Genomic DNA, 144,179 nt, shown 5'->3' with positions numbered 1-144,179 from the left:
GTGTGCCTTCGAAGATCTGCTTAGATCCTAAAGCTTTATCATGAATCTCAATGTTAGCTGCAATAGGCGACCCTGCTACTCAAAGGAATTAATAGTAGATCCCTTCCCAGATACTATTCGGGGACCTAATCATGCTTGAGACTCTTCCTTCCAAATGATTTTGTCTATGAAGGTATTTCTTCCAAGGCCATCTTGACCTTGGCTTTTGATTATTTTTGCATAGGATTTTTTATCTATCTCTACCTCATTCCTAGTTTTAGGTTTATTTCTAGTCATAAACAATAAAACAAAATGAATGTATCATCCAAGTGAAGGGACAACCACAAGCCTTGTTTTTTTACTAGGGTGTGTGTGCAGGTTCTTACTTTTCCTCTTTAATACCCAACCGTCAAGGATACAACTAACACTCTCTTTGAAAACCTCCCCAACAGCAGTGTCAAAATGTTGAGCCAATTAATTGTTCCTAAAATACAAACAAACTAATGAAAATTATATTTTCAACCTAAGGTCTTGTCCGTCTATTTCAAGTTTATCCGCACATTTTAGGGAAGAGAAATGATAGTATGACTAATCATTATTTCCCTAATGGAAAGTGAAACAAAAATGATAAAGGAATCAACTCATAACGCATTTAATAACTTTGGTTCTAAATAAACCAAACCAATCAAAGCATCAACTCGTAAATATTTCTATGGGAAACAACAAAGGAAAAGTATGAAGGACTTATTTTTTACCTAAGGAACAACATCTACAAAATGAAATAAACAACACTACAAAATTATATTATCGAAAGGAATTTTCTAGAGGAAGCAATGAAAATAATGATCCTATGATAATTTATGAGAAACAATAATGCATTAAAAAATTACCAAAAGAACTATCTAAAATAAATCTAACTATGAAACAACCAAATCTAATTTCTATTCCAAACAGAACGTGAAATTTGACAATAAATTTAACTAACATGCAATTGTAAATTGAGAACAATTAAGTAAATAAATAGCTAAACCGAAAGAGAAAAATGCACATTTAGTAGTGCATATGAAGACAACGTTACTTCCAGGATCAGACCCAAATGACAGGAATTGAATTGCCTTATAAAAGGAATCAACACAGAAAATTAACTCTAGATAGAAAGAACTTTTAAGTAATTACATAAGATCGATTACAATCAATGTCTTCTCAAGTTCACAACTTATGCCAAAAATATTATAGTTGAACAACCTCTCTTGAGGCTTGATATGTAGTCCTTGTACTCTAACTTTAGAAGATAAGAACAATAAATCTATTTTGATAAAGAGAAATCATGAGAATCTAAAGATTCTTAGGATGCTCATTTTAAGTTATAAAATGTTTTAATATTTCTAGACAACCAAGTTGGAAGCCTGTACTTAACTGATTTTATCCAAATAGGAATCAAATCCATTCAATTGGACATGATTGGTGAAAATAACATCAAGCTATTCCTTGTTGATGATCAATCGAAGGAACAACATTAGGTGCCAGCTCATTGACAAATTCCTGTTCAAAGGATCCAACCGTGAGTAGATTACGCTTTTGTGATAAGTTCATAGAGGAAATAGAATAACAAAAATACATTAAATGCTTATAGAATCCATATTAAATAGATTATCATATCCTAAATGTAAGAAATACTTAAGAAAGTAATATAAGAACTAAGAAATAAGGTAAGGAAATTATAACAATTATGACACCCAACAGGAACTATTTGAGACACAAAAGTTATATATTATGACAACAAGAGTAGAATTTGTCTTGCAGAAAATCCTTTGTTTCATGATAAGTCCAAGCATATTGAGACCAAGTGTCATTATATTTGAGATAAGGTGCACAAAGGATCAATGAGGCTCCATCACATCTCCACCGATGATTAGATCGCTAACATTCTTACCAAACCTTTACCAAAATGAAAGTTATTGGTTTTCATAGAGAAACTTGGACTTATAGACATGTCCCTTCTAGGAAGTGGTCATAAATAATCGAGAACACTAAGCTACAATTACCCCCCGTCATAGCTCATAGTTAGCGAATGATGCCAGAAATATCCTAGTGATGTGGGACCTTTTGTGTAGTGGGTGCCATAAGAGTAGGCTTCAGTATGCATCTGACCCACAGTCTAGGACATTAGAAGAGCCACCTATCTGGTAAATAGGTGTAATGACACTTTTTGTTGTGACTTATTTAGGATGTACGTGTTCCACAACTTGACGTTTAATGAAATTCGGTTGTGTTTGAGTCTTATCTGTGTGACTTGAGTCTTGTCCATGTGATGATCCCTTCCTTTCCCAATTTTCAAGTGGATGATTCTTCTAAAATTATTACGACTACATTGTTATGGATGTTACAGAGCAAAGTTGAACTAAGATGAACGAAAGAGATTAGAGGAAGCAAAGATCTTTGATGCAAAAAGAAATTCCTCCCTAGCTAAGAGGGAGTGTTAAAATTTGGTAGCTCAGGGATGAATTTCTCCTAAAAGAAATGATATATGTCAGTTTTGATTGAACCACCTATAATAAAATTTCATTCTTGACAATTCTAATATGACTTTCGAAAAACTGTAAGTCACATCTCAATTTGGAAGTGACTTTACAAAAAATATAAAGTCATGCCTAAATGATCAAGGATGAACTAAACATATGGAATCCACCTTAAAATCAAATCAATCATGATTGCACAAGTCCAGAATTAAATTTTTATCCTTACTATTATTATTATTATTATAATACTATTATTTATAAAATAGTCTAAAGTCATTGACCTTTAATTGATTAATAAAAATGAATTATCCCATCAAATAAGTAAATAAAATTTAGAATATCTTACTTGGGAAATCAAACCTCTCTCTTGGAATAGAATAGTAACTCCACACTTAAGAGAATGAAACTCTCCCTCACTAATTCATTGTATGGAAAAAGTGAAGCTCCCTCATTCAATTCAATGTGTAACTTTCACCAAACATTTTCTCATGTCTAAATTCAACTCTTTCTCTCCCTATTTCGAATTGTAACTCCTCAAGACAAGTGTGCCACCCTCTCTATTTTTTGGACGAGTTACACTTCTCCTCAAGTAACTCCTCCCTCATGGAATTCGAGTATCCTATTATTGGCTCAAGGAAAGAATTATTTTTGTAACTCCTCTCCTTTCTCATATATTTAAGAAAGAGAAAGTGAGAGTTGAGGGTATTACATGTTCATTGTGAAGAAAGAGAGGAAGTGTTGAGTGTGTGAAATAGAAGTGTGAGAACTAGTGAAGAGAAAGACCAAGGGAAGATGTGGAACAAGTGTGAAGGTCATGATTTGATTAAGAGAAGGAGGATATCTTAAAGCAAAGAGCAAGTGCACTTCAATTGCAAGTTGATTAGAGATTGATGACTTTATTCATTCTCATTCTCTCTGTGTGTATACTCTGATGAACAATTGAATAAATCTAATAGAAGAAGAATCATTTGGGTTCCCCCCCTTGAGGGGATTTTCCCTGTTCATTGGTCCAAATATCATTGTCTCATATTTTTTCTTAGATTTATTCATATTATCCTTAAGTTTATGTTCTATCTATAATTGTTTACATAAAACGTTTTGAAGAAGAAATGTGCATTCTAAGTAATTATAACAACATAGAACATTCATTTTTATGCATAGAACATTCAATTTTCTACAAAGTACATTCAATTTTCTGCAAAGGACATCCAAATTTATACAAAGTACATTTAGTTCCATTTAGAGATTTTCCAAGTACATCTAGTTTTATACATAGAAATTTCAGGTTTCGGAAAACAATTTTTAAATTTTTGCATAGAAATTTTAGATTATAACAACTATCACTTATTTAGTAAGAAAGTGGATATTTTTTAAAATGATTCTATGCTTTTAGTACATTGGGAGGGAAACTAAAATCGTATGACATATTATTATTCATGAATCCCACACTATAATCAACCTCTGAAGGTTAGAGAGAAGGCTTGAATCAACCCTTCAAGGAGGGCATACACTTCTTCCTAATTATATGTGGCCTATTGTAAACCCTAGGAAAATGAGATTTCAACTTGCCAACAAGAGTGAATGTGTGATCCCCACTCTTATCACCGATGAATTATGCATGGAGGTTCTGTCAAAAAATAGTATGAATTATAATTGTGAAGAGAGTCATTATTTAAAATTTTCCAAAGAAATACACAGATGTTTCTCAAACATGAATTGAGGGGGAAGAATTTGTAAGTTGAGTGTGGACCACCACCCTTTCTCCGATTCATCTAATTATTGATAAGATGAAAATTTTATAGATGTGGGATAAATATTGTTAATTAGCAACGAGATTTATTTCCCATCCATTTTCTTGTGGTAAGTTTGTTTATCTTCAAAGAGTACATTATTTGTAGCCAAAAAAAATTTCCAACATATGTATTTGGGTAAGGTCATCCATACCCAATCAAAGAAGGTTTTCCCAATAAAATTTCCTTTGTTTGTTTTCTTCAAAGCTTCAAATAAATTTGAAATATAGGGAATAATCTCAGCATAATAATTTTCCAAAATAATTTGGAAAAATAAATACCAAAAATAAATGAGGGGTAGGCTCAGTTGAGTTTTGGAAGAGGGTACACTTGGAGGTACCTTGAATTCGTCTCTTTTTTTATGTTCTCAACTATGACAGTTTTTTGTGCGCTAGGAATTAAAAGACATGTTAGCCTTTGGAAGTCCATATAGGTGACAAATTTTTCTCAAATTCTAACCTTGGAGGCATTCCTCTAGGAAGCGGAAGAAAGTGATAGCCTTGTTCAATTGAGTAATGTGATTTGTCCCCACCTATAAAGTCTTCATAGGTTTTTTGACTCAGGTAACATCCCAAATGAGGGGCTTCAAAAAGTATTATCAAGAGATGTAAATGAGGAGGAGATAGTCCAAAATTTCATCCTTTCCAAAGCCCTTTAAATGTCTATGTTGATATGTAAGACAAAGAGAATTTTCCTTGGCTATCAAGCTATTCATGAAAAGGGAGGAGTCCAATATGGTTTTCAATTGGAGGACATGACATATTTTCATATGGACCAATATTATTTTTCCTCCCATTCTATTGGATCTATTTGGATTTAATAAAAGGTCCCATTGAGTAGAGAATACTCAAAATATGGGAATCTCCTTGATTCAAAGAGGTATTTTCCAAATAAGATTTCCTACCTTGAGAAAAATACATCCAATTTATAACTTATTTTCTTTGCTTTGCTAATGTAAGAGTCGTGCCTTCTATTCAAAATTTTCAAAGAGTAAAATTACATAAAATACAACCAACCGCGGGCTAAACCTTCTAGCCTTAGGTAAAAGCCTCACCAAAATACAAATCCACCAACTGGGTCCTAAAGACCCAAACAATGGACTCATAGTAACTCAAATCTTAAATAAATAATTTGTAAAAGGTCAAAAGACTCGGACCCATCAAAATGCACAATAAAAGAGCCAGACCCACTAACATGCATGCTTTTCCCTAACCGTTGATTCTCCTCGCCTGATCCAACGGTGGAGGATAATATCACATGAGCTAAAAGAACAAAGAATTATCGCGCGATAAACGACCTGGACCCACCAACATGGACGTTTATCCTTGACCGTTAATTCTCCTCCCTTGATCCAATGGCAGAGGATCATATCGCATGAGCCAAAAGCATAGAGAATTACCACGCGATGAGGGCAGTATTCTCTCCCCAACCTTGGCCAAGTCTTACGTGGTGAGTGGAATCGCTCCCAACTCTGAAAAACCGCTCTCGACTTTAAGGGCACGCAATAAACCAGAAACCACCCCAAGGGCGGTATTGACACCACAGGAAGTAATGCGGGGGTTTTGAGTCTGCTGAGAAATCTTGGATTCTGGCCCCTCGCACCATCCCATCTCCTTAGGCGCATGAACCAAAGGAAGATGAAAATCCATCTGTCCGTCCATACATCCGAGAAACACCATCTGCCAAGCAACCTCCACCTGAGACTTATGCGTTTTCATTTACTTGGGTTGAGGAGGCAGACAGAGAATTGCATCCCAAATGTGACATCCCTTCTGAAATAACACTTCATAAAGAATCCAAATCAACTAGACCTCGTCTTTGTGGATCTGTTAAGAAATAACGTTTTGTCCTCATCTGCTTGATCGAGACAAAGCTCCCTCAATCTACCCTGAGGCATCTCTTTCCAACTCTACTTGACCCTACTTTTGGTATAGAGCACCCCTTAATTGTCTACAATGTCTACCAATTTATTTGCCATCCTTCGCACATGAGTAAAACTAATGGTTCATAAGCACAGAAGGTGAAACTGAATCCTTTGAAAGACTTGAAATAGCCTCTAGTGTCTTGACACTTTTTCCGGCTCTGTGCCATAACAGATTCTCTTGACCAAGTTAATGATTAAATCATAATCAGCTTCAATTATTATATTATGGAGATTATCCTGCTTCAAGGTTTCCAAACATTGCTCAAGTGCCATTAATTTCACCATATCGTTTGTAGCTCTTCCCAAATGGAAATGAAAAGTAAAAAGGATGCAACCATTTTCATCCCTTAACACCCCTCCAAAACTGGCAATACCCGGGTTGCTTTTTGAGGCCCCATCGTTGTTGCATTTCAAAAAGCCCTGAGGGGGATGATTCCAGTAATTTGACTTATTGTCCAGTTTTATCGCCTTCCTATCCATGCCGTGTGGTATAAGCTCCTACATACCCAACTGAAGAAGTATCTACATTTCAGTTTCTGAAGGTGGATTCTTTGGGGAAGTTCGCACTAAAGTACCTACCGTCTCCTTAAGCTGTCTTAAGATCTGCTCAATAATGGGTTGGGAGGAACGCTTTTCAATTTTGAAGATTCTATTGTTCCTTTCTTTCCAGACATTCCATATTATGAAGCTTGGAGTTAAATCCCAAGTTAAGCGTAGAAATTCATAATCATAGAAGTTTTGTCTCCAGTTATTAAGGGTATTGATAATGCTTCCTTTGTCCCTGTCTGTCTATTGGAAAATTGTGGCAAAAGTATCCCACAATCTAGAGGTGAAAATGAAATTATTGAGAAGGTGCTCCATTGTTTCCTCTTGGGCTTCATAGAGCTGGCATCTAGAAGGTCCCAGAACACCCCTCTTCAAAATGTTTTCCGAGGTCATAATTTTCTTATGATGTACCAGCCACATGAAGAGTTTGATTTTCATCCATCCTTGATGCCTCGATAGGTTCTGCCAAACCCTGTCCAGTTCATTGGAATCCAGCTCTAGGATTATGTGCTTTGCCTCCTTAAGATTTTAGGTACCTTCATTATTGTTGCCCCATCTAAGTTGGTCATGCCCCTCTGAAACTAGAATTTTCCTTTGGTCCAACATTGTCAGGAGTGCATCAATTTTTGCTTTCAAGGGGCTATCGTCCCTGTATTCTATATTCTTCCAGGTTCTCCATTTTCCTTCACTATTGGTTTGATCCCAAAAATATTTTACCCTAAGTAACCCTTTGGTATCAGTTTATTTCTTGAGGTCCAAAAAGTCCTCTCTTAACAGTGTAGGTTCTTGTTGCCATTTATCCTCCCAAAACAAAGCAAGATCTCCCTCTCTGATTTCCCAGAAGCTATTTTTTTGCACTAAGCCTCTATTCTCCTAGGCTTTATTCCAGATATAGGAGCCTTTTATGATGCTAGTCATCCTTATGTGATCATTATCTTGCCAAGTGCTAATGCATTTTTCTTTCCAAATATGAGCCCACTGAGCCTTTGGATATTTTACCCAACACCACCATAATTTAGCCCCTAAGACTTTGCTTAGTACTTTTGGATCATATAATCCAAAACCTCCAAGGATTTTAGGTTTGAAAATCTTATCCCAAGCTACCAAGACCCATTTCTTTCTCTCCTCCCCCTTACCCCAAAGAAATTCTCTTTGAATGGTTCTAAATCGTTGCAAAACTCCTCTTGGAGCTAGAAGGGCTGAAAGCATGAAGACGGGGATTGATTGAAGTACAGCTTTTGTAAGCACTAACTGACCTGCCAAGTTTAAAGATCTAATAGTCCATTTCTAGGTTTTATCTTGAATCTTATTAATCACCAGCTCCCAAATGATCTTGTGCATAGGTTTATCAGTTAGAGGAACTAACAAGTATTTGGAAGGAAGGGCATCCCTTTGAAAGCCCAGAATTCTAGAGATATTCCTCTGGATAGCGATATTTGTATTAAAGAAAAAAACCTTAGATTTGGATAGATTTACCTCCATACCTGTATCCATGGTAAAGTCACATAGGATTTGTTTATAAGCTAGTGCTTCTTTCACCGATACCTTGCAGCATAGTGTCATGAATAAATTGTTGATGGGTCAAAGCCTGTTTAGTCTCAGAGAGTTGGAGACCCTTGATGTTACCCACTTCTTTCACATGCTTGATAGACCAACCAAGTCCTTCCATCATGAGGATAAAGAGAAAGGGAGAGAGCGAATCTCCCTACCTAAGGCCTCTTGAAGGAGTAAAGGTCTTGGAAGGAGAACGATTAACCAAAATTGAAAAGCTAGAAGAAGTTACCAGGGCCATAACCCATCTTACCCAGATATGGTCAAATCCAAAGACTAGAAGGACCTTCCTGATATAGGTCCGATTCAACTTATGATAAGCTTTGGCTAGGTCCAATTGCATAATCATTCTTACCTTCCTATTGCTTAACAATGAATGCACCACCTCATGCGCTTGAAGGATGTTATTGTGAATTTGTCTACCCTCCACATAACCTAATTGCTCCATAGAAACTAGAGTAGGAAGAAGGGGTTTGAGTCTATTGGCAACAAATTTGGATATTATATTGTACACCACATTGCACAAAGCTATGGGTCTAAACCTGTCTGGAGTCTGAGCATTGTCTTTTTTGGGGATCAAAGAGATGAAGGAGGTATTGAGCACCTTCAAAATGGTTATATTCATCCTAGTGTCCTCCACTACATTCAAAATATACTGTTTAACAATGTTCCAGCAAGCTTTAAAGAAATCGACATTGAAACCATCAGGGCCTGGCGCTTTACCATTCTTCATTCATTTGATAACCTCACTAACCTCCTCTTCAGTCATTACCTATTGAGATTGAAATTATCCTCTCTTGTTACTAGCCTAGGTATATGCCTTGTTAAGTCCCTGATAAAATGAGATCTGTTTGAAATGGTCTCCTCTGTTATACCTCGAAAGTGCTGAACTAACACAGTTTCTATATCTTCATGGGTATTGAGTAGATGACCTCCGGCATCCTTGAGTGAAGAGATCCTATTATGAGATTTGTTTGCCATGATGGATCTGTAGAAAAATCTAGTGCTTCACTCCCCTTATTTTAGCCATTAAACTCTAGATTTTTGTCTCCAAAATATTTCCTCTTGTTTACATAAGTTCTCCAAGTCTTGATGATGTTTTGTGACTTGATTATTTTTGACTCTATCAAAGCCATCCGTGATAAGGGCTTGGTTGAGTTCCTGCATTTTATCTTCAACAACTTTTTTCGCTTCAAAAATATTGACAAATTCATTCTTGTTCCAATCTTTGAGTCTGAGCTTCATGTGTTTTAGTCTTTTGTGTAGCAGAAACATTCGCGTACCCTAAATATGAAGATCTTATGTCCCCAATTTTGCAATGTTGCTGATAAAATCTGGTTGGGTGAGCCAGATATTCTCAAATCTAAAAGGTTTGTTCTTGTGGGTACCAATGCCCTGAACCTCAAGTTGTACAGGCCAATGGTCCGAGCCTCCAAAGGGGAGAATTCTCACTATCATTTCCTTTTTGGTAAGCATAAGGTCCTTTGAGATTATGAATCTGTCTAACTTTGAGGCTACTTGAGACTCTCCTCCTCTCTTATTGTTCCATGTAAAGAGTCCATTACTCATATCAGTGTCAACTAGCTTCATATTGTCTATAAAAGTTTGAAATGCTATAGAGTCTTTGCTTAAAGTTCTGGTTCCCCCTTTTTTTTCCAAAAGTGATTTGATCATGTTGAAGTCCCCACCCATGGCCCATGGTACTCTTGCATGTCTATCTCTTAGTTACACAAGAGAATATAGAAACCTGAATTTATCATCTGATGTTTGGGGGCCATAAACATTTGTAACCAGATAAGTCTCCCTATCTCCCACAGACTGAATAACTGATAAATAATTCCTAGATGCCTCAGCATCTATTATGCCAATCTTTTGGGGGTTCCAAAGAGTGAGTTTGCCTCCTGCTGTTTTATCTGCTTTGACCTCTAGAAACTCATATTTATTGAGCCATTTATTGTGTATTTCTTTTATTTTTTGAATGGAACATTTAGTTTCCTGGATAAAGATCATATTCAGAGCTTCTTACTTCATTCTATTGCTAAGTATTCTTTGTTTTCTTTTACTACCTAGACCTCTGATATTCGAAGATTTAAACTTCATTATGAAAGATTTGAAAAGAAGTAGCTGGTTAGGTCTTTCATCTTACCTGAATCTATCATTAGCTTTCCACATTCCATCAATAACTCATTTTTCTTTTCTCTACCTCTTTTCTTTCCTAGATTTCTAGGAGCTAATCCTGGTGTGGTTTTCATAGTTTTCACACCTTCGTTGCCCTACCTCTCATTGTTTCTTTGCCTTTCCATCCCTTTAGCTTGAGTTTTCCATAGGAACAACTGTTGTACTCTGCTGATCTCTTCTTGAGATAGTGAGTCTACCCCTCCCATGGTCCCCTATTTCAAGAACCCTTCCAGATCTAGGTGTTCTCTATCAAGAATATCCTGCAATCCATGATTCTCCATTTCCATCTGACTCTTGGTCATTCTTGGTCCATTTCTATTTCTTCATCGCTCAGCGTAGTCTCTTTATGTTTATTAATATCCTATGTTTTCCCACTATTTTATTCTTTCTCCTTCTCCCCTAGGCTGCCTTCCATTACCTGATTTACATTTGTTATCTCTTCCTCTTCTTCTAGGACATCGAACTTGTTCAGACTAGTCTGTTTCCCTTCTGTTTGATGTTTCTTTGGCCCCCATTTGCCCCCTTTTCCTCTATATCCCACTTTGTGAAAGTTTTTAGTGTCTTTCCTTGTGGTAGCTTTACTTTCATTCTCCATTTTACTAAGAGGGCAGTCTCTAAATAGGTGCCCATGCTCATGACACCTACAATATCTGAAAGGAATATGTTCATAATCTACTGTTTGCACCCATTCTTAATCAAAAACTTCCAAGATGACCTCATTTGGTAGAGCTCCAGAGAGATCCATCACCACACATATTCGTGCGAAGGAAGTATATTTCCCCTTCTAGTAGCCTCAGATGCTTTGACAAAACGCCATAATATGTTTTCTACGGCAGATAACGATTCAGTTTGCGAGTAATCTAGAGGTAGGGAATAGAGTCTTACCCAAACCGGGACCAAAGTGAAAGTCTTTCACTCCGGGAAAAAATTCATCATCCAAGGCTGCATGTAGAGACCTGCAGCTGCATACAAGTAGGGTCCTCCTACAAACACCCTGTCTTTGTCCTCAATATTTGTAAAGACCACAGTGAAGAAACCCTTTGACACAAGATATAGGTCTATGCCTCCCTTTGGTTTCCAGTGGTATTTAATCCATGCTTGTACTTCCTTTTCTATGGGCCATAATCTCATGAATTTAAAAATGATAACATAGGTCTGCATGTGGTCCCTATCCACCTGCAGAGCAGGTTCATTTAAAACTAATCTGGTTGTGACCTCAGCCTTGGGTTTACATGGCCCCTTTTGCATTTTGTTTTCTTCTTCCTGTTCTTGTCTTCTTCCTCATTTTCTTTTGTTCTATTGTCCTCCCTTGTTTTGGTTAAATCTTGTTCCTCTTCAGTGTTCCTTTTCCCTTCTCCTGAAGGACCTCTGGCAGTTTCTATCGGTTTCTTACCTCGACTGGCTATGGCCTGACTGTAGGAGGGAGTGGAGCTCCCCGCTTTGTGCCCCTCCATGGATTTCAACGCTTGCAGAAGCTTGAAATCCTAGCTCTTCGTCCTCAATCCTCTGTCGCCCGTTCAACTAAAAATCAATTTATAACCTACTTTCACCTCTCATTTTGACCTGAAATAAGTCCACAAAATAGTTTCACACCCACAACCAATCTCATGAGAAAAGGGCATCCAGAGCCCAATCGACAATGATACTTTGAAGTTCTAAGTACAACCCAATTTACATGATGAATTATTTTAGAATTTTATTTCCACCCTTTATATAAAGATTTATGATTTCTTAAGTTGTTATGAAGCTATTTCCCATACAAACTTTAAGAGTTAAAAATTGGAAGAGAGATAAAGCATGGAGAAATAATTTTACCAATACCAAGAAACCAACTAGGTTTATCCAAGGCATGCCCCATTTTGAAAACTCGATGTTCAATTTGGATATGAGATGAAGCTAGAAAGGAAAAAATTTGTTTTTTAGGCTAATGGTGATTCCTAAATATTTGAATTATGTCCATGTTTCCATAAATGAGATCATAATCTTCCTATGAATTGAGGTATGCATAAGCTTACTAGTTTTCCAAATGTAAAGTTGATTTTTGTAAGAGCCCTGGCTTAAAAGTTCATGTAATAAAGTTAATAAATGAAAAATAAGACCAAGGTCATGGGACACATATTCCAAGCTAAATGTTGGGAAAAGAATCCTTGTGGGTGTTCCTTTGGTTTATTTTGGCTAAGGAAATTGGAAAAGGAAATGGTAAAGGATTTGAAAAGGAAAAGAGACATCAATTGGAATTTTATTTATGAAAATAAAGGAAAATAGGAGAAAAGAGAGGTGAAAGGTCACATGATACATTTGAGGAGGAAACTAAAGGAAAATAGAGAAAAAATGAAGAAATTAGAAGCATAAATAAGAAAAATACATCAGACATTAGAATGGGGCCTCTTGTTATCTTTATTTTGGAATTAGTCTCAGAGAGGAGAAGAGCACCAAGAGGAAAGTGAAATCAAGCAAGAAAAGGAAGGACAAGGAAAGAAAAGGAAGGAAAATCAAAGAAAAAGAAAGGATGGATAAAGTAGGGATAGGTCGAATCAAGTAGCTTCAACAGAGATTACTTACAAGTAACAGGTTGTGTGTATGGTTTCTTTGTTCGTTTTGGAATGTGTGTATTTGGTTCATTTGTTGTCATTGGCATGGGTTTTTCTAGGTTTCAAGACTGGTTTTAACCTCACCTTGCCATTTTCAGATAGCCATGGTGTGATGGGGTTCTTTCTTGGTTCAGTTTTGGATTTCTAAAAGTTTTTGGATCCAAGTGAGGTGGTCTGAGGAAAATACAAAGGGTTGGGGTGGAGATGGTTTTCTCTGAGAAGCACTCAATAGGTGGGTGGAGACAACAAAATTCCTCAACAGATGGTGAAGGAATTCAGAGGCATCAAAGCTCGATTTTATTTTGTGATCTTGGGACCGGTTTGGGTGAGATCAGAGTATGACAAGGGTGGGGGGTGGTTTAACCTCTGGATTCCCTTGGTTGTTTATGGATTGTTTTATCCCATGAGATCCCACAGTCATGCTTGGAATATGATACAGGGGTGATTGGCTAAAATAGATATTTGGTTCAACCAATATATGGTCAAGTGGTAAGTGGAAGTGCCTAACTTGGTTGAATTTTGCTTAACAAGATATAAGTTGCTCTTATATTTGATGGGTACTTATACTTGTTATTATGTGTCTTAATGGTTCTTCTATCATTGTTATCTACCTTCTTATCACATTTTAATTCATGAATGTCTAGTTAATGAATTCATGACCTAATTGGGGTTATAACAACTATTGTGAGAGGGAATTAGTCCTTGGCAAACCTCAGATAAGTTTCAATCTCTATGTTTAGATGTGCATTCATAATGTGTAGGTTATATGTTCATCATGTGTTTGATAGAATTTATGTCTTGGTTGGGTGGGGTCGAGTCAAGTCCTTGTTCAAGTTTTTGGTTTAGAAGCATTATTTCTATGTTATTTATCATCTTTGGAAGTTTTATTGAGTTATGGGCATGGGCCTGAGTCGTAGCTCTGAAAACATGGTTCAGAATTTGGGTTCGCTGACACATAATTGATTGGAAAAGTCTATAGTTTCTAGGAAGCAAACCTATGGGAGTGACTAGAGGCCTATGGAATTCCCTCTCACATAGCGCCACCAACACTTTTTGGTGCATGGAATCATCAACCATTCATCAAATTATCAAACTATAACAAGATCCATAGCTAGAAGATGTTATAGAACTATGCTTATAACCAACATATAACAATAATATTAACCATGATAGAACAACCATCAAAGAAACATAATAACAAGTACAAATGCTTATAACGTACAATAGAGAAATATCTCTTATTAACTCGTGCAAAATCGAACCAAAGTAGGAATTTCCAAGTACTTATGGATTGTAGATTGAGATGAACCAAACCTTTATTTCATACAATCATCCTCATGCCATATTCCAAGCATGAATGTGGGATATCATGGGGTTAAAGAAGACATAAAAAAACAAGGGAATCTAGAGGTTAAACCACCTCCACCCTAAAACTACCACAATCATACCAAAATTGGTCAAGAGACCAAAAAAAAAACAAACTTGGATGCCTAACAATTTCTTTTCCATACCTTGAGTAGTTTTCCTATCTCCACCCACCTTTTGAGGTCTTCCCAGAGAAAACCATATTCATTCGTTGTTATAGGCCATTTTTTCACATCCAGTCAAGAGGACTTCAATTGGGTCAATCAACATCCTTTTACCTCATTTTCATCATCCTTGCATAAATCCATGAGCATGACTCATTCTAATCCCCGAGTTTCTACACGAAAACACCTTGTTTCAGTCATTTTAAGGACCAATGCTCCCTGGCCTCCTATTGGAAAACGTTGAATACCATGTTTCTCTACTTTGCACCGGCACTGATCACCAGTAGGTTGCTTAGTGTTGGGGGCACATTGATTTTAGAAATTTAGCAAAAAGAGAGAGAATCTCGAAGCTTGTTATTCCATAAGCTTCCAGGATATGTTGTAACCATTTACCTTAGATAAAATTCTTGAATCCTATCCAATCCTACCTTCGATTTTCGATCCCTTATCCCTTGAGTTAAACCTCCAATCAAGAGTCGATCTAAAGCCCAGATTGGTAAAAGGATAAGAATTCATGAACTACCTCCTTCACTTATATATTTACTGCCATCTAATGAACCGATCACTTTCTTGTTGTTACTCCATTCTCCCTCCCTTCATTTCCCTGTCCCATTTCTCTCTTCCTCGGGAACCATGAAATATTTGTTTCACTCTCTCTTCTCCAGGCCAGGGTACCTGAGGATCTACTCCTTATAGATAGGTACCTGGGGTGTCGAACCCCAATTAACCATCATAGGCAAGGGGTTGGATTTTGGATAGTGATTCTACCCTTATGTTTTTGTTGTGAGAGATATCATTCCATGCATTAGGGTGATTGGAGGCGCACTTTGTGACAAGGAAAGAACAAGCCAACTTCAAGGAGACCTTTTAGAGGATTAATAACTATTTTTGGTTTTAACTCACTCCATTCCTATTAATGAAAAGATTTATTTGTTTTCATATATATGATATTATGGTTTCAAATATTTCAATAACATGTTGATCTATTGAATAAAGTGATTAGATGACACTACATAGATTCTATGGATCGTTGTCCTATGTTATCTCATTGTGCAAGTTCTAATGATAGCGATCATAGCTAGGATTGGAGCATTCAAGCCAAGGAAGGAGTGAAGCATATGACAGATTCTAGTTAGGCTTCATCTTGTTATCTAATTACTTTAAGGAAAACATTAGTCCCTTTTTCTTTACATTTGTTCTAGGCCAGTCCACCAGGGATAGGGAAGATACATCTGTCTGCAGTCGTAGATTATCCATAATAAATTGGTCACCATAGCGGGAAGCGATTTATTTCCTTGGTGGTTTCTTTATCCATTGTTCTTGTCTTACCTCTTCTCTAGACCTTCACTATCTTATTCAGTCAAGAAAAGACCGAGGAAGGCCTTTCATTGAGTTTCAATTAACATCCTTGTGTCATAACTTTGCATCCCTACACCAAAGCAACCTCTGGTCTTATGATAGAGCATTGGACACCAATTGAAGCTTCTTTGTGCCTGTGTTAAATAGCACTGATGCCTCCTTTTTACCTACATTGGCCCCTATTGGTGCAAAAATTTTCTCTTCTTTTTATTTTCTCTCTGATCAACCTTGTTCCAGCTAATCCTCATGCAGTCTCTGAGTGTCTTCTTGTCCCTCTGAAGCCTCCATTTTGTTTTCTTTTGTTTTAGTACCTTCGGTAAGGTTTTTCTTAAAGATTTTACTTGTTTTTGTATCATTAGGTAATTTCCAAACTGATTTTGTTTAATCATTGAGTGCTTGAAAGAATTAATGTTTCAGTAATCATTTTGAATAGTTTATTTTATCAATGCTTAGGAAAATATCTTATTTTTCATCCGAAATTTAACTTGAATCCAAAAGAAAAATCTTATGCATCATGCATTGCATATAGGGATTCGATTTTCATTGGAAAAGTGAAGTTATAGAGATCAATTGTTGCATAGCTTGTTTGTTGTGTTTTGTTTAATTTCCTCTTCCCCTATTGAGTTAGGGCTTTCCTTGTTAAAAGGAAAATGAAAAGAGTTATTTTTTTTCATATTAGTTACCTCATAGGTGCATTCAAATGACATCAGTTTTTGAGCCTTTAAACTAAAGAATAATTCAAGATAAACTCTAAAATTCACTCAATTAATCTAAGGAAAATTTGTTGCATTAACACAAACACTTAGAGGTTGATGCTAGAGATGTGTTTCGATGTCTTTAGATTTAGGATCTATCATTTATTGTAGCATTTCATTCAGGGGTTGATATCATATTCCACGTACGTAAGTGTATTCGATCATTCTATGTGTAACTTCGGGTATACTGGATGGAGCTGCATGCATGATAAGTATATGCGAACGATCTAATATCGAATATATTTGGGAAGTCTGCCCTAGGTTGCTATCCATCCATCGGTAACCGAGTTGGCAGCCTTGTACATTTTGATACATATAGTACAACATATGGGGAGATTTCCTACATGTACGTTAAGTCCTTGGTTGTCCAAGGTGTATATTGCAGTTCACAGTTGCTTGGTAAATCTTTTTCCTAGTTTATCCCTTTGTTTTATTTCATGTTGCTAATTCCTAAATTCAATTAATTAACTATGGTAAAACATCCTCTTCATGGAAAAACTCCTTAGTAGATCTTAGGTTGAGACTAATGGCAATAGTTCGCAAGTCCACCAGTAAATGAAACCCCTATAATGGGAATCATGGTCCTTTTCTTCCTTTTGGAAATATCATTGCTCCTTATATGGAAATGTTATCCCTTCTTTGATTTAGCATTGGCTTTCTAGTTTTCTTGTTTTCGACCCCTATGGTTAAGAATGTGAAAACTGTTTCTCAACCATGTCTTCCTCCACCTAAACCATATAAACCTCAAGTTGATCCTAAAGCTGACCTTTATCCTTCTTCACCTGTTATTTCTTCATCCCTTTCTTCCTCCTTTCATGGTGAAAATTTTTATTCCAGTAACTAGAAAGCTAAGAAGAAGGAGGAGAGGACGAAGAAGAAGGAGAAAAATAAGCAGGGCATAACCAAGAAACCTTTACTATGAATGAAACTAGTATGGGGGAACCTTCCAATCATGCCCGCAAAGTTAAATTCCCTTGCATTATTTGTAAGGGTGACCACCTTATTTGAGATTTTCCTAGTATTCCCAAGGTATTAGAAGTGTGGTCTATAGGCTCACATGAGCCTTTGTCATCATTCTTTGGAGATCACGCTAGTGATAAACCATTACCTAGTGATAGTAAGGTCCATGAGAAAAAGGGTAACATTAAATTTCCCTGTAAGTTATGTGAAGGGAATAATCCTATTCACCTTTGTCCTCATATGGATGAAGCCTAAAAGGTGTTGGAAAACCTTACAACTTCTCAACCTCGTCTTCTGGTTGGTTATCAAAAGCTTTCTCCCAATCCTCTACTAGTTGATGAAGTGATTGATCATAATCTATCTCCAATCAATCCCAATCTTCTAGACATGCATCCCATGAGTTTGTTTCGTACCAGCCATTGGTAGAGAACATGATTGAATCGATTCCGCCTTAGTTGATCGTATCTTTCCGTAGAGAGTGAATCTCATACTGCTCAGGTTCTTCTCGTTTCTTCAGGTTCTAATGAATTGGGGGATAGTTCTCTCATTCCCATGGCATAGGGGAGAAATCTTGTCGTTCCAATGGCATATGGTAACAATCCTCCTATTCCCATAGCACAAAGGAGAATTTCTCCCATTCCCATAGCACAAGGGGGCAATTCTCCCATTCCCATGACACCCCCTCCAAGTAGTATGGTCACTTCCTTTGATTGGAGTTAACCGACATGATATCGTCTTCCTCGTTATGTGCCATTCCATATCATTGTACATTCTTATAATGTGGCCTTACCTAGCACAATCATAGATGAAGGTGCGTCTGTTAGTATTATGTTCTCATCTACCTGGAAATATTTTGGTTAGCCGCATCTTCTTCCAGTTACCCAAAATCTCTTAGCTTTTAATAGAGGAACCAATCAATAATTAGGGATATTTTCTAAGTTTCCTATTACTTTGGGAGAAAATATTGTCTATAAATATGTGATGGTAGTCCAAGGCCCTTTGGATGCATGACTATGTTTACAACATGGGAGTTCTTGTCTTGTCTCTCTTTTGTGTGATGTGTTTCCCACATCAAGGAACAATCCTTACCATTGACCAACATTCATTCATTAGTCCTAATCTGACTCGCAATCAAAAACTTCCCTAGATGGTCCTTATATTCAATTGGTATCTCCCCCACCATAATTTCATTATGTGGAAACTTATCCGATACCCGTAGCTACTAATGAACATGAGCCTTTCACTATCTTCTCAATTTCTTTTGACCTAGATATAGTAGGTGATAGGGTACTCATTTACAGGGGCATTGGAGTCTAATCTTTCCATTGGATCCTTTGATCCCTTCCAGAGCGTTTTTCTCCCATATAATGAGAACTTCTTGGAAGGCATGGCCTCCTAGAGGTCATGATCAAGGTCCTTTGAGTAGAGTTCCTTTTCTTGTGTCAAGCTAGTTAAAAACTGAAACAAGATCCAATGAGTAGAGTTCTTTTCTTGTGTCAGTCTCGTTAAAAAATTAAACAAGGTACTGGAGAAAAGTTCCTTTTCTCATGTTGACCTCATTAAAAAATGAACAAGGTGTCTTAAACATAATCCTTTTCCTTGTTTCAAACTCATTAAAAAATGAAATAGATCCCCTTTCGGTTGGAGTCTTTGATTAGATCTCATAAATTCCCAGTCGAGTCTTTCACTTGATCTCATAAATGAACCTTCATTCCATCCACCTCTTAGTAACCAATAGTCTATTTATGTGAAAGAAATGAATTTTGGGGGGCATGTACCTCGAATCGATTCATTATGTTGGGGGCATGCAAACTTATTTGAAGCATATTTTTCCTCTATTTCAATCTTGTGTAAAAATGAAACCACTCTCAAGCATAATTTTTCTCATGTTTCAAGCTTGTAAAAAAATGAAACCATCTCCAAGTATTCTCAATCATAGTTTCCCATGTTTCAAGATTGTGTAAAAATGAAACCATTCTCATCCTATCTCTCGTTTTACCATTTTTTATCATCCTATTTCTGCCATAGGAGCTTTGGTTTTCTCATACCATCATAACCTTTTTCTTCGTTGATCATACACTTTCACTTGGTTTTTTTTACCCTTTCTAGATGAACAACTACAATGAGTGGTTTTATTTGCCAACCTATTTACCTTTGCATGTTTGAGTAGTTCCATCATGACCAAAACAAGCTTTTATCCTTTTATACCACGCATTCCTCTAAGAGGTGTTATCTTTCAAATCTTTTTAGACTCCCAAAATATGAAAAGGTTGTCGAGAACTTGTCTTCTCGAACTCGTTAAAGTAAATTGAAAAACGTTATACTCAGTATATGTTTGACTATTTTTTGAATTGAGATAGACTAGCTAGGAAAAAATAATGCCTTAGTTGAACATGTTTAAGAGGTTCTCTTGGGTATTATTCTTTTCCTTTTAAGACTTAAGGGACTATCTATGAAAAGGAACATCTGTAATTTTCTTTTTTGCCTCTTTTCCAAACTCTATAAACATGAAAAATATGTCAAGTTATACATTTGCCAGACTCATTAAAATATCAAATAATGATGGACCCGTCATTCATGACAGGACTGAACCACTCCTTATTTGGGTTTGATAAATATTCTTAGAGGGATTCATCTGTAGGATGAAGTTACAAAAAAAACATATGTTATCCTCCTCAATCTTGTTAAAAAATAAAGAGGTGATGAAAAATATCATTGGGAAAATTAGGAAAACAAGGTACTCCAGTTGTTAATGGAAACAATTGTTCTTGAACACAACACTCTTCCACTTCATCTCCATGGCTTTTGGGTTGGGAAATTTTCTTGTCTTTTGGATTATCAGACCATTTCAAAGCCTCTGTTTTTGGTTTTGGGTAAATGTTTCTAATGCCATTCAGTCTCGTCGTTGTGCTCAAGAGGAATCATTCAGTAAATATATGCTACAATACTCCTAAGCCTTTATTCCATCTATTCCTTTCCTGATCCAGTTCTGTATTAGCATCATTCTGATCATTCTATCTCAAATCATCATACTTGTTTCGTATCGTTGGTAGGGGATACATCAAGGCCCTCATGCGATGGGTCACTTCATGTTGATATCAACTCATTATCTAGGAAGTTGAGTTAGAAACATCCCTTGCTACCTTGGTGCTTACATACATCAATGGAAATTTTATTCGCTCTCGGTGACAGCTTTACATCATTGGCCTTTGACTGAAAGATTCTGTGTGGTGTTCAACATCAACTCATTTATTCACACAATATAGATTGTACTATAGTACCTCGAGAGGCATTAACATCATCAATGATATGTCTGGCATCTATTAACATCTTAAAACATTCATCGTTAATCAGATGGTGTCTACCAGGTCTGACTCAAACTCCTTGATTCACATCGTTAGACTCGTACGTTGATTGATCATGTAAATGAGATAGAATACCCTGGATCTACTTTCATCCATCTGGGTTGTGATTACAGGAGTACTACTGCTAGACCCCTATACTACTAGTGTAACCCCTTATTGTTATTAGTAAAACCCACTTATTATATTGATGTACCCATGTAGTGCCCATATTGTTACTATTGTGCTCCATAGAAGCCCACTATTGTTATTATTGTGCCCTTACATTATTATTGTTATGTCGGCTCTGATTATGTTATGACCCCTTAGACACCTATATATAGAAAGGAGGTATTTTCATTTGTATCATGCAAGAATTGTTCATTTATGTAATGTAAAGGAGGTTTCCCCTCGAAGAGGCTGAATTCTAAGGCGTTGATCTATCTTTTCTATCTTTTCTTGAGCTGGTTTCATAACATTTGGAATCAGAGCTTTGGATTCTAGGGTTTCGCTGCTCCAAACAGGTCATCGTGGAATTTTTACTATAACGTTTTTTCTGCGACATTTCAGAAGTTGCAAAAAAAACCCATTTGAGAAGAAATCACGCTGAACCTTGGGTCCAAATTTCAGGGCCTTTCGCGCTATATTTACGGAGATATGATCTGATGTAGTTGGTCTTTTTGTAGACTCCTGAATTACATTCCAAATAGGTGACCTGGGGAAAATCGTCATAACTTTCTCTCTAGGGATCAGATTGAAATTTCATAAGAAGTTACAAAAAGAGGACAGACTGTAGTTTCCTTTACGCATTTTTCAGATCCAAAGGTCAGAACACTGACTCGTGGCACGTCCTACAATTTCGCTCTACTGAACTAGTCTATAATCAGGTCACTGTGGGAGATTTGGCATAAATCTTCCTCAGAGAATCCAATTCGGATCAGACTGGTGGCATTGGAAAGAGGACGTAGAGGGCTACTACGTGTTGCAATTTCAGAACTTAAAGACCTAAAATAACAGAGTTACAGTCGTTTCAAGATCGATCTCCTAAAATCAAGAAAAAGCAAGATGAGGAAGTTTGATGGCAAGGATCCGATAAATTGGATACTTCATATGGAGTAATGTTTTGATCTACATGGTGTACCACTGTTAAAAAAGGCATGTATTGCATCTTCATATTTAGAACATGATCAATTTTTATGGTATGAAGGACTTTGTTCTCGTAAACAACTTGTCACGTGGTCAATTTTCACGGAGGAAATGATAGCACATTATGAGGATACAAAGAGAAACACCCTCTTTAGAGCAACACCACAACAATTGGAAAGAGTAAAATGGCTTTGTGACATAGTGGAAAGAAAAATTATGGAAACCAGGAAGCATAACCCTCACAACTATAAAGATGGAAGTGTTGTTTCTCCTAGCCTTCTGCAACCTACAAGGGTTACACCACAAGAATTGGAAGAGAAAAGAGAAAAAGGGCTTTGTTACAATTATGATATAGAATGCACTAAAGGTCATAAGTGTGCTGAGAAGAAATTAGTTTACTTAGAATATGAAGAGGAGGAAGAAAAGGATCAAGAAACATCAAAAGAAGAAGATATATGCCAGGACCCCATCCCAGAGAAAGAAGAAATGAATCAGACCATATCTTGTAAAGCATTGGCAAGAATTACCACTCCTCAAACTCTCAAGATAGAAGGACATATCAAGAAGAAAAAATTGCAAGAAGTGAAAGACTACATCGAGAAAGAAGAAATGAATCCAACCATATATTTTATTTCATTGGTCAAAATTACCACTCCTCAAACTATCAAGATAGAAGGACATATCAAGAAGAAAAATGTTCAAGAAGTGAAAGATCACATCGATCATCAAGAAATGAATCTGACCATATATTGTAAAGGATTGGAAGAAATTACCACTCCTCAAACTCTAGAGATAGAAGAACATATCAAGAAGAAAAAGGTTCAAGCAGTGAAAGATCACATCGAGCATGAACAACAAGTTCTCCAAATTTTAAAGGATAACACCAGTTTGGTGCAAAATCAAACAAAAAAACAGGTAGATCAACATCGTAGTGAAAAACGTTTTGATGTAGATGATTGGGTATTTTTACTGCTACATCTCAAGCAAGCTATTTATGAGAAGGAAATGTTGGCAATACTACATTCACTTAAAAAATGGTGACCTTACCGAATGGGAAGACTCTTCAAGGATGAGGATGTGGAAGCATTGTTTTGTGCTATTTCTATTATCCAACCAGATTGGATAAATGAAGCAAGGGATGAATGGAAGAAGGACGAAGAAGTACGGCCACTTATTCAAAAGTTGCAAAATATCCCAATTCAAATAATATTTCCAGAAATTGAAGAGGAAGGAAAAATCATATTGCAACCTAGGGCAGTCATAGAAACAAGAACTCGACAGATACGAAATCGATCAATTTCAGAGTAACTCATCAAGTGGAAGAACTTACCCACTGAAGATTTCACATGGGAGGACAATAATTTTATACAGAAGCATCAAGAACTACTCAAGCGTTGAGGACACCGCTTTTTGAAGGAGAGGGGCATGTTAGGCCCCTATACTACTAGTGTAACCCCTTATTGTTATTAGTACAACCCACTTATTATATTGATGTACCCATGTAGTGCCCATATTGTTACTATTGTTCCCCATAGAAGCCCACTATTGTTATTATTGTGCCCTTACATTATTATTTTTATGTTGGCTCTGATTATGTTATGACCCCTTAGACTCCTATATATAGAAAGGAGGTCTTTTCATTTGTATCATGCAAGAATTGTTCATTTATGTAATGTAAATGAGGTTGCCCCCTCGAAGAGGCTAAATTCTAAGGCGTTGATCTATCTTTTCTATCTTTTATTGAGTTGGTTTCATAACAAGTACAAGATCACAATGTATGATGGATATGCTCATATAGACAGTTATCCAATCATGGGTCCACTGTAATGACACCAACATATCAACCTATCGATATCATACATTGTAACACCAACTAGATACATGAAAACCATAACCACCACAATGCATGTATACGACTAACATACATGCATAAAAATCATATCCTTCCCATTCAGTCCAAGTTTTTAAACCTGGAAGCTCTGATATCAATCTCTAACAATGCCACCCCACATTTACCCTCTTTTACCATCCCTTTGGGTAAATTTGGAGCGGAGTACCACTATGACATGACTCGAACTCGTAGTTATATTTAAGGAAGTGGGGCCTACAAACTGACCACAAACTAGCATCCTACAAGGACTATAGATCACCTAGGAGCTGAAGAAACACCCCAGGTGGTCAATCCATAAGATGAAACCTTGTTCCAGTGACTGATACCTATAACCACATTATTGACGTTGGCTGCATACAATTATGAGCCTCAAAAAATACTAAAAAGCCTTTTTCAATGTGGTTATGACCCCAAATCTCTAGTTTTATGTGGTCCTAGATTTGAGCCACTTTTCTAGGCGAGTATCCAAACCACTACCCAAAACATATTGTCACTTTCTAGAATCATATTTCTTATAAGGACAGTTCTAATCATTGAAACTTCAAGCCAAAACTTGACCCAAACGGACTAGAATGTACTAGACATTTTTTCAAACACATGGTAAACATGTAAGATACATATTATGAATGCATATTTGAATGTAAATATTTGTACTTCATCTGAAAACCATTGAGAATGTCTAATGTCCTCTTAATTAATTTCACCAACACTTATTAGCACATGCATTCATCAACCATTCATTAACTTATCAAAACATAACAAGATTCGTAGCTAGAACTCATTATAGAACCATTCTTATAACCAACATATAACTAAAATATTAACCATGATAGAACAACCATAAAAGAAACATAATAACAGGTAAAAATTCTAATAGAGTACAATAGAAAAATATGTCTTACTAACTTATGCAAACACCAACCAAATCAGGGACTTCCACGTATTACCCAACCATAGATTGAGTTGAACAATTTTTTTTTTCATCCAATCACCCCCATGCCATATTCCAAGCATGAACATGTGATATCATGGAATAAACCAAGACACAAAAAACTAAGGGAATCTAGAGGTTAAACCATGTCCTACCGTGATCTTTCCAAAACCATTCAAGAGATGACATAACCAAAACAAGCATGGATGCCTTATATTTCTTCACCATACCATGACGAATTTTCTTGTCTCCACCGACCTATCCAGGGCTTCTTGGATAAAACCATCTCCACCCCCAACCCTTGAGAATTTTTGTGAGACTAACTCACCTGGCTCCAAAAGATTTTGGCCATCTAAAGCTCAACAAAGAAATGAATCCCATGACGCCATGGCTATCCAGGAAATGGCAAGGAAAGGTTGAAACCACTATCAAAGCTAGAAAAACCCATTCCAATGATAGAAAAGGAAAAAAATAAACAAATTCAAGAAAAATGCATGCACACCTCACTAGGAAATCACACATGCAACCTGTTACCTACAAAATCTTGCTGTTAAAGCTACCGATCCAACCTTTTCCTTGCTTCTTTTTTCTTTCCTTTCCTTTTTCCTTCGTTTTCATGCTTGCTTTATCATCTTGGTTCTATTCTATCTCTTTCTCACTTGGCATATGATAAAATAGACAAAAGTTGTGAATTTGTTCTTTGAATCCTCTTTATCATTGAGGCCTGTATTTTCTTCATTTTCCTTAATTTTCCTTGTAATTTCCCTCTCATGCAAATTTCTATATCTTCACCTTCCCTTTCACCTATTTTTCTTTGTTTTCAAAAATAAATGTCAATTAATGCCTCTTTTCCTATAACACGACCTCCCACATTTATCCGCCTTCACCGACCTACTGTGATAAACATGAGCAAAGGGATAATATGACGTTACTTAACCTCCTATGTATAGTTAAGGAAGTATAATTGACAAAACATAACCTTTATTGACCTTCCTCAAGCACTACAAGGTCCCAAGCAGCCAAACAACCACTCTAAGTGCCATAACCCTTAGCTAACTTTCCTTTTTAGTGACTTAGACTCCCATTCACTTCCATAACAAGGAAAGACAGTAATTGTAAGCATCCATTCGCATGGATAACCCTACCTCCTAGCATCTGTAGTCCAAATTACCCAGTTTTGTGCATGTGACGACGAGATCTAAGCCATTTTTTCAGGGCTAGGAACCTGATCTCTACCCAGAACTCGATAGATCTTTCTAGAATGATTAATGAAACTAGGAAAAAGCCATTAAAAAAATTCTTATACAAGAACTTGACATAACCAGGCCTAACCATGACAAAAATTTTGTCAAACACTAGGTGAACATGAAATCTATAGGCTAGGAATGCATATTTGAACATAGATATTTGAAACGTATCTCATAATCGTCAAGGATTCTAATGCCCTTGTAATATAAAAAATAATATTAGTTGTCTCATGCATTCATTAACCATTCATTTACCAAGCATAGCATGATGAGATCCATACCTACAATATGCCATAAAACCATGCTTATAACCAATGTATAACTAGAATAATAAGAATGACTTAACAACCATCAAAGCAACATCATAACAAGTACATTTACTCATAAAATACCATAGGAAAATATCTCTTATTAACTGATGCAAAAGCCAACTAAGTGAGGGACTTCCACATACCACCCGAACATATAATGGGCTAAACCAAATCTCTATTTCAAACAATCACCCCTATTTCATATTCCAAGCATGAATGTGAGATCTCATGGGATAAAAAATACATTAAAAAACCAGGGGAATCTAGAGGTTAAACCACCTCCACCCTAAGACTATTGTGATCTCACCTAAACCAGTCCCGAGATCACAAAACCAAACTAAGCATGATTGCCTAAAAACTCCTTCACCATCCCTTGTGGAATTTTCCTCTCTCCACCCACCTGTAGGGATTCCCATAGAAAAACATCTCCATCCCCTAACCCTTGGGATTTTCCTGAGACCACCTCACCTGGATCCAAGACCTTCTAGTAATCCAAAGCTCAAACAAGAATGAATCCCATCACACCATCACTATATGGAAATGACAAGGCAAGGGTGAAAGCACTTTCACACCCAAAAAATCCATGCCAATGACAACAAGAGAACCAAATACAGACATGCATATACCATGCATTCCCAAAACCAACTAAGAAATCATACATTTGACCTATTACTTGCATGTATTCATGTTGAAGCCTCTTGACCAAACTCTTCCTTGCTTGATACTTACTTTCATTTTCATTCTTTTGCATTCCTTAACCTTACTTTTCTTTCTTTCTTTCTCCTCTTGCTTCTCTTCTCCACTCTTAAGCCAATTCCAAAACTCAACTGAAAAAAGGATTCAAACTAATGCTATGATGAATTTTTATTATTAATTCCTCTAATTTCTTCATTTTCCCTCTATTTTCCTTCAATTTACTCATCACATGCAATATATGATATTTCACCTTCCTTTTCTCCTAATTTCCTTTATTTCCATAAATAAAATGATAATAATACCTTTTTTCCTTTCCAAAGCCTTTGCTATTTCCTTTTCCAATTTCCCTTTAGCCATAATAAACAACAGGTGATGCCCACTAGGATGTTTTTCCAAACATTTGACTTGGAATAAGTGTCCCATGACCATGGTATTATTTTTTATTTTATTAACTTTATTACATGAAATTTTAATACGGGGCTATTACAGATCCCTCCCCCTTAGGGTAGCACCATCCTCAGTGTTCTTGACACCTACAACTAGCAAGACCATTGAAAACAAAAAGATACTACCCATGGATCTTTATAACTTAGCTCGATGCAGTATGTATAATGAACTACCTACTAAGAATGAAAACACATCATGATAAACATGACAACATGACAACCATACTGCTTATTGGATCTTTATAACACAACTCATTGTGGTATTTATAATAAAAACCATGCATAAATGTGTACATATATCAAAAACTCATTTCCCTCCACTGCTAAATAATTAAGGATACATAGGCCCAAATCTGATAAACCATCTCCCATGTAGCTTTATTAGGCCCAAAGTGATTCCATTGCACTTTAACTTGCTCAATTTCTCGGTTCCAGAGCATGAGTTGTTTATGCTGCGATATGCACTGAGGTTTTGACATGAATTATCCTTCTAGATCCACCCAGAATACAAGCCAATCAATAACATGATCAACATATTTTACATATTTTTTAAGCAATGAAACATGGAAAACATCATGGGCTTTCCCTGTTAGAGGAAGTTCAAGTATGTAGGCCACTGGTCTAATCCTCTCAAGGATCTCGAAAGGCATGCAATACCAACGTGCCAACTTGGCACATGATCCAGTTCTTAATGAGCTCTTCTTGGGCTTAATGTGAAAGTACATATGCCCCCAAACATGGAGCTCTTTAAATTCCCTATGATGATTTGCATAACACTTTTTTCTACCATGTGCTACCTTTAGATTCTTCTTTATAACATACATTTCCTATTCCATCTCTATCAACATTTCCAGTCCAATAAGTACATTGTTCACTGGATCACTCCAGTTGATGGGATTATTACAATCAACCCATAGGGAGCCTCATAGACTCATCCACAGTGACTCCTGATAACCATTGTTGTAAACAAAATCTACGAGTGAAAGATACTCCTCCCACCTCCTCTACTAGTGCATAACATACATCCTCAACATGTCCTCCAGAATCCCCTTGACCCTCTCTATATATCCATTTTCCTGTGGATGATAAGTTGTACTAAAGGCCAAATCTATACCCAAACCTACAAATAACTCCTTCCAAAACCTAGAGGTGAACTTGGCATCCTTGTCTAACATAATATTCTTTGGAACATTGTGCAACCTCACTATCTCCTTAATGAATACATGTGATACCTCACTAGCTAAATAAGTAGTATTCACTGGAATTAAGTGAGATACCTTACTCAACTTGTCAACCACAAACATGATGGAATCATGCTGCTTTGATGTTCTCAAAAAAACTATAATGAAATTCATGGAGATGACCTACCATTTCCACTATGGAATCAGAATAGGTTGTAACAAACTTGTAGGGTTCTTACACTCATATTTCACTTGTTGACAATCTAGACATTGAGAAACAACGTTTGCCACATACTTTTTCAAGTTCAACCAATAGTAGAACTTCTTCACAACTGTTAATTTCTTCCAATATCTGGGTGACCTGAATATGGATTGACATGAAATTACCTCAAGATAAGCTTCTTGATCTCACTTTCATTTTATGCATAGATCTTATCCCTTAATTTAACCAAACCATATATCGTGAGATGATAACCCACATCCTGTTCACTTGCACCCTGTTATAACCTATGATTAAGTTGATTATACCTGTCATCTCGCTACACTTCCTGTAAGATCTGGTCTTGTAAATTTGTCCCATAAGAGCTCAAAGTTGCAACATGGTTCAATGGCACTCTCCTACTGAGAGCATCTACAACCATGTTCTCTTTTCCTTTAATGTATTTGATAAAAAAAGTACCTCATCCTACTATGATCACTCATCCACACAAACCTCCTGCCAAGAAGGTAGTTCCTCCACATCTTCAATGAATGAATGATCGCTTCCAGCTCAAGATCATGTGTCACATAATTCTTCTCATTCTCATTTAGTTTCCTTGATTCATAGCACACCACATGTCCCTCCCACATTAATACTCCACAAAGTTCTCTCTTATAGGCATCTATATACACCATAAACTCTTTATCTAGATCTACAATATTGAGAACTAAAGCATTTTTCAACAGTCACTTCAACTGCTCAAAACTTTCTACACATTCCTCTGTCCATTCAAATTTATTTCCTTTCTTTTGCAATGATGTAATAAGATATGAAATCCATGAGAAGTTCCTGATGAACCTCCTATAGTAACCTTCTAACCCCATGAATGATGTAACCTCATCCATATTCCTAGGAGCCACCCATTCCATGATAGCTCTGATCTTTTTCAGATCCACTGTTATTCCTTCCTTGGAAATAACATGTCCCAAGTAATGTACCTTTCCATGAAAGAAGTTTCATTTACTAAGCTTGGAATACAATTGATGCTCTCTTAGTAATCTAAAAACTACTGCTAAGTGTTCAACATGCTCTTCCTCATTCTTTGAATATATCAATATACCGTTAATGAATACGATCAAAAAGTTGTCCAAATAAGGAGGCAATACGATGGTCCTAAAAGTAGTCTTGTATAGTCTTTGATGCGTACCTGATGGTATCTTGTCCCAAACATATATTCGAGAACACTATTTCTCCCTTCAAGTGGTCAAATAAGTCATTGATCCCTGGAAATGGATACTTGTTCTTCATCGTAACCTTATTCAGATTTGTGTAATCAATGCACAACCTAAGAGTACCATCCTTCTTCTCCACGAACAATACTGGTGCACCCCAAGGAGATACACTTGGTCTAACGTATCCCTTTTCAGTCATTCCCTTTTTTCGCAACTCTAGTTCCACCAACTCTAGAGTGCTTATCCTGTAAGGTGCCTATAATGCTGGTGTTTTCCCTAGTACCAACTCAATAGAAAATTCCAGTTCCCTATGGGTAGGGAACTCTGAAATCTCTACTCAAAACACATCCTAAAACTGTTACAAGAAAAGGTACCTTTTGAGGACTTCCACATCCTCAACATCCTTACCCTTGTCACTTGAAATATGAAATGCAAACAATATGCATCCCTTCATGCATCTGTGCTTTTCCTGCATAGTTTTGACCATCCTCACCCATGTAGGCTTCTTCTTTCCCTCAAGATTCTCTTTTCCCCATTATCATCTAAGCACTCAATAGCCTTGTCATAACAATATACTTTGGTTATTTGAATATACATCCAATCCATTCCCAGAAGCATACTATATGATCCCAATAGAAACACATTTAGATGTGTCGATGTAGGCATACCATTCAACTCAGACGTGAATGCTCTTACCCATTAATGAAATCTCTTATTAGTACATGTAGCCAACTACACCAATGAAGACTCTGCATGCACTTCTTTTCTCAAACAAACAACTTGACCATAGAGCTTATCTTCCATCTCAATAAAGCATGTCTAGTGATATGCCTTCTTGTTTTCCAGAGTTTCATAAATCTGAGGAGTTCAATGGCAAATAGCCCCAACTATCTGCACCTCTAAGAACTATAGATCTTAGGCCTGCCACCCTAGTACAATGGAAAATCCTTCTTGTGATGGTCTTTGCCACAAATCCAGGACTGCAATGGTCCCATACCATCACCTCTATTCTACTGCCCTCCAGGTTGAGACACATGTCCCTTCTTAGCTGCATTGCACTTTTTGTAAGGAGCAAACTTTTCTTTCTCACCTGAATTTTGAGGTCTTCCATACCTCGGTGGCCACTTCCCTTTATATTTCTCATTAACTTCAATTCACATTTAGGGCATATTTAGGCTTTGATTGCTCATAACAATGCTTCAGTTTCCTAATAGCTTCCTCTAGTGACGAATGCTCATCAAAGTCATTCCTGTTTCTATATGTTGTTGAAAACCCTCTAATGAACCTTTGAATATTTTATTTCTCATCCTTGAGGTAAGGCACATACCTCAATATCTCTAGGAACTTTCTATTATACTCATCATCCATCATAGAACCAATATGAAACTCATAAACCACGTTACATCTATCATCATAATATCTCTAAAATAGATACTTCTCCTTGAAGGGTCTCTCAAACTCATCCCAAATCAACTCTTCTTATCGAATGCCTTTGACATTTGTCACATATTCCCACCAGATATTTTCTTTCCCTTTGAGACTAAAGGTATCTATTTTATATTTAATTTTATATGAATAGTTATGAAATGTGAATAATTTCTTCACCCCAACCAACCATGCCTCTGCATATTCTGTCTTCTTCGTCTCTCCATCAAATGTAGGAGGCTTAACTTTCTTGAAGTCCTCAGGAAAGTACTCACTACTCTTATAAGGATGATGGCATTGATAATGGTGATGATGTCTCATGGATGAGGAACTAGAATGAAACTCATACATACTAATCCTCCTATCAGGTGTTTCCAATGATCTACCACCTATGGATTTGTACCCTCTATCCAACCTATATCGTGACCTAGATTGGCTACCATATGCCCCATTAGTCTTCTCTTCCTATTCTTGACTAGTCCTCAATTGACCTTGTCTCCGCAAATCTGAAAAACTATGAAAGGACACTACATTGACCTCTTCCTAATTTTCTTGAGCCCTTCCAAGTATTTCCCAAGCCTCAACCAACCTTTCATTGTCTTCCTTGCACCTTTTGATGTTTTCCATCAAATTCCTCAATGTATCTGCTATATTAGGAGAGTACTCATCTCCTTTCTCCCCAACTGATTTATAGGGAGAGTCACATGCATTGTAGTCCACCATTTTTCTTGTCATATTTAATCCTCTTCTTCTACAAGCCTACCATGTCAGATAAATAAAATAGATACCATAACCAAAATCATGCCTTAATGAAATTCAGGGGAGGTTTATCTCATCTATAAAATCAGTCCAAATTAGCATGGTATATGTTTACTCATAATCATATAAGCATGCCAACATTATGCATGACAATACCAACTGCATACCATGATTGCATGCACGAAAACCATAACCATGAAAATTCATGCATAACAACATCCATCTAGACCATCCAGTCAAAGTATTGAGCCATTCTCTGATGTCAATCTATAATTGGTACTAAATATTACCCAAAAAGAGTGCAACCTGCTCTAATACCAATCTGTAATGCCAGCTCCCACATTTACCCACCTTCACCAGCTTTTCAGGGTAAACATGAGTGGAGGGATAATATGACATGACTCAACCTCCTAATTGTAATTAAGAAAGTGGAATAGATAAAACATAACTTTATTGACCTTCCTCAAAAGCTACACGACCCCCAGGAGCCAAACAAGCACTCCAGATGCCCAAACCCTAAGTTAACTTTCCTTTTTAGTGACCTGGGCTTTGAGTTACTTGTATAAAAAGAAGGGCCAATGACTATAAGCCTCCAGTTGCATGGATAACCCTACCTCCTAGTTATTGTAGTATAAATTACCCAATTTTGTACATGTGACCTTGAGATTTGAGCCACTTTTTTAGGGATAGGATCCAAACCTTTGCTGAGAACTTGATAGAACTTTCCAAGATGATTAATGAGACTAGGATAAATACATTAACATAAAACAACATACCATGACCACATGCATGACAACCATAATCATGAAAATGTATGCATAACAACATGCATCTAGCCCATCCAATCAAAGTATTGATTCATGGTCTGATACCAATCTGTAATTTTTATTAAATGTTACCCAAAGAGAGTGCAACTTGCTTTTATACCAATTTGTAATGCCACCTCCCACATCACCCACCTTCACCATCTTTTCAGGGTAAACATGAGTGTAGGGATACTATGACATGACTCAACCTACTAAGTATAATTAATAAATTGGAATAGATAAACCATAACTTTACTGACCTTCCTGAAGAGCTACAGGACCCTTAGGAACCAAACAACCACTCCAGGTTCCATAACCTTGAGTTAACTTTCCCTTTTAGTGACCTGGACTCTGATTCACTTGTATAAAAATGAGGTCCAATGACTATAAACCTCCATTCGCATGGATAACCATACCTCCCAGTGACTGCAATCTAAATTACTTAGTTTTGTACATGTGAGCCTGAGATTTGAGCCACATTTTTAGGGATAGGATCCAAACCTCTGCCCAGAACTTGATAAAAATTTCCAAAACTATTAATGACACTAGTATAAATACATTAACACAAAAATTACACTATAAATTAACCAAACGAGGCATTACCATGACATACATTCCATCAAACACATGTTGAACATGAAATCCACAGGTCATGAATGCATATATGAACATAGAGATCTAAAAATTATATGAGAATCATAAAGAAGGTCTAACGTCATCTCATAATATATAAAATAACATTAGTTAGCCCATGCATTCATTAACCATTCATTTACCTCTCAACGCATGATAATAGCCATAACTCGAACCTACCATAAAACCATGATTATAACCAACATATAACTAGAATAATAATAGTGATAGAACAACCATCAAAACCACATCATATAAAGTACATTTAATCATTAAACACTATAGGATAATAGCTCTTCTTAAATTATGCAAAATAAAATCAAGTCAGGGATTTCCACCTACCACTCGACCATATATTGGGATGAACCAAATATCTCTTTTAACGAATCACCCCAGGTCCATGTTCTAAGCATGAATGTGGGATCTCATGGGATAAACCAATACATAAAAAAAATGGACTCAAGAGGTTAAATGACCTCCACCCTCACATTACCATGATCTCACCTAAACAAGTCTCGAGATTACAAAACCAAACAAAGCTTGGATGCATCATAATTCCTTCACCATCCCTTGAGGAATTTTCTTGTCTCCACCAACCTGTTGAGGGCTTCCCGAAGAAAACCATCTCCAACCCCAATGCTCTAGATTCTCATGAGACCACGTCACCCAGATCCAAAACTATCCAAAAATCCAAAGATTAACCAAGAATGAATCCCATCACACCATGGCTATCCTTAAATGGCAAGGCAAAGTAGAAACCACTGTCACACTCGAAAAAATCCATGAAAATGACAACAAGAGAAGAAAATACACACACGCATATACCATTCATGTCCAAAACTAGCTAGGAAATCATACATGCAAGCATTCCCACTCAAGCTGCTTGATCCATCTCTTCCTTGGTTGATCCTTGTTTTGCTTTGCTTTCTTTTTCTTTCCTTTTCCTTCCTTTGCTTCCTTTCTTGCTTTCTCCTCTTGGTGCTCTTTTCCTCTCTGAAGATAATTCCAAAAATCAACTAAGAAAGGCCCCAAACTAATGATTTGATGCCTTTTTATTATTGTTGCCTATAGTTTATTAATTTTTCTTATATTTTCCTTCAATTTCCTCCTCACATGCAAACTATGACCTTTCACCTTGATTTTCTCCTAATTTCCTTTGTTTTCATAAATAAAATGCCAATAATACCTTTCTTCATTTCCAAATCCTTTGACATTTCCCTTTCCAATTCACCCTTAGCCCACTAGGATTATTTTCCCAACATTCAACTTGGAGTAAGTTTCCTGCGACCATGGTCTTATATTTTCGCTTATTAACATTATTACATGAACTTTTAATCCAGGGATGTTACATTCCCTTTGACAATGCATTTTCCAATTTCCTTAGCCATAAATAAACCAAAAGTGATGCCCACTATAGTGCCTTACCCAACATTCAACTTGGAATACGTGTCCCCTGACCTTGGTGTTATTTTTCCTTTACTAACTTTTATTACAAGAAATTTTAATTCGGAGTTATTACATATTACATGTACCTAGTCAACATTGAGAAAGTATTTCCATGGATTTTGTTTTATGTTTCCCAACAAGTAGGAAGGGACATGACCAACTTTCATAGTAGTTGATAGGTTAAACAATATTTTCATTACTATTCCTTGTTTAAAGACAATCAAATGAAAACAAGCAAAAAACATGTTCTTTGGATAGGTATGGGTGCATTTTGGGATACCAAGGAGCATCATCTTAGATAGGGATACCAAATTTATCAGTTCCTTTTGGATGCTTTGTGAAAATATGGACACTAATTTTAAGATATCTACATCATTCCATCCATAGATAAGGTGATAAAAAATGTATTTAATAGAACGTTGGCTAAGGTTTTAAGGGGCTACAATTAGAAGTATCCAAAAAATTGTGGTGAAAACCTAATATATAATCAACACCCTTATAGTATGGCATTCCATTATTCTACTAATAAGTCCCTTTATGAAACTCTTTTTAGGTGTTTTTTTCTTTTTCTCTTGGATGTTATATATGGACAACAAGGAGGGAAGACATCATAGGGAAAACATTGAAAGTAGACTAATTTGTTTCAAATATTAGATAGATACATTTACATTTACAAGATACATTGAAGAAATCATAATAAATATATAAGTCCTAACAATATTAGCATACAAATAGGAAAGCATTCAAACTGGGGGGCATAGTTTAGTTGCGACTAAAAAAGGAATGACTAAAAAATCCTAGTAAAATAGTCAAGGCTTTGAGGTATAGTCCTTTTGAAGTGTTAAAGTATTATCCCTTATACATTTGAAAGGTACATGGAAAGTGGGATAATGTTGATACAAGTACATTGTACACCTTGATGTATTGTAGTGGATTAGGTAATGATTGTTTAGAAATAGTATCGAATAAATGAAGAATGATAGCATTGAATAATTTTTTTTAGTGTCAGGAATAAATTCAAATCAACACCGTACAATGAATGTTAATTAACCATAGTTGGTCAGCTAGTTGTTGGTGGTTTTAAATTTGTATAACTAGAATAACATAAATGGTTTATGGTTTTGTTAAAGACTATTTATTAAGTTATAGTGGTGGAGGAAAATAGTGTGAGTTTTAGCTTTATGTTATGTTATTGAATTTTTTCCCATGCTTTATAACGTGAGGTTTTACTCCCATAATGGTATTCCTAGAAAAATTATTGTATAGTGGTTATATGTTTTTGTGTTGTTTATCATGTCATATATGATAATTTAATTCCATCACTTTCTTCCCTTCATGGTTGATGTCTCGATTTTAGTATTTTCAAACATGTGGTTGGAGTAGGTACTAGATTAGGAGTAGAGTCGGAAATCAACCATGAAAATGATAAATGTCAACACGAATTGGATCACATATGTTCTAGATTAATTTTTACCACATATGCGATACCCTTCTTCATTTTTAGCATTTAAGCTCTAATAGATTATATTCGAACATGTATTAAATATGTAAATAACTTAGGGATTTTGAAGTGCAACAAAAATATCTCTTCATATAAATATAAGGATATAGATAGGATGGATTATCTACATTAGACAAATTCTCTAGTAGAGTATTATATCACAAATGGAAAACTTTAATAAATTCTCAGACATATTTATAAATATTTGAATTGATTAGGAAATTAGTTTGCATTACAACATTGATAAAATTGGCTTACAAAATAAATATTTATCTCCTTCATGAATTTCAAGTGAATAAATCACATGGCTAATTTTCAAACTTGAGAGGAGGCTCTAGAGTGATAGATAAAATCTAAATATACAAGAAAGCTCTTCTCAATCTTCAATTCATAACTTATGGGCTTGCATTGATTCTTAAACTTTATTGAGAAGATATAATTGGTTTGTTTCTTTTCATATGATCTACCATGCTAAGAGTAGGCCACTATTAATAAACTCAAAATTTTGAAGCTTTCATGGAATATCACCATGGAGAAGTTACCAAACCCTTAAGATCATAAAATTTCAAAAGTTTATTTTCAATTGACAGAGGATATTTAATTCATTGATACTAATTAAAAGAGTCAAGTAAGTAATAAAATATATAATGAGCCACAAGTGGGAAGAATATACTTAATCCACTTCAATTCACTTGTATAGTATCTAGATATAACCAACTAGTAAAATATATTTATTGTTGCAACTAATGTTATGAGAAAATAAGAAGAAAAAACTATTTCTTCTTCAATTGGTGCTACAAGATTTTCCATTATATCTTATTTTTTCCATAGTTTCCCCTAATGGAATCCTTGGATACATTAAATTAATATATTGATACTTTATATGGGGTGGTGCTACCTATAATAGAAAATTGGCCATGCTTACTTGGGATAAACTATGCCACCCCAAAAGATTGTAGGACTAGGACTTAGAGATCCAAAATTTTAAACAATTTGAATTGAGAAAAACTATTGTGGAGATAGATACAATGAGGACATGAATTATGAAATAGAAAATACACCCCCTCATCCATCCTAGATCAATGACTAGGAGTATAACATCTTCCTTTAGGTTCATTGATATGGAATCTATCTACAATGACAACTCAATAGTTGAACAACATCATTTTTGGTAGGTGAAAGATGGAAACTCTGCCCTCTTTTGGATGAATTCCTTGCATAAGTGCCCCAAATTGAGTGGAAAATATGATTATGATAAATTGGAAGAATTCATGACCTCTTGGGGAATAAGGATATGAGAATATTACCGGCAGCTATAAATAATAGAGGATTTATGTAGGACCTGGAAATCTAGGGAAATTTAGCCACAAATTCTAGATAATAAAAAATTATGTAAATTACAGAAGAAAGTTTAGAGCCATGGAATCCCTCTTGCAGAGGATCCAAATAATACTTAAGGTAGCTAGAAACCAAATGGAATATTCAAAATCAAAGAATCTTATAATCGTACACCTAGGAATAATAATCTGCAACAAGATTCCATCCTAAGGAAGCCTTGATATTATAACTTGTGGGAAAAAATCACTAATTTTATTTTGTTACATACCAAATGTAGAGAGCTTTTTCAGATAATATTGTTAAACATGAGTTTAAAGGATGCTCAATGTGTTACACTTGTAAAAGTAGTGTAGTGGACATGGAGCACATACTCAAGTCATGATTGTTCTTAACATAATTATGGGATTAAGGATCATTACCTTAAACATATCAAAGTTATTGCAACATTCTCCTAGGGTTAAGTACCTTGATTTACAAAAAACCAATAATAGAAAGTGCCCATGTGCTCCTCCTAATATTCTATTCTAATTTCATTGGAAGGACAAGAACATAATATATTCAATAACAAAGCATCCTGAAAAGAAGATACATTGGAAAATACATTACAAAGCATAAGAAAAATAATATTGCTTCACCCATGGTCACTAGATGACTAGAAATACAATGAAGAAAACATTATCATGTTATCAAATATTTAGTTTCATCCCCTTCAATACCCATTTCAACTTTGCTAAGAACCCCTTCCTACATCTCCCATACAATGTGGAGTCTTCCTCTATTTTATTTTTTGAAGCTCAACTTTGATAGGGAATTTATGGGTAACACAATTAAGGCTAGTTATGGAGGTTTATTCAAATATCATTTAGGAAATCCTATCTTCCTTTTTGCTAGTAGATTTGGGCAATATAGGAATAATGTTTTAGAATTATTAGCTTTATCAAGTAGCCTATATATTTCCTTATCTCAAGGCATCTGAAATTTATTGGTAGAAAGAAATCCTCAAAAAATCATATGGTGGTAGAAATATCATTAATGGAACCCCCCAAACAAAGAATATCATAATTTCCATCTTGCTCACTACATCTCTCATATTTGTATTCCCATCCATTTGTTATTGGTAACCATCTCTTCACATGCTAGACACTCATGAAACATAACAACAAATGCCTAGCATATACTGGTGTAATGACAACAACATAAGTATCTCGACCAATTGAGAAACCAATTCCTAGTTTTCTTGGAGATAAGACCTATCTAAACTAATGGAAAAGGATAAAAAAGTCATTTTTGGGTTGATGATAGGTAGAAGAGAAAGGAGGATGATGGTAACCTTATTGTCACCCCAACCAATTAATGAGGGAGGCATGGTGATCATCCTCTTCCACATGAAATAAACTAAGAGAATCCACTACAATGCCATGAGCCTTGTTAAATAATACAATAGCTAGTCTATTGGCTTTAGCATGATTTTACTATTGGCTTAATTTTCCATTGGTGGCATCTGATATAGGGCGAATTATGATAACTTCTAAACAAATGTGTTTTTTTTAACTACCTCTACTCTAGAGAAATGCCATTTTTTCATGGGAGGGTGTCTAACCAAGTACTAAGACTTAAAATTATTTTGACGAATAGTCTAGTCACTCTTAGCATGCCATGCCTTAAATATATTAAGCATATCTTCATTGTGTGAGACTGGGAAATTGAGGTGTGGAATTCAAAAAAACAATTGGGTTAAAACATGGTGTACTAATGTATTCCGCTCCTATCTAGTTCTATGAAAAGAACCATTTTGTGGTTTCATGTTTCTGAAGGGTTGTGTTGGGTATTATATTAATTAATTTTGTTTTTTATTTTATTTTAATGGGTAATCTATATTTGGTAGCTCAGTTTTAGGCCCTAATGCTACAAGGATGGTTTTTCTCCCTCTCCAAGAGTATGCTTCCTATAGTTGTAAGCCCTCTCTGGAATATCCTTTTACTTTGGTTCTTAGCATACTCTCAGTTGTACCCTGGGTGGGTTTTATTTGGGAGAAACAAATGTTTGGCTCCTCAATATTATTACTCCCTATGCTTGGATAGTTTCTTGTGAAGTGATTCCATTGGATAAGGATATTTGTCCCCATTCTTTCCCTAATTTTGAAGGATTTCTTAACATGCGAAGGAAAAGAATGCATCCTCGATGGTGAGAAAGAAACATAGACATGCATGGTGTGTATTAGCTTGTCACTAGAGCTTAATATTTAGCTCATTTATACTGAGTACATACTCCGGTAACTAGACAAGAATTCTTGATGTATAGGCAATTATCACAAGTAAAAAAGATGAGCACTCAGGTTACATAGGGAAATCAAAACCAATACCTTCCTATTGTAGATTTATTCTTATAAGTTAAGTCCCTCCCTAATAAAGTCCTCCTAAAGATAAATGAAACCAAAGTTGATATTACATATTAGCTAAAGTGAATTCAATAAAATTTTACTGACATCACTAACCACCTCGTTAAAATTAATCCTCACCAATCCCACATAGAAATATAGCTAAAAAAGGAAACGAGATAACTCAATAGCACAATCTAAATGAACCTAAGAATATAGATATTACCACCTCACCTTAATAGACATTTGAACTTACTAGGATCTATATCTTTTTTCATTTTCACAATTCAACATTCTCATCGATATATCCTGTAATTTTGATACAATTTTATGGAAAAATGTTAGAAAACAAAAATAGAAATACTAAGGGAAAAAAATATAATACACACTAAAAGTAAAAGTTATATCTTATAACATGGAATACATAAAAATATAATATAATATTGTAGGATGACATAAACAATTATAAACTCGATTATACAATTTTAAATTATATAATATCAAGTTTAATTAAATTTCCATCATATATGCTTTTCATGATATTATAATAAATTTTGCGTACACATTAAATAATTAACATATTTTTTCCTCACAAATTTCATTGTAACAAAATCATTTACTTTTTATCGATAAAAATTTTATACATTAATCTTGAATCTTTTAAAATTAAAATAAATAAAACAATATTATTATATTGATAATTAATATTATGAATAACAATAATATATGTTATTAGTATTTAGAGTAAAACCTTATCTATTATTAATTTATATTTATTTTAATTTTAATTTTAGATTTAGGTTTATAAGTATAGAGATCAGATTTCTATTTCTAAAATACGATTTTTTTTGGTATAAAATTTGAGGAAATGTTTACATATAAAAAGATTTGGTTCCATTGATATTTTGGTAGATATGGAGTTAATATAGATTTATGATAGTTTTAAGGGAAACACCAATAACATGTTTACAATTGTTTTTTCATTTTATATAATATATACATTGGTCACATTTAAATATTTTATTTATGATTCATATTTTCTACATTAAAATGTTAAGGAATACCCCTCATGAAATGGAAAACATATATCCATAAAATTACATATCTTTCTCACTCTTTATATATATGTATGTATGTATGTATGTATGTATGTATGTATGTATACATATACATATACATATACATATACATATACATATACATATATTATAAAATGTTACATGATTATCTTTCTATCTATTTTTTAAAGATCAATGATCCATACGTCCATAGAATATTTGTATCGGGAAAAAGGGAGCCTAACCCCTAGAGTGTTGAGATAATTGAACTTATGACCTCTCACAATCTTCTTTCCATGTTTGATGTTTTTATTTTAGCATTTACAAACACATGATTGAAATAGATGATATATCAAGTGCAAAAGTGAAATAAATGATGAAAATGATAAATGTTGTAAATCACATATATTCAAGGTTAATTTGTAGCAAATCTATGATGCCTAGCTTAATTTGTAGCATAAGAAAACTATTTTCTAATGGTTAAATGTTTTTGTGTAATTTATTATATCATATAAATTATTTAATTCCATCAAAATTCTCCTTTCATGCTTGATGTCTTTATTTTAGCATTTACAAACACGTGATTAAAATAGGGGCTAGATCAAGTGCAAAGGTGAAATAAATGATGAAAATGTAAATGTCAACCCTAATTGAATCACATATATTCAAGATTCATTTATAACAAATCTATTACGTCCATCTTCATTTGTAGCATGTAAGATGTAGTAGATTATATTCAAACGTGTATTAACTATGTAGATAACTTAGGGATGTGGAAGTGAAACAATATTTCTCTTCATATTTTTCATATTAATATAAGAAGATGAATAGAATGGATTATCTGTAATATTAAAATGATTTTGTAGAGTAATAGATATTATATGGAAAATTATAGCAAATTCTCAATTATATTTATAAATATTTGATTCATTAGGAAATCAATTTGCATCACAAAAATGATAAAATTTTATTACTAAATAAACTATCTTTATTTCCTTCATGAACTTCAGAGTATCAATCCCATGGCTAAATTTCAAGATTGAGTGGAGGTTATTTCCATGAATATACCATGCTAAGAGTATTCCACTATTAATCAACTCAATTTTTTGAATCTTTCATGGATATCACCCTATAGAAGGTACCAAGTCCTTGAGATTGTAAAAGTTCAAAAGTTTATTTTCAATTGATATGAATGTTTAATGCTTTGATACTAATTAAAATAATCAACTAAACAATAATGAAACATAAGTTGGAAGAATATGATTAAGCTACTTTAATTCACTTGCATATTATATAGACATAGCCACCTCATAAAGTAGACCTAGTCTTGAAACTAACCCTATGAAAAAATAAGACGAAAATCCCTCAAACTTGTTGGTTGACCAATTCTTCTTAAATTAGCACTACAAGATTTTCTATTACATATTATTTCTTCCATGGCTGCCTCTAATGGGACCATGGGATCCATTAAATAAATTTTGATCCTTTCTATGGGGTGGTGCTACTTGTGGAAGAAAATTAACCCTTTCTACATGGACCAAAATATGCCTACCCAAGATAATTAGAGGAATCGCAAATAGAGATTTGAAAACTTTAAACAATGTACTGGGCGAAAAACGATGGTGGAGTGGGATCCATGGATATAAATTATGGAGACAATTAAGGAATATAAAATACATCCTCTCATCCACCCTAAAGCATGAACTGAGAGTAGAAAACTTCTTTGACTTGTGCCTTAGTGAAAGATGCTAATTCAAACTCAATCTCATAGTTGCTTGAGTTAGTTGTCAGTTAACTAATATCTATTTCTAGAACAGATATAGACTTGATTTCTTGAGTTTTGTTGCATAGTTTAATTGTTGTTAACTGAACTAAATCTTAGCTAACTAGTTGTAACTGCTAAATTTATCCCTAGTAGGTCATGCAATTTGAATTGCCTATTGAGACTGAATGAAGGAACAAATTTATTTTTTCATTGTACGTAGGATTTTGTGTGGGAGCTTGAGAAGAAAGCAGTGCAAGAGGCTTGAGGATCAAGCACATAAATTTCTCTTGGGAATTACGCAAGCAAATAGGAGTATTTATAATTTATTAGTGGTTGCATTATGCAAGGAAATAGGAGCTTCCTTGCATATTTATTTTCCTAAGTGTTGGGAAAGTATTTTAGAGAGTTCATCAATATTGCAAGGGCTTCATGATTGAAGCAAATTCTTTGTAATAGGTTATATTTCACAGTTGGTAATACAAGAAAGAGAGGTTTTTTTCCAATTGGATTCCCCCGTAAAATTATTGTGTTCATTGTGTTTTGATGGTTACATGTTATTGCATGTGTTTCTATCATGTCCTTTCCATTCCATAGAATTTTTGTAGATAAATCTTATGTCTTTTGTGATTAGTTTTCTGTCATGATGAGTTGCAAGGTTTCAAGGATTTTCTAAATGGTATCAAATCTCAAAAGAACAATAGAAACCAGCCAATAGATCTTCCCCTTTAGAAATTTCGATTTGTAGATTCAGTGAAGTAGGTTTTCTTTCTTGTAGGAAAATGTCCTTCCACGAATTGAGATTGGAGCATGCCCTCGAGGGAACCTCGAATTTCATAACTTGGAAGGACAATATGGAAGCTATACTTGATGATAATGGAGTGTTGGAATACACCCTAAATCACATTGCAAAGCCAGTAGCATCGTATGCACAACAATCAACCCAGTGGAAGAAGGATATTGGAAAAGCTAAGAGGATGATCTTGGAGGGTTTGATATACCTCACAATCTCGAATTTACATGCATGGAAAGAAACTCCATTTTCTGTGTAGAAGACCCTCACTGAAATATTCAAAAATAGTAGTGATGCCAAGAAATTGGCATTAAAGGACACGCTCATAAACATTTGCACACAGAAAAAGGTAACCATTCCACAATACCTCTCCAGATTCACTGAGGTTAGAGATGAAATCGGAGGAGTGGATTAAAATGTAAGATCATCTCAATTTATGAGCTTAACACTCCTTGGCCTTGTCAAATCCCAACACAACTATCAGGATTCATTTAATGGAAGAGACAAGCTACCATATTGGGAGAAACTTTGGTCTAATTTGGTGCAATATGAGATTAGAAGAAACAATAGAGATGGTGTCACATCCACTACAAATGAGGAAGAAGAATGTAATCTAGTTGGAAAAGGAAATAAGGCCAATGGCATGAAGGCCCAAGGTGATGGCGAATCTAGCCATAATGATGGCAAGAAGAAGGACCTTAGCAAAATAAAATGTTTTCACTACCATGAATATGGACATTATGCAACCAATTGTCTACACAATAAATTATGCAAGTTGTCTGCAACAAGAGCAATATGATATTCTTTGGCATATTAATTCGCGTTAGATTTCACACTTTTTGATTGCACAGAAAGGATAGTAAGAGGGAGTGAGTGGTACCTAGATTCTAGTGCCTCATATCATATGACAAGAACAAGGAACTCTTCAATAGTCTAGAGGATAAGGATCTCAAATTGCACATAAAATTTGAAGATGATGAGAGGTATAATAACAAAGGAATTGGTACTGTCACCTTTAAGAGGGAATCAGGCTCCCTTATTCACTTGAAAAATGTAATGTATGTTCTTAAGAAGAAGAAGAAATTGACTTATCTAGCTTTGTTTGAGGACAAATGTTATGATGTGGTGCTCAGTAAGGGAATTTTTTTCTAAAGCATGTTGCTACTAGGCAAGTGAAATAGATTGGAGCTAGAGTGGAAAATCTCTAGAAGTTAGAGGTATATTTTTCCATGCATACAACCATACCTCTAGGAGTGAGGTGGGGGAATGTAGAGCATTAGTACTAGAGTTGCAAATATTTGGGCAAGGTCCATAGGAGAGGAGTAGCAGTTGCAATATACTCTTCTCATGGATCATTACCCTTGCAAGAGGGGCCCACAATATTCAGTAGTGGGAGGATTGGTTTTAGTTGGAGTAGTCAGATACACAAGACCATAAAGCAATGTTGATAACAGAGAAGGAGGCTCAATAGCAAAGTCACCAACAACGTAGATTTCCCAATAGATAATGGAAAGATTAGAAGTAGTCAAATGATTAGGAGATAATTGATTCAATATTTTAGATGCTTCTCAGTTGCAGTTGTTGTAGTAGAAAAAATTACAGTGAGAGGGAGTTGTGCTACAATACATTACTATAGAAGCAGGATTGGGATTGTGCATAATCCTTTTCTTGCTATGAGGGAGTGTTGAAAATGTAGCAAGGAATGAGTTATTTGACTTCTGCCTTAGTCAAATATGCTAATTTAAATTCAATCTCATAGTTATTTGAGTTAGTTGTTAGTTAACTAATATCTAATTCTAGAATAGAGATAGACTTTAGTTATTGGGTTTAGTTGCATAGTTTAACTATTGGTAACTCATTTATCTCTGAGCTAATTAGTTGCAACTACTAAACTTAGCCCTAGTAGGTCAAGGAATTTGAATTTCATACTGAGACTAGATGAAGGCACATATCTATTTATTCATTGTACACAAGGTTTTGTGTGGGAGAATAAGAAGCAAGCGGAGCTTGAGAATCAAGTAGAGAAAGAGGCTTGAGGATCAAGCAAAGAAATTTCTCTTGGGAATCATGCAAGGAAATAGAAGAATTGCCTATTTTTTAGGGGTTGAATTACATAAGAAAATAAGATCTTCCTTACAGGCTTATTTGCCTAATTATTTGGAAACTCTCGTAGGGAGTTGAACACTATTACAGGGGCTTCGGGCTTGAATCAGATTCTTTGTAATTGATTACATTTCTCATTTGATAATACAATCAAGAGGGTTTTTTCCCCATTTGGTATCCACTGTAAAATCATTGTGTTCCTTCTATTTTGATGGTTTCATGTCATTGCATGTGTTTCTATTGTGTGTTTTTTGTTCAATGAATTTTGGTAGAGAAACCTTGTGCCTTTTGTGATCAGTTTTCTCTCATTAGAAATTGAAAGTCTTCAATTATTTTCTACATAATTTCTAGTAGAAAAGCCCTAAATCTAGTGGGAGACCATTTTTCAAAATTGGAACAATTCATGACCTCAAGGGGAGTAGAGATAGTAGAATATTATTAGAAACTACCAATAATAGGGGATACATGGAGGATGTGCAAATGAAAGGGGCATTGGTTATAAATTTTGGACACAATATATATATATATATATATATATATATATATATATATATATATATATATATATATATATATATATATATATATATATATATATAAAGTAGAGGAAAAACTTTATAGCCCTAAAATATCTCTTGTTAAAGCACTAAGTCTTACTTAAGGGGGATACAAACTAAAGGGAATGTTCAAAATCAAAGAATCTTGTGATCTTGCATGTGGGAAAAAGAGGTGGCAATAAGCTTCTATCTAGAGGAAGGCCTCATATTAGAGCTTATAGCCCAATGTTTCCCATTTTCAATGGTTAGTTTCTAGATGTAGAGGGTTGTTTTGGGATCAAATCATTAAAGAGAAGTTTCAAGGACCATCAGTTTGTTATCTTTGTAAAACCAATATAGAGTACATGGAGCACATGTTCAAGTCATGTTCATTATTAACATCATTATGGGATTAAGAATACTTACTTTCTAGGAGAACGAATGAAAATTATGGCATCATTTTAGATTTTTTGGGCCATTGAACCTTGATTTTCAAAATCCTAATAATAGGCAGGGCCTAGGTACTCCTCCTAGGATTTCTACTCTAATTTATTTGGAAGCATACGGACAATTAGATATTAAATAACAAAGTATCAAAAAAAGAAGATACTTGTGAAAAGACATTACAAAGAATCAAATATATAATATTTCTTCACCCATTGTAACAAGAGGACTAGAAAGTTAATGACCCAAACATTGTCATCTTGCAAAATATTTAACAACATCTCCTCCCATCCATATTTCCACTCCACTAAATCCCCCTTCTTACATCTCCCCTACAACCTCGTGTATGCCTCTATTTGATTTTTTGAAGCTCAAATTCAACATGGAATCAAAGGGAAATAATGGTAAGGCTAGTTATGGAGGTTTATTTGAAGATCATTAAGAATATCATATCTTCCTTTTTACTAGTAGCTCTGGACACTACAGTAATAATGATACAAAATTCTCAGCTTTATCAACTAGCCTATCTATTTCGTCATCTCAACACATCTCGAAGTTAGAGGTAGAGGGAGATTCTCAACTTAAAAAATATCATTAATGGAACCCCCTGCCAAACTAGGTATGTCATAATTGGCATATTTATCACTACATCTCTTATTATCTATCTCATTCACTTGTTGTTGGTCATCATCCCTTTGCATGTTAGATGCTCAAGAAATAAAGTAGAAAACGTTGCAACAAATATTGGTTGCAATGATAAGAATATCAATATCTCTACTAATTGGGAAAACAACTCTTATTATACTTGGAGATAAAACCTATATGAGCTTATGGAAAAAAATGACAAAGCCCTGCTTGGGATGACGAAAGGTGGAAATGAAAGGAGGGAGGACGGTCACCTCGTTATCAACCAAAATAATTAATGAGGGAAGCAAGGTGATTTCCCTCCCCAACATGACACAAATTGGGATGATTCACAACTATGGTATCAGCCATGTTAACTAGTATGACAACTAGTCCATTAGGTTTAGTGCAGTTTTACTATTATCTTAGTTTTCCATGATGCAATTTGATATAGGTAGAATTATGGTAAATTCCACACAAATGTGTGGTTTGAATTACCTTTTCCCTATCATTGGGAAATTGTTGTCTTTTAGTGGGAGGGTGTTTATCTAAGTACTATGACTTCAAGTGCTTCTCTGGGGGAAGGTCTAGGCCCTCCTAGCATGGCATCCTTGAAATGTATTAAGCATTTCTTTTTTGCATGAGACTAGTAACCATAGATTCACCTGTGCATGCGGAAGGGCATACATACATGCATATAGGTTATACTGGTAGTGATTAGAATTGATCTGGTGTCAAACAAGTACTAGAATTCCCTAGATTATAATTCCTTTAGATACAAAAGAAAAAAATAATAGGTTATGGTGTATTGGTGTATACATCTCTAGTATATTCATAGGGAAAGAACCATTATGTCCCTTTATGTCTGCCATGGTTGTGTCAAGTATTATGTTCATTAATTTGGTATTTTCATTTCTTTTGTTGTATTTGATTGTTGGATCAATTTTAGGTCTAGGTGTAATAGGTTTGGTTTTTCTCCTTCTCATTAAATCACCTTTTTGTAGAGTTGAACCCTATCTGGAGTCTCTATTTCCTTTGGTTCTTAGTGACACTCTAGGTTGCACCCACGGTGGGTTTTCATTGGGGAAAAAAATCTTTGTCTCTTCATATTTTTACACCATGTGAGTAGACATTTTCTTATGATGTGATTATGTCACAGTTGACGATATGCATCACCTTTGTTTCCTTGATTATGAATCATGCCTTAACATGGCATGGCAAAGAATACATCCTCGATGAGTAGCCAGTAGTAGAGACACACATAGTGGGTATCATGCTTCAACTAGAGCTCAATATTTCACTTGGTTATGTAGAGTGCATATTCCACCATCTATTCAAGAGTTCATGATGTAGATGAAACTATCAAAAGTGACGGATATGAGCACTCAGGTTTTGAAGTTTTTGTTGTACTTGTAGGTTGGATTCCAAACCTTTGGCATACCGAGGGAAGACAAAACTAATGACTCCATACTCTATATTTATACCGACAGGTTAGGACCCTACTTAGTAAAGTCCCCCTAGAGAGGAATGATACTAGGTTTGAGATTACCAACTATCTGGATGGAATTTAGTGATATTTTTCTAACATCACCAACCAACTAGTTAAACTGGATCTCTATATTTATACCGACAGGTTAGGACCCTACTTAGTAAAGTCCCCCTAGAGAGGAATGATACTAGGTTTGAGATTACCAACTACCTGGATGGAATTTAGTGATATTTTTCTAACATCACCAACCAACTAGTTAAACTGGATCTCATCCTGTCATACATAGAATGAAGGGTAAAGTAAGGAAAGGGGTTGACTCAACAAGCCAATCTAGCTGACCCTAAGCCTATAAATATTTCCACCTCATCCTAACGAAAATTTGTAGTTACTAATATCTTTATTTTGTTTTTTCTGTTTTCACTAGTTAACATTATCATGCATGTAGTTTATTTTAGTTATCAAAAAATAATTTTGTTTTGGCAACCTTTTGATGTTATGTTATCATATATATCACATTATGCTCTAGAATTTATGTTATTAATTTGAAGGAAAATATTCCAATTTTATTGTTAAATTTAATTTACTATATAACTCATCACAACAAATAAAAATCATATTCTTATTTTGATATAATTTAGCAAAAAAATATTTTAAAAACAATCCTTTCAAAAAAAATATAACATAATACACATTTAGAATAAGATATATATATTATAACATGAAATACATTTAAGAATATTAATATAGCATTGTATAATTGGATAAAAAGTTATATACTCACATATAGCTATACAACTTAAAATTACATAGTATCAAGAATAAATAAATTTCCATCACATAAGTTTTTACAGGATATTCCAATAAATTATACATATACATTAAATAAGTAACATAATTTTCTTTAATGTTTGACAATAAATAAATAAATAAATAAATAAATAAATAAATATATATATATATATATAAATATAAATTTTCAAGATAAATTAAAAATATATAATATATTTTATTTTAATGTTAAAAACATTTATACTTATTGTTATTATTATTTAGAGTAAAAAACTATTCACTATAGCAACGAAATAAAAGTTAACAAATAAAATGGATTTCAAGATACAAACAACTTTTGAGTAAAAAAAGAAAAGTTTGTATGGAGAGGAATTTGATTTCCTTAAAATTGTGTTAGATCTAAATAGACCCATTATAGTTTTGAACAAATCACGAATAAAATGTTTCCATTATAATTTTTTTTATTTTTATTCATCTTATATAATTTATATATATATATATATATATATAAAAGTATAAGTAATATTGAAATATTTTATTTATTATTCAAATTTTTATAATAAAATATTATTATATTTTTTTTTATGAAATAAAAAACATATATCTATAAGATTATTTTTTGTTTTTATGATAAAATTTGTATTTTTATTTTCAATCATTTTATTTAATATATTCATAATCGATATTGAAATATTTTATTTATTATTAAGTTTTATACAATAAAATATTAATATATTTTTCATGAAATAGAAGACATATATCCATAAGATTCTTACTTTATATAATTCATTTTGTTATCAATATTTTTTAAATATTAATAAATTACAATGATAATGATATTAATATTCTTTGCTATTATTATTTTTTAAATATTAATATAATTACAAATATATATGATACTTTGAGCTTGAAAGAACTTATTATTGAAATAATGACTACCTTGTTTTGTTTTTTTTTTAATAATTAATTTTAAAATATTTTACTGAGGATATATATTAAAATATTTAATTTAAATATATGGTTAAATATATTAAATTGGTTTTATCATTTTAAAAATTATATATCAATTCTATATTAAAAATAAATAAATAAATTACATCTCATAAAATTTTAATTTTTATTATTTTTTTTATTATATTATTTAACATAAATATTGAATAATATATATAATTATGTTCTATTTTTTTTTATATTAAATTAAGATTAAAATTAAAATATTTTATATATAATTATGTTCTATTTTTTTTTATATTAAATTAAGATTAAAATTAAAATATTTTATTTATAATAATATTTGTTTTATTTTATTATTTTCAAATGTAATATTATGAAATCTCTTCGTACAAAATTATAGAATACTTTTAACTTCAATAAGTTCTTATCCTTTCCGGAGGTAAAGTATATATCTATTGCACATAAATTAGTTTTAGTTTTCACTAAAGATAGATAATATTATGAAATCTCTTCGTACAAAATTATAGAATACTTTTAACTTCAATAAGTTCTTATCCTTTCCGGAGGTAAAGTATATATCTATTGCACATAAATTAGTTTTAGTTTTCACTAAAGATAGATTATATTGTGCAAAGTTAATATTTAATTTATTTTTTAAATATTTTATTTTATTTTTAATGAATTTTATTGAGTGAGGCTATCAGCGAGTACTCACAAGCTCAATTTAATTTATTTTAAATATTTTATTTTATTTTTATTTATTTAATGTGGTGTAACTTAACTATAACATTTGATTGTTTTTATATAACATTTAATATGATTCTTACTGGTTTTATGGTTATTTGTGTTTTAAATTAGCAAAAAATCACTAGCATGTTATTCAGGAGTAAATACGTTGGGCTATATATGTCTATGATTGGATGTAAGAAAGTACATTTTCTAATGTTGCACATATACAACTTCATGCATTAATTTTCTAATGACAGGAGGGTTATTTGTTATCTTTCAAATTAACTGGTGGTGTAGTTTTCTCAATTTAAACTGAGGGAGAAAAAAGATGTATAAATTCCTTGTAGATTAAAACTATAGATTGTAATATGCTAAAACAATTGACTTTAATCTACTCTACTCATCAGTGGAAACAATAAATGATTGATGAAATCACAAAGCATATAAGAGAAAGAATTTAATCACACATAACATAATAATGTTATGGGGAAATCCACAACTTAAAACCCCTGCTATATGTATATTGCATTAGTCTAAGAATTTGGATGAATACAATATGCTCTGCTCAACCTTGAGGTCAACCTACACAAGTAATTTCTATCCTCTACGTGACTGATTACCTTTGGCCAATACTCGGCCAAATTTCCAAGCCTTTGAGCTCCTAATTCCTTGCACAATTTCCTAGGGAATTAGCCCATATTTAACTGGGAAATTGCTCATTTATGAATTTTACAATCCTAATAGGCCTTCCTCTGATTGCATGCACCACCTGTACCATTCAGATGATTATATAACCAATATAAGAGAAAGAATTTAATCACACATAACATAATAATTTTATGGGGAAAGCCACAACTAAAAACCCCTGCTATATATATATTGCATTAGTCTAAGAATCTGGATGAATACAATATGCTCTGCTCAACCTTGAGCTCAACCTGCACAAGTAATTTCTATCCTCTACTTGACTGATTGCCTTTGGTCAATACTTAGCAAAATTTCCAAGCCTTCGAGCTCCTAATTCCTTGCACAATTTCCTAGGGAATTAGCCGATATTTAACTGGGAAATTTCTCATTTATGAATTATACAATCCTGATAGGCCTTCCTCTGATTGCATGCACCACCAATACCATTCAGGTGATTATATAACTGATAGTACACTGTCCCTGAACTCTAATATCAACTGGATATTTCTCTAATCTGACATGCATGAGTTAATTTTGAGTAAATTATCAGTTATGTGATTGATCACTACATGTGAATTAAATCCAATTTAATTCACTAGACCACTCACTAGCTCCTCCAACAATTAGAACTAGTTTAACTGAATTAAATAATTACAACTCAATAACAACTAAACCTAGGTCCCTAAAATTTAAGGATCACTCTATATGACTCTAGATAGAGTTCCAACTCGAATTTACTGAGCCAACTAAGTCAAATTAACTTAGTTAAGTGCTACAAGTGACTATGAGAATAAAACTACAATTTAATTCAAAGACAAAATTAAATTACGCTTTTTCTTTCTTGATGTTATTTTTAACATTTCTGGTTTCTATTTTCAACAGAAAATTGAGAAGATTTAGAATCCATAACCCTAGTCCGCGAAATCTTTGGCGAACCATTTTAGTGTAAAGGGTAAATTAAAATAATAGATGGATATCGTGGTAGGTTTGGATGTTGTTGTGACCATACCAATTCACTTCATAAATTCACGGGTTTTTGTTTTCAAATATGCGACATTATTGGACCTTGTTAATTGAATTGATTCAATTATTTCTCATTGTTGTGAAGTAATTTCTTCTGAAAAATGTGCAATTGTTGTTTCATAAATTGTTAGATTTTGTTACTTTAAATATTAAATTGTCATTCAACGACGCTACTTTACCATTTATATATGGGTTGCGTACTTTACCATCTACATATGGTTTGCGTGATAGTTGTAAATAGGCTTTAAAATTGACACCCGCTTACTTGTTTTTTCCTTTTTAGCCATAAAATACAGTTTATTAAAAAATAAAAATGTAATTATTACATTGCTAAAAATTAAAAGAACTTTATATATATATATATATATATATATATATATACACGGCAGTTCCTATTTCCACCTCCATAGAAAAGTTAATGCTATGTCCTTAAACCCTCTGACAGCGGCAGACAACCTCCTTGACGTCATGGCGCTCTTACATGCTTGACCATGGATCATGGCAGTTACATGCAGGCATCCCTCTCTGGTGATTACAGGTCACGCAGCTCCGACGACTCTGCCGTCTGCCATGCTCCTGCCCATCGACCCTACCCGCCTATGCGGTCCACATCTCCATTTGTCGCCATCGTCTTGTCCAGACCATGTATGCAATTAAAGCATGGATGGACCAGCTACGGTCTGAAATCTAAATTTGAATTTTAAATCTACTGCACCACTGGCCTATCGTTCCTTAGCGTCTCTATTTGATATTTGAAATTTGAAATTTAAAATTTGAATTTGAGTTTTGTGCATGCCTACAGGAATTCCCATGCCTGGGAGGTTGGCTTCCTAGTGTCTTTCTTCCTCTTTTGGGCTGGGTGCTGCTGGGGCATTGCTTGGCTTGTGCAAATCCACATCTCATTGAAATTTTTAGCGAGATAGAATTGGCAACCATCAACAAGAATGATCCTATCAAGGATGGGATCGCATGAGTGGTATTTTCCATTTGGCATGTTTCAAACTCACAAGAATCAAGCAATGAAAGAGAGTTTAAAGCTCTGTTTACTCTCCTTAATGTGCAATGAAAAAAAAAATCAAAATTTCTTGACTTGCAGGTTTCGAAAGACTTATATCCCACTATCCACCGGATGAACGATCAAATCCAGGTGACAAACTTTGGCCCTTCTACAAATTGCTCATCAATTAAAACTGGTACCAAATCAGTTTTACTCATTTAAATTTTCTCTCTCATTTTCCTATAATAATCCTATTCACTAATATTTTGTTTTCCAGTAAAATATTTTGATAGGGCAGCAAACACAATTAGCAAGATATTTTGATAGAGCAGCAAACCCAATCGGCTGTGGATATGGGGCGCACATCATCCTACAGGGTCACATACATATTTTCCAAAGAGTTAAGTTCAGGCAATTGCGATAGAGCCAGATCTGTGCTCGTGAACCAATTCCGGTTCCCGAATCAAAGTTAGCCAGTTAGAACCCACTCCGAAGTGAAGCATCAGTAACATATGGAACTAATTAGACAGCGTCTGAGAGGAAGTGAGAGGCAAATGGAATAAATTATATTTTTGGTTATTAGACTAATTAATTAATGGATAAGGCGCTGGTCTACGAACCTGAGATTCTGGGTTCAATCCGCAGTATGGTCATTTGTTCCAATTTCACCTTTCCTACCTTTTAATGGTTTCCAAACTTTTATCAATTGGTAATTCTTATAGTTCCAAATTTACCTTGGAACAACAGCTAATACAAAATATCATTCTGGGTAATCAGTTTCAAGACTTTTGAAACATTCGGATGATGAGAGCAGAGTCACATTCAAGGAACAAGAAGTTGAGATAAACAAACTATAATTAGTCTTTTATATTGTGAATTTTCTCCTCATATTTGGTCACATTGTCTTTACTTGAGTAAATGGTGAAGCGCAAAATTCCAATTAGTCTTTTTTTTATTAGATTAAATAGCTTTTTTATGGTGAACTTTCTCTTTTCTCATAATATTTAGTTACATTATTTTTACTTGACTAGATGGTGAACTACATATTGAAATTTAGTTATATAGTTATTTTTGTTTTAAGGTTTTACTATATTGTATATATAATTAGTTTTCTTATAAACTAGTGAAAAAAATTTGCTATTCCAATATTTAGTTACATTATTTTTACTTGAGTAGATGTTACATTATTTTTACTTGAGTAGATGGTGAACGACATATTGAAATTTAGTTATATAATTATTTTTGTTTTAAGATTTTACTACACCGTATATATATATATATAATTAGTTTTCTGATAAACTAGTTAAAAACGAATTTGCTACTTGAATATTTAGTTTCATTATTTTTACTTGAGTAGATGGTGAACCACATATTGAAATTTAGTTACATAGCTAATTTTGTCTTAAGATTTTATTACACTGTATATATAATTAGTTTTCTTATAAACTAGTTAGAAAAGAATTTGCTACTCGACAAATGATCTATGGAAGAGAATGCAACTAAACTTTTTAGAAATATAATGGGCTACCTTAGCCTCTACTCTTGTTTAGCTAGTTCATTTTTTTTTATAGCTTTGACAATCCTTGGTTGATCGAGTGATGGATATAGTGTGCATATTGATCTTTAAGGTAAAGAATGTATTTCATTTTCAACTAAGATAGTGATACGAGCGCTGTTGGAAATAACACTGAGAGGGGGGGTGAATCAGTATTATCAAGCCAAATATTTCCCTTTTTTTTAATTCTAGATGATATACGCTACTTCAGTTAATACAACCCGCGTATATACGCAACTATAGATAAAGAAACCCGCGTATATGAATCAGACCTATAATATGAATTATCTTTCAGATGTCAGTTATTAATTTGTGATTCAGATGCACATAAGCAGTACCAGAAACAGTGAAACAAAGCAGAAGACAGTCACACACAAGAACACAAGATATAAGGAGGAAACCCAATGTGGGTGAAAACCCCCTGCTTCAATTCGTCTCTATCTTCTTTTTAATTAGAAACTTCTCTTTACAATGTCTTGTACTGGAGCAGACTTTACCAGTACGCAGGCTGCAACCTGCAGAGAGGTACAACTCTCTCTCGTTTTCCAGCTTCCTTGGAAGGGAGCTCCAACCCCCTTAGTTCTTGTACTAGCTTGAGATACTAGTATGCAGGCTTCTACTTGTAGAAGGCTGCAACCTTCTCTTTGCTTTCAGGGACCTCGTTTCATTAATTTTCAGACTGGATCCACAAGTAACATCAATCAAACATCAAGAATTTCTGCATAACCCAAACTCCTTTTCATCAAACAAAAGCTGAAACAACTAAGCACTTCTCTGACCACTGAACCCAGAACACAGTAACTATAATCCAACACCAATTCTGAACCCAGAACACTGCAGCAATAAAACAGAAGCAGCTAGAACATAAATCAAGACATATACACTACTTCACTATTCATCAACCTGCGAGTATACACGCCAGTACCACAACCAACCTGCGTATACGCGCCTTTCATTCACAGAAAACGCGTATATACGCACCTTCAATTCACTGATCCTGCGTACAGATCTATAAAGGATAATTTATTCTTTTAAGCATTCAAACATTAGTTAGCACAGATTTATAGATCAAGAGTGCGCCACATATACCAGATCAAAATCATACAGAGATACCAATGTTCAAGCCTTGAGATTTAGATCCATCAATAGTCCTTATCCTTCTTGCTCTCAGGTTCCACCTTCATTCAGATCTAGATCTGCACCATAACCCAATCACCCGTATTCCAGATCTATCACGATATCAGATATTCAATAATTCAGATGATACCTTTTCACATGATCTCCTTCCTCTTTTATAGTTATAGGGCTTGCACAATACCACAGGCCAAAACCATAATAATCCAATACCAAAGGCCAAAAACCTAGGTTCAACTCTTCTGCCGAGATACCATGGTCCACAACCAAAGGTTCAAATTCCAAGGACTAACAACCACAGACCAAAAATAAGTTTCCCATCATGTACGCGCTTTTATGTGCATAAAAGTGCGTGTATACGCATACGCTACTTCGGAACGTATAAACCGCGTGTATACGTGACTTCGGCAAGGTGTACCTGCGTATACAAGATTTCCTTCATTCTGATCACTTGAACTGAGATCTGTCACCAAAGTGAGTTGCCATCAAGGACAACACCTGTACCATAGTGCCACATTTGTGCCAAAATGCCAACAATCTCCCCCTTTGGACTTTATGGCAACCCCAAGATCCTCAAAGTCATTCTCCCCCTTTGTCATCAAGGGCAAAGGGCTGTGCTCCCCCTGAGTACATGCTGATATCTCTGCTCTGCTGTGTTGAACATGCTCCCCTTGACTGTAGGCAAGATCTGCAAAAAGATGTTCTTCAAGAAGAACCATGGCTTTTACATCATAAAAGACCTTCCTATCCAAAAAGACTCGATACATACAACCATCACCCAACCAAGTGGGGATACATCAGAAATTTACATATGACAACAGATCACAATCATCCCAGGCATAGTGGGGAAACCAAAATAGGCCGTTACATGACCTTGATAAGCAAATATACATGACATAGAGATGAAATATCAAGACTTATGACCAATAACTACTATCAACAGCATCTGACAATCACTGTACATATCAGCAATCATGTTCACCTTCTGACCTTCTTTCTGCAGCTGATCCACCTGAGCCAAAAACAACTTGAGTACTAGGTCCAAGAGCTTCTAAGGTAATGCCAACAATGTATTATTAGAAGATTATCTGCTCCCCCTGAATCTGTGCCTGATGGTCTCTGACAGACCCATCTCAGACTCTCTCCAACCAGAGTCTACCCTTGCTGATTTTCTTCAGAACTCCACATACGCGACTGCACCTGAATAAATCGGCGTATGTACACAGATACCCCTCATCCAACTCGCGTATACCAACTTTTCTTGGAACAGACAAGCTTCAACAGCAGGATGAAGCATCAACGACTCCCAGCTTCTGTCTGAGATATTCAAAAGTTTCCCTGGGCAGTGGTTTGGTGAATATATCAGCAACTTGTTCCTTAGAAGGAACATACTCCAATTTGACCTTTTGTTCCAACACTTGTTCCCGGAGAAAGTGATACTTGATCGGTATGTGCTTGGTTTTTGAATGCATGACTGGGTTCTTTGAAATGCTTATTGCACTTGTATTATCACATAAGATAGAGACAGGTGGATTACAAGTGATTTGAAAGTCCTGCAAGGTTTGCATCATCCAAGGGAGTTGTGTGCAACAGGATGCAACAGCCACATATTCCACTTCAGCTGTAGATAAAGCAATCAAACTTTGTTTCTTGCTGAACCAAGATACTAATCTGGAACCCATAAAGAATGCACCGCCACTTGTGCTCTTCCTGTCATCCACGCTTCCGGCCCAATCTGCATCTGTGTAAGCATGAAGAGTGAGATCTGTATCTCTAGGATACCATAGGCCATAGTTTTGAGTTCCTTGAAGGTATTTGAAGATTCTTTTGACTGCCTGAAGATGAGTTTCCTTTGGGTTGGCTTGAAACCTTCCAACTATTCCCACTGCATGCATAATACATGGTCGTGTACTTGTCAAATAAAGCAAGCTCCCAATCATGGATCTATAGGTTGGTTGATGCACTGCTGCTGATTCATCATTTGCTCTAAGGTTGCATCCCGTAACCATGGGGGTACATACTGGTTTCGAATCTTCCATGCCATACTTCTTCAAGATCTGCTTGAGGTACTTGGTTTGAGACAAGAAAATACCGCCTTCATTTTGTTGGATTTGCAATCCAAGAAAATATGTCAATTCTCCAAGTAATGACATTTCGAATTCTTTCTGCATCACCAAGGCAAAACTTTGACTCATAGCTTCTTCATTGCTCCCAAAGATAATATCATCTACATACACAACAAGTATTAGCAATTTGTTATTTTCAATTTTTATATATAGATTGCTATCTGCTGATCCTTTTGAAAATCCTTGTTGATGAAGGTATTTGTCCAACCGATAGTACCAAGCCCTTGGAGCTTGTTTAAGCCCATAGAGAGCCTTTTTAAGTTTACATACAAGATTTGGATCATTTCCAAGGATAAAGCCATCTGGTTGCTCAATGTACACTTCTTCTTCTAAGTCTCCATTCAAAAAGGCTGACTTCACGTCCATTTGAAATACTTTGAATTTTTGAAAGCTAGAGAGGGCAAGGAACATTCTGATGGCCTCAAGTCTAGCAACAGGAGCAAAATTTTCTTCAAAGTCTATTCCTTCCTGTTGAGCATATCCTTTGCAAACAAGCCTGGCCTTGTTTCTAATAACTTCCCCATTTTCATTCAACTTGTTCTTGAAGATCCATTTTGTTCCTATGACATTCTTGTCTTTTGGTCTAGGAACCAACTCCCAAGTGTTGTTCTTTTCGATCTGCTCAAGCTCTTCATCCATTGCCTTGACCCAATACTCATCCTTGCATGCTTCTTTTACATTTTGCGGTTCAGTGGAAGAGAGCAATGCCAAATAGCTTGAAGCTTCTGCAACTGTTCTTCTTGTTTGTACACCTGCTTCTTTCTGCCCCACAATGTGAGATTCTGGATGATTCTTCTGAACATATCTGGATGGAGTCTTCTCTTCTATTCTTGTCTGCTCCTCCGGTTCTTCTTCTTCATCATTTTGTCTTTGAGGGTAGCCTTCATATTCTTCGATGTCTTCATGATGTATTTGCCTAGGAATGTATCCCTTCTCATCAACCACTACATCAATGCTGTCAACAATTCTGCCAAGTCTTTTATTGTAGCATTTGTATGCTTTGCTATGTGGAGAATAACCAAGAAGGATGCCTTCATCTGCTCTAGGTTCAAGTTTGCCAAGTTGCTCATCAGTATTCTTAATATAACATTTGCTCCCAAAGGTTTTGAAGTGCTTTACCGAAGGAGTCTCACCACACCAGAGCTCATGAGGGGTTTGAGTGCTGTTCACCCGGACATTTGTTTTGTTGAGAATAACAACCGCAGCATGTGCAGCTTCACCCCAGAAAGTTGCAGGAGTTCCCGACTCATCAAGCATAGCACGAGCCATTTGTTGGACTGTTCTGTTCATTCTTTCCACAACTCCATTTTGTTGAGGAGTTCTAGCTGTAGAGAATTCTCTTCTTATCCCATGTTCTTCACAAAAATCGAAAAATTCATTTGAGGTAAACTCCCCACCTCTGTCGGATCTGAGGCACTTAATTTTGTATCCTGATTCATTTTCAACCAAGGCTTTGAAGGATTTGAATTTTTTGAATGCTTCATCTTTGTGCTTCATAAGTCCTAACCAGACAAACCTGGAGAAATCGTCAATGAATAATATCAAGTATTCTTATCCTCGAGGTGTCCTTTTCCTGAATGGACCACATGTATATGTATGAACTAGCTCAAGAGGCATGCTAGCTGATCCTTCCTTCTCTAGAAAGTTAGTTCTGGTTTGCTTTCCAAACTGACATGATTTGCATATGGTGTTGTCTGGAATTTTGATATCTGGAAGATCGCGAACTGCCTGATATCTGCATGCTTTCCTTATTTGTGAAAAGCTTAGATGCCCCAACCTCCGATGCCATAACCATTGTTCATCATCCTTTCTTAGATAGCATTGTTGTTGTCCTTATTCAAATATGTATAGATTATTTGGAGTTCTTTTATCTTTGATCAGCGTTTTACCTGTATCAAGATCACGAACAAGACATCCATTTGTTCTAAATATCACCTCGGTTCCTTGATCACACATCTGGCTGACACTTAGAAGATTATGTTTCAATCCATCAACATACAAAACATTTCCAGCCTTGACCTTTTCTTTTAACTGAGCAATGCCTTTTCCTTTTATAGTTGCAGGAGTATCATTTCCAAAAGAAACTTTCTTTCCCTTTTCTAGAGCAGAATATGACTCAAGTTTTTCTTTATCACCTGTCATATGCTTCGAACATCCACTGTCAATGTACCATAGATTTTCCTGTCCCTCTGCATAAAATGCTATCCCACATCTTTCTGTTTGTGGTTCCTTTATTCTCCATGTTTTGGTGCTTGAGGCTTGTTCCTTTGTCTGCTGAAACCTGCTCCTGCATTCAGAATCTTCATGACCAAAGTTATTGAAAATAGAACATTCAACTTCATTTTCAAGAGCTGAAAAGTTGTTATAGGTCCTTTTTGTAATCCCAGTCATACTTCTTTGTTTTTGAGCTTCTCTAGTCATGATTGTTTTATATGCAACACATTGAGCTGCTTTGTGACCAAAGTTATGGCAAGAGAAACATTGTCCATTGAAGAAACTTCTACGGTTATCAAATCTACTGGCCAAATGATTGTAATTTCTATTGTCATCCATTCTTGAACCAAATTGAGAAGATTTTACCTGTGGCTGGTTGTAGCTTTTGTTCACTCTTAAGATGGATTGCCCCTGATAGTCTCTGTTTGCAATTCGTCCCTGCTTTACCTGATGGTCTCCATTGTGCTTTTGCTCATTCCTTTGTGCTGCATCAAGATAACTTTTTGATGTGGATGCTTGAGAAGTTTCTCCATTATAGCCCAGACCTATCTTGTTTAATGGAGAACATTGTACATTGATAATCTCATCCAAAGTTTCAGATCCTTTGACAAACTTAAGATTAATAGCTTTTGTTTTCTCAATCTCTTTTCTAAGACCAACAATTTCACCTTCTAAATTTTCAAGATGTTTTTCCTTTTCATCAATTTGAAATTGTAAAGTATCAATGATCATATTCTTTTCTTCTATACATCTCTTGAGTCTAGTAATTTCTTCATAAAGGCTATCCACATCTATAGCATCCATATAATCATCATCTTCAAATGCCATTAACAGTTTATAGTCATTACCTCGTTCATCTTCATCACTATTTGATAGACCATCACTATCTTCATGAGTGTAGTAGATTTTCTTATTTGCACTCTGTTTCTTGTTCCATCTAGCAGGTTCCTTTGCTTTATCCTTATAAGGACATTTTGTAGCATAATGACCTACTCTTCCACAAGCAAAGAATTTAAAAGGTAACTTACCTCTGAACCTTCCAGAACCCCTTTGAACATTTCTGACAAAATTTGATTCTTCTTCTTCTTCTTCTGGCACGTGACTTGCTTCATAATAATCTCCTTTGCCTGAAGCCTTGAAAGCAGCTTCTCTTCTGTCTGATGGACCTCCCTTTCTCATTTCATAAGCAATTAGAATTCCGTGTAGCTGAGACATAGTAAGAAGTCGTTGATTTTCCTTTTCTTCTATTGCAGACACTTTAGATTCAAACTTGGGGGACAATGATCTTAGAACTTTTTCAACCACAATAGCCTCTTTTATTTCTTCACCCAAGTTTTTCATGCAATTAACAATCTTATCTACCCGAAGGAAATAGTTAGCCACACTTTCATCATTATACATTCTGAGATTCTCATATTGAATTCTGAGGGTTTGAAGTTTAGCACGCTTTACCTATTCATCTCCTTCGTAGCTCAAGACAATCTTGTCCCATTTTTCTTTTGCAGATTTATACTGCATAACCTTCACAAATTCTGTTTGAGATAAGCATCCTAGCAGAGTATTGACTGCTTTAGCATTTGTTTCATATTTCTTCTTCTCGGCCGCATCTGTAGGAGTAGCTGAAGGAAAAGTGTAGCCTGTATCTTTGATATCCCAAACTTCTGTACCAAGAGATTGAAGATAGGCAGTAACTCTTACCTTCCAATAATTGAAGTTTGTCCCATCAAAAATTGGAGGCCTGATTGATGCTTCCCTCTCGTAGTTGCTCATGATGAATGATCTTCCTTCAAGCGATCAAGCTTCTCTGAAGGACCTGCTCTGATACCAATTGTTGGAAATAATATTGAGAGGGGGGGTGAATCAGTATTATCAAGCCAAATATTTCCTTTTTTTTAAATTCCAGATGATATACGCTACTTCAGTTAATACAACCCGCGTATATACGCAACTACAGATAAAGAAACCCGTGTATATGAATCAGACTTATAATATGAATTATCTTTCAGATGTCAGTTATTAATCTGTGATTCAGATGCACATAAACAGTACCAGAAACAGTGAAACAGAGCAGAAGACAGTCACACACAAGAACACAAGAAATAAGGAGTAAACCCAATGTGGGTGAAAACCCCCTACTGCAATTCGTCTCTATCTTCTTTTTAATTAGAAACTTCTCTTTACAATGTCTTGTACTGGAGCAGACTTTACCAGTACGCAGGCTGCAACCTGCAGAGAGCTACAACTCTCTCTCGTTTTCCAGCTTCCCTGGAAGGGAGCTCCAGCCCCCTTAGTTCTTGTACTAGCTTGAGATACTAGTACGCAGGATTCTACCTGCAAAAGGCTGCAACCTTCTCTTTGCTTTCAGGGACCTCGTTTCATTAATTTTCAGACTGGATCCACAAGTAACATCAATCAAACATCAAGAATTTCTGCATAACCGAAACTCCTTTTCATCAATCAAACGCTGAAACAACTAAGCACTTCTCTGACCACTGAACCCAGAACATAGTAACTATAATCCAACACCAATTCTGAACCCAGAACACTGTAGCAATAAAACAGAAGCAACTACAACATAAATCAAGACATATACGCTACTTCATTGTTCATCAACCTGCGAGTATACGCACCAGTACCACAACCAACCTACGTATACGCGCCTTTCATTCACAGAAAACGTGTATATACGCACCTTCAATTCACTGATCCTGCGTACAGATCTATAAAGGATAATTTATTCTTTTAAGCATTCAAACATTAGTTAGCCGATATTTATAGATCAAGAGTGCGCCACATATACCAGATCAAAATCATACAGAGATACCAATGTTCAAGCCTTGAGATTTAGATCCATCAATAGTCCTTATCCTTCTTGCTCTCAGGTTCCACCTTCATTCAGATCTAGATCTGCACCATAACCCAATCACCCGTATTCCAGATCTATCACGATATCAGATATTAAATAATTCAGATGATACCTTTTCACATGATCTCCTTCCTCTTTTATAGTTATAGGCCTTGCACAATACCACAGGCCAAAACCATAATAATCCAATACCAAAGGCCAAAAACCCGGGTTCAACTCTTCTGCCGAGATACCATGGTCCACAACCAAAGGTTCAAATTCCAAGGACTAACAACCACAGACCAAAAATAAGTTTCCCATCATGTACGCGCTTTTATGTGCATAAAAGTGCGTGTATACACATACGCGACTTCAGAACGTATAAACCGCTTGTATACGCGACTTCGGCAAGGTGTAGCTGCGTATACAAGATTTCCTTCATTCTGAGCACTTGAACTGAGATCTGTCACCAAAGTGAGTTGCCATCAAGGACAACACCTGTACCATAGCGCCACATCTGTGCCAAAATGCCAACAAGCGCAATACACCTAACACGTTTATTTTTCAACTAAAATAGTGAGTATATTTTTAGGTGAAAAAATATTATGAACATTTGTAAAAATAAATATTTGAAATAGATAATGTCAACATTATGTGCATCCTCTTTAATGACATGCAAAGAGTAAGGTTATTGATTTTTCTCAATAACTTCTATGTGCAAAATAACTACACTCAACAATATTGGTATTCATGGTGAGAGCCAATGTTTTTTTAATTACATTCTTTGTAGGACTCAAGTAATGAGAATCATCAACACTTTGATTGGGGTTTTTTAATGCCATAGAAAGGTTATTTCTTTTTCACAATAGCTTTTATGTGCAAAATAATTACATTCAACAATATTGGCATTCATGGTGAGATTCAATGTTTCTTTAATTACATTCTATGTATGACTCAAATAGTGAGAAGCATCAACATTTTAATTAGGATTATTTGACATTGTTTTTTATTTCATCAAAGATTGAAACACATTGAGAATATAGTCAAATAATTTCACAAATTCTGAATTTAAATGATATTTACAAATTTTAACCACTTAAAATTTCAACTATGGGTAACAAAATTTACTTATAATATTATGTCTCCTAAATCCAACTCTTTATAAAAAAATTAGGATTGCTTTCTTTCATGTGAATGGGTTTTAAAACATGGAAATGAACTTTGTCAACACACATGTTAAAAGTATTCACTCATTGTTCAAAAAAAATCCGCAAACATCTATTAATAGGTGTGAAATCATATTAGCACACTAAAATTGAGATTATAGACACTGAATCTTGATTAAGAGAAGTATTAACTAATGTTTTTCTTAAAATATCAATTAAGTGAAATTTGTGAATGTCAAAAATTAAATAAAATAATCACAATAACTAGTAAAAAATTACAAATTGCTACAATTTTCATTAAATTTCAAAAAAATAAATAAATAAATATATATATATATATATATATATATATATATATATATATATATATATATATATATATATATATATATATATATATATATATATATATAGATATAGATATAGATATAGATATAGATATAGATATAGATAAATGTGAAAGAAATATCAAAAATCCATCATCAAATGTCGTAATGAGTATATTCAATGTGATTTTCTTTTTTTTCTCAAAATAAAAATTCTCATTCTTTTTTTTCCAAAAAAAAAGTAGTTGATGTAGAATTTCAATCCCTAAATCCAACATATTCTTGAAGTTGTTACATATAAGTTGTAGAATATAAGATTATGATTGATTTTTGTGTGACATTAGAATGCAAAAGTATTATGATGTAGATTTTCTATTAACAAAATCATTATTAAAAAATTACACTTTAAAAACTTAACCATAAAAGCACAAGGATAGTAGAGATCACAATGCACAAAGAAAACACAAGATTTACCTTAAAACAACTCACTTGGGGAAAAACACAACAACTTTTTCCTTCTAGAAAATTTTTAATTCTACAAAATATACATTTAATGTAGCTAGTCAACTATGAGATTAAATTGTCCAACAAGTTATGGTCAAACTTTGTCAAAGAACTCTCTACTCAAGTCAAAATTTTTCCCTTCAATATTTGACCCTTTTTAATCAGCTTAGGCCGAACTTTGGCCTCCCATAATATGCCTAGAATTTGGGCATGTCCAGAATATGCCACTTGAAAACTTCCTCAAATTCTTGCTTATGTGTGGTTGAGTGGTGTCTTATGAGGTCGAACGCTCTTTATATATTGTTCTGCATTTGTGAATGGGTGTGTCCCTACACTAGGACCGACTTGAATTGAGAGAGGGTCGACTTGACTAATTTGAAGCTAAAAATTCAAAATTAGAATTTTGAAATTCTCTTTTAAATCTAACATGAAGAACATGTCTCATATTAATTCTTCCAAGGACTAATCAATGAAAATGAATATTTTCAATTCAATATTCAAAATTTATGTGACCATAGCTAAAAAAGTTATATATATATATATATATATATATATATATATATATATATATATATATATATATATATATATATATATATACACACACACACCTTCATATTAATAACACCATTCTCTAGAGAAGACCTTGTGAACAATATAGTCCATGTATCCCATGTAGCATGTCATATAGACATTCCAAAACAATAGAAATTACATATATGTCCACTACAAGTTAAAGAGAAATATGCTAGTTTTGATTATGGAAATAAAAACAAAAAAGTCCTCATTTTGCAAAAAAGTATTCATGTAAACTGGATTTTCCTGGTCCCATGATAACTGTCATTGATGAAGACAGAGTAGATGATCTTCTCAGGATGATATCTATGGCCAACTTTAGATAGAGCATCAAAAATTCCATTATGTTCTTGGAAAATATGGGTGAATGTCAACCCATAAAACAATCCAATCATCTTCCTAATCCTTTTCATCTAATAGGAAAATATAGGAGGATCAAAGAAAATATTCTTTGCAACCCATTCAATAATCACTTTGGCGTCACTAAATACATTGATCAACTTAATGGATAACCATTTAGTGAAATATAATACACCCCAGAGTGCCATGATCTTCGCCCTAGTGTTGGAGCCTGCCCCACTATTCCAACAAAAATAAAAGTATTGACTAGACTTTAAAACAATGTATGCCCCACTGCGACATATATTGATATTTGCAGTGCTATCGAAAAACCCTTATGAGTATTTTCACTAGATGTCCACAAGTTTGATGCATCTCATTGGTCCCTTGTTGGCCACAGGTCCAATCTCGTTGAAGTATGAACAAATCATAATGCATATATGCTTTATGTCCAATGAAATATTTTAAAAATGCAAGCATTTCTACAAGTCCAAATGGCCAACATAATATAGAAAGGAAGAGATAGGTGGTAATTGTAGCCCATCTTAAGTCCTAAATACAAGCATCCACAGATGTTGTATTCCAATCAACAAATATCTTTAAAGTGTTCAACATTGCAATACATATGGATACCACAAATAGACAATTTAGCATAAGATGTGTCACGCCCTTAAGTGCAACCCTACATAATACACATCTGCCCAGTCCAATAAAACCCCGTGACATAAATTATCCTAGGTTAATATTTTATTTGACCAGCCAACCAAAACATTTTAGCTTTAGAGGAATTGTCCGATCCAAACTTTTTCTAAACCACCCCCGACCTATAGGACACTATTGAACATGTGTGATATACCTATAAGCCTCCTTTACAAATATAAACCCCTCTTCAATCTTGCTATCCCATGTGAAAATGTCTTCATTATCCCTTAATATGGTACCCGCCATAGATAAGTTTTGTATGTACATGTCCCAACACAACCATTTCGCCAAAAAGACCCAAATATCACGAGCATAACTAGGATGGATATTGAAAATAGGATCATATGCCACTTGGATCTGATTTAAATAATATATTTCCATATTATGGATATGTCTAATGAGTGTTATAGGCAATGTATGATCACCATTGAATCCTCAAACAGGTATTCTAGCCCAATCTCCAGCAGTGTGCCCGATTCAATCTCCCATCTTAAGTTCCCAATTAACCAATGTTTAATTTTCATCAAAACATTCCATATGTATGAAACTGAGCAAGGTGCTCGAGCCTCTTCCTTTATCCACTCATTTATCGACATATTCCTTTGATATATCTCCTTTATAATATGTCGTCATATGCAATTTTTGCATAATGCATGCCATAGGCTCTTCACCTTCAAAGCCCAACTAAACTTCTCAATATTCATTATACCCCATCCACCATCCACTTTCATCTTGGATATATCTTCCAACCGAACCATATGATTTTTTTTTACGATGTTGGAACCAAACTAGATGAAATTAGAAATAATAAAATCAATTCACTTGATGATATTGTGAGGCAATAAATATAGATGCATCTAATAAGCAATGATGCTCTACAAGACTGACTGAACCAAAATCAACTTGCCACTTAGTGTCCACCACTTTAGAGACCAATTTGATAATCTCCAATCAAACAATTCAATTAGCCAACTTCAGTCTCTATTGCCTTAATTATTTGATTTCAGATGGAAACTGGTGTATTTGAATCCCAAATCCATTGGGACTACCTCGACAAGAAATATATCAATAATGTTCAGCTCCAATGTTGCATCAATTAACATAGATTTTACATGGATTGTATAAAAGACAAAGGCATGACCAAAAGAAGAGATAATATGGTATAAATATTTCCATTCCCTAGCAGAAGCCTTCCCAAGAAATAAGATATCATCCACAAATATTAAGTGTGTGATGGAAATGTTTTTGGTGATCTGAAACCCTGAGAAATAACCCTGGAGATGAGCCTCAGAAATCATTATGCTCATCCCATCGATAACTAGTAAAAATAAAAGAGGTGATAGAGAACATCCTTGTCTCAAACCCCTAAAGGCCTTGAAAATCCGAGAACGCACCCCATTAATCAATACTGCAAAGTTTACAAAGGTGATACAAGCCATAATCCAATTGACTATCTCCACTGAGAGACTAATCTTGTGTAGGATCATTTGTAGAAAACAGAAGTCACCACATTCATAAGCTTTAATCAGGTCTAATTTTAATAATAAGGCATTCTTCTTTTTCACCTAAATGGAGTGCATAGATTTATGTGCAATCACCACTGCATCTTGTATTTGTCGATTTTTTAAGAACCCAAATTGTTCTAGTGCAATATATTTTGACAGTGTATCCTTTAGAAACATTGCAATAATATTCGAGATCATTTTGTAGGCAATATTGCACATTGAAATTGGCCTATAATCCATAAAGGATTTTTCCAATGATACTTTAGAAATCAAAGCAATAAACATGGAGTTTATAACACCAGATATCTTATAGGAGATCCTTGAATCATATATATCTTGTGAAGGGAGATTGAGTGTATTTTATGCCTACCCCTTCATATTGCTCCATGAGTTGAGATTTAAGGCATAATCGCCTCTCCCTCAAAGACTTACTGTTCCCCATTTCCTCCTATAGTTAATCATGGAGTTGAGTCAGTTGATGGAAGGAAAGAACCAACACTTAGCTCACCATGGCCTCATCAAGTTAATTGCGATGGATGTTTTGAGCCACCTAAGGAACCCTATCCTATGGACTAAATTTGTGGACATGGATAGGGAAAATTTCATAAAAACCCAAGCCATCACACCTTGAGAAAGGCCAACCTCTAACAGTAGAGGTAAAGAAGGAAAACCAGAGGAATGAGAAGGAGAAAAATAGAGGAAGAGGCAGCAAAAATAGAAGAAGAGGAAAGAAAAAAAGAGGAAGAGGAGGAAAGAGAAGCATAAATTAAACGAGAAGATGGGAAGAAACAAGTAGAAGGAATAGTAAGCCCTAAGGAGATTTCTAAACGCCAAGAATCATAGAAAAGACCACATCAAACAATTTTATCTCCAGGGGATATTGGACAAGAAGTAGCTGCAACATTGGCTACATTGGGCACACCTATCAAGCCCAAGAGGAGCAAACCAAGACAAGGTCCCCTATAATTCAAAACCAGGAAAATCATCATAATTAGACAAGGGTCCGTATCATTATTGATGATTCACCGAGTAAAAAAGAAGAAGTAGGACCCAGTGAGGGAAAGATTGAGGATGTCACTTCTCCTAAGACCAAAACCAAGTCATTGTTAACATCTATGGGTAGGCCCACCACTAGGTCACTGACCTTCAAGAAACCCAAGATACAAGTTGCCTTTGAGCAAGCATAAGAAGAGAAGCTACAAGAGAGATAGGGTCTACTGCAGGAGAGGCAGAGTTTGCTACAGCAGGAACAAGGGAAGCTATAGGAGTAGAAAAATGAGCTACAAAAAGAAGAAGCCACCTCAAAGCCATTTGGAAAGGACCTCCAAGAGCTCCAAGACCCTGATCCATAACCTATCTTGGTGTCCTACTACAAATTTATTGGAGGAGGGATTATCCCTGAAAAAATTGTAGTCCCACTCCTCTATGGGCTGGAGACAGAGAGAGGCAGAACCCACAGGTGGATGAAAATTGCCAAATCCAAGAATGTGGAATATGTGGACCTCATGGAGGAGAAAGCCATTGAAATGGGAAAGGAATTGAGTGATTTGAGACAAAGGGAGTCTATTATGAAGGAGGAGCTACATGCATAAAACACAACGATGAGAGCGAGATTGCATGAGAAATAAACACAACTTGCCACCATGGAAAGTCTCTCTATGGAAGCCCAACAATGCAGGATGTATATTTTTACTTGTAGATTCAACACCTTATGTGATATGCTAAAACAAAAAACAATAATCTACTCTACTCATCAGCGGAAACCAAAAGTGATCAATGAAAACACTAAGAAGAAAAGGAAGAATTTCAATCGCACATAACACAATATTTTTCTAGGGAAAGCAACTGCTGAAAACCCCGACTATTTATATTGCATTAACTAGAATATATGAGACCCAAATACAATGGTTTTTCAACCCAAACAATCCTTACACAAGTACAATCTATCTCTTTGCTTCATAAACCATCTCAAGCCAACACTTAGCCAATTTTGCTGCCTACCAAGCCCCTACTTCCTTGTGCAATTCTTGAGATAATTAGCTCATATTTAATTGGGAAAATGCCTCACCACAACTGTGCAATCCTTCATAGCCCTTCTACTGATTGCATGAACCATCTATACAACTCAGAAAATTATATAACTGATAGTACATTGTCCCTGAACTCTAATCTCAACTGGGTCTTCTTCTGAACTGACATGCATGAGTTATTTATGAGAGAATTTTCAATTAACTCATGGAGCGATGAAGCTGCACTAAATTTGATCCCCACTACTAGACCTCCTACTAGTTCCTCCAACTATTTGAACTAGTTTAACTGAATTTGACTCAGTTAAACTGAATTAAATAATTACAACTCAAAAGAACTGAACCTGGGCCCCTAAAATTTAGGAATCACTCTACATGACTCTATATAGACTTCCAACCCAAATTTATTGAGCCAACTAAGTCAAATTAACTTAGTTAACTATTACAAGTTGCTACGAAAATAGAATTTCGATTTAATTCCTAATTTAGTTAACTATTACAAGTTGCTATTTTTAACACTCCTTGTCAACAAGAAATGGATTATCTGCTACCCTGATCCTTCCTCTGTGAAATGCGAATTTACATCTTCACAATGCCTTTGCCAAAATATCTACATCCTGCTCCTCTGCAGGAATGTACTCCAGCAACATGATTCTCCTCCGCACACAATCTCGAAGGTGATGATACTGGATATCAATATGTTTGGACCGATCATGAAAAATTGGATTCTTAGAGAGTTTGATATAACTCTGATTGTTAAAGTAAATCACTGTTGGATCCATTTGCTGACCAAACAAACCAACCAGAATCTTCCTCACCCAGATAGCCTCACAAGTTACTTGACTGGTAGCCATGTACTATGCTTTTGCTTAATTGTGTGCAACTGATCTTTGTTTCATGTTGTACAAAGAAATAGCTGTTGAGACAATACGGAAGATCCCACCTTATGTGATCTTCCTATCGGATGGACTTCCTACCCAATTAGCATCGGTGAAGCCTTGAAGCTTCACTACCTTTGTCCGTCTATACCAAATACAAAACTGAGTGGTGCCTCTGAGGTATCTCAAAACATGTTTGGCTACCTTCCAATACAATTTTGTAGGCTTAACCATAGCTTGACTAAGCTGGTTAACTGCATATTACATGTTCGGTCATGTGTTCACCAATTGACTTTTTGAAATTGACGTGACCTCCTTATGGATGGTGATACATGCATTCCATAACATGTATCCAACATCACATCTGATATCTCTGACGTGTTTACCTAATTTTCCGATGACTGCCGAAACAGGCCCTATACCGTCCACATCTCCATTTGTTGCCATCGTCCTATCCAGACCGTGCATGCAATTAAAGCATGGATGGACCAGCTACCTTCTGAAATTTAAATTTTGAATTTTCAACCTGCTGCGCCATTGGCCTATCGTCAGTCGCTCTATTTGAAATTTGAATTTGAATTTGAATTTTCTGTCTGCCTACATGGTCATTAGGTTACCTTCTTGGTGTGTTTCTTCCTTTTTTGGCTGGGTGTTGCTGGACGATGGCCTTGCTTGGCTTCCTGGTGTGTTTCTTCCTCTTTTGGGCTGTGTGCTGCTGGACGATGGTCTTGCTTGAAATTTTTAGTGAGATAAAATTGGCAAGCATCAACAAGAATGTTTCCTCGGGTTATTTCAATAGCACCTATCAACGATGGGATCACATGAGTGGTAGGATTCATTTGGCATGTTTCAAACTCACAAGAATCAAACAATGAAAAAGAGTTTAAAGGTTTGTTTATTCTCCTTAAATGTGCAACGAAAAAAAATTTAAATTTTTTTGACTTGCAGGTTTCAAAAGACTTATATCTCACTATCCAATGGATGAATGATCAAATCCAGGTGACAAATTTTGGCCCTTCTACAAATTTATCATCAATTAAAAGTGGTAGCAAATTAGTTTTACTCATTTATATTTTTGGAATTATATGTTGCTAACTCTCTCTCTCATTTTCCTATAATAATCCTATTCACTAATATTTTTGTCTTCCAGCATCTGCGCATATACGATGCAGATACATGAACGACGTGCATATACGGAAGATATGCACATACAGGAAAATTAGGGATATACGGAAGACATGCGCATATCTTCCGTATATGCCCAATTTCCGTATATGCGCACATCTTCCGTATATGCACAGTTTCCGTATATGCACGATTTCTGTATATTGAATTTGCGCATATACGACGTAGATACATAAACGAAGATATGTACAATTTCCATATACATAAATTGCGCATATACGGAAACTGTGCATATACGGAAGATGTGCGCATATACGGAAATTGGGCATATATGGAAGATATGCGCATGTCTTCCGTATATCCCTAACTTTCCTGTATGTGAATATCTTCCATATATACACGTCATTCATGTATCTGCATCGTATATGTGCAGATTCCATTCCGTATATGCACAATTTCTTTAAACCAATCCGTGTCTAAATTGAGATAAATTTGATAAAAAAATGTTCTAAACAATTACAAAACATTTCATTTATTGATTTAATGGCAGTTGTCTTTTCCTTTTTGGAATTTCTTTTAGTTAATACCTAATCATTTGATTTGTAAATTAATAGCTAATAATTTAATTTGTAAATTAATAGGAGGAAAAATTTATTTAAGAATAATTATAATTTATTAAATGAAAAAAATAGAATTTAATTTTTCTTTTATCTATGTTTGAAAAATATCAAGAAAAAACTACATTCAACTTGATGGCTTAATATCAATCCTGATGGCTTAATACCTCTGTTACACCGAAACCGCTCTCTAGAGGTGGGAAACCCGTTCCAGTGGTTCCCGCGCTTTCGAAAGCTTTGGAATTGTATGGGAAAGTTTCGTTTTCTGTGGGAGCTACCGGTTTACTCTTTTTTTGCTTTTTAGCCATAAAATACGGTTTATTAAAAAATAAAAACGTAATTATTAAATTGCTAAAAATTAATATATATATATATATATATATATATATTGCTAAAAATTAATATATATATATATATATATACACTAGACTGGCACTAGGATGACACATGTTGATGGGAGGGTAGTTGATGTAGGTGGGTGCCTTGATTACTCTATTAATATTGTGCTAATAAGGTCGTGCAGGGAATAGGGATTAAAGTCACATGTGGCAAGTTGCGGAGGTCGCGTTGGGTTCTCCAACTCACTGATCTGTGAGATTGATAATCCAATGGTTTGATTCCATCGTTGAGCCTTTGGGCCATGTGCTTGTCCTATAACTCTTAGCGCCTCCTTTATTTCCTTTTTCGAATAACACGGAGACACAAATTCCAAATGGTGCCACGGGTGGGGCACATAAGGATAAAGGAAGGTGGGGTTCAAGGTTTGTTTTGAGTTTTGTGTTTAATATTGTGAGAAGTTGCAGAAAAAAGACATTTAGATGGGAGAGAAATGAAAATGGAGATTTCTGTGTGAAAGTGATTGAGGGTGTTGTAGTTTCTGGGTTGTTTGGCTACTGTGTTGGTGGCCAATAGAGGAACCAAGACGTATATTATATATATATATATATATATATATATATTATATATATATATTTTGCGAAATCAGAAATGCCTATTGGTTTTGGATAATTTGGATGAGACAACTCGAAAAACAAAGGTTCAACTCTCACTCGCCCTCATCTGATTGAGGTTGATTGAGGTTATTTACAGGATTTTTCACTAACCTCCCATTTTGATCTCCAATTATTTCAGTTTTGGCAATCATCAAAATATAAATCCAAAGGGTATTTTATTGTGATAAATTTTCTTGAAAATCCAGTATTATTGATGTTTTAAATGGAACTAATTGGCTTGTAGTAAAATTATGAAATCAATGATTTTTGTGATTATCTAATTGATCTAATTTGATGTTTGATTTTGGCATGTTATGTTTTATGTATTTGTTTCTAATGGGTATATTTATATTTTTCTTATATGCACATAAATGAATATCAGAGAGTTTTTGTTACTTGTATGAAGGGTTTCTTTCATTTTTTCCTTTAAAGTTGCACAAATGTACTTAAATAGATGTCAATCATGAAACTTCCTTTCTTTAAGGAAATTATAAAAAATGTGAGGAACATAGTTGCCCAAGCCGTTAAAATTTGTGCAAATTATTTATTTATTTTTCTCAATTCCCTACCATGCTCACCATAGAGGTATCAATATTATGGTGTTTCCAATTAGTGTCATCAATCTCTTCCTAGTCTGAATCAACCCTTAAGTATGACTGATCTTTGGGGAATCTAAGCCCAGAAACACTGTCACAAGTGAATGAGATGTCGTTAAAATACATGAGAAAAAAATAACACTCTTTCTTTCTTTTGTAAAATTTAAACCCCATTTCTACGCAGATTCTTGGCTATTTGCTTCCCTGAGGATGAGGGTCCTAGTACTCAACCCAAACATTGGGATTCTGAATATTTTTTAAGCAACTTATCCAAAAATATTCATATACACTATGTTGAGTCTTCAAAAGACAAAGGAAAAAAAAAACCATTTTTTTTTTCCAATCACCATTTTAGAGCAAACTTGTCAGCAGTCTAAATTTTATGACTTTTTACGTGGTGACTCTGCTTTTTTTAGGTTGTTTACGCCCTTGATGATGGGTTTAAGTGTTCACTAGAAAAGTTGGGATTATAGATGTTTGGAATGCCATTTATCTAAAACATGCATATAAAATATAATGATCAGAATGGTTAAAAGATCTAAGATCATTTGAAAATTTGCATTATATGGACATAGTAAAATTTCTTATTAGTGAAAAGAAGTTTTTTTTTCTTGAAATTCATTTTATTTACACATTTTATTTACCAAGTCAATTGCCCTGTTTACTTACTCAAGTATCTATTAATCTATTTTGGTACTTCAGATCCATGAACATTTATGCTATATTGATGGACTAATACTAACTATAGTATGGAATAAGAAATGATAAATTTTCATTGATTATGTTTTTATAGGAAAAATATTACCTAGGATAAAAATAAATATGAAAAAATCATCTAAAGGGAAATTTAACGTCATTAAAAAATTCTCATATAAATAATTCTCATATGGATAGGGGTACCCGTCAAATTTAAGCCCCCTGGTCGCGAACAACAAAAGGAATAGCCCATTCATGAAAAAAAAAAGGCAGAAAGGGGCATAACGCATATATTGGTTGAGTCAATGTGTCATTGTATCAATGCATCCCCTTCAAATATCATACATGCATGTATCGGGAAGGAATATAGAAGGAATAACGCAGAGAGTGACTCACACGATTGTTTGAGAAAAATAAATCAATAACTTTAAATCAAATTAATAGTTTTACAGCCTAATGTACAGATTTTTCTCGGCTGAACAGAAGAGGTAATCAACAAATGTAATAAATATTAAAATCAATGTTGTCTAATGCTTTCTAAAGTGCTTCATATGTAATTTTGTCAATGTGATCACTACTAAATTCTTGATTTTAGTTGTACAACGCAAAAAGTTACCCATGGTTGTCACATTATCAAACATATTATAATTATTTTCACTGTTGTTTCGCTATCATTTTTTTGCTGAGATTCAGTTGAAAGAATTTTGAATTGCGAAATACATAGTAATATATTAGATTTGTTAATATCACTGTCTATTAGGTCATCATATTTTGATTTTGTTTTTCAGTTTAATTGAGTTTTACTCCAATCATTTATTGTTGATGTTTTTATGCATTCTATTTAATTATTTTAAATATTGAAAAAATCAATTTTGGCTCCACAATTTGCCTTCATTCTTATTCATGGTGTCAGAACTTCAAGTCGCATAAGAATTCAAAAAGAGTAACAAAGACCAAAAAGTCAACGACGAGAAAAATTATCCATTATTTCCAATAATCTAGTTGCATGAAGTGGGCTCTGAAGAGAACGAAGACTCATGCTCCGGTACCAAGTGCGTTGATCGACCAAAACTTACAAAACTCATAAAAAGGTGGGTGAATGAAGGAAGACTCTCTCGAAAGGAGCGTTCACCCGTTAGCACAAGCTAAAGTCATCTTGAAAGGTGTATGAGAAAGATCCACGAAGTAGTTGTAAGAATAAATCAAAGAATTTTCAAGGGTTCATTTGAAGCCTTCACGAATTTTAAAGGTCCACTAAACAAGAAACGAAGTTGTTTTTGAAGTCGTCTTATTATTTTTGGAAGGCTTCACACTTTTTTTTTGAAGTGTTTTTTATTATATAAATGAAAAAGGCTCCGTAAGTATGTTCATGGTAAATTAAAAGGGTCACACATGATTTAAAATTCCTTCATTAAAAAGGATTTGAAAAGGAAAGCACACTTATTTGTTTTTTTTTTTTTTTTTAAATTAAGCCCTTTTGAAAAGGTTTTATTATAGAAGGGGATCATTCAAAATTTATTTTAAAAAGAGAGAAGGTTGGTTAATGAAATCAAAAGGGTTTTTATTCAAAGTTTTTTTAAAGAAAGAGGAATGAGCTACATTTTTTAAAGGATGTTTTTTCGAAAGAAGATTGTAAAAACACACGCATATTTACATTAAAAAATTACGGATTTTTCTAACAATTTTCCACAAACATCGACTCTACTTGGAAAAAATTCTAAGTTTTGGTCTGTAAGAATGAAGACAGTTCTGCAAACCCAAAACTATTTGGATACCTTTCCGAATGGTTATGTAGAGCCAACCCAAGAAAAATTAGTAGCCATGAACAATAATCATAGGAATGTCGCTGCATAACCCATAAAGGAAGAGCACAGAGCCAAATATTGGATACAGAACTGAGTCGATGACTCTATCTTTGACAAGATTATCGATGCGTCAAAAACAAAGAAGCTTGGGATATTTTCAAAGTTACGTATCAACGTAATGATATAGTGAAGACTGCTAAATTGTAGACATTGAGAGCTCAGTGTGAAACCCTGAAGATTAATCACGTAGAGAATGTGGATCAGTTCATGAATAGAGTCATGGGAATAGTCAATCAGATCAAACTCATTGGTGAAGCCATTATAGATCAGAACATTGTTGAAAAATTCGTATGAAGCCTGCCCAAAAAGTATGACATGATTTTAATAGCCATTTGGGAATCCAAATACTTTACAACTTTCTCAGTAGAATAGTTGACTGGATCACTTCTAGCACACGAGACAAGATTCAACTTGGTAGAAGACTCCATGGAACAAGATTTCAAAGCACATCTCTCTTGGCAGAGGGAAATACATAGGATATAGAGGTGACAACAAGTGAGGTAGAGGTCAAGGTAGAAGAAGATCAAAACATCATCATTCAACAGAGAAATAAAGACCTCCACAAAACCAAACACCGAGAAGTAGAGCTTGGAGAATATCTAATATTCAATGTTATTACTACAAGAAATTTGGGCATTATGAACATGAATGAAGAAAGAAACAACAGATCAACAAAGAGGCAGTGTACATCTCTCCAATAATGAAGGAGAATCCTCTTAGACAATGTTTCTTTCTTGCCATCTTTCTTAAGACACTCATAGTGAGGACTTTTGGTTGCTAGATAGTGGTTGCACAATCATATGAGAGGTAACAAAAATATTCTTTCTTATCTTGATGCTTCCATAACATCGAAAATTACTCTTGGAGATCATTCATGTATTAAAGTTGAAGGGAAAGGTACTATCCCTATTCTTACTAAACAAAATTAGAAGAAATACATACCTAATGTTTATTATGTTCCACATATGAAGAATAACCTCATTAGTGCAGGTCAATTTATGAAACATGGTTATGATGTAATACTTCAAGGGAACACATGTTATATCTATGACAAACCTCCCAATAGAAGACTGATAGAAAATATTGTAATTGTCAAATTTGTGTTCTAGCAAAGCATAAAAGAGAGAACTTTCCCACATCATCCTCTAGAGAAAAAGAGCATTTAGAGCTAGTCCATACAAATATATGTGGCCCAATGCTGACACAATCCATTGGTGATATTCTTAACTTTCTTACATTCATTGATGATTATAGTAGGAAGATATGGGTGTACTTTCTTAAAAATAAATCAGATGCATTCTCAAGGTTCAAAGAATTAAAAGAAAAAGAAAAAATGTAGAGTGGAAAGATTTTAAAAGTCCTCAGGTCAGATAGAGGAGGAGAATATAGTTCCAATGATTTCAATTTTTTTTGTCGATAATAAGGAATCATAATGCAGAACACCACAAGATATACTCCACAACAGAATGGAGTAGAAGAAAGGAAAAATCGGTCAATCATGAACATGGCTAGATGTATGCTCTATGAGAAGAAGTTTCTAAGAAATATTTTTCAGTGATAATAACATCATGATTCATTTATGGACGCGTTTCGAACCAACCAACGTGGTTCATCTTCAGGACAAGAAGTTGTCAAATGACTACTAGGTTGAAGCAGTTTCGACAACAGTATATGTTCTCAACAAATCTCCAATATCCAATCTCCAAGATGCAGTACCTCAAGCAGCATGGGATGGTAAGAAAGTAAATGTATCTCATTTTCGAATTTTTGGATTAGTAGTTTTTTCACATATTCCCGATCAGCTAAGAAATAAGCTTGATGATAAGAGTGAAAGATGTATTTTTGTAGGTTATAGTGAGGAGTCAAAGACCTATAGACTTTACAATCTAGTTACTAAGAAGTTTGTTTTAAGCAGAGATGTTAAATTTTTTGAAAATAAATCTTGGTCTGATCATGTTGATGAAGCTTCAAATGAGTCTTTTTATCCACCACAACTACCAACATTTTAGGTTGAAGAAGAGTCATACCATTATGAAAATGGTACATCTCCGAGCAGTGAATCCACTAGTGATTCAACATCTTCAGAAGACAGTAAAAAAATCAAGTAGCATCAAAGAAATATATGATCAAGAGCATGAGTTTGACCAATAGAATACCATTGCATTTCTTTCACCTCAACCAACCCAGTTTGAAGAAGCACTTAAAGAAAAGCATTGAGTTGATGTAATGAACCAAAAAGTTGATTCCATGGAGAAGAACCAGATTTGGGAATTATTGATCTCCTAAGAGAAAAAACCCGAATTGTTGTAAAATGGGCATATAAGACCAATTTGAATAAAAAAGGAGAAATCGAGAAACATAAGGCAATGCTGGTTGAAAAAGGATTCTCACAATAGTTTGGTGTCAACTATGGTAAAACTGTTATGAAACCAGCTCACAAAAAGATAGAAAAAATAAATCAATGATTTAAAAATCAACCTCTTCAAGGGGGCAACCTCCTTTACATTACACAAATGAACAATTCTTGGATGCTACGAATGACTAGACCTCTTTTCTATATATAGGAGTCTAAGGGGTCACAATATAATCAAAGTCATCATAACAATAATAACAAGGGCACAACAATAACAATAGTGGGCTTCTATGGAGCACACTAATAACAATATGGGGACAATAGGGGCACAATAATAACAATAAGGGATACAATGACAATAGTAATGGGGGAATCACTAGTATAATTATAGGGACCTAACATGCCCATGTCCTTCAAAAAAGTGTCGTCATCAATGCCTGAGTAGTTTTGGATGCTTATGTATAAAATTCTCATCCTCCCATGTGGAATCTTCAGCGGGTAAGTTCTTCCACTTCATGAGATACTCTGAAATTGATTGATTTCATAGCTGTCAAGTTCTTGTTTCTGTGACTACTTCAGGTTCCAATATGATTTTTCCTTCCTCATCAAGTTCTGGCAATATTTTTTGAACCAAGAGCTTGTCACCTATAACCTTCTTTAAACATGAATCATGGAAAACTGGGTGCACTCAGGAAGCTGCAAGAAGCTCCAATTTGTATGCCATAGTACCAATCTTTTGCAACACCTTATATGGACCATAATACTTTGGCGATAATTTATTATCCTTCTTAGCTTGCTTGAGGGAAATTTTTTTATATGGTTGTAGCTGTAGGAATACCTAGTCACCTACATCAAAACTTCTTTCGTTGTGATGTTGATCTTCCTATTGTTTCATTCTATTTTGTGCCCAAGTGAGGTTATCCTTTAAGAGTTAGAGAACTTGTTGTTGATGCTCAATGTGATCTTCCACTCCTTGAACCTTAGAATTTTCTCTTAAATATGATGTGATGGATGGTGGATGATATCCATAAAGTGCCATAAATGGGGTCATTTTTGTTGAAGTATGGAAGGAAGTGTTATACCACCATTCAGCCAGAGGCAACCATTTGACCCATTGTGTTTGTTTATCAAAGACAAAGAAAAAAGTATATCCTTCCAAACATTTGTTTAGTATCTCAGTTTTCCCATCAGCTTGAGGATGATATGATCAGCTATGAGCTAGCTGAGTACCGAGAGAAGAAAATAATTATGTCCAAACATTTCCAGTGAAAATGGGATCTCTATCACTTACAATAATCTTTGGGTTTCCATTTAGCTTTTGAATTGTTTCCATAAATGCAGTAGAAAATTTATTGGCTTTAAATGGACGAGATACTGCACAAAAGTGTGCATACTTGGTAAGTCTGTCAATTACCACCATGATAACAATATTTACTTCGGACTTGGGTAAACCTGTGATAAAATCCATTGAAACCTCCTCCCAACATTGTATTGGAATGGATAAAGGTTTTAATAGACCTGGGGTCTTAATTGTTTCAACTTTATTTTGTTATCAAGCCAAACATTCCACCACAAACTTCCGAATATCTAATTTAAAGCCATCCCAAAAAAATTCCTTCTTAACCCTGTGGTAAGTTTTTAAAAATCCAGAGTTCCCTCCTAAGGGAGAAGTGTGTAGTTCCATAGGGAATTCTTACATAGGTATAAGTGATATTTGTACCATAACGAATCATTTTTTTAGCTAAATGTATCAGATGTAATTGGATCTTGTTGTAACTTTTGAATGAGTTCCCACACTTCTACATCATTCTTCCATTCATCCCTTGCTTCGTTTATCCAATCTTGTCTGATAATAGAAATGGCACAAAGATATGCTTCCACATCCTCATCCTTTGTTGAGAGTGCATCTGCCACAACATTTTTCTTCGCTTTTTTGTAGATGATTTCAAAGTCATAACCCAACATCTTTGTGACCCATTTTTGGTGCTCTTCTAAAGATAATCTTTGTTTCAAAAAGTATTTAAGACTATCATGAACCATTTTTTTCTTGAAGTGTCTTCCCATTAGGTAGGGTCTCCATTCCTTATGTGCATGTAGTATTGCCAACATTTCCTTTTCATAAATAGCTTTGTGTAAATACTTTCCTTTGACTGGACGACTTTAAAAAGAAAGGGCTTTTTCTTCTTGAATTAAAACAACACCAATTCCATTTCCTGATACATCACATTCCATAATAAATGTTTTCGTGAAGTCTGGTGTAGCTAAGACCGATGCTTGGCACATTTCCTCTTTAAGATGTTCAAAGGCCTTTGTTGCTTATGGAGTCACTGAAAATGCATCTTTCTTCAATAATGTTGTTAGAGGTGCTGCTATTCTCCCATAATTATTAACAAACTTGTGATAATACCTTGTCAACTCTAGAAATCCTCGCAGATTCTTTATGGATGTGGGGATTTTCCATTCCTTAATGGATTTAATTTTGCTAGGGTCTACCTTAACACCTTCATGAGATACAATATGACCCAGATATTCCACCTCTTGTAATCTAACGAAATGTTTGGAGCTTTTTGCATATAATTATTTCTCCTCCAATAGTTTGAGCACCTTCTCAACATGTTGAACATGATCCTTCCAAGACTTGCTGTAGATTAGTATATCATCAAAGAATACTAACACAAATTTTCTAAGGAAAGGTTTGATAATGGAATTCATGAAACCTTGAAATGTAGAAGGTGCATTGGTAAGGCCAGAAGGCATGACCAAAAATTCATAATGACCCTCATGAGTTCTAAATGTTGTTTTTGGAATGTCTTGAGTCTTCATTCTGATTTGATGATATCCTGAACGAAGATCCAACTTGATGAAGTAAATTGGTCCATGCAATTCATCCAATAATTCATCAATGATATGAATGGAGAATTTATCTTTAATAGTGAGTTTGTTGAGCTCCATATAATCCAGCCACATGCAGCATGATCCATCCTTCTTGTGCACCAATACTACTTTAGTAGAGAAAATAATTTGACTAGGTTGAATTATACCAGCCTTTAGCATTTCTGGAACCATACGTTCAATTTCACTATTTTGGGCATAGGGATATCTGTAAGGCCTGATGTTTGGAGGAAAACTTCCTGGAATCAAATGAATAGCATGATCATGATCACAAGTAGGTGGGAGGCCTTTAGGAGTCTCAAATACCTTGGAATGATTGTCCAAGGCTTTTTGGAGATCTGGAGAAATATATGATTTCAATGTGGGAACATCTAGCGAACGTAATTGTGCAATTATGCCTCCTTGTTATTTCTTTAGAATCTTTGTTATTCTGTACAGCTGATTATCTTTCTCGGTTTCCCTACGATACCCCTTAATTCAACTTCCTTTCCTTCTGGACAAAATTTCATGAAAAGTTCTTGAAAATTAAAAGTTGTTATTCCCAAGGATTGTAGCCATTGGACTCCTAGTACAAAATCAACACCACCCATTGGAATGGAAAACATTGGGCTATTCTATTCATATTCTCCCATGGATAGCTTAATATTATGGCATTTTCCAGAGAAATTTATGGTTCCTCCACTTTCAACCATCACTTGACACTCTGGTGTTGGATATAAGAAGCAATTCAATTCCTTGGCTATCTTACAATGAATAAAATTATGGGTATTGCCTAAATCAATCAACACTATTACCTTTTTATTTTTGATATGTCCTTCTATCTTGACAGTTTGAGGAGTGGTAATTCCAACCAATGCATTACAAGATATGGTTAGATTCATTTCTTCTTTCTCTAGGGTTTGTTCCTGGTGTATATCCTCTTGTTTTGATGTTTCTTGTTCCTTTTCTTCATCCTCTTCACAATGTATGTAAAAAAATTCTTCTCGACACACTTATGACCTTTAGTGTATTTGCTATCACATCTGTAACAAAGCCCTTTTGCTCTTTTTTCTTCCAATTGTTGTGGTGTCAACCTTGTAGGTTGTGGAAAGCTAGGAGAAACAACACTTCCATATTTATAGTTGTGAGTGGTAGGCTTTCTTGTTGCCATAATTTTTATTTTCATTTTTCTTGCCAACCTGAATGCCTTTTCCAATGAATGAGGTTCCCAAAGATGAACTTCATGTTGGATGTTATCCTTTAAAGTCCGTATGAGCACATCAAATCTATGCTCCTCTAGAATATATTTTACCCTTATATTCAGTTTTTGAAAGTCCTCAATGTGCTCCATCATTGAACCCTTTTGTTTGAGATGTATCAATTGGCTAAAAAAGGTGTTGCTTTATGTATCCTCGTAATGTGCTATCATTTCTTCCGTAAAAATCCCAAGTGAGAATTTATTTACAAGAGCAAAGCCATCGATACCATACAAATTGATTTGGTTCCAAATATAAATTGCAATGTGTACCTTTTCTGTGTTTTGCACATTATGGAGATCAAAATATTGCTGCATTTGTAGTATCCATGTTACGGTATCCTTGCCAACAAACTTCCTCATATCGATCTTTGGAACATGGTGGTTCTTCAACATAATGTTAGACTCTACAAAATCATGATTAACAATTATTTTGATCTCATCATGAGTTTCATTAACTACTCTTTCCCCATTAGTAAACATTTCTTGTAGCAACTTTGTCAAATCTGTCTTCAAATATTCTATTTTAGCTTCCGCGTCATTCACCTTAGCTTCCATGACTTTCTTTAAACCATCCATATTAGCTTCCACGTAATCCATATTATCTTCCATGCCTTTATTTAAACCATCCATATTATCTTCCATGCCTTTCCTTAAACCATCCATCTTAGCTTCTGTTACTTTTTGTGAGAGTGAATTTTGTTGCACTTGGTCTCATAATTTTGATATATCATGTTGCATATCTTCTTCTTTTTCTTCATGAGTCATGCTAGAGCTTTAAGGTTGCTTACTAGGTTTCTCCATTTTATTTCTTAGGGGCGTCAATTAATGATAATTATGCTTCACTATGCCCTTTGAATTCCTTCGATCTAATTTTTCAAACCAAACTTATGCATTAAAAAATAAAAAAACTACACACCTCTTTTCACTTTGTAGGAGCTCGATATTTAATCTGATGTATCTCTGAAATTTTGGATCTCCAAGGTGTTATAGACATTTTTGTGCCTTACATCTCTAAGCATGAAATGTCCATAAACCAAGGGATCCTAAGTCCCTAAAAGTGTTGTTCCGGCCCCTAAAGGAACAAGGTCAACAAATTACAGCTTCTCCCAGAAGTTCTCCACCAGAAACTACTCAGAATCAGTCAAATCAAGATCATTTCAGCTGCTCCACTAGCTAGCTGTGTTGCATAGCACCCAAGTACACTAGCTAGGTGCGTTGCAACGAACGTAAATGCACTACCAGGGTGCACTGAGAGGGAAATGACAAATGGTAGTGTCATTCCGCGAGGTGGACAGGCAATGGAAGCTTCCAGAATCTTCCCCAATGACACTTGCCTCACTGAGTTCGACCAAGGATGAGTAAGAGGCTCTCAGTCTCCAAGTGGAAGCAAGAACTGATAGAGAGAAGCCACTAGTCAAATCATAAGCTGACTCATCCTCTTTGCATACATCTATATATGGATCCCTCATCCCAGAGATCCAGAGGCTGGAATTTTGTACATTGCAGAGAATTGCTGTTGGTTTTGAGATAGAGATCAGAGTATTGGGTGATTTATGCTTTGTTGGAGGTGAAGAGGGGATTCCTTTGCTGGGGGGTTGATGCTGGATCAGGAATCATAGGTTGTAACTCCTCCTGGACCTTCTTGTTATATCAATAAAACTATTTGAGTTTCTCCTACATGCTTGTGTATCAATGATGTTTTGTTATATTTGCATGTTTAGCTTAAATCTGATCCTAAGCTATTTATGAATATAAATCCATGTCTTTGTGTAGTTTTCTCCTTCTCTTGCAGGAACTTGGTGAAACTGGGCAAGTAAGGGAGCAGGTAGCTGGAAGCTGTCAAAGAGGAGAGAGATTGGATCAAAGGACTAGCGCAAGACACAGGTTGGTTCATCCTATTCCTCTTCGTTTATAGTTCATAAAGAAGAATACGAAAGTAGTTTTCTCTGTTTGTTTCTAAGGTACTGTCACGCCTTAGTGGGATAGGGGCGTTCTGAGAAGACACTTTTCCCGTTAACAAAATGGCGACTCCGCTGGGGATCGTGTCTAGTTAGTTTGTTTGTGTTTCTCTTGTTGTTTGTTTCATAAACACAGAAGTGGCAATCGAATTGCATTTGCCATTATCAAATGCAAATTAGACATCTGCTACTTCAATCCATTCACTGGATTTGTTTATGATTTGAACAGCTGATTCACAAATGATCTGATTACCCTTTGTGATAGCTCTTAGACCTCCTTTAAATCCACCTTCTCATTGTGCATTTTTGATTGCTTTTACTCGGCCAAAAACCATAGATTAAACTGCAAACCGTGACCCAGAACCCGGATAGAATTCTCGTTTCTGCCCCAGCACAGGCTCTGTGAAGAGATTCTGCATTTCAACGTAGTTCCCAAGAGGGCTACCTGCACTGCAATCCAGTTTCTCTGTGTTACAGGTGCGCTGATCAGCTTAGCCCTGTGCAGCTGAGGTTCTTTGCTTCATTTTTTCAGTTTTGTCTCTGTTTTTTGCAGCCTGTAATCAGTGTGTGTCTGTTTAAAAACCCCTTTTCTTTGCCTTAATTCCGCCTCCTTTGTACAAAAAGATTGTAGATGTTCTTTGTGTGTTTGTTACATCATTTACAGTTTTCCATTAAAAGAGTAGAATAGTCATACTGTCGTCCTTTGATTTAGATCTGTCGTAAGTGTCGATTTTGATCTTAGGAGAAAGTTTATTTACTGCTGATAGTCGATTATGCTTTTACTTTTGCCTTTGGTTTGAATTTGTGACTTTCTAGTGTCGAAAGGAGTATTTATTTCAAAATCATAAAGTGTCGTAATCTTCTCTACCTTTTGATTTCGAAAAGAAGCTTGTTTGTGTTTGTCACTTGAAAGAAAATTCAGATTTGTACATCAACTTTCTTTTTAGGCATAAATATTAAGAAAGTGAAAACAAATACATGCATATGTGCATTTGCATATTGATAGTCTTCTTGGCTTGATTTAGGAAAAGTGCATTTACAGTGTGCTCTTTGCTCTTTGAGAAAAGATTGTGTCTTTCTTTTCCCCTTGTAGCTAGGATTTTCATTGCTGAAAAGAGATAAAAGTTTGCTTATCATCTTTAGATTGCATTTTAGGAATTACATCTACATCTCGTGGTGATCCCAAAAGGAAAACTTCTAAGAAAGATCAACTTAAAATAAATTGAATGAATCTAACAACGCTTTGGAACTTAACGCACAACATTTAGAGGTCTAGGCTAGAGATGTATTCCGGCGTCGTAAAGCCTGGTAACTGTTGTCCTCACTGATGGTTGGGTGATTCCTCCACTTTGAGACGATAAGTGCCAGTACGGACTTGTGCTCCCACGTACCGTCGAGTATATATTGGGAGACCCCTATAGGCTTAAAACCTTTTATCCATAGGAAGCCGTGTCGGCCGCCCTACTGATCGCAATGCACCGAACACAGCATTCGGGAAGATTGACTGCCATACCGTAAAAAGTATTCTGTAGTTTTGCGATTGGTTTGGTACTCCCTCTACCTAGATCTCCAGAGCAGTCCCTTTCGTTCCTTTTCAGACTCCTTAACGGAAAAGGTCCATCTGAGCACTTGTCACTTCAGGCTCATTAAAAATCGAAGGAGACTAGAGTCATCTTTTGTTTTTTCTTGACTCTTTAAAATTGAAAAAACAAGTTGTGTCAAAGCGTCTAAAAATTTATTTTAAACGGAATATTCATACCCTTTTCCTACGTTGATCTTAGGTTGAGAAAATGGAGTCTACCAACCAAGGAATTCCCCTTGGTGGAAATCCTAGTCCCTTCTCCTCTTGGGAGATGTTGGTGCACCCCATATGGCCACATTGTCGCTTCCAGGACTGACAATTGGCTTGCTAGTATGGCTCTTCTCAACCAATGTCGTTCAAAACACCACTATTACTGAACAATCGAATCAGCAATTAGACGAGTCCAGAGTTGCCCACCAACCTTCTACTTCCTCTAATTCTTCCTCTCCTCCTTCCTCTTCACTTGATGGGGCTGGAAAAGCCAAAAGTCAAGTTCCTAACGAGAAGAAAGAGAAGAAGAAGAAATAGAAGAAGAAGAAGGAGCCAAAGGCGAATGGGGGAAAACGAGTGTTGTCTAACGAAAATCCACACACTGCACCGACCAGGCCTAAATCGCCATGTGTCATTTTCAAAGGAGACCACTTTCACAGAGATTGTCCTTGCATCCCTCGGATACTAAGGGACTGGTCTCCTCGTTTGCACAATCCGGTGTCATCAACGTCTGGTGATCATGTTGAAAGCACACCGTCAACTAGCGAAAGTGAAGCCCAAGGACAGAAAGGGAAAGCTAGATTTCCCTGTAAACTGTGTGAAGGCAATCATTTCGTCCACCGTTGTCCCTTCTTAGACGAAGCGAAAAGAGTTTTGGATGATCGTCCGGTTTCACCGTTACGACTTCCTCCTGGATATAAAAAAATCTTGCCGATTCCGTCGCTAGTTGAGAATCTAGCTGGCCCGCTCAAGTGGTCGGCTGAAGCGCCTATCATCGAAGATAAACCATCTGAATCCATACCAGAAGAAAGTCAAAAGGTCGAGGCGGCAGGTGACCCGGTCTTGCCTTCAGAGGTTTTATCTTCGGATGATACAGTCACTGAAGATAATAAGGATGCCACCGTCCAAATTCTCTTCATCAACACAGACTCCGACGAACATGGGGGCAATCTACCCATTCCCTTACCACAGGAGGGAAGTTCATCAGAGCCATACCCGGCCGTCTACTCCGTCCCACCTCCAAGCAACCTAGTTGTCTCCTTCGATTGGAATCAACTAGGCAGACCTTGTTCACCAGCAAGCATACCATTCCGAATTATCGTTCAAATATATAGAATGGTCATGGTTGGTACCATCATAGATGAGGGGGCTTCTGTGAGTATCCTTTCCTCTACTGCTTGGAAAGCGATTGGTTCGCCATCGCTTTTGCCTGAGATGAGAAATCTGACAGGCTTTGATAAAGGAACCAGTCAACCTTTAGGGATCCTTCCCAATGTGCCCATAACATTGAGAGGGAAGACAGTTCAAATGAATGTAATGGTAGTTCAAGGACCCTTGGATTATAACCTACTCCTTGGACGAGACTATATTTATTGCATGGGAGCCATCGTCTCCTCACTCTTTAGAGTAATGTGTTTTCTGCACGAGGGAAGAGTGGTCAAGCTCATGGACCAGCTTTCATTTCCCAGATCACGCATAGCAAATAGTCATATACCATCCCTAAATGGTCTCTTCACGCAAGAAATGTCTCAATCTCCAGTCCGTCCTCCCGATGAGCGCGAGTAATTTGGAGGGATATGACTGAAACCCACGGGGCATGCGTCCTAGTCTGCTTCGGCAGGAAAACGTCGGGTATAAGGTAGGTTTCCGCGGGAGAATATGACTAGTCTGTACCCCGTCCGTGATTGGAAGAGGGGTTATTCTAGAATAAGATTCTCTTGTCAAAGTTATGTGAGTTGGCGGACGTCGTCACTCAACTTTGTTTATCTCGGTAGACATCGCCAAAGAAGTGTTTTGTTTACGCCGTAAATAGAACAATCTTTGGGTAACTTGTAAGAGGTAGTACCCTTCCTGATAAAACGAATGTTTTGTCAGCTCGAATAAAGGGTGACCCTTCCTGATAAAACGAATTTTTTGTCAGCTCGAATAGAGGGAGACCTCGAAACTCTGTTTTATACCTGGGGGCATGCAAACCTTTTGGAGTGCAAGCGACGGGCGGCTATTTATTTTTTTAAATTTTTAGGACCTCTAACCCTTTAAACTCGTAGGATTAGTCGTCACCTAACTTGCATAAAGAAAGGATGTGGGGCAAAAATCTAAAAATTGTCGTTTTATATGAGACATTCTTATCATATGACTGGATTAATTGAGCAGTTTTAGCACATAGTTCAAGCTCGTTAAAAAATAAACATAAGACATGAGAAAGTGTTTCCACCCGCGTTTAAGCTCGTTAAAAAATGAACTATTCTCCGGTAAATAACCACTGTGAATGAAGCATTTCAGCCATTAAAGCCTTGGTCATGTTTGCACCGTCACCTCCACTTTTCCATTGGCCGATCATTCACCTCCATTTGATTGTTTACCCATTTTGAGGAACAGCTGCGAAGAGTGATTTAACTAGCCATCCTTGTGACACTGCCGTGATTGGAAAATTTCAAACCTTACCTGGAATCAGCTGCTACCCATTTTATCACTCGTTCCTCAAAAGACAAGTCTTCTTTAAGCTCTTTTCAACTCACTCATAAAATAGGAAAAGATTGCCGAGTTTTGGCCTTCCAGTGCGTTAAGGCAACCAGAAGCGCTATCCCTCCTCTAGATTTTAATCTTTTTGGACCTGAGGGATTATTGCACAAAAAGATCGAGCGCTTATTTTGTTCGGCTCGTTAAAACTATCGAAAATTCATCCCTTCTGTATTGTTTTATACTTTTTCAGACTTAAGGGATTAGATGACGAAAAAGGAATTTCGGAGTTACCTTTGCGTGCCTTTTTAGACTCTCTAAAAATGAAAATGACCGAGTTATCTTTGTCGTTAAACTCGTTAAAAAGATTAATAGCGACAAACTTGTCTTTAGACGAGAACGAGTTTCACTATCGCTAGGCTTGTTAAAACATAGCGATGGGTTTGCCCGAAGGGAAAATTATAGAACAAGCATATGGTATCCTCCTCAAGCTTGACAAAAATAAAGAGGTACTGGTCAGCAATGACTGGGGAAAAATTGGGAAGAAACTCAGAGAATCTTTATTGGTAGCAAGTCGCTCTTGAACATGACACTTCCACTCCGTGCCTGAGTCGGGTTGGGTTGTTTCATTCACCGGTCACATCACCATGGTCACGCCATACCATCCACATCTGGGGTAAATGCTACCAATCCGTCACATAAGTGTCGCCGACATGTTCAAGAGAAGTCATCCAGAGAAGTCACCCGTGTCCCATCCACTACCATACATTATACTTCATTCTTTCATGACCGCCATCCTAAACCATATATCATCAGATCGTTTTCACCTCCATCAAAATCATTTGCTCTGTTCTGTGTCATTGATGTGGGATTCATCAAGGCCCTCCTTTGACGGATCGCTTCTTGTCGACATCAGCTCATTATCCAAGAAGTTGATCTAGGAACACCCCATTCAGTAATTTGAAGCTTGCATGCCTCAATGGAAAGTTTCTCACTTTCGACGACAGGTATACATCAATGACCTTCGACCAAAAGATTTTGTGTGGTGTTCGACGCCAAATCCTTTATTCACACCACGTGAATTGTACTGCAGTACCTTGAGGGTCATCATCATTATCGTTGATTCCTCTCGCGCTTGTTAACAGTTTTTATCATTGACTAGTAATCAAGCGATGTCTTTCCATGTTCGACTTCAAAACATTTCTCACACGGATCGACTTGTACTTCGAGTAAAGATCGGACGAGATTGAAGACCCCGGATCTAGTTTCATCCATCCGGGTTGCGCTATATATTGAGGAGAATAAAGACATTGAAATGTACAGCATTGCAGCACAGATAATCATCCTACCAAAAGGATGATGGCTCTATCAGAATCATCAGTCTACCATCAGACGATTGTCTGTCCTATGCACATGAAAATGAATTTATAAAGCTGAGCATGGGAACGCCCACCTCAGCTAGATCATGAAAACAGTATGAAGATAATGTATTGTATTGTATCTTATTACAGGTGTCCTCCCAGCATTGAAAGAACTTCGGATCCTCCTAATAAAGCATTTCACCCGATAAACGGCCTCATACTTTAGGGGGCAACTGTTATAGACATTTTTGTGCCTTACAGCTCTAAGCATGAAATATCCATAAACCAAGGGATCCTAAGTCCCTAAAAGTGTTGTTACGGCCCCTAAAGGAACAAGGTCAACAAATTACAACTTCTCCCAGAAGTTCTCCACCAGAAACTGCTCAGAATCAGTCAAATCAGGATCATTTCAGCTGCTCCACTAGCTAGCTGCATTGCATAGCACCCAAGTACACTATCTAGGTGCGTTGCAACACACCTAAATGCACTACCAGGGTGCGCTGAGCGGGAAATGACAAATGGTAGTGTCATTCCGCGAGGTGGACAGACAATGGAAGCTTCCAGAATCTTCCCCAATGACACTTGCCTCACTGAGTTCGACCAAGGATGAGTAAGAGGCTCTCAGTCTCCAAGTGGAAGCAAGAACTGACAGAGAGAAGCCACTAGTCAAATCATAAGCTGACTCATCCTCTTTGCATACATCTATATATGGATCCCTCATCCCAGAGATCCAGAGGCTGGAATTTTGTACATTGCAGAGAATTGTTGTTGGTTTTGAGATAGAGATCAGAGTATTGGGTGATTTATGCTTTGTTGGAGGTGAAGAGCGGATTCCTTTGCTGGGGGGTTGATGTTGGATCAGGAATCATAGGTTGTAACTCCTCCTGGACCTTCTTGTTATATCAATAAAACTATTTGAGTTTCTCCTACATGCTTGTCTATCAATGATGTTTTGTTATATTTGCATGTTTAGCTTAAATTTGATCCTAAGCTATTTATGAATATAAATCCATGTCTTTGTGTAGTTTTATCCTTCTGTGATCTTGCAGGAACTTGGTGAAACTGGGCAAGTAAGGGAGCAGGTAGCTGGAAGCTGTCAAAGAGGAGAGAGATTGGATCAAAGGACTAGCGCAAGACACATGTTGGTTCATCCTATTCCTCTTTGTTTATAGTTCATAAAGAAGAATACGAAAGTAGTTTTCTCTGTTTGTTTCTAAGGTACTGTCACGCCTTAGTGGGATAGGGGCATTCTGAGTAGACACTTTTCCCGTTAACACAAGGTCTAAAACTGTGCACTCCCACATCCCTCTGAGTCCTCTTTCCAATGCCGCTAGTCGGATCAAAATTAGATTATCCAAGAAAGGGTTATGACCAATCTCCCAAGATTACATGATTATACACTTTTTCAGTAGAGAGAACTTGTATGAAGTGCCACGTCCCACTGTTTCAACCTTTGGAACTAAAAGCGATGCATCGAAAACTAAAGTCTGTCCTCTGTGTGCAACTTCTGACGAAATTTCAATCTGATACACAAAGAGAAAGTTATGACGATTTTCCCAAGGTCACCTGTTTGGGATATAATTCGGGAGCCTACAAAAACCCAACTTCCTTATACCATATCTCCAAAAATATAGCGAGACAAGATTTGAAATTCGTGCTTGAGGATCATCGAGCTTTTGCCTCATATGGGTTTTTTTGTTAGCTTCTGAAATATCGCAGAAAATAAGTTATAGCGAAAATTCCACGATAACCTTTTTGGAGCAGGGAATCCCTAGAATCCAAGCTCTGATACCAAATGTTATGAAACCAACTAACAAAAAGATAGAAAATATAAATAAACGACTTAAAAATCATCATCTTCGAGGGGAACCTCCTTTACATTATACAAATGAACAATTCTTGGATGATACAAATGACTAAACCTCCTTTCTATATATAGGAGTCTAAGAGGTCACAATATAATCAAAGTTGACATAACAATAATAATATAAGAGTACACCAATAACAATAGTGGGCTTCTATGGGGGGCAATAATAAAAATATGGGGAAAATAGGGGCACAATAATAACAATAAGGGTTACAATGACAATAGTAATAGGGGAATCACTAGTATTATAGGGACCTAACAAAAACCTTTGCTCTACTAGCAAGGTTAGACATTGTGAGAACTATTTTATCCACAATAACTCAACAAAAATGGAAAGTCTATCAACTTGATGTAAAATTTCTTTCTTAAATGGTATGTTCTAGGAATAAGTTTACGTGGAAGAACCTCTTGGTTTTGAAGGTTCTAGGACATGAGCCTAAGGTATATCGTTTGAGGAAATATTTGTATGGTTTGAAACAAGCTCCAAGAGCTTGGTACAATTGCATCGACACCTATCTCATCAAAAATGATTTTTGTAGAAGCAACCATAAGCCAACTTTGTATACAAAAACTGATGAAGGAAAAATCCTTATTGTATGTATTTACGATGATGATCTTATTTATACATACAATATGATGTTAGAAGACTTCAAAGCAACAATGAAAACATAGTTTCATATGCGTGATCTAGTGGTCATGAAATACTTCTTAGGCATTGAAATTCAACAATCTGCTAATGGCACTTTTGTTGGTCAACAAGAATATGCCATTAACATCGTCCAAAAGTTCAGGATGACCAATTGCAAATTAATTGATACACCAATTTCTCAAGCCACCAAGTTGAGCAAAGAAGATGTAGCACCACGAGTTGGTCACACGTTGTATAAAAGTCTAGTTGGTAGTTTGTTATATCTCACTGCAACAACTAGACCTCACATCATGTCTGCAAAATGTTTTGTCTCCAGGTTTATGCAATCACCAAATATTTATCATTGGAAGGTTGCAAAAAGGATCTTAACGTATATTGCAGGCACCATAGACTATGGTTTGTTCTACACACATTCTGAAAATTGTTCACTTTGAAGCTATACAGAAAATGATTATGCACATAGTCTAGATGATCACAAAATCACCTCAGGGTATTCTTTTCACCTTGGAAGCAATCTAATCTCACCAACATCGAACAAACAATCAATCGGTTTAATATCTTCTGTAGAGACAGCATATGTAACAACAAACTCAACAACTTGTCAAGAAGATTATTGAAAGATATTTCAAATGTTCTGAAGGAGTCAACTCCTATTTACTGTAACAATAGTTCAACAATTTCTTTATCAGAAAATCATGTTTTCCAGAAAAAGAGGAAGTACATTAACACACTTTTCATTTTGTGTGAGCTTGTCAATGGTGGGGACATAGTACTTGTTTTTTGTGGTTCCAAAGATCAACTTGCAGATATTTTCGCAGAGACATTTGGCAAAAATGTATTGGAATTTCAAAGAGAGCAATTAGGCATTGTAAATGTCTCTACTTGCAACAATTGAGATTAAGAGGGAATGTTGAAATATTAATCTCAATGTCTGCTAGGTGTCATCACATTTTGATTTTGTTGTGTGTTAGGTGTCACACTCACTTCAATTTTACTTCATCTCACTAGACTCATTTATTGTTAATGTTTTCTATTTAACTATTTTGAATATTCAGAAGATAAATCTCTACTATACTATTTCTTTTCATTCTTTATCAAAATCAGTGTAATAAAATAGAGTTTAAAAAATTAATTGCATAGTTCTCAATTTTAACTATTTTTCCTTTATCAATAACATTAATTTTAAAAGCTGAATAGCCCCCTGTAAAATTTATTTTCAGTTTTGCTCTGAATTTGCCCATGAGAACTCGGCTTTGGGAGAACTTCCAATGTAGTTTTCCAAAAATATACATATCGAATTTGATCTTTTGAGGAATAAATTTTAAGAGCTTCAATCCCTGTTGGCTTCTTTAATGCACACATTTCGAACTAAAATTTTAAGGGGGCACACGGTTGAGATTAAAATATAACTTTTTTAAAAAAGAAAAATTAATAATTGAAATTTGAATGTTATAAATTTGCTATTTATTATGTTAGAGGGAGATCCTGCATTTGGTATATGTTGGACATTTCAGTCTCGGAATAGCGATCACCATCAAGTCTTTAAAATAATTGGCCTGACCATCCCTAGGTATGGAACTGAAGAACATTGAATATATTCTCACAAAAAATAACAGTCTACTCACATCACTACCTACAGCATAAACAATATTAATTTTAACATTTTATTAACTGTTTTAGGTGTAAACATTAATACATTAAAATTCAAATTATTTTCTAGATATGTTTGTCCTTATTATTTATGATGCTTGATTATAGAACCAACTATTAACAATAAACCTATTTTATCGTTACTCAGTTATGAACATCATAATTACATTATTTACCAATGGTAAATGAATTTATTTTTATAAAAAAATTATTATCCCATTAATCATGTATTTATGTTTCTCAATCGAATTGTACAGTTTCATTATGTTATTCACTTTATATGTAAGAATAATAGACATTGGAAATATATATATATATATATATATATATATATATATATATATTTAAATAAAACTATTTTTAAATTATATAGTTTGATATAAAATAATATATTTTTTAAGAATAATAGGCATTGGATATATATATATGATTTAAAAAATAAATTTACTATTAAATTATATAATTTGATATATAAATAATAATTTTTTATCATTAAATAATTTAAAGTTATAAATTTATTTTCAATGTTATTACTTTAATCTTTTTTCAATACGAGTGTTTGTTTTTTTTAATTAAAACTCTGAAGTTTATAAACATCCGTTGTTCTTCTAAATAGTTTACAAATTAAAATTTTTAGTTAATAATAAAATAATTTAAAATTATTAACCTGCTCCATTTTTTTATATCTTTATTTTTATACATTAATATACCTATATTTAAACTAAATAGCAGTGACTAGCACTTCTTTAATGCATAAATCTTATAAAATTCTACATACACGAGGGTAGAAATCCTATACATAATTATTGCTATTTGTTCACAAGTCATTTTGTCTTTTTCAACGACTTTTTAAAGAATATTAATTTTAATATTTTATTAACTGTTTCAGGTGTAAACACTAATCCATTAGAATCAAATTATTTTCTAGATATTTGTTCACAAGTCATTTTGTCTTTTACAACGTCTTTTTAAAGAATATTATGTTTAATATTTATTAACTGTTTTAGGTGTAAACACTAATACATTAGAATCAAATTATTTTCTAGATATTTGTTCACAAGTCCTTTTGTCTTTTACAACGTCTTTTTAAAGAATATTAATTTTAATATTTTATTAGCTGTTGTAGGTGTAAACACTAATACATTAGAATCAAATTATTTTCTAGATATTTTTGTGCTTAGGATCCTTGATTACCAGACCAGCTATTAACAATAAACTTATTTTATCGTTACTTAGTTATGAACATCATAATTTCATTATTTCAGGTTATGTAAATGGAACATTATTATTTCATTTATCATGTGTTTATGATTCTCAATGGAATTGTACAGTTTCATTATGTTTTTTGAGCTCACACTTTGCCTTATACATACGAATTATATATATATATATAAAGTTATTTTAAAATTATATATTAGGATGTAAAAATAATAATTCGTTTTAACGTGAAATTAGAAATTTACTTTCAATGTTATTAATTCAATATTTTTTCAATAGGCCTGATTTCTTTTTTATTAAAACCGTGGAGTTTATAAATATCACGTGTCCGGTAGATAGTTTACAAATAAAAAACTTTAGTTAATAATAAAATAATGAGAAGTCATTGACCTCTTCGATTTTTTTATATATTTATATTTTTATATTAATATAATTATATTTAAACTAAACCGTAATGATTAATATTTGTTTAATACATAAATTTTATAAAATGCATAGTGTGTATAAACAGATTATATTTTTTATTAGGAAAATTATGGAAAATTTGGTAAGATTTTGATAAAATTTGATAGAGATTTTTGTAAATTTAAATTAAAGTGGTTAAATTTTAAAATTTTATATGCCCAAAAATTTTTGATGGTGTTAAATCTATTTCGACTATAAAATCATGATTCAAACATTAATATTACAAAAAATTTTAGATTTCTTTTATCAAAATTTCAACGAACCATTCTTCGAATTTCAATATACTTCTTCGTAAATTCTATATACACCATGGTAGAAATCCTATCTCGGACTTACATAATTATTGCTATTTGTTCACACGTCATCTTGTCTTTTACGACGTCTTTTCAAAGAATATAAAAGATTAAAACGCTGTCATCGTTATAAACAAATTATCATCTTATCTTTTACGACGTCTTTTTAAAGAATATAAAAGATTAGAACGCTGTCTTTGTTAGAAACAAATTATCCTCGAGCGAAAACAAGCGGAAGCTGTCTGAGGAAGGCATGGCCGATTCACTTACTCAACTTGGCTCTTGTCTCTTGCATGGCTGCACATTGTCTGTTCCATAATAATGTATTAATGGATGTGTCGAACAAGCATTTAATCAAAGCAGTCGAATAAGAATTTTATAGTTATGAAAAGTTGAGGAAGAACATTTTAATCACCAATATAGATTCATTTTAAATATAGATTTAATACGAGGCTTGATCCAATTTATTTGGGTGTAAAATAACTTTTTATGAATCCATATTATTTAAATGTTTTGTATAGTTATTTAATTTTTTTAATTTTTTAATTTTCTAATATTTTCAATTTGTTTGATATGAGTAAAATTTCAACTTTGATCATAGAATAAGAAACTTAGAAATCTTATAAACTTTAAAATAAACTTCTAGGCTTAATAATACTACATTATTTTCTTGATGTTTTAACTTCTTATGTTTTATAATTTAAAAAAAAATCTTTTTTTTTTTTTAATTTTTTTAGAAGTTATTATATTTTTCCCACTTACTTCATATTATTATTATTATTATTTTATTACCTCATATGATGTAATTCCTGAAGGTTGCTCATTTTGGCTGGTTCCTCTATGGTAAAGTAGCACTGTCTTTTGATATTTTTAAGGATATTTTAAAGTTTTAGCTAGTTAGTTAAAATTAATTTTGTTAATTATTAATGGTATAGTTTAGTGTTTTTAGTTTAATTTCTAAAGCTATAATAATTTTGTTAATTATTAACCATATGGTTTATTTTTTCTAGTCTAATTTCTAAATCTATAGCAATTCACATAAATTACAAGTTCAAATAGCTAATGCAAATATTTAATACTTCAAAGTTAATTTGTATATATAAGTAAATATTTTAGTAAATATATATTCAATTGAGTTTAGTTTAGATGGTTGGGCTTAATAATTTATTTTTACTACTAAAAGTCAAGTTTGTTGTTCTTGAATAAAATAACTTTGTTTCTTTTCTAAGTGAGTCATACTTAGAGCTAACTTAGAACAACATGTCTCTTGTCTTCTGGGTTTCTCCCTTGGGCTATACCCAAAACCCAAAATTTATATGGAGTAAAAAAGATAATTTTGTACTACCTAGGTTGAAGTCTAGGTACAAGTCTTCTAAATTAACATGTTGATAGAACAAAGTAACTTTTCTATACTAATCTACACTAAACACTAACCTAGTACTAACCTCTCTTGCCTTTGAGCTATGAGGGAAGCTGACTTTCTTCTTTCAATCAATACCCAATGTGAAATTTTTTTCCTTTATACCAAGAATCCTAGACATGGGCATGATTCGACAATTTTGTCAAACTACAATCAATTCATCACTTGGTTTCTGGAGTTTTGATATTTAGAATTGATTTATAAATAATCTCATACCACTAATGTGTTGTTTACAGTTTTGATTTTTTAATAAATTTAAAAAGAATCTCATACCACTAGTGTGTTGTTTAGTTGCTTAATTGTTGGTGAAGAAGTTTCTCTATTAATGCTATATTTGACCCTTGTATAATTATTTTGTGTTTGTTTTGAAGTTTTAGATTGGAATTAGATTGAGTTAGATTAAGTTTTTTATTATTTTAAAAATGTGTGTTCCCTTCTTGTTTTGTGAATTAGATTAAAATTATTATTATTTTAAAACTTGTATTTTAAAGTGTATAAATGTATTTGTCGTTCTCAAAAATCTTGGACCAGTAAAATAGTACAAAGTTCATAGTTTAAACATGCGATACGTAATTGCAACCAATCCGTGTCTAAATTGAGGTAAATTTGATAAAAAAATATTCTTCAAAAAACTAAAACAATTACAAAACATTTCATTTATTGATTTAATGGCAGTTGTCTTTTCTTTTTGGAATTTCTTTAGTTAATAGCTAATAATTTGATTGGTAAATTAATAGCTAATAATTTAATTTGTAAATTAATAGGAGAAAAAATTTATTTAAGAATAAATATTATTTATTAGATGAAAAAAAAATAGAATTTAATTATTTTTTTTATCTGTGTTCGGAAAATATCGAGAAAAAACCACATTCAACTTGATGGCTTAATATCAATCCTATTTATCTTTTGTAAACAAGATTGTTATCAACCCTATGGTATGAGAGCACGCACACGTACCATAACTGCACAATGACCAATAAATAGTAGTTGGGAAAACTACTCGTTGCTCTAAATATAATGTTAGAAATAGGCAGATAACTCCTCCTTGTAAACACAAACTTAAAAATTACTCTTATCGGTAATAGCTTGCATGTCTGCACGACATTAAGAACGATAAGAATGAATATAGTTACAATGATGTTAAGAAACAAGGGAGCCACTGTCGTAGCGGTAGTCCCTGCAAGGGTTGAGAAACTCCAGTTTTTTGAGTTGCCACAATGACTTTGGCAGTTATTTTGCAACATTCGTAAGCATTCATCTTTAAAGACAGAGTTCTTGAAACTCTACGAAGTTGTAACAATGAAATGCTTCACAAGGTTGAATTGGAAGTTGCCTTCAGACTGTTCAAGTTGCAGAAACAATAAATTAATAATTAGTGTTCTTAGATGGGGTTACATAAACTTATAAAATGGAGAACTAGAAGCATAATCCCAAAAGCAGATATGTTACATGGCCCAGTGGCAACACTACTACACCAAGGGAACTTTTGAGACATTTTTTTGAAACAAAAGAAATCTTTTGTCTCAAAAACTCACTTTTTATTTTAGTTATTTTACATTAAAAATTAATATCAATTGATTTGTCTTAAATATAAACTTTAAGACAAAAATGGGTTGAGACAAAAATATTTTAAGACAAAACTTTATATTTAAGACAAAAATATTTTAAGATAAAAGTAGTTTGAGACAAAAATATTTTAAGGCAAAAATTTATATTTAAGACAAAAATAATTTAAGACGAAAATATTTTGAGACAAAACTTTATATTTAAGACAAAAGAATTCTGAGACAAAAATTTAAAGATAAAACTTTATATTTAAGACAAAAATAGTTTAAGACAAAACTATTTTAAGACAAAAACAATTTAAGACAAAACTTTATGTTTAAGACATAAGCATTTTGAGACAAAAATATTTTAAGACAAAACTTTATATTTAATACAATGACCAGTTTAGATCAAACCTATGTTTAATACAATATTTCACTTCGAATGAAAATGGAGGGCAACGCTGAGTTTCAGGGTGATTTGCACGTTCATTCTGAACTGAAGCTCCTGCGCCCCTGCTTCCTCAGCCCCTACGCCCCTCTGCAGGCCCCCTGTCTGGCAGCCCCTGTTGTTGGGCTCCCAATCCTTCCCAGCATCCCCACAATTGGACTCTGCCTCCCTAATCGAGCCAGTGCCGCTGCTGGCACAGCGTCCGCGTCTGGGTTTTGCGATCGCAGAGGAGCGTAGCTACCGCCATGAGTGCGCCTCGGGGTGGGGAGCCTTCTCCCACCCCACCAATCTCTTCATAAGAAGCATTTAGAATATTGCTCTCACAGAAAGGGAAGAAACATTTGATTCCTGAAGTCCCGAAATTCATCAAAAAACTGGAGGAAATTCCTGAGATCGCCCTGCGAGAAGACCAACCGATAAAAATCGCCCTAGCCCTGGCTGACAGAGGGTTTGTAGGACAATTTATGGGATGCTGGCCCTCTAAAAAAACAACAGATGACTGGATCCAACGCAACTGGAGGCCCTAACTGGAAAACATTGTGATCTGCTATGTTGTCAGAAGAGGGTATTTCATTTTCTACTTCACCTCCAAAGAAGATCGAGATTTGGTTTTCAGAAACATTCCGTATTTTATGGGAAATCAGGGTCTGTATCTTAATAAGTGGACCCCCGACTTCGATCCCTCAATCAATACCCCTAAAGAGGTCCCAGTCTGGGTCCGACTTCCCAATCTTTTGATCCATTGCTGGAGCTATCATGCCTTGCAGAAGATTGGAAATGGCCTAGGCCGTTTCATTGACAAAGTAGATAACAAGGGCCAATATACTTGTGCAAGAATCTGTGTGGAAGTCGATCTGGAAGCTGGACTGCCCGAAGCGGTAAAACTTACAGTCAGAGAATGGCATCACCATCAAAAATTGGATTACGAGCAACTGCCTTTCAAATGCAGAACCTGTCACGAACATGGACATGTCCAACAAAATTACCCAAAAGCTCCAACCGGGGACAAAGTTGATGAAGAAGGATGGAAAGAAATAAGAAAGGGCAAGGTAGTCCCAAAACCAACTAAGAAGAAAATTCAGGGCCATTGGTGAAGCCTTGGCCTAAACCAAAAGCCAAAGAAGTTCCAAAAGAGGGTTCTTCCTCTGGGGTAAAGACAGATGCCATTGGAACCCAAGAGGAACCAGAAGACTCATCGAAGAAAGTGAAAGAAGCAAAGGCAAAGTCAACTCTTCCTCCATAAGAGGATGAACAAGGGGAAAAATAAGAAGATGAGGAGCGCATTAGTCTGGGCTCCGATTCTGAGGGAGATTCAGAATCTGGAGTCTCAGATTCAGACAGCTAGCAAGTCACTCCTATCAAGTCGGCCAGGGGTTGAAAGTCCAAGAAGAAACAGAGAGAGGAACAAACTTATCTGGATGTTCTCTAAGGCTCTCAGAAAACTCTCAAAGGAATGATGAATACCAGATGTAGGTGCAAGCATGGTTAGGCTCCAAAAGGAGCCACAACCTTCCAAGTCAGTAAATGATGAAATACGTCTCCTGGAATTGCAGATGGTTAGGCAGCAGGTTGAAAGAAGAAACTCTGAAAGAAATTGTAAGGATGTACTCGCTTGAAATCCTTCTCATACATGAGACAAACTGGAGGACCTTCTACTCCTCCAAGCAAGCAAACCATTCTGGCATAAAGGCCAAGGGAGGGCAATCAGCGCTAGAGGCGCCTCTGGAGGGATTGCCTCCTTTTGGGACAACTCCAAATATGATCTAATTCACGAAGAATGCTACCCCCATTGGCTACTCACTAAGCTCCTCCATAAAGAATCTGGACACCAAGTAAGTATGTTCAATATTTATGCTCCGTTCTTACCATCTGAGAAAAAAATTTGTTGGGACTCGCTCCAGTCCTATCTTTTCTTGCACAACCCAGAAAATATTATTATTGTAGGTGATATGAATGTTACACTAGCTGTAGAAGAGAAAAAGGGGGGCTCGCTAGTCAGGGACCCAGCTAGAGAATGGGTTGAAGACCTCATTTTAGATTGGGAATTGGAGGATATCAAGCCCACATCTGGAAAATTCACTCGGTCAAGCAAAAGGATAGGCCCTGGCCACATTGCTGCTTGTCTGGACAGATTTCTAGTCCAATCCTCCTTCTTGACTTGTGGTCTAATGGCCACCTCTAAAATTCTGCCGAACTACACCTCTGACCATAAACCCATTTTGCTTGAGCTCTCCTTGGATGGAAATCTTGGCCCCATTCCCTTTAGATTCAGTTCTCTATGGATTCATCAAGAAGGATTCTAGGAGGTGGTCTCTGAGGCCTGGAACCGGCAAGTTCATGAAAGATCCCCTTTCTTTGCGTGGGAAGAAAAAATGAGAAGACTTAAAAGGGAGCTCAAGGAGTGGGCTAAAAGGTTGAAAATGCCCACTTCCAAAAGAAGGGAGATGCGTGACTGTTTAGCAGGCCATCAATTAACAATGGAGAATTCCGATGTAACTCAAATCCTTCTTCAAAAAGAAGTAGAGTTACAAAAAGATCTCCATAGAGCAAGTAGGGATGAAGAAGAGTTCTGGAGACAGTAGTCCAGAAATCTTTGGTTACAGGCCGGAGACAAAAATACAAGCTACTTCCATAAGCAAGTTGAAGCATGCAAGCACTTCAAAACAGTAAATGAAATTCACTATCAAAACACTATGGTTAAATATTCTGAAGGCATAAAGCGAGCAGCCCACTCCTTCTTCAAAGATCTTTACTCTGCCCTGGAAGACCCTCCTATCGATTCTCAAGCCTATCTGATTGATCTTATTCCTCACTGTGTTCAAGATTCTGACAATATTATGCTGACTGCTCCGATCAGTATGAATGAGATTAAAGAAGCTTTGGATTACATGGATCTGGATAAAGCCTCGGGCCCTGATGGGTTCACTGCAAGGTTCTAGCTGACTTGGTGGCCTATAATTAAAAAATACCTTCTGAGAATGATCCGTAAATCTCAGACCTGCACCAAGATTGGAGGCAGTACCAACTCGATCTTCCTTGCCTTGATTCCAAAAGACAAAGGCGCCACCGATTTCAGCAAATTCAGGCCCATCTCTTTGTGTAATACAAGTTATAAGCTGATTGCAAAAATAATAGCCAACCGTATTAAGAAAACTATGCCGGTCATCATCCCTGAAAACCAAGGAGGATTCATAAAAGGGAGAAAGATTCTTGACAATATTGTGCTAGTGCAAGGATCAATTCATTGTAGCTGTCATCGAAAAGAGAAAGGCATGGTGATTAAGCTAGATTTGACAAATGCCTTTGACAGGGTGAGACATGATTTCCTGTTTTCTGTGATGGAGAAATTTGGCTTCTCAAAAGTTCTCATAACTTGGGTGAAAGCCTGCATTTCCTCCCCTTAGATAGCGCCTCTAGTTAATGGCTGTTCAATGGAATTTTTCCAGGCCTTGAGGGGGCTGAGACAAGGTTGCCCTTTGTCCCTGATTCTTTACGCTGTTCAAGCTTCGGTGCTTAGCGTCTAGCTAGACTACTGTCAACAGATCCAAACTCTGCTAGGCCTGAGAATGGCTCACAATGTTAAAGACATAAATCATGCCCAGTTTGCTGATGATACATTATTGCTTGGAGGAGCTAGCATAAATTCTTCTAGAACCTTCAAGAAGGAGCTGGACATTTATAGGGAGGTTTCGGGTAGCAAGATTAACTATCTAAAAATCACGATCTATGGCTGGAATTGCTTGATCAAATATTTGACAGACATAAAAAGGCTATTAGAAATGGAAAGAACCCTAACCTGGGAGTCATTTAAGTATCTTGGGATCCCAATCTTCAAATCAAATCCTAAGGTAGCTCACTGGATGACCCTGCTAGACAAGCTAAAACTCAGAATACAAGCTTGGGGAGCCTCATGGTTGAATAATGTTGGGAAGGTAATCCTTATGAAATCTCTTCTCATAAGTCTCCCAGTTTATCAGAACTCCATTCTACTAGCCCCTAAAACCTTTATTAGTAAAGTGGATGGTCTCTTGAGAAGATTTTTGTGGGAGGGAGGGAAAAATAATGAAATAAGGCTCCATTTAGTTAATTGGGACACTATTAAGAAGCCATTCTTGGAAGGAGGTCTCCAAATGAGGGATCTGGCAACCCAAAATCTTGCTCTGGGCTCCAAGCTCCTTTTGGAACATTGTTTCTTGGAATCCTAGTTGGAGCAAGAGAGTTCTATGGAAAAAATATTTTCATGGGCAACATTTGTGGTGCTTGGACGAGCCTCCTAGAATTTCCAAAGGATCACCAGTTTTCAAACTCTATCTCACAGCTTTGAAACTTTTTAGTGATAAGATTTATTGGATCCTAAGTAATGGGAAAAAAATAAAAATTTGGGAAGATTCGATTCTTGGAGATCAGCCCTTGAATCAGATGGCAAAACTAGAAAATATCAGAGCTTGGCTTCAGGCCAGCAATCTAGAAACCCTTTGGGACATCTCCAATTGGAAAAATGATGCAGAAAGTCTATGGGATGGTTGGAATTTGGGGTAGGTCCCTCATTGGCTAGATGGTGAAGCCAATTTATTGTTGGATTTGCTCCAAGGAAAATCTCCCTTAAAGGCCTCTTCTAAGGACAAAAGAGGGTGGGGTTCTCTTTCAGGTTCTTACTCAGTAGCAGAAGGTTACAAAAGTATGATGGTTGTCCCTAGCATCCCCCCAGAGCCAACTCAATGGAAATTTATTTCGTCTTTTCCTACTCTCCCAAAAATTAACTTCTTTTGTTGGACTCTGGCACATAAAAGTATCCTCACTAGAGATAACCTGAGGAAGTGTGGAATGGAAGGTCCCTCTAGGTGCCCTCTTTGTGCATCAGATGAAGAAACGACTAACCACCTGTTCTTATTGTGCCCCTTTGCTCAAGAAGTTTGGAAGGGTGTCCTGATGTTAGGACCTGACAAAATAGAGCTTCCAGGAAATATTCAGGACCTGCTAAGAAACTGGGCCAAGTTATCCCCGTTCTGTCTCTCCAAAAAAATCCTTCTCAAGACTGGCTAGATGTGGATCCCCAAATTCACATGCTGGAAACTGTGGTTGGAGAGGAACAACAGAATATTTAGGGAGGAGAGTTGTAACCCGGTCAGAATTATCACTAAGATCAAAGCTCTGTTGGGGGAGGCCTTAGAAACCAAACCCACCATAAGAAATGGCATGATTATGGACAACGAGGAAGATCAATGGTTAAAAGAGCTTGTTCCAAATCATCAGAATAGATCCATTCCTCCTGCTAAAGCCCCTTCTTATCGGAAAATTCGTCTGGAAGAAAAGGAATTCATCAAATGGAGATCTGCTTTGGATGATCATTGCCTATTCTTCGATGGGGCCTCTAGAGGTAACCCAGGAAAGGCGGGTGGTGGGGGAGTTATCTTAAGCCCAGGTGGCTCAACTGATATTTTCTTTGCTTGGGGTCTGAGGCATGAAACAAACAACAGAGCAGAGGCTCTTGCTCTGTGGCAAGGTCTAAATTTGGCTATCAAATGTCCTCTCCATCTTGCTCTGTGGCAAGGTCTAAATTTGGCTATCAAAAGATCCCTTCTTAGGTGTAGTTAGCCCCCATCCTCAAAAAAATCAGACTACTGTTGCCCAGGTTCCACAAAATCTCCTTCTATCATGTTCTGAGGAAGCTAAACTCATAGGTGGACTTGGCAGCCAACCTAGGCTCTCTCAGGAGCAGGATATCTCTGTTAGTAAATGATGTTGAATCAGACTGCAACATTCCTTAATTTTGGAGTTGTCTGGGCCTCTGTTCCTTTGAGCCTTTCACTGATTCAGATTCTCCAGACTTCAAGACCGAACCATTTTGAGCTGGCTGCTGTTAGAAAACGCGGACTCATCCACAAGGGAAAATTCAAAACACAAGCGTGGCATTTTTGATCTCTTTTCATCTTTGGAACTCACTGCTGCATCTGGGTAGGTGTTGAGGAGTTCATGAGGGCCTCTTCAAGGCCAATTTACCGCTCTTTGCATTCTTGAAAACTATATAACACTCCACCAGACATTTCAAAAAGAAAACACAGTGATTCTTGGGATGATTCGGCACTCCAGTGCATTAGATCTCCTCTCTGCAAGCTAGGAAGCAGAGCTACGTCACGGAAAGCAAAAGCAATGGAATTTCAAGGCACCATTATGAAACCAAATCAATTTCTTTTTCAAGCCTCTATATGAATTCACAATGTAACTCATTCAGCAGACTATTCAAAAGAAAAATATTCTTTTCCTGCCGACTGTAACAAGGAAATATAGGGTTTTAGTGTTAAAGTTCTCGGCAGCTGATTTGCCAAATTTTAAATAAAAACTAAATGTTTATGTCAAAAAAAAGATAATGGAGAGCGGAGCGCTTAGGGTTTGACGTTGCTCTGCAACTGGTATACCTTCACAGACTGTGCCATTCTGCCATTAAACTTCAGCCATAAGGCAGCTACAACACAATAAGGAACAGCTATCGTGCAATGGAATCCCCTCAGCGGGAGGACATGATGCCTCCCCTGCTGATATGGAAAACGACCTGTGACAGACTGAAAATGTCAGGATGGACCATCCAGAAGATACAACAACATAGAATGAAAATACGCCAATGAATAACAACACAAATGAAGAACCATGAGTGACCTCAAACACCTACAAGAAGTTAGCAGTTGATAAACCCAAAATCGATCTCCCAAGTCAGCGCATCAACACTCAGATCCAGTTTATGAGGGATCATGCTTTGATAGGAAAGTTCATAGGCCTTTGGCCAACAGAGAAAGCTTTGCGCAGTTGGATCACATCCAAATGGAAGCCAAAACGGCATATAACACTGCAGTTAGGGCCTAAGGGCTTCTTTACTGCCATTTTCAATTGTCTGGAGGACCGAAATAGGGTATTGGATGGAGGACCATATTTCTTCAATGTAGTAGGGCTGTACCTAAGAGGATGGATCAAATGCTTTAACCCAGACAAAGAAGATCTGAGCTGGGCCCTGGTGTGGTTGCGCCTTTATTCTCTCCCTCTGGAGTATTGGGAATGGTTTAGAGGAATTCATCAAAGTGGCAGAGGAGACAAGGCTAAAGCGATACACCTCCTATGCGTGGATCTGTGTATACATACACATCAACAAAGCTCTCCCAGACACAGTAAGCCTCTACCATGATGATTATGAATGGTTACTAACAATAGATTACGACCATGTACCATTCCGCTGTCGAAAATGCCACGCCCTAGGCCATTTATTCTGAGACTGTCCCTCCAATATGAAATCCACAACCACCCCTTCAATGGACAACTTCGACCTGGATGGGTTCACAAAAGTTCCCAATCACAAAAAGACCCATAAAAATCCCTCTACCTCAGTCAAAAAACGTGTTACCAACAGCTCCTTGCCTTCAACAAGTAACAGCTTTGAAATCCTATTCCAGCTGAAGGTTCATATTTTAGATAATTAGAAACAACCTGAAGCCATTCCTAAGACTTCCGCCCATTTTTCTCCATCAAGCTCAAAGAAAGCCCTCACTTCTAAGCAACCCATGGACACCAAAACACCCTCTCCCAGTAACATGCAGAAAAGGACTGCTCAAGGTATGGAGGTAGATAGCACTCAGATGCAACTCATGATTGTAGATGATTCAGAGGCAGGGCAGGAAATAGTATAGCACATGGAAGAGGAACTAGAGAGCTTCGACATCGGAGATCTAGATATACTGGGACTTGAACAGGCTTGTAAGGAAAACGAATATGACAAAATTCCTGAGCGACAACTAGAGAACTTAGAAGTAATTCTCTCAAGAGCACAGAAGCAAAGATCATTAGGCATCCAAATTGGTAGTCATTGGGATGGAAGAAATATCTTAAAAGACAATGTTGTAGATCTAACCCGGAAATACTATAGATCTGATATAAAAATATAAGATAGTGCAAATAAACCCAGAAATAATATGAAATGATTCTTTATTGATAAAACCCTTAAGGTAGGGCAACACCATACATTCACTCCTTAACGAAGGAGAACACTCCACAAGCCATATGCCTGTTCATACAATAATCCTTCACTATCTCCCAAGTGGAGTCTCTAGCCTCTATATAGGCCTCATACATACAATACCATGAATCATTACCATAGTTCCCTCATACCATCAACTAATACCATGGGCCCATTACATTATTATTAACTACTTGTGGTCCCTTACATGACATGGGTTAACCACCTTATTTATTACTATGGCCCATCCCATTATTACATTATTACCTTGGGTACCTCCCTTGGTACCCCATATTATCCCCCCTAGGTATATAACATTCCACCCCCCTAAGTATGTTTCGTCCTCGAAACATGGGAAGAACACAAATAATAAGATCTACTCAAAAGAGTAGTCCACTGGTACCATGCACGTGCATCTATCCATCCAAGAGAAAGGTGAACCCTCGATCTCACTGGTGCCTCGCTTGCTTGAGATGGAAGTTGACTGTGGTAGCTCTTTTGTGTGGATGTGTAGTAGGTGGATCTTCGCTCCTCTCGATCTGTCATGCGGGGGTTGTTGTCCATGTGGCTAATTAGTTGCCATATTGATGGTTGTCTTGCGGGGTGATGTGGGTGATGATATGTTGAAGTTTTAACCCACGATGGCTTTTTATTTACTTCACCCTGCTGTGGTGCTTGTTGTGGTGTCTTCTTTTTCAATATGACTTCAACCACTGAGCCCTCCTCTGGTGTATCATCACCTGTAACCTTTTCTTCTTCAGCCTCTGTTTGTGTTTGATTGTTGATCATCAAAGGCTCATCATCTGATATGTCAGTCCCTGGAACATCTTCTGCTTCCGCCTCCATGTACTCTACCTGTTTATTGATGTAAATATCCTGTAATGTAATTTTCTTCTTTTTATACCAAAGCTTCAGGAATTTCTTCTGCACATTAATATTGATAGTACTTGCAGATTCCATCCAAGGATATCCCAAAACAACATCCATATTATCAAGATCTGAAGCATAAAAGTCACTATGAAACACATACTTATCCATAGAAAGCTTCAAATCCTTATAAATTTGAACATCCTTATCATCAACCTGTGTATGTTCAATTTGTTTTGCTGGGACTTGCAATTTTTTTGCCAAATTAACATTGATAAAATTATGTTTACAACTAGGATTGATACAAACAGTGATCTTCTCTTTCTGAATCAATCCATGAACCTGCAGTAAGGATATACCAGTAGAACATAACTCCTGACGTGTCTCATTCTTTTTTCTAGCACAAGACCATTTGTCCATAAAGAGTTTTTCAAATTCTTTATCCGACAAGTCGTCCAATTGTTTGATGCCAAGTGATTTCCACCATCTGTCAGTCTCTTCTGTCAAATTAAGCCGTACTATAGCTTTCCAACATATCCCATATTTGGACTTTATTCTTTGTATGAATTCTTCAATAGTAGGACCATTATATTTCCCTGTAAAATATAGCTTCTCCATGAAGAGGGTTTGAGAAAAATTCACTTACTTGGCGAAAATTTGAAATTGTCACAGTTTCGTCAATATTGCTCAGAATCTCTATTATAACCTGTTTTTAGAAATGGAACAATCATTCTGCATCTTCCCATGTAATAGAAATCTTGATCCAGGCACTTGAAATTTCAGATTTGTGCTGCTACTCTCCCGTCGTCACCAAAATTTCTGCAAAAAGAGCTAATTTTAAATCAGCGATATCTCCCTCATCCGGACTCCGATTCGACTGATTTTTTTTTTGAAATTGAGTAATTTTTCTCAAAGAATCCAGATCTGCAATTATATTTTGCATATCTTGTATTAGGACATCCAAATCTGTGCCGAAATTTCGTTGCCCAAAAAAATTATCTGCAACCCCACTGATTTTTAAATCAGTGATATCTCTTTCATCCGAACTTCGATTCGACCGATTTTTTTTTTTGAAATCGGATATTTTTTCACAAAGAGTATAGATCCACAATTATATTTTGTATATCTTACACTGAAATGTACAGATCTGATCTGCAAACTCGCCGCCCCTGAAATCCTGCAAAAAATAAAAAAAAAATTCCACTTTTGTGCCCAAGAAAGTGCTCTGATACCACTTGTTGTAGATCTAACCTAAAAATACTATAGATCTGATATAAAAATATAAGATAATGCAAATAAACCCAATAATAATATGAAATGATTCTTTATTGATCAAACCCTTAAGGTAGGGCAACACCATATATTCACTCCTTAAGGAAGGAGAACACTCCACAAGCCATATGCCTGTTCATACAATAATCCTTCACTATCTCCCAAGTGGAGTCTCTAGCCTCTATATAGGCCACATATATACAATACCATGGATCATTACCATGGTTCCCTCATACCATCAACTAATACCATGGGCCCATTACATTATTATTAACTACTTGTGGTCCCTTACATGACATGGGTTAACCACCTTATTTATTACTATGGCCCATCCCATTATTACATTATTACCTTGGGTACCTCCGTTGGTACCCCATATTATCCCCCCTAGGTATATAACAGACAACAAGCCCAGGACGAAAAACTGATCTTAAGAGAACCATCCACATAGGGGAGATGCTGGTGGAATCTGGAAGATACTCCAAGCTCACCAAATACTATAATCCCCTTCCCAATCGTGAATCATGAAGCTCATCTCATGGAACATCAGAGGGCTCAATAGCCTAAGGAAGGGACGATTAATAAAGAACATGCTACAACAGGAAAAGCCTCAAATTCTCTTCTTGTTGGAGACCAAGTGTAATTCCACAATGTTGGATCAGATCCTTGCCAAAGCATGGCCAGGAAGCAAAAAAGTGGCGGTGGAAGCCATGGGAGCCTCGGGAGGGCTAGCCATCGTTTGGGATAATAGAGCTATAACACTTACCAACATACATGCCAGTAAAAACTTTATTCAAGCCAAGTTTCATTTAACAGGGACAAATGTTCTTGGACACTTAACTAATGTCTACTTCCCCCAGGAGGCAACAAACAAAGTAGACACACTAAACACCCTAACTCATATCAACTCAGAAAGATCCCACCCACTTTGGATCACAGGAGGGGACTTCAACATGATTACAAGATTGGAGGAAAAAAGAGGAGGACGGATCAAGCTGGATTGTGAAAGCACGCACTTCAAAAACTACATTCATAACAACAGGCTTATAGATATGGAATTCAACAATGGAGTTTATACTTGGAACAACAAGTGTGCAGATGCCCACCAAATTGCATCTCGGTTAGACAGATTCCTGATCTCTGATAATGCAATACATCTTGGCGGGGATCTCTTGGCCTCTATATTGCCACTCTCTGGCTTGGACCATTGAACTATTAGGCTTCACTGGCAAAGACTCGGAGATAATGTTTGCAGGCCCTTTCGCTTTGAAGCCTTTTGGTTGAATCACCCCGATTTTCATAACCTGATAACAGAGAAATGGAGAAATTTCACACCACCAGAAGGCGCAAAAATGTACAAGCTCCGATGTTGACCTTTTGATCGCGCACGAGATTTTGAACTAGAGCTCCCGCGCCCCTGCAACCTCGCCTCCTGTGGCCCTCTGCAGGCCTACCACCTGGCAGCCCTTGCTGCTGGGCCTCCAATCTTCCTCCTCGGCACCCCAATAGTCGGGTTATGCCCTCCTCCTCTAGCCAGCGCTGCAACTGGCTCCCTTCTAGCCTTTCCATGGTTGGGACCGACCCCTCCCAGATGCAAGACAGTGAAGACCAGGCTGAGATCTTTGCCTCTCTCATTTATAGAAATGCTACCATCCGAAACAAACCCACAGCCTCAAAATTCGTCAAGAAACTGGCTGACATCCCAAAAATCTCCCTTCCCCCTAGTCTCCCATGGAAGGCAGCGATCTCTCTAGTAGGGAGAGGTCTGGTTGGACAATTTACTGGCCTGTGGCCCTCTCCCATAGCTGTACAAAAATGGGTGGAGTGCAACAGGAATGCGAACATCCAAGGAAAAACCACAATAATATTTTATGGAAGGGGTTACTACACATTCCTCTTTGAAACCAAAGAAGACCGGAATCTCATCTTCAGAAATGGTCCCTACTTCATGGATTCGAGAGGTCTCTATCTGAACATATAGTCCCCTGACTTCGACCCAGAAATGGATATATCTAATGTAGTCTCGGTTTGGGTTCGCTTTCCCCATCTCCCTCTTCATTGCTGGGGAGATGAATCAGTCAAAGCCATTGGGAACACAGTCGGAAAATACATCAACAGATGCGAACCAAAGGAAAACATGCACACATGTGCAAGGATCTGTGTTGAAGTCGACTTAGCAAAGGGCCTTCCGGAAGCAATCAAGATCAAAGTGGACCAATGGACCCATATTCAACAGCTGGACTACGAATAAATCCCGTTCAAATCTAAGGTGTGCCATGAATATGGCCATTTTGCTAATAGGTGTAATAAACTGAAAGAAAATGAAATGAATGAAAATGTTGAAGCCAGTGAAGACACATGGGAAAAAATAAAAAAAAAGAAAGCAAACCCCAAACAGTCTGGCCCAAAATCAAAGCCTCCCCCAGAAATCCAAGTTGCATCCTTGTCCCCCCGTCCCATCTTGACGCAACCATTACCCTCTACATCAAACCCCTTCGAATCTTTGGAGGAATAAGAACCCTCATCCCCCCACTCTTCTCCTGATCCCCAGGAGCCCCCTCTCCCTGAAAGCCAACGCCAAGACACTATCCAATCCTCATTGCCTCTTACTATCTCCTCTCAGCCTCTTGTTGATCCTCCCCTCAATAGAATCACCAGAAGCTCATCTAAAGATCACGAGGGTTCTACTGAACCCTCCAAGAAACCTGACCCAGGAAGGAAATCTGTTAAGCAGCATAGGGATGAGAATGTGCAAAAGGACATAGCAATGGAAACACAGACACCCATAGAAACTTATATCCTGGGGCAGCATGAAAAAAAAGAAATCAACAAGGACCAAGGGGGGCGAGCACCTCCCTGCATACCGCATACCCAATGATGAAAATATTATCTTGGAACATCAGGGGACTTGGGCACCCCTCTAAGGTAGCAGCCCTAAGGGATCTTATCATTTTTGAGAAGCCAAGAATTATTATGTTACAAGAAACAAAAAAAACCACAAGGAAATGAATAAAGTCATTGAGCAGCGGAGACAATATAAAGGAAGAATTAGTGAGGTAAGAGGAGCCTAAGCAGGAATAGCAACAATTTGGAATCAAGTTATATGGAACTGTATTTCAGAAACAATAAATCAACACTGGATCAAAACAACTCTGGAAAATAAAGCAGATCAGCAAGCCATTATCATCTACAACATCTATGTGCCGAATCAATGTAGAGATAAGGATTGTTGTTGGCATGATATAAAATATAGTCTGGACGCAGAAGAGAACACTGACATTATTCTAGGAGGCGACTTTAATTTAATCCTCCACGCCAGTGACAAAAGGGGAGGTAGTTTACGCCTGAGCCATATAGAATACAGTTGGAAAATATCATGCAAGAGAATGATCTTATGGATGTCCTTCCAAAAACCTGTAGATACACCTGGAACAACCGTAGGATGGGTGCTTGTAACATCATGGAGCGGTTGGACAAAATTCTCATCAATATTACACTTCTCTCTGCTTTCTCCGTCGGATATGCTAACATTCTAACGTGCTCTGCCTCCGACCACTTCCCAATAACTCTAACGCTGGAAAATCATAGGCCACTTGGGCCCATTCCATTCAGATACAGTTCTCTCTGGAATGATATACCAGCAGTTGTAGGAATTGTTTACAGCTCTTGGATCCAACACATGGAAGGCTCTCTCGGTTTCATTTGGGAAACAAAACTACGGAAAACAAAACAGGCCATCAAAGAATGGGCTAAAACAAAGTATCAAGAACTAGAGAAATTAAGAACAATATGGAGAGTATCCAAAGAGAAATAGAGGATAATGGCCTTTCCGAAGAGAGCAAACAGTAGGAAAATAAACTCTACTTATAGCTATACCGAGTTAACAGAGAAGAGGAAACAAAATGGAAACAAAATGGAGGCTCAAGTCGATACAATTATGGTTACAAGGGGGTGACAAGAACTCATTTTTTTTTCACAAGAAAATGATAGCCAGAAAGATAAGGAATAATGTTAGCTCCATCCTAGATGTAGAAGGTGATAGACAAAGCACTCAGGAAGCCATTCAAAGAGCTACTACAGATCACTATCGGGACCTGCTGACTAAAACAAAGGAAGCAGAGGATTATATAGATTTATTGCAGCATCTCCCAACAGGGATAAGCAGGGAAATGAATGACATTTTAAGCAAGGAGATATATGAGGAGGAAATCAGGAGATCAATCTGGACTCTTCAACCTGATAAATCCCCAGGACCGGATGGCTTTCCCATCTGCTTCTACCAAGAATTCTGGGGAATTATTAAAAAGGACTCGACAAAAATGCTCAATTGGATCCAACGAAAAGGAAAACTAGGAGGATATACCAATTCTACTCATCTAGCACTCATCCCCAAAGAAAACATGTCATCTTCCTTTCCTCGTTTCAGGCCCATATCACTCTGTAACTCCTCCTATAAAATCTTGACAAAAATCATTGCTACCCGCCTAAAGCCTTTGCTCCCTTCTCTCATTTCCGAAAATCAAGGGGGATTCTTAGCCAACAGACAAATAACTGATTCCATTTTACTTCTGCAAGAAGCCATCCTTTCGAGTCAAACCAGAAATTAGAAAGGGTTTATCCTCAAGCTTGATCTGGCCAATGCATTTGATAGAGTGAGACACTCCTTCCTCTTGGCAGCTTTGAAGAAGATGGGATTTGATGACCACTTTCTCAACCTCATTTGAGCCTGCATTTCGGGGCCATGGATCTCCCCTCTTGTAAATGGCAGACCTGGGGAAGTTTTCCAATCCTCCAGAGGCCTCCGACAAGGTTTCCCCCTCTCACCTTATCTCTTAATTCTAATGGTTGAATCCTTCAGCAGAACGTTGGACTTCAGCCGGAGGGTTGGCTTAATCACAGGAATAAAATTTGGGGACAGGGTCAAGAACATAAATCATTCACAATTTTCCGATGACACCCTGCTGATTGGAGGGGCCTCCACCACAATAGCCAAGTGCTTCAAATCTCTCCTTGACAAATACATGAGCTACTCTGGTGGAATGGTAAATAGTTTGAAAAGATGCATATATGGCTGGAACACAACAGTATAGGTGCTTCACAATATTGCCATCATCTTTGGAGTCACATGCAATTATGATTGGACTCACTTCTCTTACTTGGGCATGCCTGTAAGTGCGAGACCTTTGAGAGCAGAAGTCTGGGACACAGTAGTCGACAAAATGAAAAGAAAAGTGCAACAAGGGGGATCTATTTGGCTCAACCCAGCGGGTCGCCTCACTCTTCTTAAGTCAGGTATATCATCTCTCCCCCTATATCATTTTTCTCTTCTTCAAGCTCCGGCCTCCTTCCACAACAAAATGGAAATTGTCCTTCGCCAATTCCTATGGCAGGGGGGGGAAATGATAAAAAGAAATTCAACTTGATTAATTGGAAGCAGGTGATCCAGCCCCAAGACCGAGGAGGTATTGGAATTAGATCTCCTAAATTTCTCAATTTAGCCTTTGGAGGCAAAATTGTCTGGAGGCTCATTCTGGACTCCCAGCATGGTGGAAAAAAGTTCTGGAAATTAAATACCTCAATTTTCCTAGACAACAGCTTCTTGATCGAGATATTCCCAATAGAGAATCCTCCAAAATTTGGCAATTATGCAAGAGAGCAATTCCACTAATTTCTCAAAATACTTCAAAAATCCCCAAGGGAGGTGCAAGCATCAATATTGGACCAAATAGAATCATGGGTCAGCAGCCAATAAATAGACATGGGGAGTCCACCCTATCCTTTCTTTTTTTGAAAGAACAGACATTCATTACCTGGACCATATCTTCCAATGGGATCCTCACATCCTTCTTTGGTTAGGTTGGGCCTTCCTAGCCATACCAAATAGTCTTAACGCAAGTCCTTCTGTCCTTCAATCCCTCTTGCACAATATAGACCCTGTCAAAAATAATGATCTTGATGTGTTTCGTTGGGACCCATCCAGATCCTCTGACACCATCCAAGCTTCTCACCATTATATTTGCAACATCATCTACCCCATGCCAAGTTGGCACCACTGGAAGGTGGTTTGGAAATCCGAGGCAATTCCAAAAATCAAGTTTTTTCTCTGGACCCTCCTCAAAGGGAAAACCCTCACGGCCGAAAATTTGCAAAAGAGGGGAATCAATGGCCCCTCTCGTTGTCCTAACTGCTTAGATGCTGAAGAATCAATGCATCATCTCTTTATTGAATGCCCTTTTGCCATCAATTGCTGGAGGAGATTGTGTCATAACAATCAAATCCCATGGAACACCCAAAACACCATAGGAGAAATTCTTTACAAATGGAAAAAAAACTACCCCTGGCAGCGCAGGAAAAATAACACAGTGAAGAGAGTTTGGGATATTCTTCCCCACAATATGCTATGGAATATTTGGTTGGCATGAAATCGGAAGGTTCTTAAGGATAATGACTCGACTGTTAGAAGCCTCTGCACCAAGGCAAGGAGTCTTTCCCTTGAGATCATCTCAGTTAAGAATCAGAGAAGTATAAATGCCAGTGAACTCAGCATAGAAGAACGCATTTTCATTGGACACCTATTAGACCAAAACACCAGCAATCAGAAGGGCAATGATGCTAGTAATAGAAACGACAATGTTTCCCCTCACTGGAAGATCAAGCTAAAAGAGGAAGAATTTGCAGGTTGGCTTAAAAAAACCAATAGGCATTATCTCTGTTTCGATGGGGCCTCAAAGTCGAATCCTGGGGTAGCAGGGGTGGGAGGAGTTGTTTTTAATGCTAATGGCGATAACATGCTCTCATACGAATGGGGTCTTGGCCACACTTCCAATAACAGAGCAGAGGCCCTGGCCCTTTACCAAGGTCTTATCCAACTTGGGAAGCTTGGTATAGACACAGTCATGATATTGGGAGACTCGGGGATAGTCGTTAGTGCAATGGTTTAGAACATGGATCTGCCAAATGCTCTCCTTCAGAAGATTATCAGATGGTGACAAATTTTAGGACACACCATGAAATATGTGTGCTACTATCATGTTTTGCGATCGCGTAATAAAATTGCCGATAGTCAAGCCAACAAAGCTTGTGCCAGATCACTAGGCTGCCTTATCTGCAATGGCGTGGAATCATTTCAACATATACCATAATGAAGCGACCTCCTGGATCCGAATAACATCTCAGCTCATTCGATATACCTTTTGGTTTCTGTTGTTTTGTTTTCCCGAAGGAACAATAGAAAAGGAACAGCAAAAAAGGAACAATAGAAAATACAGCAAAAAAGGAACAACAGAAAAAACGGAATAGCAGGAAAGGAACAACAAAAAAAGGAATAGTAGAAAAGGAACAACAGAAAAAACGGAACAACAGAAAAGGAACATCAGAAAAGAAAAACGCAGCTCCAACAAGTTCGTCAAGCTTAAAGCAAGTCGGCTCCAACGACAAACCTGAAGAGTCCAATGCTCGACACATCATCCAAAGTAATATAGATTGATATGCTTTGTAAATGTTGTTATTTACTACTCCAGTTTGTTAGGATTTACCTTTGGTCTTCGGTTTTTAGAAGCCAAAAGGAAGGATTAAGGAGGAATTTTGTTTAAGCTATAACTCCTTCTTCCCTAGCTCTTCTTGGCACCTCAGAATGTATTTCAGGAGCTCAGTCTCCCTCCTTTTTTACAGATTTATAATAGAAACCAAATTTGTCAAAAAAAAAAATGTACAAGCTCCAAAAAAAGCTAAAACATATCAAGGAAAAAATAAAACAGTGGAATCGCTTTACCTTCGGCAATATCTTTCAGGCGCAAAAAACTCTTGAACAAGAAATGCAACAATTACAACAGAGAATCATAGTTGAAGGCAGATTTGAAACTATAGTGGAACAGGAACATCAACTACAAACACAGATCTCAGAAAGAGCAAGACAGGCAAAGATTCTATGGAGACAAAAACTGAGGATCCGATGACTTAAAGAGGGCAAAAAAAATACAAAGTTATTCCACCATACCACTATCCAATGGAGAATGCACAACAACATTACTCTCCTCCAAAATCGACAAGGGGAACATCTAGAGAAGCATGAAGATATAGAACAGGAACTCCTCACCCATTTTCGGAGGGTGCATCAGGAAACGAAGACTGATTGACTGCTAGCTATAGAGAAGATCATCAAGATTATTCCTAAGATCGTAACTGAGGAACACAATAAAATACTCCCCAATCCTATTTCTTTACAGGAAGTGGAGACAGCTATGCAACAACTCAAAGTTGGGAAAGCACCCGGACCAGATGGCTTCACTTCAGACTTCTTTCATAACTTTTGGGATCTAATCAAGCAGGAAGTCTGGCAAGCAGTCGATGAGTCTAGAGTTAATAGATGGATGCTTCCATCCTTGAATGCCACCTTCATTGCCCTCATCCCTAAGGAGGAGAACAGCCAGACTCCGGACAAATTCCAACCTATTGCACTATGCAATGTATTGTATAAAATTGTTTCCAAAGTGATCGCCACATGCCTCAAGGCCCTGCTTCCTCTTCCTATATCAATGGAGCAATTAGGTTATGTGGAAGGAAGGCATATTAGCGATGGCATAATTCTCACTCATGAAATCATTCAATCCCTAAAGCAAACCAAAAAGGCAGGTATGCTCCTAAAAATTGACCTCTCAAAAGCTTTCGATACTTTAAGCTGGAAATATATTCAAAAAATACTGCTAGCCTTTGGATTTACCCCCCTTGGGTAAGATGGATTATGAGTCTCATCACTTCTACCATTTTCTCAATTCTTGTGAACGGGACCCCCTCCAACCCCTTCCACCCATCCAGAGGTATCCGACAAGGGGACCCTCTCTCACCCTTTCTATTTGTTATTATGGCAGAAGGTCTTGGACGTTACATCAAAGATGCCCTTCAAAACCAGGAATTATGAGGCGATAGTAAAAAAAGGTAAAGGTAAAGGATTAGGGGTTTGTCTACTGGCATTCACTAAGTGGTTGGTTTACCATGGTTGTGAAGTGATATTCAACAAAGGAAAAGCATTCCTGAGACACATAGCCATGGGGCAGGTGAAGCAGATCAGGGTTCGTGTGAAGAACCTGTATAAGCTAGATGTGGAAGAATGTGCTACATTAAGCACTAAGGTGGAGAAAGTGAAGGTCACGATGTCGACGAAGTTTGGCACAAAATACTTGGTCATTTGTATCATGGTACCTCGAATATTATAGAACAAATAACCACTCGCCTCTCTAAAGGAGCACTTAAGCAATAGTATATATGCAAAGGATGTACATTACAAAATTACATAAAATCCACATTCCATGATCAGGACAACAAAGCACATGCAATCCTAGAAAGGATCCACTATGATGTTTATGGACCTTTCTCGAAAACCTACACTGTCAGACACAAATATTTAGTCACTTTTATTGATGACTTCTCATGGAAGTGTTTGATCTTCTTCACGTGGAATAAAGATGAGACATTCTCTGAGCTCATAGAATTCAAGACACTAGTTGAAAATGAAGCTAGCAAGAAGGTCAAGGCTCTGTTGTAGAGGCTGCAACACCCTCCAAAATTTTGGCCTGCACTTAAATTTTAGAGCCTACTATGGATATTGTGATCAATCATTCCTTAGTCACTTATTGGTAAGTTGATGATCTCAAGATCCCCTTTTCGATCTTAAGAGTTGTTTATGCTTTTATCTTTACATAGAATGTGTCATCTTTGGGCATGGGGGTAATCACTTGTCATGCAAAGGGAGGTTTAGTTTGCTTCAAGGAGAAATATTTATGAGAATGAGACATGTTTAACACTCATTTCACACACTCTTACACAAGTGTCGCCTTTATCCTCCCAAAGTCGATAATCGAAGCGCACTTGCCGTAAGCTGCCACAAAGGTTGTTGCATTAAGTGAAGTATGTGTTATATATTCAAGATGGTCTATGTTGTATCGATAAGATTTCAAGTGTGTGATCATAGTGAAGTTTTATCACTATTCACATTAGTTCCACTTATCCCACACTTAGCTAAATTTCATAGTTTCCTTAGCAACCTAGCCTCATCCAACTTTCTCGAACTACACACTTCACATATGTAACCCTCAAGCTTTTCCGTTGCTTGTTTGAACCGTGCAATGCGCATGAATCCAAACCTCCCTTACCATTCAAAAATGCACAGTGGTTTCCTCCAGTGTCCTTCCCTCAACCGGAACCCACTCTCCCCAAAAACTGTGCAGTTTTGTCCCTTGAGTACCGAGTCTGCCTTACAGCCTGAAATTGCATAGATGTGTCCTCCCAGGGCCTCGTCCCAAGTAGGGCCACGAAGAAAGATGACATGATAGATGACTCTCAAGGAGCTAAGGAGAAAAATAAGCAGACCAAGAAACCCAAGGTATGATAGAATATTAGGACCGCATGAAGACTCCATCTTATGCATAACCCTTTGGAGGCTAGGTATGGGAAACAAAGCAAGTCTTTTGAAATACACCTCTTAATGTAGCTTAAAATTTTGCTTATCATTGTCGTATCATTCCATCTTCAATGAAATTCATGGTTGCAAGAATTGAAAGTCATTCCATGTGTTTGATCTACGTGTCTTGCTCCCTTTCACTTGTTTATTACATAGCTTAGAAGATGAAGAGTATTACCACTTGTTTATTTAAGCTATTGAGGTTTTGACCAACATGATATTATGACTAACCAGGCAGATGCAAGGCATCCTAAGTGGGATGAAAGATGTTTGATGATATGTATGTAGTTAGTACAGTCCTTTGCATTAATCCTTGCTTTGTATCTTGCATGTACCCTCACCGCTTGTTAGATTTGGCTACCTGCTGCCAATAGTCTCTTAGCTCTTTCCTGACAAAGCAGATGAAGGAATTTCCTTCAACATGATTTCTTCAAGGCTCTTCATAGAAATTATAGAGCAAAGAGAAGGAGATGTGGAATCTCACTATCAAACTCTTGACAATACTTTGCATGTTCGAATATATCCAAACAATTAAGCTACCACTCAACAACATTGTCAATCTTGGAAGACTCAAGAAAGATCACATCTCTAGATATTATAAACTTCTTATTCACTTCATCATAGAGATGGTATGCTTTGGAGGTATGAGTACCCAAAGAAGATACATTTGTGACTCCTTGCACTGAGTTTTTTTATCTGTTCCTTAGGTATGAAGGCATAATATGAGGAACCAAAAACCCTGGGATGCCTCACCGAAGGAATGTGGCCATACCACATTTCATAGGGAGTCTTGTTTCTAATAGAAAGAGTTGGACACCTATTATTTATATACACAACACATAGAACCACATCATCCCAAAACCTTATGAGCCTAACATGTGAACTATGCCAAGTTCATAGTGAAAGTAATACATTCCAATGAACTATGTGTTGAAAAATGCAGCAAGAAATTCTCAATTTGAGTTTTCCTTGATTAAATTGAAAAAATTCAAATTTCCACATCAACAGACAACTTGGATGATGTTAACTTGTGTGACATGGCTTGTGTCACCTATTTTACTCAATAAATTTGAGTTGGAGGAGTTAGAGTTTAGTTCTGCATATGCGATTGCTAACTTGTGGCAATAAAGGTCAATTATCTTAGGTTCTTGTCAGCTAAACTAGTTCTAACTTTTGGAGGAACAAGTGGAAGGACATTTAAGCAGTGGGACTTCAGTCAAACTCAGTGATCATCTAGTTAATTGATCAATCAACCCAAAATAGTTGGGGCGTGAAGAGAAGTCAAGTCCCCTAAAATTGGTGGAGATTCGAAGGTAGTTTTAATTTCTTGTAGCTCACACAGTTGCAAGAACTTGCTATAACCATAGAGGAGGAGGTAGCTTGATTAGGAGCTTCTTGTGAAATTAGAGAGCGATTGATTGTTGGTAGCATTAATAGCCTACCAGCAATTTGTTTTGCACCACACTTCAATGTTTTGGGCAAGGTTTTTAAGGGTGGATATTTTTCTTTTATGCTTTTTGGTCATGCACGTCCTCACTAAGTATTTTGGTAGGTCTGTAATAGTTCCTTGCATGCACATCCTCACTAAATATCTTTTGGGATGTTTGTACTAGGTCCTTGTAAATTTATGTTTGCCAAGGCTTAACTACTTATGATCTTAGGTGCTCAAAACAATTCGACGGTTTATGGCACTTTCCAAATCACCATTCCTGAAAGGATCCAACAAAACGACTTTAGGGGAAGATGAGAAGGGAAATCTCTTATTTGAACTAGCCTAGAACTAGTCGAATTGGTTGGTCCCAATGATTTTAGAGTTGTACTTGTCTAGTTTGGTGGCTCAGATTGGCTAAGGTCGGTTTTGTATTGAACTGACCTTAAAACACCACATTCACTAGTTCTCTAATAAACTGACCAATTCTGAAGAATGTAGTGAAACATAGCTAATGACCACCAAATAATAATTTTTTAATAAAAAAATACTGGAAAGGAAAAAACAAAATATTAACTCGAGGGCCCTACAAAACCTAACCCTAGTAATTAATGGTAATATTTAATTTAATCGAGTTTAGGCTTCTGTGATCCATATCAAGTTAGAGAAAGATTTCGGCGAAAATCACATGGAACCTCATTTGTCGACGCGTTTCGAACCAACTAGTGTGGTTCATCGTCAGGACGATGAACCACACTAGTTGGTTCGAAACGCGTCGACAAATGAGATTCCATGAGATTTTCACCGAAATCTTTCTCTAACTAAATATTTAATTTTTTAAGTTAAAGTAAAAGTTGACATTATCGTTATCTTCCCTTTTTGAAAAGGAAAGATAAGGATAATGTCAGCTTTTACTTAAATTTTTAATATTAACATTAATTGTTTCAAGTTTTTTTAGAGTGGTTCCAACTTCATTCAATTTTGAGAAAGTCAAATTTTAGATCCCACTAAAAACTTAGTGGTTATTGTTTGAACCGCTTCTTTATAATGAGTCCTAGACTTTGGCTTCCAATTCTTTAGGTGCAATTATTGCATAATCATATTCCTCACGAGACTTTGTAGCAGAAGTTGATCTTTAATCCATTGCAAGCACTTGACCTAGCATAGGGAACCATCAGCTACCCCTCTCAAGATGGTCCCATAGCCCCTCAAGAGCTATCCATTAAGAGCTATACAATACAAAAGTACCACTAGCATATGTAGTGTTGATTTCGGTTGTCCCCGGTTCATATGGTGATACATATTCTCCCTCGCAGGTATGGGCACCCACGAGATCATCAAATAAATTGGCGCTCTCATCGCATTCATGGATTTCCTGTCAATCACCACATCTCAACATGCAATCAATGCATTAGTTATAATCATAGTATCAGAGAAATAGTCCAGATGTCAACACTTTCATTTCATCCTAATAACATAAAGTGATTGTTATGACAACATTTTGAGTAGTAAAGATCTGCATACTCTTAAATGTCATAAAATTTGCATGCAATTACCCCATGTTTCACATCATAAAATGCTCTCATAAGTTATAACATCAACATATCAGCATCAAGGATATATCATGACATCTCATAATAAATGAACCACATATCAATTTACATTATGATCCCTATGCATATCATATCCATCATGAGAATTCAACATCATTATCATAACAAATAAATAAATAAGCACCACATATACATCGTTAACCTCTCATTAGAACTATATACATTTACCTCATACCATCATACCAGGAAACATCGTTAATATGAGAATCATCTCAATACTTATCAAATATAGAACAACAATACACTATAAGCATTCTTATCATGAATTAATTTCATTTACTTGTATAAACAGTTCAACATCCCTCTAGGATCTATGTGAGGATGTGGTCCAACCTTGAATAGGATTATGTTATCCCATGAGTACTATTAGTGTCATGTTTTCATCAAGGTACCAATTATTTTTTCAATATACATTTCTTGTTCTTTCTATTAGGAAGTTAACCATTACATCATAGGTATACTCATCTAAGTACATCATTAAATTTCAAATGAGTCTCATCATATTGAGCCTTAACCTCTTGTCGAATATTCTTCCTTCCCCAAGGACATTTGAGTCAAATTCAATGTTAAGATATTATCGTTTGTACAATCATTTAAATCATCAATATCATGTTAAAATTCCATGATCACTATACATATTCTGCTTATCCAAATGGAACACATACATGAGGTCATCCTTATTTAAGTCTTAGGTTGTGCTTAATCCACCTGCATGAAGGCTTAATCCATTGTTATGCTTCCATTGTAGCCCAGTAGGTCAAGATACTTGGCTCTTACTAGAGTAGCTTGGGTTCAAGTCCCCACAATTGAAATGATGTGCTTGTTGTCCCCTAGTGATTTATCCATCACTTGCATGATTTTCATTGTGAATCTTGGCTTATCTCATCAAGTTACCACTTGATATCTTTTATCATAGATGCATCCATCTTCAAGTTAGACTAGGGATTCTTCCACCTTAATTTTTACTCGTTAAATCTTTAGTTTATAGTTTGAAATGCTTGGAACCACTACCACCATTACCATCCATGAATGATTTGGTATGCCTAATATGTTTGACAATAAATTCTTTATCGTTAATCAATTTACACTTAAATTTCTTATTAACTCAAAATACCAGACACACAATATATTAAAAATAATAATAATATAAAGTTTCACACTTCCAATAAATAATAAAGTAAAATAACAACATATCAATTTCAACATAATATTTTAATATTAAATAAAAAAAATTCAATTTGTATTACTCATTTCAACATAATACTTTAATAATAATTAAACAAATTTAAGCTCTATTATCTCATTTTTTAAATGACTAAATCCACATTATATAAATTTCTTCTCATTCCTTAAAATTTGGTGAGTCATTTTTATACTATACTTAATACATATTTTATATAATATAAAATAAAACTCATTATATATATATATATATATATATATATATATATATATATATATATATATATATATATATATATATATATATATATATATATATATATATATATATAGATATAAACCTTTACTTATAATTTTAAAATTTAAGTTAAATATATTTTCATAATACCACATCCTATAAATCCTATTTTTTCTAATAAAAAATTATAGTCATCCATAAATATTAATTATAACCTCAACCCATTATATACTTTATGTTAACGAGTTATATGAATCACATGGTGTCCATTATATTGTTTTAATATTAATGTATATGTATATTATCACTTCTGTTAAATGTAAGCACTGATTTTAATAACCTTAACGCATTAAGGTTAACACATGAAACCTATTAAGTTTTTTTCTTTAAAAACTCGTCTTGCCTTAAAGCAGCATCTCCATCTCTCGTCTTTCACATTCTCCGATGTGCCCGACACCTATTTTCTCTCTGCCTTATTATCATATATCTCTTAATGACATCAGCGTTGTGATGTTTATTACTTGTATCGTTCTACGTGGAGAATTCACCAATATGGCAAATAAATAATTTGGCATTTAGCAAATTGGTGGGGTTTACAAAACAACAAATTTTTTTTATCACTAGTTTTGTCTCTCTTATTTACTTTTTGTTAGTGAATTCCTATAAGTGGTTTTGTTGAGTCTATTTTTGAAGCTCACAACAGTTTTGATTCGGCTTTTGGAAGTACTCTGGACTTTGACTAAATCACATTTTTGGGCTCATATTAGCATAAACATCATGCATATGATGCTTCTAGGTTTTGTCGATCTTGAGGATGCGACAATGTTCACCATTGATTGCTTTAAGCATATGGAGGAGGATTAACTAGATTTGCCTTCATAAGTGAATATTTTCCACTAATGCAACCAATGTTTTCGTCAATGTATTAAACACAACACTCCAAGAGAGGGTATAAGGATTATTTCCACGTAGAAAATCTTAGTCAGTACAATATGAATTATGTAATCCCCCAACACCACAACATGAACAACGAGTGATGATACATAGCAAAACATGTATTGTAATAAAATTTATTATGAAAGAGTAAGCTCCCCAGGAAAATATCATATAGAAGTAGGATAAAGAATTTAATGTTGATGTTTCCTTATCCACATTGGCTTTTGGAAAACCTATAGTCAAGGCATTTGGATTTCTTTTCTGGCCTCTAAAGCGGTTACGAGGGAAATGAGCACCTAGCCTCGCCAGACATCTGGTTAAGACCACAATCTCATGATGTACTGTCATAACCCCATTTCTCAAGAATAATATATATATATATATATATATATATATATTATATATATATATATATATATATATATATATATATATATATATATATATAGTCATAACGTTTTACATACCCGGGATTACCCTTTGGAATTATATATACAATTTCCTATGATTCATTTACCTTATGTCACTTTATGCACGTCAATTGTCATACGGGTATGGTTTAAGGGATTGGTGTACTGCTTTTTAACTTTAATAAAAATCTCTGTATGGTTTGGACGCATGTTAACCACATGGCAATGGTTCCGGGGGTAACTTTACGTTTTCCCTTTAGCCATCATGTGGCACCCCTTATCCCTTACTGTGATAATTATCTCCTGCTCCGCTTCGTATTGTACGAGGCCGACAGGCTGTCCAGTCTTTTCGCCTTGCATCAACGGTGGAGGGCACACTTCGTAGTCCAACGGTGGAATATCGTCTCCGTGGGCTGTCGCCTAAACTAACGCTTGCCTTGGGTGATGGGATCATTTTTTTGGGAACTTTCTCTACAGCTTTGCTCTGGTTCAGTTGATGCGTTCTATCTCAGAGAGCCTAGCTCGCAGACCTTGTTCAAATGTCGAAGGATTCGTTTCCAAACCCTTCAGGTAGATAACCACACAATATATTGTTCCTTCTGTAACCCTTTGGCTATGCATTCTTTTCGATTTACTCATAAAATTCTCGATTATGCTCATGCATCATGTGTCTGCAGGGTTATTCGAAAATGGGGTCCTCCTACAGCACTGGAACGAGTGCTGTTAATTTGTTGGCCAGAGTTTTCTTTAGTGGTAAGGGTCTTGGCAAGTGCGAGGATAAATTCCTTCAGTTTTTGTTTTACTGCGGTTTGCATTACTTCTATTGTTGTCTAACATGTGCTATTCGGGTTGCTCCTTGTACAGATTAGGCACCCGTTCCTCACATGGCCTAAAGACTAAGGAAAACCCCACCCCCATTCTGTTCTGAGTTCCAGGTATGGGGAATCCTACCGGCCGCGGCTATGTCTGTTTTGCTTCAGAGTTTTTCTTGTGTTTAGAGGAGGGTAACCCTCTAGGTCACCTTTATTTTTTATTGAACTAGGGTGGGGAGGGTTATTCATTCCCTCCAGGCTCCAGTTACCATGGACATGACAAATGTAATTTTAGACTCTTGAATTTGGATGTCCGACTGCAATTCCTCTGCTCGGACAATTGTAACTATATATATATTTTAACGCACACCTGTGCTTATTTTTCTCATAGCATATTAGGCTCCTTGTTTACTAGACTATAATTTATTGTGAGCGTATACTGCTTTTAACGACAGAATATTTTTTCCTTGTTTGTGCTTGTTTAAAGGTTACCGCATCGTGGCCTTTCTGTACAGGAATTTGTACTCGTTTTGTTTTATGAGTTCATAGTATTGCACAACTTTTATCTATGTCACGTTTTTTGTTTGGTTTAGCTACACATTCCTATATAGTTTATATGATGTTTTATGTAATTGACTGAAGAGGGTCTTATCCCCTAAGCTTACAACCTCCCTTGTTGAGAGGGTCCGAACCCTGCCCCTCAATTACAGTGTTCTTTTGAATAATTCTTGATTTCTTCCAAGTTATTAATACTTGTATGCTGGAAAGGGTTAAAACACAGACAAGATAATAACCCTACCAACCTACTCTTCCATTCTATTCCAAACCCAATTTCCCTTTTTGGGTGTTCCATTTGGCTTAGATAATGTCCACATAGTGGGTCTCCAGCTGCGCCACTCCACTTTCTAGCCTTCCTTATTACAGAGGAAATGCTCTACCGCATCTTAACACAACCTACAATAATCTCTGCCTTAGATTAGGGTCGATACAGTTTGTGGCAAGCAGACATTTTTTTCTTTTTTCCTAATTATACACACTTATCTCTCTTAAAGAAAGGGGCTCGGCCCAAAGGGTGCAAGCCATTAATGAGTAATGTTGCTGTTGAGTTGATTCCATTCAATCGTCTAATTTCGGGTCTGCCTAAGCATTTATTTGTTTCCTTCATATTTACTGATTGGGATTTTGTTTGTTGCAATATTCATGGGCAATGTGAAGTTATCATGTTTGATGTTACTACACGATTGACTTACAAGAATGTCCCAACGTGGCACAGAGATCTTTGTAGGTATCTCTTTTATGGAGGGGTTGGATCTCTAAGTAGAAATGAAGGTCCCTTAATTGTGTGGTGGCACAACTTCCTGAACCGACTAGCTAAATATCTTTGTGAATTTTAGGGTGTGTGAGAACATTCCTATTGTTATTTGTGGAAGCAAGGTTGATGTGAAGAATAGGCAAGTGAAAGCTAAGCAAGTTACTTTTCATAGAAAGAAGAATCTTCAGTACTATGAGATATCTGCAAAAGGTAACTACAACTTTGAGAAGCCATCCTTATACTTGGCACGAAATCTCTTAGGGTGAGCCTTTAAACTAGTTTCTGATGCTCCCTAATATGAATGTTATATTAAAAAATTTGCATTGATTCTATAATGGGTTATTTTTATAGGGATCCAAACCTTCATTTTGTGGAGTCACCTACTCTTGCTCCTCCTGAGGTTCAGATAGACCTTGCAACCCAGCAACAGTAAGTAGAATGCTATTTTCTTATTATTTTTTGTTAACTTTTATTGAAATAATTTGTTCCATTTCTAAAAGATTGAAACTTTGGCTTACAATCTTTTATTTTGTCAGGTACGAGGTAGAACTTGTAGCAGCTATGGTCCAACCCCTTCCGGATGATGATGATGATGCTTTTGAATAGCTTTGTTAAGATGCTTTTGCATATTTAGGGATTGGCGGATTCAATTAGTTTTGTATCATTGGAGTTTGCTCTTGAGTTCCGACATTTAATTCTGATTTGTATTTGGGGCTTAGAATAGCATTATCACATCTCTCTATATGTGATTTGGGTACTGTGCAGATGTTTTCATTGGTGGAGTTGGCTAAGCTATCTTAGTTCAACTCCATTATAGAGCTATTTTTATATGCTAAGACAATTTTTTCCGTTATATACTCTTGCACATTTTTCACAAGAACTTTGTACTCTTCAAATATTTCAAGAATTCTCAAGTTCCTTTCGTTGTGTACTGTTGGGGGAAATGCTAGTTGCGATGATTGTTGCTTGTAATATATTATGGCTTCTTAAAACTTTCTCTGAAAATTCTAGCTACGTCTGAGGATTTATTTTAACTCTGAAATTGGTTTACACAGTTGATAACTATGGCTATCAAGCCTGCCTGGGTATTCTTGTGGATATGTTGTCTGTCGAACACATAAAGGTATCACCATTTCATTAATTGGGCTCTTGATTGATTTTTGCATAAAGATTCACATTGTCTAAATCTAAAGTTGTTTCCATTCAACAGTCTACAGATTCTTCTTTAACTATAGTAAAACTGGGAGATGGAACGCTCATCAAAGCTAAGGTGGCATCATAAATCCAAACTTCTGACTCCCATTTGAAGTAGATATTAAAGCTTTATAACATGGCACACTGTTGAAAAGTTGACAGTAATTAAATATGCTGGCTGGACATTGCATTTATATATGGGTGGCCATGTTAAGCTTACGTGGTCTTGGAGGAAAGCATTTTCTGCTCTGTATTAATACTGGCGTGATTTAGATTTTATAGGAGTGTTCCGACATCAATTGTCCATCCTCACTTTTATACATTTATCACTTATATTCATGCCAATGCTAGGTAACTTTGGCTTTGAAGGAAATAGTTCTATGTCGTTTTATTGCTTAAGCATCACATTTTATCTGCTGTTGGTTTGACATGTTTAATGCTCGAGCAATATTTTCTGAAGTGTTGCTTGTATTCATGTCTATTGGAAGAAAACCACGTCAGGCATGGAATGCTGCATTGTGATGTTGGTAATTACTAGTCTGGAAATGTGAATGCTGGACTGAGCACTCCACACACACAGCTTGTTATTATTTAATTGGCAAAGTAAACCTATATATTTACAGGGGTGCTAGGTTTTGTTGGAACACAAAGTAAAACTTGGGCGTAAATTTAGTAATGAATTGAATCCCCTCTTGCTAAACAAAGGTAATATTAATAACCCATATGCACTATTTTCTATCAAACAACAATTTCTGTGGTGGTTTTTCTCATACACGAGTAATATTTGTGAACTTTGAATGTGAAACTACTTTGAAAGAACATTCAAAATGATTTTATTTATTTTTTTTAAATAATTTTTTATATTTTCTCTAGAGAGACAATAGTTTGAATTATGGACATTTATTTTTTTTAAATAATTTTTTATATTGTCTCTAGAGAGACAATAGTTTTAATTATGGACATATTGTCTCTATAGAGACAATATGTTTTTTATCTCAACTATTGTCTCTAAAAAGACAAAAATGTAATTGTCTCTAAAGAGACACAAATGAAGTTGTCTCTAGAGAGACAAAATAAATTGTCTCTAGAGAGACAAATGAAATTGTCTCTAGAGAGACAAATGAAATTGTCTCTAGAGAGACAAATCAAATTGTCTCTTAATAGACAATAATTCTTGTCTTTATAGAGACAATAATAATATGTGTTCTATATTGTCTTTATAGAGACAAATTTTTGAGACATTATATTTTGCCACACCCACTTAGAGACAATATTTAAGACAATACACAAGTTTATTTTTGTCTTAAGTTAAGACAATTGACTCAAATATTGTCTTAAATATTGTCTTAAAACCCCCCTACATGTAGTAGTCCAAGGTGCCACACTTCCTTCACAGACTCAATATTTTGTTCCTTAGGGGCATGCAGGACAATTGTGGTTGAGCCAACAACACAAAGAACACAACCTAGAATACCAAATATGTGTAGCTTCTCCTTCAGTATAATATGTGAAAGTATTGCACTACACAAGTATGAAAAAAGTTTTTTATTCTAAGTTCTATCCTTTCAGGTTCAATTTTTTCCACTCCACTATTTTACATATGACCAAAATAATAAACATATATCAATGATAAAGATTCCTCCATACCTAACAATAATGCTGAGCGCGCCTAAGGGGGTGACAAGAATAGCTGGAGAAAATGCATAAGCTACAAAATTGGCAACCTCTCCAACAATCACTGTTATAATTGACCACACAGGCCAATTAGTTTGTCTACTTATTCTCTTTATGCGAGACCTCAGCTAATTTTCATCCTAAACTCTGCACTCATATCTTAAACTGAATTCTAATTCTTTTTTCTAGCCTAGCTCTCAGAAATCATTTGAGTTGTTCCTGATTGATGGCCATCTAACTGAAAGATTTGGCAGCATGCACCAGTCTTTGTCCTTAGAACACCAGTGGAATCAAGCATTGTATTGCATATCAAATCTACTAAAGTACCAATGATTCTATAGCTCTGGTTAAGTACTCAATAGTGCTTCCAAGGTTGCAGAACTTAAATCTACAACCATAGAGATTGAATGGGTGTTTGCAGTTATATTTGTTCCTTTGCCAAAAAATCTGCTCTTTTGGACCTCAATTATTTGTTCCTTTGCCAGGAACTCTGCTCTTTTGGACATCAATTCCCCTCAAATAAAAATTTTCTCTTTAATTGGAACCTATTTACATCCTTACATGCAAGTCGATTTCTCCGAGAGAATGTACCTGGGCAACAAATGATATCCAAGTTGAAATATTAACAATGGAATTAACTAATTATTTTCAATTGATTTCCTTCATTGTTGCTGGTTGATTTTTCCTGGGATTATCAACATCTCATTTATTGGGTTCACCTGACATACGATATAGATTTTGATGGGCTAGTCTCCGCTTCTCGGGAATCTAATTTCTTTTCTAAGAGAAGAGTAAGGGTGGAAGTTCACTTTTATCTGCAACATTATCAATAATTAAAAACAACAAGTAATTAAAATTATTTTAAATTAAAAATAATTTAAATAAATTTAAATAGTCTAATTTTTAAGGAAAAATAGGAGAAAAATCTAAAATTAATTAAAATATAAAAAAACATTATCAATAATTAAAAACAACAAGTAATTAAAATTATTTTAAATTAAAAATAATTTTAATAAATTTAAATAGTTTAATTTTTAAGGAAAAAGAGGAGAAAAATCTAAAATTAATTAAAATATAAAAAAAATCTGCTTTGAATTCCTACATTAATAAGACTGGTAGCAATACATTGCCAGCTGGTTTATTGATAGATTGCCATGTGAACCTTAGTATTTTTCATATTCTTGGATCATGGTGTTCAATCTTTGTTATGGTGTTCCACCTTTGTTAAGCACAGAAGTGTATAAGAAAAATCCCCTACTTCCATCCATTTTCTGTCCTGGCACACTACCCTACACTCGCCTTGGTTAGCCCCTGCTTCCATCCATATTCTCTCCTGGCACACGACTCTACACTCATCCGGGTTAGAGGCTCACAGCTTTCCATAGATCTATGAGTAGCGCTAGGGTGATTCCTAGCCACCATGGACTCACTCGGCATGACTGCGTACAAGCTTTCATCTCTCAAGGACCATCCTGGGGTAAGAGATTGAAAACCATATAATAGACCACAACACCCAAATACGAAGGGTTAATTTCCATGTTTCTTCTTCAAGATACATTGTTTTTTGGTTCTCCTTTCATTAATTTCTTACATTTTCCACAATTAATTGCCGATGCTAAGGCTTGACAGTAAATTTGTTCCGGTGGGAGAGAACTACATTTTTGTAAGCACAAGTCAAATTTTGAGCACTCTCAAAATTTTCATATTAGTTTGCATAGGTAATTGTATTTCCTTGTATTACATCCATTTTAAGTTGAATTGCAATTTCATAGAAAATTATAATCTATTATTCACTACATTCACCGCATATTTTGTGGGGAAAAAACATTTTTCATATTTTGCAAGGAAGCATCTATTATTCACTACAAATTTTGTAAGGAAAAAAACATTAATCACATATTTTGCACCTGTTGCATGGAAGTAAAAGAAAGAGAAGATGCTAATGCGTGAAAGTATAGAAATCCTCTATTATTCACTACATATTTTGTAAGGGAAAAAACATTAATCACATATTCTGCACATGTTGCACGGAAGTAAAAGAAAGAGAAGATGTGGATGATATGGATGCCTAAAAGTATAGGAAAAATAATTGCTGAAGTTGTTTCTTAAGGATCCACTTACCAAGTAATCAACAACAATATTCATTTTGCTGCAACTTCAACAACAATATTCATTTTGATGCAACTTTCTATAGCCAACCAGAGTTCAAAGTCAATTTGATTTGATCAGAATTTTGCACATGAAGTTAGTATTATCTTATCCTATAAAATGAAAGAAGTCTTTATTTGGGCAGACATAGCTCTATTGCTCAGCAACCCGATATTCCCTATCAAGAGCTTTTATAGATTAAAAATTAAGCACTGCACGCCAAAGAGTTTGTCTCCAAATCAACATCTCACCAACAACATCTCACCTTGTCCCTAAAACCTGTGAGTGTACCCAACTACTGAAAACATAGAGAAAAACGTAGGCAAATATGAAAACGAGAAGCCGAGCTCTCTGTTGGTGCCCAGGTTCAGTATTACCTCTGAGATATACGGGGTATATCCTCCTTCCCACGAGCAGATGAGACTTCAGTTTCCAAAAGCCGAAGTTATACCAACATGCCAGGTTACCAGATACTACTCACGCCCTCCCAAGTGCTAGAAATCCTGTTGCCACTGCTTGTGCTGCACAATTTTCTTTCTATTAGAGCTTCTGCAATAACTATGGCCTTTCTTGAAACACCTGAAACTTAGCTTCTTGAAACACTTGAAACATTTGCTAACATGCGCGAGTGGATGAACAATGTGTTTTCTAACCTAAATCTACAATGTGTTTGCTAACCTGAATGAAGATAGAGGGCGGTGGAATGAAGAGATGTCGACAGTTATAAAAAATTGGTGTAAGGGTGCTGGGTTTATTCAATGTCTACATGCCAATTTTGAAACTTAGGATAAATTAAGTGTAAGGGTGCTGGGTTTATGCAACGTCCACAAGCCAATTTTGAAACTTAGGATAAATTAAGTTGCCCACACTAAAATAACATCGGGGCACGTGATGCCGGCAATAAGAGGGTAAATAGAAAACTTTGGTTCAAATTTTCTTGCAGAAAAAGTGCCCAGCATAAACTTTGGTTAAAGAATAATTAACTGATACAAATTTAAGAGGGTAAATAGAAAACTTTGGTTCAAATTTTCTTGCAGAAAAAGTGCCTAGCATAATGAATTAATAGGAAGTCAACTACCGATAGTCCCTGTGCTGCAGGGACTAATAATATATCATATTTCATTCTCATAAATAAGTTTGAAGAAACGGATATTTTGCAGCCATTTTTTTTTGTTATTTTATATGAAATTGACATTACTCACTCTCCATTCAATATCAAGGATAAATTGAGCTGCATCATCACTGCGCAATAACTAATGAAAATTAGTTCAGAAAAGTAAGTTTTGCTTATGAACACGTGAGTTTTTCGATGCACAAAAAGCCTTAAAAATTAATTAAAGATTTTGGAGAACCGGGTACACTAGAGCAGCGTCACGAAAAAAATTGATCAATATATATTTTTTTTGTAGGCTGGGGTAGGACCATTTTTTTACATCAATCAATTTTTTTACATCCATCTCACAAATTTACAACAATCTCTCAATATACCATCACTCGCCTGCCTCGGCAGGATTCGATCCTGGGTGGGGGGTGCTACAGGCTACCGCCCTCACCATTACACCGCGCACCGAAGTGCATGATCAATATATATTGAAGACATAGGCCGTGAACTTTTAACTATAGTCAATTTTGAAAATATTCTTGTATCCTAAGAGAGGAATGAAGTCAAAAAGATTCGACAAGCTAATAATCAAAATAAAAAGGTTCAATATAAAAATTGTTATTATAATTTATTTTAAATATTATTTAGGATAAAAAGAATCTTTGAATACTACAAACAGGAATGAAGTCGAAAAGATTTGACCAACCTCCTTTTTTACCTCATAATCAAAATAAAAAAATTCAATATCATAATTGTTTTTTAACTAATAATTAAAATAAAAAATTTTAATATAAAAATTATTATTATAATTTATTTTAAATATTATTTATGGTAAAAAAACTACCAACTATATGTATATAAGAATTTTTTAGATATATATTTTTAAGTATATATGTTTGTGAAACACTTGTTATTTTTAAGTATATATTGCTGTGAACATTTGTTAGTGGTGATTTGACAGCTATTTTTAAACGGTTTTCTTTTTGTGTAATGATTCAAAGCTAATGTGGACAAAGAGAGATGAAAGCGTAGTATCAAAAGATCGCGTGGGTGGTTTAAATGGTGGTTTTTTTTGTAGGTTGATCGCGTGGGTGGTTTAAATGGTGGTTTTTTTAAGGTTGATAGTTTAAAATTAGTATAATTTATTTTCGTTAAGAAACTAGTAAGTGTACTAAATATGGTAAAGGAAAAGTTTTAAGGTAGTAGTATTGGAAAGAGTAAAATTGACAGTTAAATTATTACTTGTATTATTTGGAGGAAAAATGAAAAAATTAAGGATAATTAATTAAAAGACTTGAAACATTTAGAAAACATAAAAAAAATTAAGACTTTTGTTTCTAAGTCAAATACAAAACAAAAGATAAAATACAAAAAAATTAATAAATTGAGAACATAATACATATAAACCAATAATATTGCAATATACATAACATTATCTTTAATTGGAATCTAAGTGTTTTGGATTTATTTATGTCAATGCTGATCTCTTATCTCTTGTATTAGTAAGAATCTTGTCACGATATTAATTATCCAGAAACCATCCGAACAAACACACAACAATGCTAATGCATTTATTTGTGTAAGCAAAGGAATCTCACTAAATCCATCCAAAAATCTTGCAAAAGCATGTTGTTTCATGCCACATTTCCAATAAATATCCAATAATTTGAGAAAAAAATAACAAAATCACTGCATGTTACGTTGAGAAAAAAATAGGCCACCGCCTTTCAACAAGGTCTTCAATGCGGTACCAATGAAAGATACAGTGATCATGGATATGGTTTAGCTAGATCTCGATGTAATTGGTAGATAGTCAAATCATTATGATTGTATGTGGAGGTATGGTAATGTACATAAAATGAAAGTGGTTTTCCTCTCTTGTGGATAAATGGAAAAAAAGGACCTCCTTCTATGTTGACGACGATTAAGCTTGTAATCGTGATACCATTCTGCGACGATTAAGCTTGTAATCGTGATACCATTCTGCTCCATTATACGTTGATATCACGTGGAGAATATCAGTTATGGGTTTATCGTTATGGGTTTTCGCATTTCTGGTTGTTAGGGCTTGTTAAATTGTAGAAGTTGTCCAAATAGCAATTGTTGTTGGCAGAAGTGGTATTCTTTTTGTTTTTTAATCTATCCATTACTTAAAAAAAATATTTTAGATCCCTGACTTACTGGTGTGATGGTCTTTTTAAATTGTTTTTTGGCTAATTATTGTGTAAAAGCCTGGTGTGATGGTCTTTTTAAATTGTTTTTTGGCTAATTATTGTGTAAAAGCATTGTCAAATACCTATTCAGGTTATTTTTATTCTCTAAATCACTTGGCTTATGACTTCTTTCCCATGGTCTAGGTATGCTTATATGTGCATATGGTAGATTTCATTTTATATTGTAAATGATTAGGTAGAGCTAGATGCAAGGATGATCCATAAAAAAAATTTCAACCTCAATAGTCATATGGAGGTATTAAGCTCCTCCTTTGATAACTTCTTCAACTACTAAGTATTTCAACTTTACGATTCTTATCTGCATAAATTTGGTTGGAGTTCTTGTTAATTGTTTTTGCAAGTCAACTTCTTGGCCGAAGTGTACTTCTATCGCTTCAAGCACTAATATTATGCAGTGGTCCTTGGAGTTCTTCTCCGACTACTTGTTTCCTCCAAGACCCATTAGTGTGAGAAAAAGATTATCAACTATAAATTACATTTCTATGCTTAGAATGAAACTCTTCATTCTTGGAACTTGTAGAGACAAGATATTTGTAGTAATTATTCACATAAACATAAAACCCGAAAGCCACTAATTTTCATCACCACTGGACATTCTCCTAAGACTGATCAATTAGAAAAACATACAATCCAAATAAATAATATAGGGATTAGATGTTCAGCTTCAACACAGTAACAATACCCTCATTATCCATGCAACTATCACGCAAATCCTGTTGTTCTCGAAATTCTCCCATCTTCAATTTCATGGGCAAGAATTCTATGTTCTTCTCAACTGCCTCGATCTCTTGATGATGAGTAGCATCAACTCTAAATTCATTGGTATCCACTTCCTTTTGAGAATCATTTGTGAATATTCCATCATCCCTACTACCTGCTCATAATTTCAATAAACTTCCATATGGATAATATTGTCCAAAGAATAGCATTTATGCATGATTGTAACCACTCAAGTCAAAGAAACAAGAAAAGTAAAAAAAAAAATTATTAGTTCTTTGCCTTCTAGTGCGGACTATATCCTCACGGTTTCGATTAAGTGCCCCATATTTAGAAAATTGAGGTGCACCACTACTAACTATATCTCCTCTCTCAATTCCTTCTAAAACAACCTAATGAAAATGGTGAACAGAAACATATTCAATGACATCTTTTAGTGTTAAGCTGTTGACATACAAATGCTACCACATACATGAAGAAAAATATCAAATTTTAATGTAAGTATTTTCAAGGAAGAAAGAAATTCCTTTACCTTGAGCCAATATTGGTTCTAATGCATCTACTTGTGTAAGAAAAGTAATATCCACTAAATCCATCCGGAAGTCTTACAAAAGCACATTGTTTCATGCTACATTTTTGATAAATATCCAATAATTGTGGCCTATAATATTTTATTGATGACGATTTATTCATATTTCTATCCCACCTTTCTGAAGGTGCACCAAGTGAATTATAGTTTGAGGGGTTTGAAATCACACTGCTACCACTAAAATTACCTCTACCACGACTAGAGCTAAACCCTAGGTTCACCCCATCACCTCGCTCCTTACCCAGGCTAAATCCTGGAGCTGGTGGCATCTATGGACAAAAAACCTCCACATTTGAGGATTGGTTTAGTGCCAATGATGTAGCCACAGGAAAATTGGGATCAAGTCCTTTGTCAATGGGCGGCTGGTCGAAGGATCAACCCTCCAAGTTCTACAAAGAGAATGGACATAAAAAGAAACTTAATCAGATAGATAGCCTTTTGAGCTACAACAGGGTGACATTGAGACAGAGACAAGTGAGAAGGTCATACCGCATCGTGATAAGGCTCCATTGTTGGAAATAATACTAAGAGGGGGGGTGAATCAATATTTACATTTCAATATTTTTTTTTTCATTTCCGTAATCAAATTTATGTACGCTACTTCAGTGGAGGGAACTCACGTGTGCACGCAACTATTCCTAAGGCAACCCGCGTATATGCAATGAACTTATGATTTAGTTAATTCATCATATGTTGATATTTAATCAGTGCATTGGTACTTTATTAAACATTAAACAATAACCATGTGTAGTAATAACAGAATAAACCATCACACATAAGCAACACACATGAACACCAAAATTTAAGGTGGAAAGCCAATGTGGGTGAAAACCACCTACTGTTGTCGTCTTTGTCTTCTTTTAATAATAAGAAAATATGTTTACATTCTTGTACTCGTGCAGACTCATACCAGTACGCGAGCACCCACCTGTGGAAGGCTACAACCTTCTCTCGTTCTCCATCTTCTACTGGAAGGGAGCTACAACCCCCTACTTCTTGTACTAGCCATTATGTTTACTAGTACGTAGGCCTTGACCTACAGAAGGCTACAACCTTCACTCGTTCTCCAGTTGCTACTAGAAGGGTGCTCCAACCCCCTGATCAAATCACCAGCCGCTACTGGAAGGAAGCTTTGAATTACTTACTGAAGGCTCCAACCCTCAGTATCCTCGAGGGACCACGTTTCATAAATTTTCACACTGGATACTCCTAGTACATAATACTACAATATGAAGGCCACATTTCATCAAATTTTCACGTTGGACCCATTAGTAACATTGAAGCTCAAAAACCAGCCACCACTGCATTACATCCAACAAATACATCTACATCAACCAATCGCTGAAACTCAATCATCAATCTCTGAATCAACCATAACTAAATCAATCAATCATTGAACCCTCTAACATATTGAATCCAACAATCACAGAACCTCTGACATACTGAATCAAACAATCACTAAATCTCTGACATACTGAATCAAATAATCACTGAACCTCTAACACAACTGAATCAACCATTCATTCAACTTTAATCAATTTCAACCAATTAACTGGAACAGAAAGATCACTGTAACTAGTACACAAATCTGAACCCAGAACACTGCATCAATAGCCAGAACCAACTATAACCTCAAAAGTCATGTGTCATATTGTATACGCTTCTTCAATGAAGCCAACCTGCATGTATACACTACTTCCTTCAGCCCAACTTGTGTACCCTTCTAAAGATATTGAATCATAAAAGCTCTAAACCACAAACTGTACTAATCAATGACATTTTGATGATCTACTATCAATTTACAGAGTTATAAACAGATAGCAGCAAGGATCACCCTTCTTACTCAATCAATCAACAAATCAGACACAAAATCTTTATGCATTCAATTATACTTTCAGATCTAAGAAGACTTCATTGACAAACAATAGTAAAACAACAATATTGATCAAACAGATCATTCATCTCTGAACAACATAATTTTCTTTTGCATACGCTACTTGGAAGAGACGAGCCAGCATGTATACACACCTTCACTAAAGCAAGCTAACGTATAGATCTTCAAATACTTACTTATAACTTCGCTGCAATTCTAGACTTTAGACATACCCAACTCATCACTTACAAAGGATAAAACATGTATCAACAATCAAATCTAGCCTATCCATTATCAGATCACATAATGATAATTCATTATGATCCTGATCCATCATTAGATCTCATCCATCATCAAAAACGTAGGAGCATACTTAGTTCATATCAAGTAAAGCATCAGAAACCCATAACATGCATATTTGCTTTTGATATAACACTTCATAAGATATTCATTCCTTGTGAACTTATCCCTTTGATCTTCTCCTCCTTATATACTTATATCCTTTGTCAATACCTCAGACCAATACCTCTGACCAAAAACCTCTGACCAATACCTCTGACCAAAAATCTCTGACCAATACCTCGGACCAAGAACCTTGGACCAATACCTTCGACCAAATCCACACTTACGATCTGTGGTATTCCTGGACAGGATTAAATAGTTGTTACTTTGCTCAATATTCTGGTCTAATACCATGTTATTGAACCTTGGTATTGTCTCCTCTTGAATTTTTTTGATTTTGCAACCTATACGCGCTTTTCCTCTTGTGAAAGTGCGTGCATATGTATACGATCTTTTTGTTCTGTGAATGTGCATGTTTACGCTACTTGAACAAGGTGAACTAGCGTATACTTCTTAAACCATTCTCTTTCTTCAATTTCTTGATTCTGATATGTAGTCCTTTGTTCCTTCATCCTATTCTTTTGTACCATTACTTTGTTACCTCTTAATAGACCTATTATAATGTGATTTGCCATATTACTTCTGGACTGATTCCTTTGAACTACCCTGCATTTTTCCACATCTATAAACACAATTGCCATGCATTTTGTCACATCTGATATCTCTCCTGTAGATTCATCTAGTTACCATATACAAGTGAGTTTTTCTGCTATAAGTGGGTTTCCATCAAGTACAACACATGGATCATAATGCCAACAATCTACCCCTTTGGACTTGATGGGAACCATGTTGGTGTTGATTACTACAAGTTGTAGAAACTGTTAGAGATAACAAGAAACACCAAAATACTCTCCCCCTTTGACATCAAGGGCAAAGGGCGGACCAAGATATTCTCCCCCTTTGAAATCAAGGGCAAAGGGCTGACCAAAATGAAGACTTTCATATCTGAACAATTGAATATAAACATTTATCTTGCTCCCCCTAGGCACATGATGAATTTTCTGATTAAACTCCCCCTTTGTACATTTTGAGATGCACTATACCGTCCATGCTCCCACTGAGCACATGTAGAGTTTGAAAAAAATATTTTCCAAAAGAATAACATGACTCTATAACTCAACTATGTAAGTATGACCTTCCTATCACCAATTACTCATACATACATCAATCTCCCAACCAAATGGGGATATACCAAATTTGAATCATCTACCCAACCAAGTAGGGATATACCAATTGTTTATACATGACTGGAATATAGCAGTTATTACATCGTCCTTCCCATGCATAGTGGGGGTACAAATGACATCATATGACCAAAAAGGACTCATTAAAATACTATGATAGACAAATACATATTATGGGCCTTTACATCAAATGAAATTTATAACAAAGACCAAATATCTAAACAAGACCACGATAGTCATCAAAAACTATCATACACCACATATGATCTGCTTCATAAGGATCTATCAGCAACATCCAAACCAACAACCTATATATGTCCATCATTAGTTCCCAAGGTATGACAATGTAATTATCATCAACCTGTGACAAAGTATTCTACATATAGATATCAACTCATCCTCTTGATCTTATCAAGATCAACTTGCTCCATTTCGTTAGTTGAAAGAGCCTTATCATAAACTTCCATGAATTGACTAAGCATATGTCATATCTCCAAGCAATAACACAAAGTCATTCACATCATACCATATGCATGTGAAAACACCATAGTCATTATCTATGA

Source organism: Pinus tabuliformis, chromosome 2_1 (assembly GCF_031772625.1).
Source record: "Pinus tabuliformis cultivar Carrire ecotype Pingquan chromosome 2_1, CPIR1, whole genome shotgun sequence".
Classification (NCBI taxonomy): domain Eukaryota; kingdom Viridiplantae; phylum Streptophyta; class Pinopsida; order Pinales; family Pinaceae; genus Pinus; species Pinus tabuliformis.
Note: the sequence above shows the minus strand (reverse complement) of the source record.